The sequence below is a fragment of the Pristis pectinata genome, chromosome 10 (assembly GCF_009764475.1).
Source record: "Pristis pectinata isolate sPriPec2 chromosome 10, sPriPec2.1.pri, whole genome shotgun sequence".
In the NCBI taxonomy this organism is placed as follows: domain Eukaryota; kingdom Metazoa; phylum Chordata; class Chondrichthyes; order Rhinopristiformes; family Pristidae; genus Pristis; species Pristis pectinata.
The window spans coordinates 72,011,437-72,133,332 of NC_067414.1; the positions used below are offsets into that span (position 1 = coordinate 72,011,437).

Sequence of the window (121,896 nt, forward strand, 5' to 3'; positions counted from 1 at the left end):
GCTATCAGCCTTACCATGCATGGACCTTTATCTAACCACAATGATAATGTGATTGGCTTCAACATGTTGAAAGGATATACATAAAGCAGACTCCTGATATAGGTGAGCCTGCATTTCATACAATGAGATATAATTCCTCAGTTTATTGCTATATTCTGTTAATAGGTAAAATGTTAACAGACCAATGGGAGATCTCCAATGAGGAATTTAATGCAATTCACAACTAATTTGTATCTCTAAGATCAGGAGAAATACTTGCTTAAATGAAACAGTAATAGACTTCTAAAAAGATAAGGGACAATATTAAACTGAAGAAAAAAATACAAAGACTAGCAAAGATCCTGGTACCTCAAGAACAGCAATGAAAACAAAGGATGATATTGAGCTATAGAAAGTGTATGAAAAAAAATGTAAGGAATATCAAGAACAACACAAAAAAATCACAATTATGTTTGAAATGAAGAGATTGGTCAGTAGTAATATGGGCCCTCTTAAAAACTGACAATGGTGATATTATAAATTAAATAGAAAATTGAATACATGTTGAATATTTATCTCAAGACAGGAAGAGACAAAATTCTCCATCTTAAGGAAACTAATTTTAAATCTGGGCTGGGAGCTTTCCAGAAGTAGTGTTAGCAAAACTAAAGTAACGAGGAAAAGGCAGTAGAGAGTGACAATTCCCCAGAACTAATAATTTCCATCCCAGAGTTTTAACTGAACTGAAATTTAAAGATTCCCCCAATTCAGGAATGGTCACGTTAAACCAGAAAATTGTGTATGTCATTCTACTATTTAAGTAACGAGAGTGGGGAAACCAAATACCTATGGACCAGTTAGCCTAACATTGATTGTTAAGAAATTACTAGGATTTAAAATTAAAAATTGAGTAGCTGAATACTTTGAACAGTTGATCAGAGAGACCATAAAAGTTAAAATAAAGCTAACATACATAAATAATGAAGAAGGGAAAGACCGTGGATTCTACTTGTGCAAACCTTCCAAGGGCATCCATGAAAGTACCTAGGAAGAGAACATTAGCCAAAACTAAAGCTAGTGGAATTGAAGACAAATTGGAGCCTTGTGGGGGCAGCAGGTAACGCAGAGAAGAATCTATTGTCAGAAACTGTAATCAACATGATGTGACGTGATGCCCCTCAAAGATCTGCCTTAGGTTAATATCAATTGCCATATTTATTCATAACCAAGATGATGGGAGGGAAAGTCACATATTCAACTTAGCTCATAACACAAAGAATTTAATTTTTAAAAATTTTATTATGACATAGAAGGAAGTAATTTTGACCCATTAAGTATATGCTAGCTCACAGAGCAATCCCATTCCCCCACTAATTTTCATTGTAACCTATTCTCCCCACATTCCCATCAATTTTCCCCAGATTCTTCCACACGCCTATGCTAGGGGCAATTTACAGTGGCCATTAACCTGCCAATCTGCATGTCTTTGGGGAGTGGAAGGAAACCAGAGAGGCTGGGGGAAACACATACAGTCATATAGAGAACATACAAATTCTACACAGAGGTCAGCATTGAACTCGGGTCACCAGAGCTGTGAAGCAGCAGCTCTGCTAGCTGCACTACTGTGCTGAAAGTGGCATTTCAAGCAGTGTAGATGGATGGAATAAGTCTTAAAAATTAATTAATTAAATGGGCAAAATTATGGCGTATGGATTTCATTTGAAAAGAGGTGTGACATCATCAACTTTTAGGGATGAAGAATAATGGACAGGTTGCACCAGATAGGGGAGGGGGAGGGGTGGAGTTGGAGACCGTGGCAGGTGGATGACAGATGGAGGCAGACAAAGAGGAAAAATATGAGAGGCAGATGGATTGAGGTGGGGGAAGGGGAGGGTGAAGGTTGGAGACAGCTGCTGGAGGGAGATAAGCAGGAACATAAAGGGTTAAAGTGCTGGAATCTGATAGGGTAAGTAAAGGTGACAATGAGAACTATTAGTGGAGAGGGTATAGATCCAGAACCAGTTAGGAGGGGTGGGGGGGGGGGGGGGGGAAGACTGTGGGTGAACTGTGTGTGTAGTGGGTGGATGGAACCAGGAGGGGAAGGGAGATGAAGATGGGTGATGGGAGGCTGAGGGTGGGTGGGAAAGGTGACAAAAATGGGAGGATGAGAGGAGAGAGATGGGTGGGGGGAAGGAGGGAAACCCCACTGGAGGGGCGGGTTACTAAAATAATACGGTTTCAATATGTACAAAAACTGGATGATACAGTGTGGAAAATACTGGTGCGTTACAAAATATTCTTTCCATCACCCTATGCATTAACTACAGGATTCATAAGGCTACTTCTTTTACACAATCTTCCTATTAATAGGCTAGTCAATTAAAGTGCAAAATAATTAGCCATCTCTTTGGAAACCAAATAATGTAAAAAGCAGGCTACTAGTTGTATATAAAAAACAAAACATTTTGAGGAATTAAGCAGACTTGATGTTTTTTTTCTAAACACAGTATTACACAGTATCAATAACAACATGCTATTTATATAAAGTGCTACAAAATATCATTGTTAAAGGGTAGAGTACCAGAAGAAACAGATTGAATTCGGTAACTATTTTAAAGTCACATGTTCAGTTCTTGTTTTAATTTAATATTTGATTTGATTTTTGTTATATTAAAAATCTTACATGTGTTCTTATTTCCCATCAGTACTTCCAATGATAAATTCTTTTAACCACATTTATGATGGAAATTTCTTGTGTAAACTTGTCAAGCTATAATTACGTCATCCCACAGAGCACCTTTGCTGGCAGGAGACGGTAATTAAAGTGTGACATGTTTACATAGACAGATTATGTAAGAAAAATGGATATAGGAATTTATTTTACAAATAGAACTAGAGAGACTGAGATAGACAAACAGAAAGATGAACAGACAGACTTTGCTTTGACATTTTCTTCACAAAAGCAACACATTCTGTTATGGTCACAATTTTAATAATTAGATTCTGGCTTTTCATGCCAAGGGCATTTGGGCTTTGTTCATAACATGGTAAAATAGACTCAAAGCAAGGGAGGAAAATGGATTCTGCAGGAAGATCATAAATGTACTATTGAAGGACACAGAGTTAGCATGATCTTGGGTAGAAGGGACATTAAGATTTTTAGAAATGGAACAGGAGGCAAAGCCAAGTTCTGTATGCATTGATTCTATGGGGTTGTAAAGTAACAAATGTATGGAAAGAAACCATGGGTGACTGCAGTTCCCTACATGATTCCTGAACTGTTTATTATATTCTGAATGTATTTTGAGGGGATGTGTTATAATATTGACGAAGAAATAATATATTTTCTGATAGCTTTTCTACCTCTGCATACTTAAGCAGAATATCCAGTTGTGTGAGGGAAATAAAGGACTATGACTTGCATATAGAGTGTGACAGTGGTGATATACAAAACAAGAAAATTAAATCTTACCATCCAGTGCCTGGATGTAACCCTGGGACTAAGGGATAGTTTCCATGTCTAAATGCTAAAATGTTGTGGCTAATAAACATACATTACTTCCTGTGTGGCAATGTGAAATAGATTGAAGTCAATGGCATCAAATCTGCAATAAATAAGATCTTTCCTTCATCTACAAGCGGTGAGCAGAAGAATCTTCACTTACCAGGATGAGTGCAGCACCAACAATTTTCAAGAAGCTTGGCACCATTCAGGACAAAGCAGCCCATTCAATTGGCACTGTAATAACCACCCTAAACATGTATTCTGTCTATCAGAAGTGCACTTTTGCTGAATGTGTATCATCTGCAAAATCCAGACTATTCTGGTGACACCTCCCAAACCCACGACCTCTACCACCAGAAAGGACAAGGGCAGCAGCTGCATGGGAATGCCACCACCTGCAGGTTGCCCTCCAAGTCACACACTATCCTGATTTGTTGTTCATCATTGCTGGATGTAAATCCTGCAACTTCATCTGGGAGTACCTTCTCCAGAAGGGCAGTAACAGTTCAAGAAGGCAACCCATCACCACTTTCTCAAGGACAGTTTGGAATGGGCAATAAATGCTGAGCTTGCTGGTGATGCCCAGGTCCTGAGAATGAATATAAAAAAAGAAGCCATTCCAAGATTTCTTGCCCTGCTTTCCAGTTTATTTGGCAACCAGGCAATCATGCGTGAGACACTAAGCAGGCTCTGGAATTTCTGCTGATCCCTGGGTCAGAGTGAAGCAAACAGAAACCTTTGACTTGTTTTGAAGAGATGTCCAGCCATACAGTGCCTGGAGGTCAATAGCGTTGGGTTTTCACCCATGAGTCTTGTCACAATAAATCCTCTGTCCCATCTTGTGCTTGTCTGGGTTATTTCCAAGCTCTTTTCAGAATCTCTTTGGTTAAAAATAAGGCTTACTAGTATTTACATCGCAATATTTTCAGGCCTACAGATTGATCCCACTAGAAAGAAATCAGGAAGCAATCAGTTCCTGGGAATAATTTGCAGTTGGTTCTAAGCCTGCCAACTTTGAATGAACAGTAGTCCGTTATGATATCTCTATTCTATGCTGAACTTGGTTTGTGATTTTTCACTTTTGGAAAGGCAGCTCACCCTGCTTTGTTTCTAACTTCCTCAATCAGTGAGCACCTTTGCTGCATCACTACTGATATGGGAAGCACATCACTTCTATGGTCAAGACCCTGTCCAAAAAATTTGGGGCAGAATTGTTGTGGAACCAAAGACAGAGGTTGCACCCTGCTGTACTTCCAACAACAGAATGATGTTGCTTCTGTTTGCATCCCGTTGTTTTTTGCATTTCCCAAGTTTGAGAATGGTTACAGCGATGGGATACTGAAAACATCCCTGTAAAGTTTTCTGGAATGAAAATTTCTCAAAAGGCAAATTTCTTTGTGTCAGCCTGTGGCAATCTTTCCACCCACCTTCCACCCACATCTGCCTAACCCTTCCAGCCAAGGGCAAAAACGCACCTTGTAATTCCCACAGTTCCTCCACCTAGCTAACCAAGAACTTGATTTATTGCACATTATGATTTTTATATAAATCTTCACTATTGTGCTTTCTACCACTGGGCGTCTTCCAAACAACAATTCATAAATAGTTCAACGATTACAGGTGGAGGCTCCAGTGCTCATATTTCTATCATGGTCAGGTCTTGGTCCATCGAATTGGAAACTTACTTGACTCACTCAAAGTCCACCACAGTTATCATCATGCATTAAAAACTATGGTTGATCTCACATTTAAAAAATAGTTTTGTCATGGAATAGCAACCTTGCCCAGAGAGTAGATGAGTCATTCTCACCAGCAAGATAATAGTTTTGATTTCTAATCTCAGCTTCAACAATGGCAAATATTGTCAACTGAAAGTTAAGGCAAAGGATTCCCATTCCTAGTCTTTATCCATCAATCCCTACAGAAAACACACATGTGGGAACATTGGATAGGGAAAGACAGGATTGGGAGGGAAAGACAGGCTTGGGTGGCAACTCCGTGGACAGTCAAAGTCAGGCTTGATGTATAAGGGATTAGAGGGCATATATTGTGTGAAGCCTGGTTCAGTTTTGGCCACCAGTTGGGCTGTGGTTGAACAACTTCCTAACACTCATTGTCTTGTGACTGGGTAAAATACCAGTGGCCAACCATCAACTGAATTACAATATGCCAAGAGGGCTAAATACTTTAGGGAAAGGGAGCAGACAACAACTGAGAAATTAGAAAATAGGTGAAAGGACAAAAACTTGGATGGAAAGAGTAAAAGGTACAAGAAAATCAAAATATGAAGGAACAACTATTAAAGCTAATTCTACATAAGCAGCCGGGCGTTATTTGTGCTTTTATCTAAGGTGCCTTAACAGTGCATCATAATTTTTTATTTAGTAATGTGAAAAGAAGGAATTTTAAAAATTGGGTGTGTCCTGCTGCACCTGAATCTCATTTTGTGATTGACAATGAGGGATCTGCAGCTTTTAAAAGTGTCACTTTTCAAGATACAATTATCATGATGCTGACAACCTCTCACCCCACCCACAAAAGTCATTCTACTTGCTGAATACACATCAATGGTCTCCAGGCTTTTTCCAGCAATGTTGTTCACACAACCAGCTCAATATCACTTTGGCAGTCAGTGTCAATGGATTAGCCCTTGAATAGTAATGGTTCAGCTGTGTTTCAGCTACTCCAAATAGCTACCCTTAAACTCTTCCTCTGCTTTCAGTCTTGAAGCCAACAAGCTATATGTTTCCCTACTTGTTCCCTGACAGTGCATGTTGTGACTTTCATTAGTCAGTTATATGTGGCAACTTAGAAATCTAGTTAAATTACATCCACTGAAGTACCTTTGCCTGCTCCTTTGGTTAATTCTTTAGTTCACTTGTAGGATCTGGATATAAACTGTAGGGCTAGCATGTATTAGCCATCCCAATTGCCTTTGGGAAAATGACAGGGAGCTGCCAACTTGATCTACTGCACCAGCCTGTGTGGTAAAGGTGTTTTTGCAGTGCTATGGGTAAGCAGGATATTCCAGGATCTAGACCCAATGAAGGAATGACAAAGTATTTCCAAATGAGGATAATGTGCAATTTGATCGAGAAGCTTCAGGCAGTAGCCTAACTTAGTCCAAGACCCAGGATTAGAGAACAGATCCTCCACAGTAAGTGTGGGAAATTCCAGCAAGCTCCTGATCCATCGTCAGATTCCATCAGTAAGCTCTGTACAGAACTGCCGTCAAAACCCAGCAATGTCGTCGCTATTATTGGCAGAACCAATTGATGGTGGTGAATCCTATATCGATAGAAGGGGACTCCATGTTCATAAGGCCAATGAATGCCAAGAGTAGGCAGATAGATGTTCTATTATTGAAGATGGACTCTGCATGGCACTTACATGACATAAGCGTGACATCAAACTGCTTGATGTTGCCCTGGTTTTGCTGCATTTAGGCATCAATGATGTTTTATTTCTGACCTTATGAATTCTCTTTACTAACCTTCTTGTGGAGAGTTTTTATTCATCCTTGATCTCTCATTAGTGTTTATTTGTTCTTGTTTTTTTTATTAGAATATATATTTTTCCTGGATGCTGTTGAGTACTATTTTAAGCGTGTTCCATAGCTGTTTTCCCAAGCTCCATTCCACATCAGCTTTTTTTCCCATTCTTTGTTATGTTTAGGTCCTTCTCAATTATTATCTAACAGCAGAACTTTATACGACATATATTTTACACCCGTTCTGATAGAGAGTCTTTGACCTGAATGTTAATCTTTCTCCTTCCAAATTGTTTCCCATCTGCTGTGTGTTTCCAGCATTTTGTGTTTTTATTACCTTACAGCATTTTGATCACTTTTGTCAAGACATTCCTTTACTTTTATTTTTCTTATCTGCCCTGGCTTGTTCTCCATTACTATTTCTAATCAAGGAATCTTGTTTCTCTGGCATCTTATTTACTGTGTTTGTATTGAATTCTATATTAATTATAGGAAGTCTATTTGCTTACCCCTTTCTTGTCTCTCCTGTTTAATTAATTTCTGGTAAAGTGAAATTGTTATTCAGTTGTTTTTCTCATTTATCTAACTTCGTAAATTTTCTCCTGGTCCTTTCCATTATTAGATTATCTGTAGATTATCCCTGTTAGGTTGACTGATCCTTTATTATATTTTAACTCTACCCACATGGATTCTATTTCTGTCTTTCTGATAGCTGTGTCACTTTTTTATCTGCCAGTATCGCCAGTAAATGCAGTTACTTATTTTTTTCTTTTTTCCCCTCACTCTTGTCTAAATATATTATATCCTGCTATTTTAATTCACAGTACTAATTTTTCTGTAGCTGTGTAACAGAATTTCAGCCACTGTCACATTATTATTTGATGTTAAACACCAAATTTAAGGGATTTTACTTTGTGGATTTTGTCTTAATATAAAGTTTAAATGTTTGACAAAATAAAATATGTGTTTAACTGACTTTCCATGAAAAGCATTCTCCTTTACAAATTTCCATAAAGTCTACCTTCATTGAAGCTTTTGTTCGTCTCCCTAAAACCTCCTTGAGGCAGTTGCTGTCAATTTTTGTTTAGTAATGTTTTCTTAAAGCACCCTAGAACAAAGGTGTTATGTAAATGGAGGATTTAATATTGTATGAAAGGGAACACAGATTGGAATTCAACAAATAATTCACAAGAAGTTGGATTTATTTTTTTATAGCAAGTGTAGGGCAGTGCTACAAATTGTCACATGACAGCTAGGTTCTGAAGTGAGAATAAAGGGATGTGAAAATAAATGGGTTATGATAATTGAATATTTCAATCAACTTACCATTAATTTGAAATGCTCTTGTGGTTTGGAGTCTGGGTTGCACAATGTAATGAATATACTGCTTGAGGAAAACCAAGGGAACAAGTGATCATAGTTTTAAAAAGGCCATGTCAAGGACAAGAGAAAATCCTTGGTTGAGAACAAATTAAATATGTTTGAAAGTATACTGCTGAATGCATAGGATAAATACATATGAACTAAACAAACACTAAATATTCATGTACATAATTTTCAAAAATAATTTTAAGAGAAATTAATCGGAAATATAAACTATATAGTTTAGAGAAGGAAAGGTCAAGGAACCAATAGGATTAATTTAATCATAAGGACTCCTTAGCAGAAGGATCTTGGTATTCAGATGTACTGGAGATTAATGGTGGCTGCACAAACTATTTAAAAGTGAATTAAATTCTTCACTTTGTATTCAAAGGCATAGGATACATATGCAAACAAGAAATATTGAACTTCTGTAAAATCTTAACTATGATACAGTTTTGAGAATAGGAAGAATAATGGTAAAAGGAATGAAAAATGTTCCAAGTAATGAAAAGTTATAGCAATGAAGAGTTTTCTGAAGTTAGGTGTTGTTCAAATGGAGCTGAGAAGATTAAGGATTGGCCTGGTAGATTGCTTAATTTTATGATGGCTAAAATGTCATGAATATTGGTGAATTATTTCCATTGCTTCTGAGATAATGATAAGGCACAATTTAAAAGTAATCATAAAATAAGTAAAGGGAGCTCACAAAACTATCGTGGAATCCCCCACTTCAAATTATTGGTAAGACTGTCCTTAACTTTTTTTAAAAAATAGTTAATTACTTGAAAAATATTAAATAGTAAAAAATAGATAAGTGAATAGGATAATGGATTGGACCAGCTGGCTTACATGTTAAATAATAACCCTGGCAGTGATTTGATGGGTAAGTGGCCTGATTTTCAACTGCAATTTTTTTATATTCTGGAGGGTGGTCAGGAAAATAAACGTGAAAAGAGCATTGTTGAAGGTGCTAAACTTAACAGCAGCAGGTTTTTCTGGAACTGTAACAGCAAGTAAGCTTTCAGAACTGAGAACTTAAAAATGCTAAGTGTTGAAATTGGCAATGAACGTAATATAAGCTCAATGATTTCTTCCTACATGTACTCCCTAACAAATACAAGAGTGACATATCCTCACAAATGGTCTTCATATCAGAGAGCTAAACGATGAAATCTATGAAGAGTTATCGATTGTCATGAAGAACCTGATGAGCACAGGGAGGCCCTATTATCACCAACAGTACTGTCTGCATTTATACAGAACCCTTAACTTGGAAAGAAACAATCCCAAGGCATTTTACAGAAGAAACAGAATGCTGAGCTATAGAAGGAGATAGTGCAGGAGTAACAAAACATCTGCTCAAAGAGGGGCTAAAAGGTGAAGGTAGACAAGCCCATCAGGAAAATTCAAAGGGACTGAATGGCCAAAGGCACCACTGACAATGGTGTCTGAAAGAAAATAGAAGCAACATAGGAGGTCAAAGCCAGGGCATGACAAAGTTTGGGACACAGTAATGTAAATGGTTAGAGTAAGTTTCTGAGACAAGGAACTGTGAAGCCATGAAGGGATCTAATTGCAAAGACGAGAATGTTAAATTGGTTGCTTTGAGTGACTGGGAATTTTTGTAGGTCAGCAAAAGTAGGGGTGATGAATAATGCAGCAGATAGGTCATTGGCAGCAAAATACTAGCTGCAGCTCTTTAAAGATAAAGGCTAGGAAAATAGTCAACTATATTCCACTGAGGAATTGGAAAAGACAGGGATGATGATAGTTTCAGGACTGAGTTGGATGAGTTAAATTGTGGAAATAGGTGGTTCTTTGTAACTTAGAGCATTGTCAGTCAAAATCTGGAGTCAATTTGTTTGGGTTAGGGAATAGAATCAGAGACAGTATGAATGAGAGGGCCAAAACAGATAGCATTGGCTTCCCAATATGTAACTGCAGCACTTTGTGTCTCATTCACATTGAAGATGGAAAAATCTGCATGAAACAGGCTTGTTGAAAGAGATGATGGAGAGATTAGATTGGTGTTGTGATTACACAAGAGGAAATTGATGTACAGGTCTGCCAATGATGTTGCTGACAGAAAATATGTAGATGAAGATATTTCTGAGCAGGAGCTATCTCATTAACCTATATACTAAAGGTAATTTGTGAGAGGAACTGCAGAAAAATTAAGGACAATTACGATACATTCAAAGATAATGTCTTCTGATTTTCCTGCTGTGACAGTGATCGGAGACTGGAGAGAGTGAAGCATTGAATCTCATGAAAAATTGACATAAATTTGGAGAGGAAAAGGAAACTAGAGATAAGACTGTTATTTGTAAGGACAGAAGGGTGAGGATGAGATTCTTGAGGAGAGGGGAAGTTACAGGTCCTGAAGTGCCTGAAGAGAAGGGGTCATTTATAATGTCATGTGAAAATAAAGATTTATATTCCATAACCTCTGGATTTGTAAGGACAATGCTAAAGTGCTTTACAGCTAATGAGGTTCTTTTGAAATGTAGCTATTGTTTAAATATAGGGAACGTGGCAGCCAAATTGCACATAGTAAGCTCTTTGAAGCAGCAATGTGATAATAACAGAAAATTGGTTCTTAAATTGTGTTGACTGAGGAATAAGTGTTGCAGGATCTTTTATGTGTATCTGTGAGGGCAAATGGCACTTTGCATTAAAATGTCAGCTAAAAAGCAAGTCCCTGATCTAAAAGAACAACTCCTCTGATAATGCAGTTGTTCCCTCAGCACCATGTGGAAAGTTGAGTGGACAGCACTCCATAGGAATTAAAAAGGGAGAAGGAGGTCAAAGTCTAATGAAACAACTAATATCTGCTAAAATGACATGGTTGAAGTATGTAAGTGGGTAGAGTAGTAAATTGTTGCAATAGATCTTGGCTGCATTCCTAGCTTATGAATTATTCAGTACTGTATGCTGCCACCCTTGACTACACAGATTCGTACATCCGTAAAGCCAACTCCTTTAAATTCCCAGGATATCTATGTTCACTTTCAAATCCCTCCATGGTCTTTTCTCACCCAACTGATCTCCAGCCAGTAACTCTGCACCTTCTTTCAATCACTCTGCATATGATTAGCACTGAGAAATTCTGAATTTCCCAACCTCTCACCTCCATCAGTGATAGCCACACTTTCACTTCCACTGCCTTCTATATCAAACAACAATGACAATTGCCACCACCTTCAAAAACCCTTCTCTTTAAATAGGTCCTCAATGCTTCCACTTTCTTTTCTTCTCAGAACCCAGTTTCCTTCCTCTGTACTGTAAAGTAACGAGTGAGGTGAGGAATCCTATATTATTTACATTCATTTACAGTGTTAGAGGTGCAACTTTAATTGGGAGTTATATTGGTAGCAGCCAGTGATGCAAACAAAAAAACAGCTTTCTCACTATTTAGATATGCTTTGGAAACTGACAAGACAATCTCTTCCAATTAAAAGATATGTTGTTAAATAATGTAACACTCATCGATACTTTGAGTACGGAAACCAGCCATTATGCGTAGAACATCCTGAGTCTTGCACCATTGTAAATCACACAGGGAAACAATGTTAGTTAGACTATATTGAAACTCCCTGGATGACTGGCTATCCTGCCACTTAATGCATGGTTAAAGATATATTTGTTCAGTATTTGGGTGTCTGTATTTCCAGAGAGCCATCCCTCAAGACTGTGATAAAAGAAGGCTACTATGTTTGGATTCCCAGCAAAGATGCTTGAAAGTTCAGAGGTGTCCTGTTAGTTGAGATGTGCTCCCACTGTAAATATGTAATTCTACACCCATAAATATTGAAGTAAACTATGTAATTGTAACTGTTTAAACTATATTTAGTCACTTGTTGTTATCTTTGTACTTAAAGAATATAAGACCTCAGTGTACTTTGAGTTCAGTAAGATTCTTCCAAGAAAGCTTCTGAGACATTCTTGTCAAGTCAAGTTTATTGTCATATGCACAGTTACAGTGAGGCAGAGATACAATGAAAAACTTGTTTGCATCAACATCACAGGCATGTAGATTCAGACAACAGAACATAAATTATACATAAGTTATGCAAAACAATGAAGAAAAAAAGACTGTGCAAAACAAGACAGTGCAAAAAGAACCAATCAAAGACAAGTCCACAGCAGTGCAAGAGATGGTCCATGGTGTTCCGTTGCTGAGGTAGGGTTAGGGTTGTGCACGTCGGTTCAAGAACCTGATGATTGTAGGAAAGTAGCTGTTCCTGAACCTGGTCGTGTGGGACTTCAGGCTTCTGTACCTCCTGCCCAACGGTAGCGGTGAGAAGAGGGCATGACCTGGATGGTGGGGGTACTTGATGATAAATGCCTCCTTCTTGAAGCAGCACCCCATGTACATGCTCTCAGTGGTGGAGAGGGCTGTGCCTGTGATGGACCGGACTGTGTCCACTACTCTCTGTAGCCATACCAGGCCATGATACAACCAGTCAGGATACTTTCAACAGTGCACCTGTGGGTGTTTGTTAGAGTTTATGGTGACATGCCAAATCTCCTTAAGCTTCTAAAAAAGTAGAGGTGCTGGCACACCTTCTTTGTGGTTTTATCTATTTCCGGGCCCAGAATAGGTCATCCGATATGTTAACGCCCAAGAATTTGAAGCTGCTGACTCTCTCCACCTCTGACCCACCAATGAGGACTAGTATGTGGTCTCCTTTCTGAAGTCAACACTTAGTTCCTTGGTTTTGTTGGCACTGAGTATGAAATTCCATGAGTTTCTTCCACCAGATCTCCTTCTGAGGATCTGCTGGTGCTGAATAAAAACCTTTTTCATTTACAGCTCCAATCTCCCTGTGGCTCATTAAAAGTCAAAGCATACCATATGAGAGCACTGTTGGAAGGCCAGAACTTACTTCTCATCCCTGTTGCCCTTGAGAAGATGGTGGAAACTCTCATTCTTGAACCTTCCTACAGTGTCGTTGAATAGGGAGCACCAACATTTAGAACCAACGATATTGAAGGAATGGTAATATTGTTCCAAGTCAAGATGCGGTATGACTTGGAAGGGACCCAGTAAGTGATCCCATATGCTTGCTGCCCTTGTTGTTTTTGACATTCCCAGATTTGGCAGGTACTGTTGGAGTTCTATAATGACTTTCATTGCCCCATATTGCCACAAATTGCTTTGCAGCCAGTGAAACATTATTAAAGAATAGACACAATGCACAAAATGTGACAATCAATTTGTGCACAACAGTTTCCCATAAATAGCAATTGGATTATTACCAGATAATTTATCTTTATTGTGTTGATTTAGCCAGGATCCCAGGGATGATTTCTTCTTTGAAGTGCTTCACCTGATAGAACAGATGAGTCCTTAGTTTAATGTTACGTCCAGAAGAAATCATGTCTGAGGGTGCAGTGCATCCTCAAAAATACTCTGGGGTATTTGCCCGGATTTTCGAGCTCAAGTCTCTGGAGTGGTTCAAACTGAGTATTTTCTGACTCAGAAGCTTAATAAAGAACATTAGAAATAAGAACATGCCCCTCACACCTGCTGTCTCATTCAGTATAATCATGCCCTCAACTTCACTTTCCTCCCTCTTCTTAATAACCTTTTACTCCCCTCTAGACTAAATATATGATTTTCTGGGCCTTGAATATTTTCAATGATTCAGCTTCCACAGCTCACAGTGAGAATTCCTAAAGCACAAAACAGTCAGAGAAGAGACACAAGAAATTCTGCAGATGTTGGTATCTGGAGCAATACACAAAAAGTGCTGGAGGAATTCAGCAGGTCAGGCAGTATCTATGGAGGGAAATAAACAGTCGACGTTTTGGGCCGAGACCCATCATCAAGACTGGAAGAGGGTAGAAGCCAGAATAAGAAGGTGGGGGAAGAGGGAAGAGCACAGGCAGGGGATAGGCAAGTTCAGATGGTGGGCGAGTCCAGGTGAGGGGGGAAGGTAGTGGGTGGGGGAGGGGGTGGAAGATGTAATAAGCTGAGAGGTGATCGGTAGAAGAGGCAAAGGGCTGAAGAAGGAGGAATCTGGTAGGAGAGGGCAGTGAACCATGGAATAAAGAATGGAGGAGGGGAGGAGAGGAGACGGGCAGGTCATCAAGGCAGGGGAAGGGAGCCATAGGAATAAGGGAAGACAAAGTGGGGGTGGGGGTGGGGGTGGGGGGGGGAAGAAAAAGAAGGGGTGGGGTTACCGGAAGTTAGAGAAATTGATGCTGAGGCCATCAGGTTGGAGACTCCCAAGGCGGAATATGAGGCGTTGTTCTTCCAACCTGCCTCTGGCCTTAATGTGGCAGTAGAGGAGGCCATGGATAGACATGTCAGTATGGGAGTGGGATGTGGAATTGAAGTGGGTGGCCACCGGGAGGTCCTGTTCTCATCTCTATTATAAATAGGTGAACTCTTATTCCACAACTATGTTTTTTAGATCTAGATTTCCCCATAAGGAGAAAGATGCTCTCAGCGTCCACTTCCAAAATTGTATATTTTTCAGTAAGATCATCTCTCATTTTTCTAAATTTGAATGAGCACAGGTCCAACCTGCTCAACATTTCCTCAATAGATAACCTATACAACCTAGGAATCAACCCGGTGAATTTGATCTGAACTGCTTCCAGTGCAAACATATCCCTTCTTCAATAAGAAAAACTAAACTGTACACAGTTCTCCAGATGTGATCTTACCAATGCCCTGTACAGCTGCAGAATGATTTTCCAAGGTTGTACTCCTTTCAGTGAAGATCAACATTCTATTTGCCTTCTACCAGCTGTATCTGCATGCTACTTTCTGTGTTTCCAGTTTGAGCCCACCCAGATCTCTCTCTGTATTCTGTAGTCTGTCTTCCTATTAACTTATATTCTGCTTTTCTATTCTTCTTATCATGGTGAATAATTTCACATTTTCACCACATTTATACTCCACTTCCCATATTTTCTCCCATTTTATTTCACCTATTTATATCCTTTTGCAGACTCCTTGTATCTTCTTCATGATTTGCCTTCCCACCTCTCTGTATTTTGTCAGCAGATCCGGCTGTAATACACTTGGTCCTTCATCTAAGGCATAAATGTAGATTGTAAATAGTTGAGGCCATCACTGCACCCATAACTTGAAAATGATTCATTTATCCTGACTCTTTTGTCTATTAGTTAGCCTGTCTGTGGTGACATTTTATTCGCAATAACATGAGTTCTTGTCTTGTGAAGTAAGCTTTTGTGTGGCACCTTATCAAATACCTTTGGAAGTACAAATATATGAGGTCTACTGCTTTTCCTTTATTCTACCAGCTCAATTACATTCTCAAAGAACTCTAATAAATTTAGCAAACATTGGGTTTCCTTTCGTAAAAGCATGCTGAATCTGCTCAATTGTATTATGATTTTCTAATCATCTTCCTGTAACTTCCTTTATTCTGGATTTCCCCAATGATGATAAAAAGAACTGCAAATGCTGGAACTCTGAAATGAAAATGGAAAATGCTGGAAACACTAAGCAAGTCAAGCAGCATCTGTGAAAAGAGAAGCAGAGTTAATGTTTCAGGTCAATTCTGAGGATGGATATTCAACCTGAAACCTTAATTCTCTTTCTCTTTTCACAGATGCTGCGTGTGTTCAGAATTTTATTTTCATTTCATTTTCCCAATTAAAAATGTTAGGCCAACTGGCCCATTGTTTACTACTATTGATACACCATAGAAACATCCTATCCAGATGCATCATGGCTGGTATGGGAACTGCTCTGCCCATGACCGCAAGGAACTGCAGAGAGTTGTGAACGCAGCTCAGCACATCATGGAAACCAGCCTCCGCTCCATGGACTCTGTCTACACTTCTCACTGCCTCGGGAAAGCAGTGAACATAATCAAAGACCCCACCCACCCTGGACATTCTCTTTTCTCCCCCTCCCATCAGGCAGAAGATACAAGACCCTGAAAGCATGTATCACCAGGGTCAAGGACAGCTTCTATCCCGCTGTTATAAAACTGAAAGGTCCCTTAGTACAATAATATGGATGCTTGACCTCACAATCTACCTCATCATGGCATTTCACCTTATTGTCTGCCTGCACTGCACTTTCTTTGTAACTGTAACATTTTATTCTGCATTCTGCTATTGTTTTTCCTTGTACTACCTCAATGCAATGTTGTAATGAAATGATCTGTATAGATGACATGTAAAACAAAGTTTTTCACTGTACCTTGGTACATGTGACAATAATAAACCAATTTACTAATTTTGGGACTTTTGTGGTTTTCTAATCTGCTGGGGCCTTTTCAGAATTCCTAGAGTTTCAGAAGATCACAAGCATTGTATTCAACATCACTGCAGCCACTTCTTTTCGGACCCTTTGATGCAGGAGATTTATCAATCTTTCGTCCTGTTAGCTTGCTTGGTGATAGTAATTGTTTTAGGTTCCTCCCTCCCTGATTTCAGACATTCGAATATTTTTATTTTCTTTTCCCCAGCAGCACTTTTAATCTGCACATTCCAAGCATCTACTATATTAACAGCAACAGTTGAAACTTGATGTTTTATTGTTTGATGTGCTCATTCTGTGTAACGTTGGTAGTCCATCTTTCTCAACTTGCTGGGCTGCATCAGTGGTCGGTGTTTAATGTTAGAATCGCCTTCGGGTATAATTTATTGCGTTTTGATGCAGTTAGACACGAGACAAGCTATGAGGATTTGACTCATGAGCTGCAAGCGTATTTCCCTCATTGCTTCAGTGCATTGCCATTCAAACATAACCTACAGCACTGACATGAAGCATCCCGTCCACAACCACGCCCTTGCCATTCCTCTGCTCGTCGCGGTCGTCATGACAACTGAAACGTCATCTCACCCTGTATCTAATTGGAGGAAACCCCGTGGCCGAGCGTCAGACTCCTCGTCCAGCTAACCTGTAAGAATAGCGCAGTGGCCCCGCCCCTTCACTACTTTTAGATGATTGGATGACTTCACCATGATTTCTGCAGACCTCTACGGTTCATTGGTAGAACAACGTGCCTATCATAGTGCAAGGGAGCGAGGGGCGTGGCCCCCGCGTCCGTCAAGCCGGGTGGGCCCGCCCCCACCTCCGGTCTTCCTCCGGCCAAAGTTGATCCATTTGAGGAGATAGGAGGCTGAGCCAGGTTTGTTTTTTGGGAATGTGCCGCGATAATCACTGCTCCTTTTCTGAAGGGAGGCAATAATAAAGGGTAAGGGAGTGAGGGACCAATTTATAAAATAACGAAAGGGTGAGCAATGTTTTAAGTTTAAAAAATGTTTAAATTGTCTGCAGGGTTTAGTTTTAGTCTAATTTTGAAGATTTCTTGGATTTTTTAAAAAATCCGCCATGTTCCCTTTTTTTGTACTTTGCACAAAGTGGATCCGCGCAATTCTACCCCGAGATCGATTATGGAGGGAAAACAAGCGGATGTAGATGAGACATCCCACCCCCCCCCCCCCCCAACCAATGCACCCACTTTCTCTCTTTGCCCACCTATCAAACTCTTTCGGGCTCGTTGTTTTTCATAGAATCAGTTTCCTCTTTTTGTTTCTCCCTCCCCCCCCCCCCCCTCTCTCTCTCTCTCTCTCTCTCTCTCTCTCTCTCTCTCTCAGCAGCTTGCATACCTTTTGGCGAAAGGCAAAGTGAGCAGGAGGAGCCCAGCCCACGGTGTAACGAAGGCACAGCAACAGAACCCAGGGAGAGGCCGGCCAACGAGCTCAGAAGCATGGAGAACACAGAGCAGGTCAAGCAAGAGAAACCGGCTGAGCAGACCAACAGCAATCCCGACAATGCCAAGCAGGGCGACGCGCAAGAGAAGCAGACTGATCAGACCAACAGCAACCCCGAGAATGCTGAGCAGGTGCAGAGAGCCAAGCTGGCCGAGCAGGCCGAGAGGTACGATGATATGGCCGCTGCTATGAAAGCGGTGACCGAGCAGGGCTCCGGGCTCAGCATCGAGGAGAGGAACCTGCTGTCGGTCGCCTACAAGAACGTGGTGGGCGCCCGCCGCTCGGCGTGGAGGGTTATCTCCAGTATCGAGCAGAAAAACGAGAAGGACGAGAATAAACTACAGCTGATCAAAAGCTACCGGGAAAAAGTAGAGGGAGAGCTCCGTGAAATCTGCGGCGACGTCCTGGTAAGAGGTGCACAAAGGATGGGGCGAAGTCTCGATCGGAGGTTTCGCTAGCCTTGACACAATTGTAAATGAAATTCTCTTCAAAGAAGAGAACGTTTGCTTTTTGCGTTAAATTGCATTTATGTGCCATTTTCTGTCGGGCGTCTTTCAGCAATTTTTAAAGGAAATCTGATTAAGGCGACTTTGTCCGAGTTACGCTGTTGGGTGTCGTTTTTCTAGGTTAGTATGCCACTAGCTTACATACACGTGAAAAGAGGGGAAAAGATTTGACCCAGTCCTTCAGATTTTTTTTCTAGTACTGGTTGTGATACGCTTAATTAAAGCTACCTCCAGTCGATATGTAACACCATTCGTGGGGTGACGTTTTCAAAGATTAATTATGAATTAGAATGCTGCCTTTTAGCCGTAGCTGATCATTGGCAGAGTAAACCGTTCTTGAATAAATATAATCTTTATATATTCCTGTTAACTAACTAAAGGTATACCATTTAGCTGAAGGTTGCCTATGTGCCAAACAGTTTTCTGGACGTAGCGTTGGAAAAAGTCTTCTTGTTTCTGTATTAGAGATTCATTTGCTATATATACATATATTTAGTAATGAGCACCGTTTGAAATAGATGCGTTTTCTAAACTGGAGAATTTTACTTTAGTTTATTTGGGCGTTGACAGTATTGAGTAAAAATCACATATAGCCATCCTATCTGATCTTGCATCTTTCCTGAAATGGGAATTCTGTTCTTAAAATATTGTGGGCTGAAAGTAATTTTAAGATGTCTTTGATGTATAAGATAATAGTGGCTACCTTTTAAAACGTTGCTTAACGTGGTGGAAAATGCCTCCCATTGCAAATGTGGGTTTTTTAAAATAAATATTACTCTCCTTTCTTCCCCCTGCCCCCACTCCCAGTGCCACATTATTAAATTCCTGTCAGGCTGCTACAATTCAATAATGTGTCAAATCAGTTAATTCATGGCAATGAATGTTGACTTGTCACATTGTATCATGGTCTTAAGTTTAATTTGGGTGTGCATGCTGGGTGGGGTGGATTGGTGTGAATCATATACTATCACATTAGTTTCTTCATATCTCTATGTTGCAGCCAACATTGCTTTTGATGTTTGTAGTAATTATGAATGTTATAAATCTGGCTGACTTAATTTAGTTCTTAATTATGGATAATCATTTTTAAGAAGTTATTGTGGATCTTTTTGTTCTAAGCTAAAGATAATGAAATTGTGTATAAAGCGAGCAAAGTGTTTTGAGGAAGGTGCAAAATTGGTTAAAATGATACAACAGGCATTGCTTGGTACTTTTCTGGATTGAAATCTGTAGGTGTTTATCTCACAATGATTGTTCAGTAGCAGGCCTAGGCTGAAGTTTTCAGACACTTCTGTTCTGACTTGCATTTTTTCATTTTTAAACATGCTTGTAAGAAATCTATTGCTTTGTATGATGTGGACCTTTTTATTGTCTTGTTGAAGGTTTGCAATCGTAACTCTCACCTTAACATTGGCTATTGTCAAGCAATTCTAAATGCATTTTCTGTTCTTTTACATGTAAAAAAAACTCATTCTAAATAGATTTTCAAGCAATTTGTTTATTGGTATAAACTCTTGTAGGAGTTTCTGTGATCAGCCAGTTTAACCAAACGGGCACCAGCTTGGTACTGTGGAAATTGTGGCTTTGCAACTTCCTCCTGCTTTTTATTTTACACAGTAACTTTTCAGTGTCAGCCTTACCCCTGTTCAGTTTAAGTAGTGACAGCTTCCTTTAGTCAGATGTATAGTGCTTTAGTGCGGCAGATGGAATTAGTCGGTAATGTAATAAAATAATTTTTAATGTCTCTGAAAATCTGGCGTGCTACCAACTGGATAGAAATACAGTGCTAAATGGCTGTTGCCCAATTTTCTGAGTATTTACTACCAATTTCTGAATTGAATTGCTGAATCTGAGCTCTGCCCTGCAGTTAGACTTTTAAGTATCTTTTGCAGTTGACATCACTGTCTTCTCCCACACCTGGGCACATTTTTTAGTGTGAACAAATAAGACATCTTAAAATCTTATAAGCAATTGAAGAGTATTGCTAGTCAGAAGGTTGAATTGACTAAATGGATCATTGGTTTTTAACAATTAAACCAGAGGTGAATACTCAGGTGATTTGAGCCTGAGATGAACAGTATTGTGATGGGTGGATGACAAATCAAAAAGCAGTAGAGGGTCAAATGTGTCAGAATCTGATGCTACATCCTAGGATCCTGACAGATTTGAAGGTAGACATTGTGACAATAGAAATTATATTTCAGAGCCTTTATTGGATATAGATTTATGCCAAAAGTCTGGAGTGTGGTCAGTGTAGTGTCCATTTTCCCAAATGGATATGGAGCTCATTGTCTTCATTTTGGTTCATTTGTCTTAATATTTGCCATGGAAATGGTTTGAAGTTGCTGCCACCTCACAGCTCCAACTCTGTGTTGTCTGTGTGGAGTTCGCATCATTTCTGGGTGGCTAATTAATCTATCACCGCACCTCAAAGATGCAGTGGTATGTTAATTACTACTCTAAATTGTCCCTGTTATTGGTGGGTGATAAAAGAATAGAAGGGGAGTTGATGGGCAAGAGAGGATGAGTTGCAGGGATATAAAAGGGGATTGTTTTGCTGGGAGCTGACAAGGACTGTGTCATATTAAGTTGATTTGAAGAATTAAATCTAGATTCAGTAAACTACACCTGGAAATGGGCAAAATGGATTTAAAAATATTAGTTATGAGGTAAAAGGTATGTAGATAGGAAGAGAGGAGTCGAAGTCCATGTGCAGGAAGAGAAAAGACATGAGAGATGGATTTGAAGGGAAGCTAGCAGATTGGGGAGACAGGTAGAAATAGAACACTTTATCTGGGTAGCTGCCACTCTGATCAATTAGTGACCACTTGTGTTTACTGTAAACAAGTGATTTGGGCTTGAGTAAATTATGAATCAAAATTGATAGAAATTAGGAGATAAAAGTTAATTCTTTAGAAGGTGAGAAGCAATTGCAAGTGAATATCAATGAGATGGAGGAATGGAATAAACTGGCAGATGAAGATCAGTGTCTAAGTTTGGAAAGAGTTGCAGTTTTAAAGAAAAGCATTTGGGCTGCAAAATTTGGAGATAAGGATTAAAGGGCAGTGATGCAACTTGATAAAGCTACATTACTTGAATTCTAGATTTTATTGAGATGTAGAATACATGTAACAACCAAGAGTTAATGAATCTAAATAGAAAAGTAAGGCTTGAAATTACTGGAGCTTAATCTGGATTGCTGCCTCATGTCAGGGAAATATCAAGAAACAAAAATGGATGTTTTTCATTAGAGAGCTTGTTTTGAGGCAATGTCGTAGAAGTATTTATAACTGAAAAGTTTAAGATGAGGTAAATAAGTTGAGAAGGCACAACCATATTTAAAAGATATAGGAGTTTTGGGATGAGTACAGGGTGGACAATCACAAGATCACAAGACAAGGGAGCAGAAGCAGGCCATTCGGCCCATCGAGTCTGCTCCAAGTACAGTATGTCTTCAAACATACAGCAGAATGTTTATGTTGAAGTAGCTTATGAAATTTTTGTGCCTGATGTTGACATGCTCTGAAAGTTGATGTGCACCAATCAAAGTGGGAAGTTCTGTAGACCCTAGATATTCTTTCAAGTAACACAAGTTCTCTGCAAGTACTGCTGTGGTTTTTAATACATTGTTGATGTAAAGAAAGTCTTGATCTTTCAGTTACTGATCCACATTGTGCAGAAGGATTGTTACTTCTGGCAGCTGTTCAGCAAAACTGACTTTTTTTTTGCATGTGTTGAAGAGGCCACTGAGCAAACTGTTATCCTCTACTATCTTTCTTCATCTTCCTAGTGTATTAAAACTTAAAAGTTAATTTCTACTGCAGAATTGGAAGTTTGTTCAAGATAATATTGCTGGCCACAATCATTCTGGTTTTTTCCCCCAAAAGTGACTGAATTACTATTATGGAACTTGATGTGCTCAAAATTTGGCCAGGTACTTTTGTATGGTATCATTACATTAATTGTTAATAATATAAGAAACAGAACCAAGAGAAGGCGATATGGCCACTTTGCTCTGGCATTCTGGTTTATCATGTACTTCACCACCAGCTTGCCACACTTATTTTTCTCTTTTCTCAGCCATCCTGTTTCCATGGTGTCCAGGATTAATTGTTCCCAGTTTTCAGTATACTTAATAACTGAGCATCCTTAGTACTACTGATTAGAAAATTCTGAAGGTGTAAAAAGAACTCTGTATAAAGAAATTTCTCCTCATCTCAGTTGTAAGTTGCCAGTAACTTTAGCCAAGTGATCCTTTCATGCTGTCTCCTGTCCTTAACCCCAAATTGTAGAGGAAATAGCCTTTCTATCTACCTTGACAGCCCCTCAACTTTGCTTTTTAATCAATTGAAATTATTGGACATTTAGAATCAAAAGATTAAACTACTATGTTTCTTCATTTGGAAAAAATGCTCAAACAATAATTTGTACCAGAAGTATTTTTCAGTCTTTTTTAAGTTTCTTTACAAATTTACTTCTTGGTTCACTTAATACATGGTAATTGTTGAATACTTTTGCATTCTTTGATTATACTTGATTTTTGTACTGATTTATATAACAATGTTTAATACTCTTTCCAAGCATCTTACCAACACCAAACTTAACATTTAAGAATGATTTACAGTTTATAAAGGCGAAAATGTTTTTTTTTAAATTAGAGCTGAATGAGCTAAGTAGCATCATTTGACTGGCACTCATGTTAAACTCACTTTCAAGATGCTATTTTCATTTTTGACTTTTTAATTTGGTTTTTATTTTTCCATTTCCCAATGTTACAGTCTAAACTGAGAACCAATTTTGCTTCAGATTTGGTGTTGTACACTGATGTCTTTTGCATTGTATTTGCTCAAGAAAGTGCATGTCCCATTGGTCGTTCTACAAAAGGCATTGGAGACCAACAGGAGCAGTACTTGGAAGATGCAATGTGAAAATAGGTTGTCCATATAAAGTTAGCTCCAAAATCCATTTTGTTTCTGGGGGGAAAAAAATCCTCAGATTCCCAGTTCTGATGAAGGCTCTTTGACGAAACGTTTATTCTGTTTCAACAGGTCAGGCAGCATCTGTGTATGAAGTGTTTCTAGTACTTCATTTTATTTCAGGTTTCCAGCATATGCAGTTTTTATTTTCTTTAAATCTTTCCTCTACTTTCATTACTTCAGTCATGTTCATTTTGCAAGGACTGATTATTCAATAATTTGAGTTGAGCAACCATTAAAAAGTATTCACTAGTGCTTGGGGGGAGAAAGGTGGGGGTAAGTTTTGAGTTAAATTGTTTACTAATTCAGTGACCTGAAGAGAACTATGCTACTGGTGTGTAGTCTCATCTTGATCACTGCCCCCTCTTGGGAATGAATTCCCTTAAACATATCACTTATAAACAACTCTATTTGTGGCTTGCACCCAACTGTGGCATCTCTAGTGGTGTTTGTTGCCAACTATTTTATGGCACTCAAAACATTTTTCAGAATATCAGAAGTATTACATGTTTAAACTTAATCTCAGTTGTATGCTGGTAACAGTCCAAACTATCCAGCTTTGTAAATTTTAGCTTTATCCCTCTCCAGTCCAAACATTTTAAACCTGTGCTGTACCACGCTGATCTGACCTGATTTTCTGCAAGTAAAATTGTTACATGGGCCAGAGATTTCTCCTTGTTTGCTTGTTCAAATGTTTTGTTTTGTCAAATTTAGATGGAAAATAATGAACTCACAAATATATTTATATAAACCTGATGCCATTCCTACCTTGGCTTGTCCAGTTTTGTTGTAAAGACCTACATTTGGTATTATGACTGCATACACTTCAACATACTGCTGTGAACTCATTCTCTAGATTCCATGTCTGTTGCCAAACCTCCAGATAACAGCTTCTGCCTTTTGTGTTTTTTGTCAGGAACTTAGTTGGTTTCTGAGCTCTCCAAGGTATGTATATGTTTTGCATAGGCTTGCTTAATTTGAAACCTCCGTACTGTATAATAAATGGTGCTGTCTAGTACCATCCCCTTTTTTTTTGAGATTGTTATCATTTCCTGTTTTGTTTTTGCTTTTAAGTTGTACAGAGACATCTTGGTGCTGTTAGCTCATCACCAGTCTCTGGAGTATCCTGATGTGATGTTCTTTCAAGCTAGCTTTTCAAAAGTGAGCTTTTCACTCTGGTGACAATTGTAAACCCATAAGTTTGGTCCTGTGGTCCTTTTTTATCTGGGTATGGGTTTAGAGATTTAAATGTATAAAACTGGATTACTGATACCCAGAATAAATGGTGAATGAACACAAGTATTAAAGGGAGCTTCAGTTTGAAATAGACCTATCAAGTACAGTTTCTGTCTGACCGGAAATTTAGTGTTCTGGAATTCACTAAAAACAAATAGAAGGTGTAATTAATAAATACGAGGTGATAAAAGTTTTGGACTTAAGTGATGAAATATAGCTGGAAATGTGGTGAAATAAGTAAGATAATGGAATTTAGAATAAATATAAGGAAATGGGATGAGCAGTTTGCCCATTGGTGATAAACAGAATTATGTTCTTGCCGGGTTATTAGCACATGTTTTCTATGTTAGAGACGTCAGAAGTATATTTTGTAGTATATTTTGTGGAAAAACATTCTGAAGTATTTTAGAATCACGATCAAATAAAATGAGGTGGCAGCTATAACCTGGGACAAGAATTGAATCTTCTGAGGAGCATTTGAAATGTAGGCAGAGGGTCCTTGACTCTTCTTCCCTACTCTTGTTCTGAAAGCATGGTTGGTAGTGATGGGTTACTGGGAAGATATGATGGAGTGATGGTGGATTGGACAAAGCCTGAAAAGGGCAAGACCATGAAAAGATGTAAAAATGAGGATAAGAATTTTATTTTGAGGTACAGTAGAACTAGAACCAGAACCCAACAGAGATTGAATATACTCTTTTGTAGTGAACAGAGATAGCAGGCTGGACAGGAGCTTTGGAATAATCTGGTCCAAAGTGATAACAGCATGGGTTTGTGTTTTCGCATCTGGTGTTGTGTTCCAGGTGGAGAGAGAAGGAGGGAGATTGGAAACTTGGCTTGAGGTTTTAACAGAATGTCATGTTTGTAAACATTGTTGTCAACTTTTAACAGTAACTGGGATGGAATTTTTGGGACACTTCGAAGGCTGACAGATTGTATTGTTAACTGACAGAAATAGTAGCTTGTCCAAAACTAAATGCTACAATTCCATTTGTAACAATGAGAGCTGTTCCACTATGCTGTAGAATGGAGGGAGGTGTTGGAGCAGTGAGCATCAAAACTGCAGAGGTTAAGAAAGATGAAGTGGTGTAACATACCATGATCGTGGTCAAACTTATTCATCACAAGATTACAAGACAAGGGAGCAGAAGCAGGCCATTCGGCCCATTGAGTCTACTCCAAGGAAAAGGGAAAAAAGAAATGGGGGAGGAAAGAAAACCTATTCTAATCCCAATTTCTGGCCTTATCCCCATATCCCATGATATCCTGACTATTTAGATATCTATCTATCTCCTCCTTGAACGCCCCCACTGATCTGGCCTCCACTGCTGTAGGTGGCAAGGAGTTCCACAAATTCACCACCCTCTGGCTAAAGAAATTTCTCCTCATCTCTGTTTTGAAACTGTACCCTCTAATTCTAAGATTGTGCCTTCTGGTCCTGGACTCACCCACCAAGGGAAACAGCCTAGCCACGTCTACTCTGTCCTTTCCTATCAACATTTTAAATGTCGCTATGAGGTCCCCTCTCATTCTTCTGTACTCCAGTGAGTACAGTCCAAGAGCCGACAAACGCTCATCATACGTAAACCCTTTCATTCCTGGAATCATCCTCGTAAATCTCCTCTGAACCCTCTCCAACGTCGGCACATCCTTCCTAAGATGTGGGGCCCAAAACTGTGCACAATATTTCAAATGAGGTCTCACTAGTGCCCTGTAGAGCCTCATCAACACTTCCTTACTTTTATACACTATACCTCTCGAAATGAATGCCAACATAGCATTCGCTTTCTTTACCACCGATCCGACCTGGTGGTTAACCTTTAAGGTATCCTGCATTAGTACCCCCAAGTCCCTTTGTACTTACATACTTTGAATTTTCTCTCCTTCTAGATAATATTCTGCCCGCTTATTTCTGCTTCCAAAGTGTACAACTGCACATTTCTCAACATTGAATCTCATCTGCCATTTCCTTGCCCATTCTCCTAAACTGTCTAGGTCCCTCTGCAACCTTTCTATCTCCTCAATACTCCCTACTCCACCTATCTTGGTGTCATCCGCAAATTTAGCCACAAAACCATTTATTCCATTATCCAAATCGTTAATGTACAAGGTAAAAAGGAGCAGTCCCAACACTGACCCCTGCGGCACACCACTAGTAACCGGTAACCAACCAGAACGAGATCCTTTTATTTACACTCTTTGCTTCCTGCCAACCGGCCAATGCTCCACCCATTCTGTTATCCTACCCGTAATTCCATGACCTCTCATCTTATTAATCAGTCTCTTGTGAGGCACCTTATCGAAGGCCTTTTGAAAGTCTAAATACACAATATCTACCGCCTCTCCCTAATCCACCCTACCTGTGATTTCTTCAAAAAACTCCAATAGGTTGGTCAGGCAGGATCTTCCCTTCACAAAACCATGTTGGCTTGGACCTATCTTGCCTTGCGCCTCTAGGTATTCCGTAACCCTATCCTTGAGGATAGATTCCAATAATTTTCCCACCACTGACGTCAGACTAATGGGTCTGTAATTTCCTTTATGCTGCCTCCCACCTTTCTTATACAACGGAACTACATTTGCGACCCTCCAGTCCTCCGGAACCATGCCGGAATCTATCGATTCCTGGAAAATTATCATCAATGCCTCCGCTATCTCTAAAGCCACCTCCTTCAGAACCCGGGGATGCACCTCATCCGGTCCGGGAGACTTATCAGTCTTTAGCCCATTTAGTTTTCCTAGCACCTTCTCCCTAGTAATCTTAACTGAACTCAGTTCCATTTCGTGAGACTCCTGACTAACCGGCACATTGCTGATGTCCTCCACAGTGAAGACCGATGCAAAATATTCATTCAATTCCTCTGCCATCTCTCTATCGTCCATTATAATATCTCCTGCACCGTTATCAATTGGTCCTATATCAACCCGTGTCTCTCTTTTACTCCTTATGTATTTAAAAAAACTCCTAGTATCCTTTCAAATGTTATCCGCCAACTTCCTTTCATAATTCATCTTTTCTTTCCTCATGACCTTCTTAGTTTCTCTCTGCAGGTTTTTAAAAGCTTCCCAGTCTTCCGTTTTCCCACTAATTTTTGCTTCTTTGTACGCTGCCCCTTTTGCTTTTATTTTAGCCTTCACCTCTCTTGTTATCCACATTTGTGCCTTTTTTCCATTCAAAACCTTTTTTCTTGGAATATATCTATCCTGCGTTTTCCGTATTTCCTGTAGAAATTCCTTCCATTTCTCCTCCGCCGTCCCTCCAGCTAGCTTACTCTTCCAATCAATTTGGGCCAACTCTTCTCTCATACCATTGTAATTTCCTTTGTTCCACTGAAATATCGATACACCAGTTATCAGCTTCTCCTTCTCAAACTTGAAACTGAACTCAATCATATTGTGATCACTAGTTCCCAGTGGTTCCTTTACCTTTAATTCCCTAATCATCTCCGGTTCATTACACAGCACCCAATCCAAAACAGCCGATCCCCTGGTGGGCTCTTCAACAAGTTGCTCCAGAGAAACGTCCCTTAGACATTCCACAAACTCACTCTCCTGAGTTCTACCGCCTTGCTGGATTTCCCAGTCCACCTTCATGTTAAAATCCCCCATAATTATCTTCACATTGTCACTCTGGCATGCTTTTTCTATCTCAAACTGCAACTTATCGTCCACTTCCTGACTGCTATTAGGGGGCCTATATATAACTGCTACTATTGTCCTTTTACCCTTGCTACTTCTTAGCTCCACCCATAAGGATTCCACCTCTTCTGACCCAATGTCCTTCCTTTCTATTGATTTTATATCACTACTAACCATCATGGCCACACCTCCCCCTCTGCCTACCTGCCTATCCTTCCTATACACTATGTACCCCTGGACATTCAGTTCCCAATCACATCCATCATAAAGCCATGACTTGGTGATTGCCACAATGTCGTATTTATTAACCTGTAGTTGTGCCACTAGGTCATCCACTTTATTCCTAATGCTAAGTGCATTTAAATATAGTACGTTTAGTCCGGTATCTGCTATTGATTTTGTTGTACTTCTATTGTTCAGCAGATTATCCTGACTTTCCACCTGTCTATCCTTCTTACCATCTTCACTACATACTATCTTACTACATCCATCATTAATTCTGCTCAGAGTTTTGGTGATATAATTGCTGGTAGCATGCTTGAGGATTTGGGCTGAGGGTTGAGGTATAGAGGCTCAAGATTAGATGGTATTGTGAGAACAAATGAGAACATATTTTCTATTTTTGCTTTGAGTGACCCTAGTAATTTTTGCAAGGGTGGGGTGGCATACTTGAGCAGGGAGCTCCATTAACAAACCAGTTAGCATTAAAAACCAGCAAAGAAAATTAGGTGGTGAGCAATAATGTAAGGAGGGGAAAATTCCATTTGATCTCATGATGAACTCAGGCCTTTGGAAATGAGAAGTTTAGGTTAAGTTAGTGGACAAAGATCTGGCAAATGGAATATAATATAGGAGATCATTAATTTTGGCAGGAAGAATAGCAAGAGGAATTGAATACCAAAATAGGGAGGTTATACTTATATAGGCTTTGGTGAGATCTTACTTGGAGTACTGCGTACCATATCAGTCTCCTTAAGGAAGGATATGCATGCATTTGAAGCTGTTAAGTGAAGGTTCACTTGACTGACACCTGGCATGAATGGGTTGCATTACAAGAAGAGGTTGGACAGGCTTAACTTGTTTCTGCTGGAGTGTAGAAGAGTGAAACATAGATGATCCTAAGGTGTCTTGATGTTGTGGATATGGAGAGATGGTTTGTCATGTGAGAATCTAGAACCAGGGGACACTTCCTAAAAAAAAATAAAAAAGGTTGTCACTTATTTAAGAGGGATGAGGTGCAGATTTTTTTTTGAGGATTGAGTGTCTTTCAAACTCAAAGTGTTGGAAACAGCACTGAATATTTTTAAGGCAAAGTTGTGTAAATTCATGAGGAACAGTTTCTGGGAGTAATTTTTTTCCCCCTTCCCAACTTCACTCCAACATATGTCAATTGAAGGTTGATAGTATGTAAAGTTGTAGTATTGTAGCACTCCTGAAATTGGTTCTGACTTTGCATTGGATATTTAACTTGCTTGAGGTTTGACTTTCTTTCTTCCTTTCTTTCTTCCCTCTAGGGGTTGTTGGATAATTACTTAATTCCCCATACCAGCTGCTCAGAGAGCAAAGTCTTCTACCTGAAAATGAAGGGCGATTACTTTCGGTACCTCGCTGAAGTTGCTTCTGGAGATGACCGAAAACGTAAACTTAGCTTCTTGTTTCTATGGAAAATCGGCGACTTTTGTTTTTAAACACTTGAACAAATGATTAATGTGCAATTTTGTCATAAGGAAATCTATTCTGAAATATGTTTTCATTTATAATGCAAAAAATCTGTTGCCCAAAGCTGTCACCTGCTATGAAAATACTACACCAGATAACTCTACATCAATTTAACATGCATGTACATGAATTCTAATAAGCTGAAGGAGCCCCAGAAAATAATAGTTTCAGTAACAAATATTTTGTTCAGTATTTGCAATCAGAATGCTGATGTGATATTGCTCTGGTTTAAAAATGTCCTGTCTAGACATTCAATATGTTGAATGCAATTTTGAAATCTGTAACTGAATGCAATAGTTAGCAATTGTAACTTTGCTGAATTACTGATGGATAGTTTCCAAGGTGAACTAAGTTTCAATTTAAGAATCTCATTATTTTTGTAGAAACGATACAAAACTCTCAGTCAGCATATCAAGCAGCATTTGAAATCAGTAAGGAAGGTCTGCCATCAACACATCCAATCCGTTTGGGTCTTGCTCTTAATTTCTCTGTGTTTTACTATGAAATTCTCAACTGTCCAGAAAGTGCCTGCAAGCTGGCAAAAGATGTAAGTTGCACACTTTTTAATTTCAAGAATTAGCTGGAATAAATGTTAACTTCAGATTGTCATATCTATGTACACAATTATTGTGTTTAAAAACTTTTTTCTTTGGAATGGTTTTCCATCTCAATGCATTGCTATGTTGCTGAGGTACACAATTGTCAAGGTATCCATTATTAATGTGAAGAAGTCAACAGTGAATGTCAATTAAAATATTTTACTACAGGCAGTTCAGAGTTAAGTCAACTGATCAACAAATCTAACTTTAGAAGCAAGTTTAATGGATGGAGATTCAGATAGGAGCATTTGCTTTACTTTCCTGGTTCTTTGAAGAAGATTGGGTAATTTGCATACTTTGGAGAATGTTCTTGTTAAACATGTCAATGGTCAGCTTGTTTTATTTTGATTATGGAAGTCCTAGATAGGCTGAAGGCTTGACTAATACCCACCTATCCCTGATATTTATCAAAGGGGTTAGGCAGGAAGTTTGGAGCTTTACAATAGTTGAAAGAGTCATCTATAGCCTTGGAAATTGGGACTACTTGGTGTCCATATTCCAAAGGTACAAATACTTCAGATTTGTTTATTTCATCATTCTGTGAAATGGAATTGGTGTCAATTTAATTTTATAGGCAATGATGTTTGCAATGGATTTGGGTAACTATCATGTCTGACTCCATATCCTATGGGGAAGAGGCATTCTTAATGACCTGTCTCATGATGGCTTGTCAAACCCTTTGAACAGCCAAAACTTTAAGTAGGCTTTAGCCAGGATTAATTAATTTGCTAAAAATGTGAATATCAAGATGACGATGCTAATCCTGTGACTCCAGCAGCCCAGTTCAACGTGTTTTGGCATTCAGTATTACTTGCAGTGCCCATCTTGCAATTTGCTGGTGTCTAATAACAAAATTTGAAGAATCAGTTTTTATAATTTTGTACACCTCTATCAAATCTCCTTTCAACCTTTGCTCTAAGAACAACAACTCTGGCTGATTTCAGGTAACTTTGTGGTTGAAATCCTTCGTCCTTGGAACCATTCTAGTCAGTCTTCTGCACTCCCTCTAGCATCTTTGTCCTTCTGGAAAAAAAACCTGGATACATTACTCAAATGAACATGCCCTCTTTTTGATTTATGCACCTGTATACCAAGGTTCCTCAATTCCTGCACATGCTTTAGACTTGTGCTATTAATCTATATTTTTTTCATTCTCTCTGCCAAAATGTATCACTTCACACTACTCTATTAAATCGTTTGACCAATCTGTTTGCCTGTGTCATCCTATAATCAGTTATTATCCTTCTTTGTTGACTGCATCTTCCACATTTTGCATGTCGCAAATTTTGAAATTCTATTTTGCACACCCATATCAAAATATTGTCTGTCTTTAATCTATGCCCTTTTGTTTCCATTTGAGCAGAAAAGACACACCAATACTGCTGGATCTCTTTTTCCCCCTCTCCACCCCCCCCCCCCCCCATCCTAGGGAATAAGACCTCAACCAACTGGTATCTAAACCTTCTCAATCTTTACTAAATTCTGTTCCTTCTGCTCTAATGTTTTTGTAAACCTCCTTTGCATTTGCTCTGGAAATAAATCTGTTATCCTTCCTTAAATTTAAATTCCAAGAAAATTAATCCACATATCAAAAGTAACCACTTACATTGAATTTCATTTGCTCACTTTGTAATCAGGTTTCTTTAAATTTTGGTGCTTCAGGAATTAATAAATGATTATACTCTTTAATTTGGTGTTATCTATAGATTTAAGCAGAATGCTTCCTATTTCATAAGCAAGTAAGTTTTAATGCACATTTAAACCTAACTTTCTACATTTTGGATGGGTGTTAATTGATATGATTGGTTAAATTGATATCTTTTCAGCTGGTTGACTGAAGAGCCATATCTGTTTCCCTTGGATATATCCAAGGTTATTATGGGAAGCGAGGGAAGAGATTGCTACGCCTTTGGTTATCTTTGTGTTCTCACTTGCCACAGGAGTAGTGCCTGATGATTGGAGGGTGGCAAATGTTGTTCCTTTGTTTAAGAAAGGGAGTAGAGATAACCCTAGGAATTACAAACCAGTGAGTCTTACTTCAGTGGTGGTGGAGAAGATTCTCAGAGACAGGATTTATGAACATTTGGAGAAGCATAGGCTGATTAGGGACAGTCAGCATGGCTTTGTGAGGGGCAAGTCATGCCTCACAAGCCTGACTGAATTCTTTGAGGATGTGACAAAGCACATTGATGAAGGTAGAGCAGTGGATGTGGTGCACATGGATTTTAGAAAGGCGTTTGATAAGGTTCCTCATGGAAGGCTCATTCAGAAAGTCAGGAGGTATGAGATCCAAGGAAACGTGGCTATGTGGATTCAGAATTGGCTCACCCATAGAAGATGGAGGGTGGTGGTCGATGGAGTGTATTCTTCCTGGAGGTCAGTGACCTGTGGTGTTCTGCAGGGATTTGTTCTGGGACCCTTGCTGTTTGTGATTTTTTTATAAATGGAAGGGTGGATTAGTAAATTTGCTGATGATACAAAGGTTGGTGGTGTTGTGGATAGTGTAGAAGGTTGCTGTAGATTACAAAAGGATATTGATAGGATGGAGACCTGGGCTGAGAAGTGGCAGATGGAGTTCAACCCGGATAAGTGTGAAGTGATGCACTTCAGGAGATTGAATTTGAAGGCAGAATACAAGGCTAATGGCAGGACTCTTAGCAGTATGGAGGAATAGAGGGATCTGGGGATCCACACCCATAGATCCCTCAAGGTTTCCGTGCAGGTTGATAGGGTTGTTACGGTGTATGGTGTGTTGGCCTTCATTAGTCAGGGGATTGAGTTCAAAGGCAGCCAGGTAATGTTGCAGCTGTATAGAATTCTGGTTGGACCACACTTGGAATATTGTGTTCAGTTCTGGTCGCCTCATTATAGGAAGGATGTGGAAGCTTTTGAGAGGGTGCAGTGGAGACTTACCAGCATGCTGCCTGGATTGGAGAGCATGTCTCATGAGGATAGGTTGAGTGAGCTAGGGCTTTTCTCATTGGAGAGAAGGATGCGAGGTGACTTGATAGAGGTGTGCAAGATGATAAGAGGCATAGATCAAGTGGACAGTCAGAGACTTCTTCCGAGAATGAAAATGGCTAACACGAGGGGTCATAATTTTAACGTGATTAGAGGAAGCCATAAGAGCGATGTCAGAGGTAAGTTTTCTTGACACAGTGGTGAGTGCGTGGAACGCACTGCCAGCAGAGGTTGTGGGGGCAGATACATTAGGGACACTTAAGAGACTCTTAAATAGCCACATGAATGACAAAGAAATGGAGGGCTGTGTGGGAGCAAAGGATTAGATAGATATTAGAGCAGGATAAAATGTTGGCACAGCATTGTGGGCCGAAGGGCCTGTACTGTGCTGTGATGTTCTATGTAAAACCAAATCCTCCAGGATAATTTGAGATTGCTATGTTTTCTAAGTACTTAGCAAGCCTATCTCAAAATGGTCATTCCTTAATGGCATGGACATGATGGGTTTAAGAGAACCAGCAAGAGAGATTTGTGGTGAACTTGCAAAGGACATAAAGAACTCCTAGGGATAAGAATATACTGCTCATTTGAATGTCTAAGGTTTTTCTATTTGAACAACAGTGCTTGTTTAATGTTCTGGAGATGTGTTGTGGCTCCAGAGTCCCAATTTTTGGATATGGTGCCCTCTTTGTTTTAATTATTATTATTTGTAATTGTCATTGATTTTGTTGAATAACTTATTTATTAGATAATAAAGCCAGATATATATTGAAATGGTCAACCATGGATATGTCTGCAACATGACTAACCTTCAATAACATTTTTGGCTCTGGGCTGGATACCAAACTTGCTAAATTAAAGAATGAAGTTCCTATCATGAGTTTGAGATTTGCCATGTCCTGGTAATATAAGACTATTTGCAGTCCTTCCTGGCTTGTGGAGATTCACTAAATGTTACAACAGCACCTGCAGAAGAGATTTTCTAAATTCCCACCTCTCTGATATTGCCTTTCTAATTTCCAAATTCTGATTTGTTTACTAGGCATTTGAGCAGGCTATTAAAGAGCTGGATATTCTTCAAGATGATAACTACAAAGACAGCACCCTCATAATGCAGTTGCTTAGAGACAATCTTACAGTAAGTTACTTTTTCCCTGTATTTTTTTTTAGCCTAATTCAACATCACTGAGTCGTGGCTTCATGATGGATGTGATTGGGAACTGAATGTCAAGGGGTATACAGTATATAGGAAGGATAGGAGGGTAGGCAGAGGGGGAGGTGTGGCCATGATGGTTAGTAGCGATATAAAATCAATAGAAAGGAAGGACATTGGGTCAGAGGAGGTGGAATCCTTATGGGTGGAGCTGAGAAATAGCAAGGGTAAAAGAACAATAATAGCAGTCATATATAGGCCCCCGAACAGCAGTCAGGAAGTGGACCATAAGTTGCAGATTGAGATAGAAAAAGCATGTCAGAGTGACAATGTGAAGATAATTATGGGGGATTTTAACATGAAGGTGGACTGGGAAATCCAGCAAGGCGGTAGAACTCAGGAGAGTGAGTTTGTGGAATGTCTAAGGGATGTTTTTCTGGAGCAACTTATTGAGGAGCCCACCAGGGGATCGGCTGTTTTGGATTGGGTGCTGTGTAGTGAACCCGAGGTGATTAGGGAACTAAAGGTAAAGGAACCACTGGGAACAAGTGATCACAATATGATTGAGTTTAGTTTCAAGTTTGAGAAGGAGAAGCTGATAACTGGTGTATCGATATTTCAGTGGAATAAGGGAAATTACAAAGGTATGAGAGATGAGTTGGCCCAAATTGATTGGAGGAGTAAGTTAGCTGGAGGGACGGCAGAGGAAAAATGGAAGAAATTTCTACAGGAAATAAGGACAATGCAGGACAGATATATTCCAAGAAAAAAGAAGGTTTTGAATGGAAAAAAGGCACAGATGTGGATAACGAGGGAGGTGAAGGATAAAATAAAAGCAAAAGGGGCGGCGTACAAAGTAGCAAAAATTAGTGGGAAAACAGAAGATTGGAACGATTTTAAAAATCTGCAGAGAGAAACTAAGAAGGTCATTAGGAAAGCAAAGATGAGTTACGAAAGGAAGCTGGCGGACAACATTCGGAAGGATTCTAAGAGTTTTTTTAAATACATAAGGAATAAAAGAGAGACACGGGTTGACATAGGACCAATTGATAACGGTGCAGGAGGTATTATAATGGATGATAGTGAGATGGCAAGGGAATTGAATGAATATTTTGCATCGGTCTTCACCGTGGAGGACATAAGCAATGTGCCCATTAGTCAGGAGTCTCACGAATTGGAGCTGAGTTCAATTGAGATTAATAGGGAGAAGGTGCTTGGAAAACTAAAGGGGCTTAAGGCTGATAAGTCTCCCGGACCGGATGAGGTGCATCCCCGGGTTCTGAAGGAGGTGGCTGTGGAGATAGCAGAGGCGTTGGCGATTATTTTTCAGGAATCGATAGATTCTGGCATGGTTCCGGAGGACTGGAGGGTAGCGAATGTAGTTCCGTTGTATAAGAAAGGTGGGAGGCAGCACAAAGGCAATTACAGACCTATTAGTCTGACGTCAGTGGTGGGAAAATTATTGGAGTCTATCCTCAAGGAGGAGGTTACCGAATACCTAGAGGCGCAAGGCAAGATAGGACCTAGTCAACATGGTTTTGTGAAGGGGAGGTCCTGTCTGACCAACCTATTGGAGTTTTTTGAAGAAATCACAGGTAGGGTGGATAAGGGAGAGGCGGTAGATGTTGTGTATTTAGACTTTCAAAAGGCCTTCGATAAGGTGCCTCACAAGAGACTGATTAATAAGATGAGAGGTCATGGAATTATGGGCAGGGTAGCAAAATGGGTGGAGAATTGGCTGGTTGGCAGGAAGCAAAGGGTGGAAATAAAAGGATCTCGTTCTGGTTGGTTACCGGTTACTAGTGGTGTGCCGCAAGGGTCGGTGTTGGGGCCTCTCCTTTTTACCTTGTACATCAATGATTTGGATGATGGAATAAATGGTTGTGTGGCTAAGTTTGCGGATGACACCAAGATAAGTGGAGGAGTAGGGAGCATAGAGGAAATAGAAAGAATGCAGAGGGACCTAGACAGTTTAGGAGAATGGGCAAGAAAATGGCAGATGAGATTCAATGTTGAGAAATGTGCAGTTGTACACTTTGGAAGTAGAAATAAGCGGGTAGATTATTATCTAGAAGGAGAGAAGATTGATAGTGCGGTAGTACAAAGGGACTTGGGGGTACTCATACAAGATACCTTAAAAGTTAACCACCAGGTTGGATCGGTGGTTAAGAAAGCGAATGCTATGTTGGCATTCATCTCGAGAGGTATAGTGTATAAAAGTAAGGAAGTGTTGATGAGGCTCTACGGGGCGCTAGTGAGGCCTCATTTGGAATACTGTGCGCAGTTTTGGGCCCTGCATCTTAGGAAGGATGTGCTGACGTTGGAGAGGGTTCAGAGGAGATTTACGAGAATGATTCCAGGAATGAAAGGGCTTAAGTATGATGAGCGTTTGTCGGCTCTTGGACTGTACTCGCTGGAGTACAGAAGGATGAGAGGGGACCTCGTAGCGACATTTAAAATGTTGACAGGTAAGGATAGAGTAGATGTGGCTAGGCTGTTTCCCTTGGTGGGCGTGTCCAGGACCAGAGGGCACAATCTTAGAATTAGAGGGTACAGTTTCAAGACAGAGATGAGGAGAAGTTTCTTTACCCAGAGGGTGGTGAAATTGTGGAACTCCTTGACACGCACAGCAGTGGAGGCCAGATCAGTGGGGGTATTCAAGGAGGAGATAGACAGATATCTAAATAGTCAGGGTATCAAGGGATATGGGGATAAGGCTGGCAAATGGGATTAGAATAGTTTTTTTTTCTCTCTCTTTTTTTCCCACCCCATTTCTTTTTCCCTTTTCCTTGGAGCAGACTCGATGGGCCGAATGGCCTGCTTCTGCTCCCTTATCTTGTGATCTTGTGAACATCGAAAAGATTAAAGTTGCTCAAATCTAATCAGTTTTATCTTATGAATTTTTGGTGCCATAAACTAAATCATGAGTAGTTATCCTTGAAATATTCTGATGCATAAAGCGTACTTGACATTGAATGCATTTTATAAAACTTAAGCAACAATTGTTGCCTGTCACCCCAGAGGCTGGTGATTCCTTGAAGTTCACTACCCAAGGGGGCTGTAGAGGTTCAGTCTCTGACAAATTCAAGACACAAATTATTAGATTTTTAGATGTTAAGGAAACTAGGCACATGGGGTTGATGCAGGAAAGTGATGTTGAGGTAACAGGTCAGACATGATCTCATTGAACAAGTGAGCAGGCATAAGGGACTGAATGGCCTACTACTAATTTTTGCATTCTATAATTGGGGGGAGGGGGGGTGGTAGTGGTGGTTCCCCTGAAGGTGGAGGCAAAGTTTTGAAGACTGCATAGGGTGTGGGGAACTTGTTTGAATAGGATGCTAGTATTATCTGCTGCCTGGTTGAACCTGAGGAAGTGGGTAAGGAAGAAGTCAGAATTGATGGTTTGTATTGGAGTTGGGGACCATAGCTTCAGTTTTTCCGGTGTAGGGATGGAGGAAGTTAAGTCTTGTTTGTTGGACATGTGTTCTTGGGCATGTTTCAAAAAGTGGTGCAGAGGACAACTGAGAATTATTGGCACATACATAGCAATATGTGAACCAGGGAAAGGGCTAGTCCAAGAATAGTGGACTTCGATCCTGGGCACTCCAAGGGTAAAGGTAAAGAGAGACAAGAAACTATTGATGAAGCTAAGTCTTTGTTCAGATGGGAATAAGCATATTGTGGGAAATGGCCAATAGAAGGGTTGATATTGGATGATGGTGGCATAGTCAGTTCTATTTTTAAAAAAAAAGGTCAATGAGTGATCATGCATCAGTGCTACAATCACAAAGGATGGGTGTGATTTTTATTTAAGGCCTGTGGAAGGGAATGGAGGGACGCAAAAGGGTACATGTCTGATTGGTGGCAATGCATTCAAAAGCATTAATAGGTAGGTGGCAAAGACGGAAGGATAAAGTTGATGAGACCAGGGTATTGTCTGAGAAGGGAACACCCTTGATGATAGTATTTGGAGATTGTTAGAAGTAGTTAAGAATTAACTTGTATAATTAGGAACTAATTGTTGAAGGGAGAAAAGCAGCACTCTGAGATGAAATGATGAGGGTTGATGGAGAAATGGCAGAGAGGCATTAGTTTAGAGCTGAATCAGAAGATCTAGTGGTACAGCTGGTAGAGCTGCTGCCTCATAGTGCCAGAAACCTGAAATTAATCCTGAACTTGAGTGTTGTCTATAGAGTTTGCACATCCTCCTCGTGACTACATGGGTTTCCTCCCTTGTCCCAAAGATGTGTTTGTAGGTTAAATGGCCACTGTAAAGTGCTTCTAATGTGTAGGTGAGTGGAAGAATCTGAGGGAAGTTGATGAGAATGTAGGAAGAATAAAAACTGATCAATGTAGGATTACATTAATGATTAATGGTGAGGACTTGATGGGCTGAAGGGTCTGTTTCTGTGCTGTACCTCTGACTATGAATAAAGCCATTTATGTGCTTTTTCTTAAAAGGCAAAATTGAGCTGCAGATGAGGTAAACTGGAATTATTAATTCCTATGAATAAAATATAGGTTGTGTGAGATTCAAGTACCCATAGTCATGGTTCTTTAGATCAAGTTATGAAAGGTGTGACCATTAACAGGAACAGCTTATTAATATTTCTTATTTTGAAAATGAAGTAACATTTTATTACCAGGGCTAGAGTTGCCCATAAATAATTTTTGCCATGAGCGATTGGAAACAGTCTGTTTTTAATACTCAGTCATTAAACATTGAGGGAAGATGTTTTGTAGACTGTCATGTTTGGATGTTGTTGCATTTTAATGTTTCTAATGCTTTGTTTTGAATTTGTTTTTTTTTAGTATTTATGTATGAAAATGAGTGACATTTTTCCCCTCTTTCTAGTTATGGTCATCTGAGAGTGCACCCGATGAGAGTGAACCTGTTGCAGCCGAGCCTGGAGAAAATTAAGTGCACATGGGGCCGAATCCTCCAAACTTTTTACACATCTCCATTCCTTACTGCTCCACTCAAAAATTCCTATAGTAACAAAAACTTGTACTGTACTGATTACCTATGTATGGAAAGTCCCAAATCTAGTCTTTATACAGTATACATACCATTGCTTTAAAACAAGTCCATCCCTTGGTTTGTGTTGATGGTTGTCTGCCTTCCTGGTATGCAGTTACTGCTGTAGAAGAGTATATAGTTTTAACATGAGTAACCTCCAAATAAAGTAGAGGTCAGAATGTTTAATATTTTAAATTCTTGCAATGTTTGTATTGTGAGCATAATTAATAGAAATTTGCTGCACTAGAACATAATTGGGATTTACTCTAATACATTTTTGCTTGCTTCCCCTTCTCAAACCACCTTTCCATATTTGACAGGTTCTTGTTCTTCAGGACTTGTGTATTCTTTCACTCCCCTTGATATGCAATTATTATTAATTGAAAACTGGCATAGTTAAAGCAAAAGAGTCCTTGCACACCTTTATTCTGCAGAAAGACTGGCCTTGTATAAATTTAGTTATTTTGTGGAAATATAAGACTGAAATGCAATCAAGTTTTTAAAAAAAAAAGTACCTTGTGATTTTGGAATTTTGTGAATCTTCACCTTTTTAAAAAAAGAAATGAATTGTTCACCTGTCATGTCAATATGATATTTGCTTCTCTACTGTTACAGCACATTTCTGCTAAAGTTTGGACTATGCTTGTAAATGATTAAGTCTCATACATGACTTTCAATACACTGGAATGGGAAAACATAATGTTGGATTGTGCCCAATAATTTTTTAAAAGCGTATTTCTTTGCAGGTTTGTCCATATGTAAGGGGATTTTCAGTAAGATTTGGACCACTATAATTGTTAGTCATTTTATCATAATCCCCAAAGGCCTTGTGAAAATGTTAATGCCCAATGTAACACAAAATAAATGACATTTTATAGACCATGTGTATTGCTTGTATATTGCTTCTAACAGGAACCACAATTGAAGATATTTATAAAATATACATAGAATTCCTATTGATGTTTAAAAGTGTCAGTGATGAACCATTGTTAAAAGTTAATTTTGAAATTGGGAAACTTTAAGAAATGTTTGCTTTTATGTGCATTATATGTGCCCAATAATTGCCAAACATGAAGTTCATATAGCTTTGAAGTTTCTTTAATGATGATATTGGAGAGGAATCTTGCTCTTTACACACTTTTCGTAGATACAGTCAATACTTAGTGGAATATCCACCTTGGCTTCCTTCACCTTCGATGTATCCCATTTGGACTGTCTGATTTATCCACATTAAGTGCAGTTACCCCTTCCAGACCACCTCTTTATCAAGCCCATCTAGATTCTTAAATACATTTTTATTTCTTGATTAAAATATAAAGTACTGACTTGGAATCTCATCCATGCTATCTGCCTCTGCCAGTTAATCTTTTTGGTCTCTTCACAATAGACGATGAGAAATTTGGGACTGTTTTGAGTTCTGGATACCACAAATTAGGGGAGATCTGTCTGGATGGCACACAAAATGATCTTTTCACTGTATCTTTGGTACATGTGATAATAATATACAGATACCAGATGAGTTTGACAAGGTCCCTTATGGTATGATGATTCAGAAGATTAAGATGCATGGGATCCATAGTGACTTGGTGGTTTGGATTCAGAATTGGTTGCCCATAGAAGACAGAAGGTGGTGGTCGATGAGACTTATTCAGGCTGGAGGTCTATGACTAATGGGGTTCCTTGGGGATCTCTACATCACAAACAGCAGAAGTTCCGGTATATACATGACTTGGATGAAAATGTGGATGGTTGGGTTAGTAAGTTCACATACAATACAAAAATTGACAGTGTTGTGGATAGAGTGGAAGATTGACAAAGGATACAGTGGGATATGGATCAGTTGCAGATGTGGGTGGAGAAATGGCAGATGAATCAATCAGGTTTATTATCACTGACTTGTATGTCTTAAAACCTTAATAGCCTGTTTAAAATCTGAACAAAGGTGTTATTTTTGGACCAGTTTTGCAATTAGGTTGGTTTAACATAGTAACTGGCATGATTAATAGACTCAAGTGGAAAAGGATTCTTGTCTTACTCCTAACTCATTTCATGGTGAACTTTCTGTTCTAAAACTTGATGTTTTGTTTTGGCTAAAATAAATTTTTTTCCCAAACACAATTTTATTAGTAGAATAACAAAGAACATTGATTAAGTCATAAGCTATCAAGAAACTTATAGGAAACTAGAAGCCAATCAGACCATGATGTGTTAAAAGAAACTAGAGGCTAATCAGACCATGAAGTGTTTTTCAAAAAAAACTTAATATTTTTCTTATCCTGATAATTTACATGACTTCTGAAGGAAATTGGACTGCATTCCAGAGTTAATTATCGACTTCAGAAACGGAAATGGAGCTGAAGTCTAAATTGAACAAAGTGGCTAATACATGCTTTTACAGAAAAAAGAAGCCTTTCTAGCACAGGTGTTCATTGTACTATAGTTAACCACCTTCTCCAGAAATCCTTCCAGTCTGCTAACTGCAGATAACTAATAGCTGGATTCACAAGCTGCTAACTTGATTCTTAGAAATTGTTACTTTCTGAACAACCAGTTACCAGTAAAACTTGGTGCATCAAGATGATTTGTTGTTTGTTTATCTCCTTCCCTCACTTTCCCAGCTATCCCAGATATGAAACAAATTGTAAGTCAACTAATTATTTATATACTCCTGTTGTGCATTGGTCAAGATGAAGTATAGCATTAATGTCAGGACTAGAAAACAGTTATTTAGTACTTTTCATGACCTTGGTCCCAGAGCACTTTACATCCAGTGAAGTACTTCAGAAGTGCAGGCTCTAGAATTGACTAAATTGGGGGAAACAATACACACTTTGGCTACTGCAAGGTCCCACAAACAGCTATGAGAAAAATGAGTTTTAAAATGTTGGTTGAGATTGGCAGATTCCACAAAGAACATTTCTGCTCGCTGAAATACTGCCATGGCAACTTTTATGTTCATTTGAGACAGATGTGAAAGATATGTCTCCTCCATTTCATGTCTTTTCTGAAAAAGAATACTGCACTTTTTGACAATTCAGTGTTCCCTTGGTGTTGCACTGGACTAGCAGTCTACATTTATTTTGTGGATATTGCTGGCAAGGCCATTATTATTTGTGGAATTCTTGTTGCCCTTCAGGTGGTGGTGAACCACTCTTGAACACTTGCAATCTTTCTGCTGACAGTACTACTCCAGTTGGGTAAGGTGCTTTGGAATTTTACAACCAGTGTAAATGATAAACGTCCTAGGTGGAAATGATGTGTCTTGAAGGGGAACATGCAGGTATAGTATATGTTTGAATCTCGGGTGTGATTTGAGCCATGAAAAACTAATGGAAGGACAATGAAGGGAGCCAAATATCATTTACCTTCGCATTTTTCAAGTATCTTGGGCAATTTTTATTCAAACTTGTGTATTTTAAATGTGCAGCCATTGATTCTACTTAAAGAAAATTTGCATAAGGACCCTAATGTACTTAAATTCTGTCAAATTTCAGCTTGATTTCCAATTTTCCAAAAGATGTGAAGGAAAAAATATTTTCAAGTCAAGATCATTAGAAAAATTTCCATTAACTGAGCACATTCCTATCAGAAGACAATTTTAATTTGTTCATCTCAGTTTTGTGAGGGTAGGAAATTAGAAATTCTTACAGCAAAACCTAGGAGCTGCTGGCAATTCTTTGAGTCAAGGAGCAACTAGGTTGCTGGGTTACAGAATCAATGAATCATTATGTTGTAAGCCATCTTGCCCATTATCTTAACATTTGCTCTCACATTACAGCAATCCTCTGAGTCCTTTCTCCTTACCTGCAAATTATTTTCCCCCTCTAATTCCCTTTTGGAACCTTAATTATCAGCTTTACAGTGGTTCCATAGCACAATCATGGTATCTTTTGCCCATCAAATTAAATCTGAGCACTCAGGTCCTTAAACTAACTGTAAATGGGAGTAGCTCTCCCTTTATCTAAAGCTGTTGTAATTTTGTAAACCCACTGTGTGGTGGCCAGAATGGAATGCAATATTCCACTGGACCTAACCAGTATTTAACAAACATTCAACATAACCTCTCAGCTTTTGTACTCTGTATTCATGAAGCCAGTATCCCAGAAGCTATACCCAAAGGCTCTGTCTTGTTACCTTCAGATATTTGTGCACATACCCATGCAGGTCCCGCAGTTCTTGTGCATTCTTTAGAACAATGTCATCTAATCTTTACTGGCTTGTTTTTTTTATTCCTGTCAATGTGGATCACCACAGTATCAGCCGCCTCTCCAAGTCGATGGTACTGAATGTTAGTAAGGCAGTATAATGGTTTAATGCTAACAACTAAAGATTAATTTTGTACACTAAGTTTAATGTTTTATCATTAACATTTTTCACTTGAATGCTTGAAAGCCAATTTACTTGAGCTCAGAAACAAATGACACCCAAGCCTGGTGGTTTTACAGCAGATGTATAAGTGTTAGCGATTACTTTTGGAAGTAATACCCATATCTTACCCTTGCTCCACACTCCAAACTTGTGCACTGTCTCAGAAAATCATAAATCATCCCAAATGTGTTAAAGTGCTACTGCTGGGCCACAGTTGACACATTAGAAGAGTGGGAGTATGAACACTTCAGAACCTGTTGTGAAGGTGTGTTGTAGGCAGGAATATCACAGCAACAGGGATGATACAATAGAAGTGTCACTTAACCATCGTCCTTTGGCAGTCCCTTGGGATTGAAGATGACTTGCTTCCACTCTGGTTTTGTGGGTTCTAAGTTGGGCTAATGTGGAAACGGCTTTCCTTTATCTAAAACCATTGTAATTTTGTAAGCCCATTGCAATGGTAGCCAGAATTGGATGCATTATTCCACTTTGACCTAACCAGCATTTTAAAAGCAGTGTTTCTAAGGAGGACAAATGTGGAAACTGAAGTCTCTTCCACTAATCCTGAGATCATTCACTGCTTGTAAACATAATCTCCACAAACCTACCTCCACTCCCTCTTTTCTCCCCTAAAACTGCCCCCATGTCCCCTCACCATCCCCTCACAGTTCTTTTCATTTATTTCCTATTCCTTTAAAAGTGAATTCAAGTTCTTCAATGGCCATGGTGGAATTTTAACTTGTGTTCTCTTAATTCAGTTCAGTACCCTCACCTATCAGCTTGTAATGTACAAAATGTATTACCACACCCCATTTGTTTCTGTGTAATTTATTCAGAGCTTTTGTTTCCATAAAGAGGTACCACCAGTTAACTTTTTTTATCCCAAACTTGATCCTCATTTTAGCTGTAGTTTTGCTAAGTAAGTGTGGACCCTCTGGAGAATGAGTTGGGAAATAAATCACAAAAAAATGGCAGATACATTAAGAGACAGGTATTGGAAAAGCTCACGAAACTAAAGGCAGACAAATCACCAGGACCTGATGACCTATACCCAAGTGTTTTAAAGGATGTGGCTGCAGAGATAATAGATCCATTGATTGATGTTTTTCAAAACTCACTGAATTCTAGGAAGGTACCAGTGGATTGGATAACAGGAAGCGTGACTTCCTTGTTCAAGAATGAAGGAAGGCAAATAGTGGGAAACTATAGATTGGTTAGTTTAATATCTATTGTTGGCTAGGTGCTAGAGAAGAAATAGCCATTTAGGAAAAGAACCCATTTAGATACATGGAGACAGGGTGGTGAAGAAGGTGTTTGGCATGCTCTCCTTCATTAGTTGGCATTGAGTACAGGAGTTAGGATATCATGTTGCAACTGTACAAGTCATTGGTGAGACCACACTTGGAGTACTGTGCACAGTTCTGGTCGCCCAGCTACAGGAAGGATGTAATTAAGCTGGACAGGGTGCAGAAAAGATTCATGAGGATGTTACCAGGACTGGAGGGCTTGTATTACAAGGAGAGGCTGGATGGGCTGGGACATTTTTCCCTGGAGTGTAGGGGGCTGAGGGGTCACCTTACAGAAGTATATAAAATCATGAGGGATGTACTTAAGGTGGATGGTCCTAGTCTTTTTCCCAGGGTAGGGTAGTCTAGAACTAGAGGATATAGATTTAAGGTGAGAGGGGAAGGATTTAAAAGAGACCTGAGGAGAAACTTTTTCATGCAGAGGGCAGTGGCTATATGGAACCAGCTGCCAGAGAAGGTGCAATTCAATGTTTAAAAGACAGACAGGTAATTGGATAGGACAGGTTTAGAAGAATATGGGCAAATGGGACTAGCTCGGACAGACATTTTGATCGGCGTAGTTGGGTTGAAGGGCCTGTTTCTGTACTGTACAACTCTATGAAGCTTAATATAACCAAACCAAGTCAATATGGTTTCATGAAAGGTAAATCCTGTTAGGCAAATTTACTTGAGTTCTACAAGGAAGTATCAAGCAGAGTTGATAGAGGAGAACCTGTGAATGTGACGTATTTAGATTTCTAAAAGATATCTGTCAAGCTGCCATATAAAAGGCTAGTGTACAAGTTAAGAGCTCATGGTATTAGTAGAAGTGTGATAGCATGGATTGAAAACTAGTTATCACATAAAAATGGAGAACTGGAATAAACAGGTCTTTTTCAGACTGGAGGCACATAACTAATAGAGTACCCCAGGGATCAGTTCTTCGCCTCTAATTAGTTACAATTTATATTAATGACCTAGAGGAGGGGGCAGAATGTAAGGTATCCAAGTTTGCCAAAGATAAAACAAGATAGGTGGAAGGGCATATTGCAATGAGGATATTGTGACTCTACAACAGCTTTAAATAAAGGAAGAGCTGCTCCCATTGTGACTCTACCACAGGATGTAGATGGTCTGAGTGAATGGATGAAAGCTTGGCAAATGGAGTTTAATGTGGGGAAGTGTGAAGCAATACACTTTGGTAAGAGGAATCAAAAGGCAGATTATTATCTAAATGGAGATTGTATTTCACTCATTTGCAATCTAAGAGATCTAGGTGTTATTTTGTAACAAGTTAGATGTAGTAAGTGGTTAAGGCGGCAAATGGTATATTGATCCTTGCAAAAGGGTTGGAGATTAAAAATAGGGAAGTTTTATTATAATTGTACGGGTTGTTGCTGAGTCCACACTTGGAGTACTACACGCAGTTTTAGTCCCCTTACCCAAGAAAGGATAAAGTAGCATTGGAGGCAGTACAAAAGATAGTCACTATGCTAATTCATGGGATGAGATGCTTCTTCCATCAAGAGAGGCTAAAGAAGTGGGTCTATATTCTTTGGAATGTAGAAGAATAAAGTGTGTTCTTATGTCCCCAAGGGATCATGACAGGGTAGACGTTAAGAAGTTTTTAATAGTGGTAGAATCTTGAATAAGGGGACACAGTTTTAAGATAAGGGGCCAGTTACTTGAAACTGAGGTGTATAGAAATTTCTTCTTGCAGAATCTCATCCCAAGAGTTGTAGAGGCTGGATTACCAACTGACATTGTGGTGAAGTTGTAGAAACATCATTGCTTATTCTTGAATTTTACCATTCTGGAGTTCTATGAATGCATTCCATTCTTGAGGGACATTACACATTTCAGTATGAAACAAAGTCAAATAATTATTCAGGAGTTGATAATACTAAAGAACACAATTAAGGTAAATGCTTCTTCTTAGCTAGTCCCTTGCAGTTGAGGATGACTTGCTTTCACACCAGTCTGTGGCTGATAATGGCAATGTGAGATCTGCCTAGTCTGCCTCGCTTGGTGCGTGGATGGCGTATGTGGGTCATGGCTGATATGTATTTTTCTGCTTTTTGCACTTGGCCTCAACATGCTACTGCAGTGGAGACTCAAGATACTCAGTGCCTTCCTTTATGCAAAAAAAAACCACTCCACATAAACAAATGAACAATGTTACCTAATTTAATACCAAGTGATGACTATCTTGGAAATTATCAAACCTACACAATTGGAGATAAGTGGTTATGTATAGAAACCACAAAAAACATTCATGTAGAGCTGACAAAAACGATTTGATTCACCTCACCTATTCTGATTCCATAGTTTAGTATTAGTTATTGATCCATTCAGTAAAGAAATGCCATAGTACAGTAAGAAGTTGTGAAGCTCACAGTGCCTTTGCCGATTCTTTGGAGACCTGTCAATTAATCTCTTTGCCTTACCTTTTCATCTACAGCTCTGCAAATATTTCTGCTTCAGCTATTAATCCAATTTCATTTCAAAGATACTATTAATTGTGCACTGTCACTCTTTAGAACAGCGAGCTCCGCTGCTTGAAATAATTTCCCCACCTCATGCTTGCCTTTTTCCTTATATTATTGTAAGTTTGTCACAGCTGGCTCTAGACCTTCTTACCACTGGGAACAGACTTTCCATATTTGTTATAATTCTCCAGCACCACAGTATACTTCCAGCATGAGGAAAGGTTCTTTTTTCAACTCATTTTGGGGTATTTCCCCCCTTAAATCTGTCGTTTGTTCTAAAAAAAACCTAGTTGCAACTTCCATCCACCTCCTCGCCCCGGACGGGACCTCAGCCGATAAGACGCCTCCTCTCCTCCCAGTCGGGCCAGAGCACTTCCGGGCTGGACGGGGGTGTTTCCGGGGCGTCGTCCTGCTGTGGCGGCCCGGGACGAGGGACCGGCGCTCGCTGTGGGGAGTGATCGGTCTCTCCGGTTTCGGCGATGAGCACTTTGATGGCCTCGGTCGTCGTGCTGCTGGCGTGGCCGCTCCTCTGTCGGTCAGGAGAAGCAGCCGGGCCCCAGTCGGAGAAAGAGGGTAGCGACGGTCCGTCCGGTAAGAGGAGGAGGCCCTGACCAGCCGGATCTGGGACGGGCGCAGCTTCTCCGTCGCTTGGGAGCCCCCTGAATGGGAGGGGGTTCTCTGCGGGAACTGCCGGGTGGCTGAGGGGTAGATCCGAATGAGTTTACACATCATCCAACCCATTTCCGGTAGTGGACAGATCACGATCTGCTTCATCACAGTTGTGGGTGCCTCCCAAAAACAAAAAAACTTGGGTGTTCCAGTGAAAACTGTGTATATCGAGGGGAAGTGTGTGCTGTGTACAAACCTCCTAAACCTGCATGTATATAGATGGGAATGATGGATAATTTATCAGAGATTCGAGTTAGAGATGTGGATTTGTATATCTTGTATATGGACCATGCAAAAAAAAATGGCTCAAAGGGATGGGGGAAATCTGTTGATAAAGTCATAGAGCACTACAGCACAGAAACAGGCCCTTCGGCCCATCTAGTCCATGCCGACCTGATCTGCTTAGACCCATGTACCTGCACCTGGTAGTAAGTTTGATCATCTTACTTGAATGGCTTCAAACTATGAAAAACAAATTAACAGCCACTAGTATGGAATGGACCCTGAACTTAAAATGAATCAATCACCTCATCCGCTGCATGAAGTTGAAATGGAGTTTCTAAAAAGTAACATATCCCAAGGAATTACTTCATGGATACAAAATGATTATTGGAATCAAACACAAACTAATCCTCGCCTTCTGGTTTCTGGCATCAGCTGAAAGTAATCACTGCAGTTTACTGTGGACATGAGATTCTGCAGATGCAGGAATCTGGAGCAATACTCGCAAAATGCTGGAGGAACTCAGCAGGTCAGGCAGCATCTATGGATGGAAATAAATAGTTGACGTTTCCCATTTATCAGCCTCTGCCTGAATTATTTCTAGGTCTTTGTTGCATACAGACGTGAATTGGTTCATTTGCTAAAGAATTGCAAACGGAATTGAATATGATGCAAACACAGCAAACATCCCCCTTCTGATCCTAGGATAGAAGAAAGGTTATTGATGAAATATGCCTGAGGAATTCCTGACAGTGTCGTCCTGGGACTGGGATGGTTGACCCCCAACATCCACAGCCATCTTCCTTTTTGTGAGATATGACTCCAACCATTGAAGTGTTTATCCTTTGCCTATTGATCCATTTTACCAGGACCACTTCTTGCCACACTCAGTCAAAGGTTGCCTTGATATTGAAAGAAGTCACTTGTGACAATATGTGCAGGTTATTAGCGAGAAACTACTGCCACTGACACTTTCTGTCTCTTTACTAGTGATTGACAGTAGAATGATTGGGTGCTAAATAGCTGGAATGGATTTGTCCTGCTTGAATAGGATCTACCTGGGCAGTTTTCCATATTGTTGGGTATAGTTCTTGTCCTGGCACAGCTTGGCTACTGGCACAGCTAGTTCTGGAGCATAAGTGTTCAGTACTAGAGCTGGGATATGGTCTGGTACCAAAGCTTTTCCTGTACTAAATTCTCTAAGCAGTTTCTTGTTTTCACTCTACATTATTCACTTTAGCTGAAAACTGGCTTCTGTAATTGTGGAGATCTCAGGAGGAAGCCAAGATCCATTTTGTTTGACTGAACATAGTTGCCTTATGTCTTTAGCACTCACATTGTTGGCTCCTGCCATTGTTGAGGATGGGGATATCTTTGGAGCTTCTTCCTGTTTAATCGCCACCACCATTCACAAGTAGATGTTTCAGGATCTGATTTGTTGATTGTGAGATTGCTTAGCTCTGTCCATTGCATGTTTTTGCTATTTAGCATGCATGAATATTGTCCAGGGCTTGCACCTCTTCATTATTTGAGTATGACAGATGCTGCTTGAGATGCCCTTCTACATTCCCCATTGCATCAAGATTGATGTCCCGACAATGGTAGAGGGAAGGATTATGTCAGGCCATGATGTTATAGGTCTCAGTAGTGTAGATTTCTGCTCCTGTTGATGGTGCCCAGCGCTTCGCGGATGCCCAATTTTGACTGCCATAGTTGTTTCTATTATATCCTATTTGGCTTGTTATAGTGTCACGCAATGGAAAGTGTGAAAATGGGGCTTTAACTCCTGAAGAACTGTGCTTAAATTATCATGGACAGAAGCATCCACCAGAGTTAGTTGGTGAGGATGAAGTCATGTAGTTTTAGTCCTTTTCTTGGTTCACATCAGAATCTGGTTTATTATCACTGACGTATTTCGTGAAACTTGTTGCTTTGCGGCAGCAGTACAGTGCAAGACAAAAATTACTATAAGTTATAAAAACAATTAAATAGTGCAAAAGAGGAATAACAAGGTAATGTTCATGGACCGTTCAGAAATCTGATGGCGGAGGGGAAGAAGTTGTTCCTAAAGTGTTGAGAGTGGGTCTTCAGGTTCCTGTACCTCCTCGCTGATGGTATTAATGCGAAGAGGGCATGTCCTGGATGGTGAAGGTCCTAAATGATCGACGTTGCCTTCTTGAGGCACTGCTTCTTGAAGATGTCATTGATGGTGGGGAGGGTTGTGCCCGTGATGGAGCTGGCTGAGCCAACAACCGTCTGCAGCCTCTTTTGATCCTGTTTTTCTCCATACCAGGCTGTGATGCAACCAGTCAGAATGCTCTCCACTGTATATCTGTAGAAATTTGCAAGAGTCTTTGGTGACATACTAAATCTCCTCAAACTCCTAACGAAGTAGAGCCGCTGGTGTGCCTTCTTCGTGAATTCATCAACATGTTGGGCCCAAGATAGATCCTCCGAGATGTTGATGCACAGGAACTTGAAGCTGCTCTCCCTTTCCGTCGCTGACCTCTCAATGAGGACTGGGGTGTGTTCTCCCGACTTCCCCTACCTGAAGTCCACAATCAGTTCCTTGGTCTTGCTGGCATTGAGTGCGAGGTTGTTGTTGCGACACCACTCAACCAGCTGAACTATTTCACTCCTGTACACCTCCTCGTCGCCATCTGAGATTCTGCCAACAACAGTGGTGTCATCGGTGAATTAGTAGGTGGCATTTGAGCTGTGCCTAGCTAGTGTAGAGAGAGAAGAGCAGTGGGCTAAGCACACATCCTTGAGGTGTGCCTGTGTTGATTGTCAGCGAGGAGGAGATGTTACTACCGATCTGCATTGACTGTAGTCTCCTGAAAAGGAAGTAGAGGATCCAGTTGCAGAGGGAGGTACAGAGGCCCAGGTTTTGAAGCTTGTTGACTAGTACTGAGGGGATGATGATGTTGAACGCCAAGCAGTAATCAATAAACAGCAGTCTGATGTGTGTTTTGCTGTTGACTAGGTGCTCCAAAGCCAAATGGAAAGCCAGTGAGATTGTGTCCGCTGTAGACCTGTTGTGGCGGTAGGCAAATTGCAGTGGGTCCAGGTCCTTGCTCAGGCACGAGTTAATTCTAGCCATGACCAACCTCTCAAAGCACTTCATCACAGTAGATGTGAGTGCTACCAGGCGATAGTCATTGAGGCAGCTCACCCTGCTCTTCTTGGGCACTGGTATGATCGATGCCCTTTTGAAGCAGGCGGGAACTTTCGAATGCAGCACTGAAAGTTTGAAGATGTCCTTGAACACTCCAGCCAGTTGGTCAGCAGAGATTTTCAGTACCCTGCCAGGTACACTGTTGGGGCCTGATGCCTTGTGAGGGTTCATCCTCTTGAAGGATATTCTGATATCAGCCTCTGAGACAGAGATCACAACATCGCTGGATGCAGTGGGGATTTGCACTTGCTGTCTGGTGCAGAACCAGTCCAGTGGCTTTGTCTTTCAGGACACTGCTAGCTCAGCCTGTGGTGTTACCTAGTCACTCTGAAAGTCCCCAACTCAGAGTAGGTTCCGTGCCATTACTATTAGTAATTCTTCAAAATTTTGTTCAACACGAAAGAGCACTGGGCAGAAGAGCTCTGAAAAGGGTCTTTGACCTGAAATATTGACTTTCTTCTTTCTACAGATATTGCCTGACCTGCTGAGTGTTTCCAGCATTTTCTGATTTTTATTATCATAAAACAGCACTGATTTGTCAGCTGAAGGAGGACAGATGACAGTCATCAGGAGAATTGTCCTGATGCCATGTGGTAGCACGGTTGTCAGGAGTCAATGTTGAGGACTCCAAGGACTATTCTTTCCCACCTATATACACTTCCTACCTGTGCCAGCCCTTATAGTGTGTGTGGGACAAGACATATCTGAGGATTGTGATGCAGTAGTTTGACACATTGTAGGGCATGATTATACAACTCTGACAGGTTGTTGCTTGACTGATCTGTGGGACAGCTGTCACATTATAGACACCAGATGTTATGGAGGAGGACTTGCAAGGTTGACTGGGTGGGTAGCAACTTTGTGATTTTGCTTTATCAGAATTTGGTGTCCAGCCTGATGCAGGTTGTTTGTCTGGTACTATTCTGTTTGAACTACTGGCTTGCTAGGCTATTTCATAGGGCATTTTGGAGTCAAACACGTGGGCTATATATGGATTCTCTATAGATCAGACTGTATAAAGATGGCAGATTTCCTCCCTTGCAAAGATGTTTATGAACCAGATGGGCAATCTGGTAGGTTTTGTGGTCAATATTTCTGGGGCTAGTTGTTTATTCTTTAAATTCTGGATTATTAACTGAACTTAAATTCCGTAGATGCCGTAGTGAGATTTGAACAGAGGTCTGAGATATGTAAGACAGAAGCTATTGCTAATTTATGATGACTGGAGATGGGAAAGGCCAAAATGATTTCTCTAATTATTTGTAAACTTAAAAATAATCAAAAAAGGCAAATATTCAACTTATTTATTTTTGGAAGAAACACTGGAGCAAAGTTGATATGCGAGTCAGCTGTTATTGTACCAGGCATTTGAAGAGATCATTCAGTTTCCTTCTGCACGAGAATTGTTTTTTTCTACGCAAAAGATTTGAACTTGTATTTGCTACTATATCCATGCCATCTTTTTGGTCAAAACAGAAATTTCTTCAAGCTTGACACTAGCCATCTGCTTTTATTTAAAGGGTTAATTTATGTAGTTGTTGAGATGCATTGTGTTGCTGGTCATCTAACTGAAAATGTAGCACAGATCTGGTAGATTATTAAAAAGCACTCAGGAGAATTTACTAATTGTACAAGAAGGAAACATGAACTATACAGAGGGAAAAAGTATAATTAGAGCATGTTTCGAAAGAAGCAACAAAGTTTTGAAGCACAAAAAATTAATGAGGTGGAATATGATATGAATTTAAGAAATGAGGAAAGGACATGTTGCTAAAGGTCAAAATAATAGAAAAAATTGTGTTCTCTATCAAAATAGTTAAACAGTTTTGTACCGTTATCATTTAAAATCATTTCTTTAAGTATACTGCTTGCCCTCTGATCCATATAATGGCAGAGCAAGAAATTTAGGGAAGTAAATGATCATCAAAATTGCAGTAATCGAAACAATGACAGAATCAGGTTTATTATCACTGCCTTATCTGAGGTGAAATTTGTTGTTTTGCAGCAGCAGTACAGTGCAAAGACATAAAAAACTATAAATTACAAAATAAATAGTGCAAAAAAAAAGGAACAATGAGGTAATGTTCGTGGGTTCATGGACTGTTCAGAAATCTGATGGCAAAGGGGAAGAAGCTGCTCCTGAATCATTGAGTGTGGGTCTTCAGGCTCCTGTACCTCCTCCCTGATGGTAGTAATGAGAAGAGGGCATGTCGCTGTTGGTGAGGGTACTTAATGATGGACGCAGCCTTCTTGAGACACTGCCTCTTGAAAATATTCTCAATGGTGGGGAGGTTTTTGCCCTTGATGGAGACTACAACCCTCTGCAGCATCTTGCTATCCTCTGCATTGGAGGCTCATACCAGGCTGTGATGCAACCAGTCAGAATGCTCTCCACCATACATCTATAGCAAATTGCAAGAGTCTTTAGTGACATACCAAATCTCCTCCAATTCCTAATGAAGTAGAGCCACTGGCGTGCCTTCAAAGAATAAATGTCATCAATTATTTAGCTCATTTACGTGTTCTCAGTATCTTTATGACTTCAAAAATGCATATTAGTATATAAAAACATAACATGACCGGGAACAGTCCTCAAGCCTACACTACCTTGCAACTAGATCATGGCCTCTGCACCATGTTTCCACTCTCTCTCCATACACTCCCTTGTAGTTCAGTCTTGGCCTTGAATATATTCAATGATTCTGCTGTCACAGCTCTCTGGCACAGAGAATTCCAAAGATTCAAGATTCTGAGATAAGAAACTCCCCTCAGCTTTGTCTGAAATGGGTTGTTCATTATTCAGAAACTATGCCCCCCAGTTCTAAATTCCCCCGCTAGAGTAAATGTCCTATTTGTGACCACGCTGTCAGTACCCCTCAGAATCATATGTTTAAGCAAGATGACCTCTCATTCTTCTACACTCCAATGAGCGTAGACCAAATTTGCTCAACCTATCTATCTGTGAAGCCCTTCATTCCAGGATTCAACCTAGTGAGCCTTCTCAGTACTTCATCCAATGCAAGCACATCCGTCCTTAAATGTGGACCAAAAATTCTCCAATTATTGGTCTGCTAGTGCCCTGTAAAGTTGCATCAAAATGTCTCTACTTTTATACTTCATGTCCCTTGCAATAAAGGCCAATATTCCATTAGTCTTCCTAATTATTAGTTGTACCTTCATGCTAACCTTTTGTATGTCATGTGCCAGGATCCCCAGATCCCTTTGTATTGAAACATGTATTGTCTCATGCCATTTAAATAATAATTTGCTTCCTCATTCTTCCTTCCAAAGTGGTCAAACTCACATTTTCCCCACATTATTCTCTACCAGTCAACTTCTTGCTCATTCACTCACCTATCTATATTTCTTTCTTTCTTTCTCATAACTTGCCAACCCCACTTTATTTGTATTGTCAGGAAATTTTGGCCATGGTGCACTTGATCCCTTAGTCTAAGTCATCAGTATCGATAAATGCTTGAAGCCCCAAAACTAATCACTCTATCACCCCTTTAGTTACCGATTAACAATCTGAAAATGGCCAATTTATTCCAATTCTGGGTTTTGTTAGCCACACTTAATCCTTAATATATTGCCTTCATCCTCGTATGTTCGTATCATGTGCAAAAGTGCTTTATGTGGCACCTATCAAATACCTTCTCTAAATCCAAATATACTACTTATAGTGCTTGCCGTTCATCTACCCTGTTTGTTACATCCTCAAAGAATTCCAGCAAATTGGTCAAACCCAATTTCCCTTTCACACAAATGTGCTGACTCTGCTTGGTATTATTTTATAAATGCCCTGCAATTACCTTCTTCGTAATGAATTCCAGCATTTTTCCAATTAAAGATGTTGGGCTAACTGGCCTACAGTTTCCTGCCTTGTTTTCTCCTTCCTTTCTTAAACAGTGATGTTACATTTACAGTTTTCCAATCCTCTAGGAAAATTCCAGAATCCAGAGACTTTTGTTAGCTAACAGCAATGCATTCATGTTTTCTGCAGCCACTTCCTTTGAGACCTTAGGATGCAGACCTTATATCTAGGTCTGCCTTTAGCCCAATTAGCTTGTCTAGTACTTTTCTCCAGTGATTGAGATTTGCTTAAAGTTGCTTACTACCTATAGCCCTTGCTTATTTGTTATTAGTGAGATGTTTTAGTGTCTTCTATCATGAAGACCAATCCAAAAAGGTTATTTAGGATCTTAGACACTATTAATTCACCAGTGTCCTCTATAGGTGCACTGTTTACTTCAGCTATTCCCTTTCTTTTCATATATCTGCAGAAGTTTCTACTGTTTTTATTATTTGCCTTTGACTTCTGTAGTCTCCCTCTTTATAATTTCTTTTGGTCATCCTTTGCTGGTTCCTGAAAATTTCCCGACCTTCTGGCCTACCACTAATCTTTGCGATATCGGATGCCTTTTCTTGAAATTTGATGCCATCCTTATTAAATTCTTGGTATATCCTTTTAGAGCCTTTCTCCCTCTCTGGAATACACGCTTGTTGAGATTTATAAATCTTTTCTGTAAAAGTCTGGCCCTGCTGATCTACCGTGTACCCTTTCATCTATGTTTCCAGTCTACTTCAGACATCTCTGCTCTTGTACCAATGTAATTGCCTTTATTTAAATTTAGGACACTATTTTCAGATCCACCTTTCTCACTGCAAACTGAATTTGAAATTGTATCATGCCATGATCGCTCTTTTGTTTGACAATCTTTACTTTAAAATCATTAACTTATCTTGTTGCAATACACAATGCTCAGTCTAATAACCCAGTTTCCTGGTAGGTTCCTCAATTTATTGCTTTAAGAAACTATCTCCAATTCTGTGAACACATCCTCAAGGCTACTGTTGTCAACTTTATATGTCCAATCTGTATGATTATTACAGTATCTTACAAATCCTGATTATTTCTTGATTTATACTATCTACCATTAGCGGTCAATATGCTGCTTTCACTAGTGACTTCTTACTTTGCTCATCTCCACCAAAACTGATCTATATCTTTAAGATTTTGAATGAGTATCGTTCCTCCCCATTGCAAGGACCTCAATTTTTGATAACAGAGTTAGCCCATCTCCAGTTTCTTTCTGTCTCTCTTTCTGATATGTCAAATTCTCCTGAATATTCAGCTCTCAGCCTTGGTCAGCTTGCAGCCACTTCTTTGGTATGGCTGGCAGATCATACCATTTATTTCTTTTTATGCAGCCAATTCCTCCATCTTGGTAGGAATGTTGTGCTGAATACAGGTAAAGAGCCTTTATCTCATTATTTTTCCTTACTCTTGGCTTGATTTGTTGCTGCAGATCGGTATATTAGTAAAAACCTTTTACTTTAACTGCAAATTCTCAAGTGTCATTTCCTTCAACTAAGCAGCTTCCAGTAGAGAAAACTAAATGCATGATTCACTTGTTCTGCCCAAACTTCTATGTGGAATTTTCAGCATGGCCTCAGAAAATTTGCAAACAACATGATTTGCTGTGGCGTGTTTTTTTTCCATTCTTTCTTGCTCCTGCGAGATTTTGTTAATATCTTTCAGTTCACTTTAACTGATGTCCAGTGAAGAGTTTTAGCATTGCATCATAGGAAACTGTTGGCTTTATTTTGCAAACCGGCACTTTAAGTTTAATCAGTATACAGGCAATTCCCAGGTTACGACAGGGCTCCATTCCTGAGAACTGTTCGTAACGTAGAAATGAACAAAAACAGTGTGTGGGAGAGGATCACAGAAACAGCTGTGACAGGAAAGCAAGTAGGCATGGGAAGAGTGGCCACCAGTGGCCCCATTGACTCGATGAGCGAGCAAGGGTGCGAGTCTGCTTAGCATTCCCAGCTCTGCTCTGGGCTGGAGAGAAGGTACGCGGAAATGCTCCACTCTCACCCGGCAGCCTCGCAGCAGCCAGCAACTCCATCCCCATCCATCCTGCTGGTCTCCCAAATGCTCATTCGTGTGTATGGGATAGCCATAAGTTGGGTGCTTGTAATGTGTGGAGGACCTGTATCCTGGTTCTTGGTCCTTGTACAAAATGGGTAGGAAGATGCTGAAAGATGGCAAAATGGCAAAAAAAAGTGGTTGAATGCAAGATTATACTTAAGAATGATACCGACTGTATTTTGAAGTGTCAGCAATTAAATATTACACTTTTGTGTTAATGTATTGAGGCCAGGTCCTGATTTTGCCATTGTTAAACACAGGAATGCCAAAATTGCTGCCCAACATTCTTGCTCTTCCACTGAGTGGGTTGTTTTTAAAATTTCTCCAGTTTTATCTTCAGAAGTTAGTAATCTGCAGTGACAAATACTTTCACCTGGAAAGTGCTGTTTTGTTACATGAGCATGTGAGTTTTAATATTAGCCTCAATGACCCTAAAAAAAACCTAGTTGTATGTGTGAGGAATGTCATTCCTATGTAAATGTTTTGAAATTCTGTGCTTTGTGGATTATTTTTTACTTCTTAAAAAAAATAATATTTCCCCTTTTACATTCTTTATTTCACTTGCTGTGAAATATTTACAAAGTTGGTTTAAGAATAATGTCTGATTTGCTCTGTGTGAGCAATTCCCTAACTGGTTGCTGAGTCTGGTAATGATTCATTGTTGCAGGATCCCAAAAAAATGATGCTTAACTGTACTAGATATCACATAAGATGAAATCCTTGCCACACATAAAAACACTCAGTATTTGTGGGCAGATTCTTCAAGGCCATCGGTGAATATCTAGGCTTCAACACATTTTGGTAACTTGAATTAATGGTAGTGTTGAGAGTGAAGGTGGCAATCATCCTGTCACATCTGCTTTTGGTAATACTGGTTATTTGGACAGTAGTACTTACGTTTGGAATTAATTTCATTCTGTCAACTTTTAGACTTGCTTGGAGTAGGGATGTACACAGACTTTGTCCATCTGCAACCAGATTTTTTTAGAGCTGTTTTAACTATTGTATGGATACAGATTCTGCATAAATTTGATTTAGTTTGTACTTTGGCTCTAGACTGCCACTAATTATGGGACAAATTGATATGGTTTTTACAGTCTGTTTTCTATGTTTATAGCACTGTGTTGCAAAGCTCGCTGTGATGTTTTACTTCGAGGGAAGCCTGCAGATGATATTTCCATGTTCTTGCAGCTCTTGTCCAATGTGATAACAAGTAGCTAGAAAGAGCTTGTAAAGGAAACCTTGAGTTGTCGTAGTGTGTCTTACAGATTCATAGGGTTATAGAGATAACACCATCAACCACTCATTTATACTGATTTTACATTAATCCAACATTTTCATCAACTCCCCCCAGATTTTACTGCTCACCTACACACTAGGGGCAATTTACAGTGGACAATTAATCTACCAACCTATGCACCTCTAGGATATGGGGAGAAACTGGAGCATTCAGAGGAAACTCACACAGTCACAGGGAGAACATGCAGACTCCATACAGATAGCACCTGAGATCAGGATGGAACCTGGATTGCTGGCACCGTGAGGCAGCAGCCATAGCAGCTGGTGCCACTGTGCTGCCCACATTGTACACATTGAAACCATAACGCACCAGTGGTGGATAAGTTGGTTGTTGACGATTGAAGAAGATGGGTTTCAAGCTCCTTTATGTGTTGTTATGGTTGCGCCCATGCAGGTGGTGGTCAGTATTTCATCACATTTGTTTTGAGTCTTGCAAAATACACAATGAATTATGAGAGGATGAGGAAATGGTGAGCGTAGCACTAGGAGGTTAGCCACCTATTGTTGAGTAGTTCTGACCAGCTTCCGCCATTCTTTGTTTGATAGCCATATTGTAGATGTGGATGATGAAGTTTAGTTCGTAGCAATGGAATGTTGGGTAAATGTAGTGCTATGAAAAGCCAAGGTTAGTTGCTTTTTGATGTTGATGGCATTCATAACCTCTTACTGAAGTGGCAGGTAGTGTTCATATCACATACCTGCCCAATCCTTGGGACTTGCCAGTTCTTGGTGACTCCCGCACATTATCCTTTCAATGTCCAATTGTTTGCACATGACTGTATTAAATTTTAGCTTTCCTTATTCTGTCCATTTGATATTGTCTCCACCTCATTTTATATTTGAATTGCCTCCTGTGATTCCATAGTTAATTTTGCATCATCTGTAGATTTGACCAACTTGAACTGAATTTGTGTTTAAGTGATACAGGGAGAAAATAACACGTGTAATGCTAGTAGATTAGTGTACAATAACTGGTTTCTCACTTATTCAGTAGCTGTTTTATTGGCTTGTAGGTTAATTATGTGATATTTTAAAGTCCCGTAATGTTAGTTTCAAAGACCCACACTGTCATGCTTGGAAAACCATCTTCAGACAATTTGATCAATATTGTAGGAGTACATCTCATTAAGAATAAGAGTACATTAAGAATAGACTAAAAAGTAATTAAACATTTCAAGGTTATTGAAGGTCATTTACACAAGAATGTATCTCAGAATGTAATACTGGACTGTAAATATGTCTGCAAGCCCCTGTAAATAGAAGAGAAACTAGAAGAAGCTATCACTGTAAGATAACTCCTAAGCAAACACATGTGTTTTTCATCTAGATTCCACCATCTGCAGTCCTTTGTTTCTCTTGATGCCTATTAATGTGTTTTGCATTATCCTTTGAATTACACATTTCCATGCATGATCTCTGTTGACGCTCTGTTCCATTACACTGGATAGAGAGTCAACATAGAACAATGATCAAAAAGAAAATTTTTAAAAATTCTCTTTTTCTTTAAGCAGATGTTTTGAATGGATTATTAACCGATTATGACATCCTCTCATTGTCGGATATCCGCCAGCACACTCTAAGAAAGCGTGATGCAGAACCACAGACCCATTTGGAACAATCGGTACAGTTTTCAGCCCTGAATAGGTAAGATTGAACAGCTTATTTTGTAGCACAGGTGATTTTGTTCTCAAAATTAGAATCACAAAGAAATACTCCCAAAAAAGATGTAATGTTAAGAAATATAAGATTAAGATGTTAATGAGTAGACAGGATGTTTTTCTGTTTGAGGCAGAAAGGTGTTCAAATGGCTGTTCACAAGCCATGCTTGTAAAATCAGATAGAAACACATACATGAGGAAAATTTAATGTAGAAAGCCAGAACATTTTCTTTTCTCTGCCTTTTCTGCTAAATACAATATGAGGTTAGTTCAGTTATTCTAACTCTCATTATCTTTGATTTAACATGCTAGCACTTGAGTTGTTTTATCCTGAGCAAAATTCAAACTGCCACACTAATGGAGGTGCTTCAACAATACTGGTTCTATTATAAGGTTTTACACAATTATTTTTGCTGTGTAGAAAGTATAAAAGTTTATTAATTTTGCATTTTTTGGGCCAATGAAAATTATGAAACCAAGTTAGATTTTCAGCATGATATTCAGCTTTACATCCTTACTGGTTTTACTTCAAGTCTCATTCTTGATGAGTTGCATCAAATGGGAATGGTGTTGAGTGGAGATTGTGGCAGTTCTTTGTGGCAACTGGGAAAACTACAAGGGTATAGTTCTACCTGGACAATCTATGGTACTGCTTGATGCATTGATGTTATGGAAATGGGCTGTACTTATGTACTTTTAGCTTGACTGGGAAAAGAAAATGAGGAAAAATCAAGATTTAGAAAGTAAAAATGAACTTAACAATTTTGATAGTCAGAAATTGTATTTCAATTCCAGTATGAATAGCAGACCTGTGATTTAGATATTAAAGATGCATTATTTGGCCAATTAAGGGGATGTTCCCTTTTGAAATTGACTCGCATAGATTTTATATAATTCCAGGTGTTAGTATGGCCTGCTGTAGTTGTGGTGCAGTGGGGAATGCTTATATGTGTGTGTGTGTGTATGTATGTGTGTGTGTATATATAATTATATAAAAAATATATATATATACATATATACACACACACAGCCCAAATATATTTCAAGGCATTAGATAAAAATACATTCATATAAAAGATAGAACTGCTACAATATTGCTGTTTGTTTTTGAAAATACTTTGAACTTCCTGTTTCACAGAAATTTTAACTTGTACTTAACTTCAAATGTGGAGCATTTTTCTGAAACTTTCAAAGCAGTGGTAGTGGATGGAGAAGGAAATGAAGAAGTATATCCTGTGCAATGGAAAAATTTCTTTTCTGGCCACGTGATTGGTTAGTACATATAATGAAATTGAGTGATTGCAGAAAATGATATTGTATGTAAACCATAAGTCTTCTGTTATAATCTTATATCCTGTAGCAATTTTTCAAATGAAAGTATTAAAGTCAAATATTCATTTAATATGAAAATTATTTTCTCTGGTGGGACAATTGCATTTGAGAGAAATTGTTCAAAAATAAGATGCATTTTCACTTGAACTCTGGATCTGGATGAATTATTAAATCATGAGACTTGAAACTCTACTTTAAGTGGAAGTATGGTGCTTCAGTTGTCATGACTACCAGGGTACTTTACGTCAGTGAGCTTTTTATTACTTCCTAAAAGCTTGTATATTATCCTAATCTGCTGGTGACCAAATTAGTTATGCTTGTTATATATTGCTGATAAGGTAACTGTGGGTGCAAAACAAAAGTTAAAAATGATTTACACAGCAAATCATTTTTTATCATATTTATTTTTCTAGCCATTGCCTCTGTTTTAATTTTGTAAAAAAAAATTATTGGTCAGGTATAAGTTAATTAACAACTGTCCAGTATCCAGTTGTGGATGAACTCCAAGGTCCTTGAGTTATATATGGAAAAGACTAAAGCTATTGTTCATGGATCTCACCACAGACCTTTCCCTCCTTCACAGTTGTGCCAGGCTGAACTAGATGAGTTGCAGTTCCAGTGTCTTATTGCTGAATCTTTTAATCCTGTGAATTCTTTATTGCAAAATCTGCCTCTTTCCATCTCAGCAACATTGTCCATTTTTACTGCATCCTTGTCTCTTCCATGGTTAACTCCAGACATGATCTATTCTGGGACCATGGCTTTTTGTTACGCTTTTTGCCAATAGTACTTGTTAATAATATAGATGCAAGCAGAAAGTTGCAAAAGGATATGATGGATTAAATGAGTAGGCAGATGAAATTCAGTGGATAGAGAGAAAAATGTTTCAAATCTCTAAAGGAATGATAGCCTTATATGTAATATTGGCAGGAATACAAAGTCATGTTGATTTACATTACAGCTGCACAGACCCTGCTTGGACCCCAATCTTGTGTACTGCATTTAGTTCTAAGTACCTTGTCTCAGAAATGACGTATTGGGTTTGAAGGGTTTAGCATATAGATTAATTAGAATCATACTGGGGTTAAATTGTGAGGACATTAGTATTTTCAATATTTAACTCAAGAACCTTGGAATTCATCCACAGCTAGTTGTTAATTAACTTAAAGCTGACCAATAAATATTTCAAGTGATGCATTATCTGAGTTTATACTCCCACATTCTTAGAAGATTAGCTAGTGATATTGAGGTTTAAAATGAACAAAACAGGTGATAGGGTTGAAAGAGAGAAATTATTTCCTCTGCTGGAAAAGTCTCAAAGGGTTAGGGGTGTGCTGGTTCAGGAAGGTAATCTCAAAATTAGAGCTAAGCTGTTCAGGAGTGACATCTAATATTTCAAGCAAAGAGCTGTGGAAATCTGCATCACTTCTTCCTAGGTTGTCAAGGCTTGTTCATTTGAAAGTTTCAAGACCACAATTGATATTTTTATTTAAAAACATGTACAAAATGTTGTAGAAGCAAGGAAGCCAAATGGATTTAACATGCACATCAAGTGTGATCTAATTATGTGGCAGAAGCAATTTATGAGTAGGGGTAGTTGAATAGCCTAATCTTATACCTATGTTCTGAAGTTTCAGTACCTGTTCCAGTACTTTCCTAACCAGCTTGCCCCTTTCCATCTTTTCAGATGAAGCATTACATCATCTGAAGCTTTTCTACCTGCATCCTGTACTATATCAGATACCACATATGAATATCTCCACTCCTAAACTGCGTTGGTTTACAATCCCAACACCTCCAAATGAGATCAACTGCTCTGTTTTGTTGTCGTTATTTCTGAATGTTTATCTGATACTAAGATTTTAAAAAAATCCAACTGGCTATGTTGTGATGGACCAAGTGGTCTTTTGTGCCATGAACTTCTTTATCTAATACAAAACTGAACTCAGCCATCTTCTGCAAATGCCTAAAGAATATCCAGCCTCAACTTTGTCTCTATCAGCTGCCTCACAATTTATCCAGAATTCTGAAATGTCTGAGCTCAGTTTCCTCCTCCATATCTGATTTGTTGACACTTTGTAATTAGATAAAAGCTTTTATTTTACAATTTGCTTTTGCAGCCCTTCATTCTCCAGATGAAAGTAAGTGTTGAAAGGATGCATTTTCATTATTTCTGAAAGTTCAGCAAATCAAAAGGCCAGACTTTATAGACTAAAGTAAACATGGTTTTTTGAGTTTAAAAGTAGGAAGAAGTCTGCCAAATAGCTGTGATCACGTTTGACCTCAAGGTTCAGCATTTAAAGAAGAACTACAGTACTTATTTTTTCCATGTCTGCAACATTGCCTGCTACCCATCCTCCTCTTGCAGAAATGTAATTCCTTGCAGGCAGCACTTCTACCATTGGTAAACTGCTTATCAATACTGCTGTGCCCTGTGCTATATCCTAGGGTAAGTTTTTCATCAAGTCATTCTTGACCTTAACAAGGTTTCCCAGGTCCAAGGGACTTTCTCCTCTTCCTTCCTCCTTTCCTGACCACTGGAACCACTTCCTTAAACATCTCTGCTTTTCCATCCCTCTTCATGGACTTAAAACCATCTAAGAAGTTCCCCCTGGCTTTTGCTCGTTTTAGCCTCCTTCCTTTATTTCTCTTCCTCCTCTCACTGCACTATTATAGCACGGTCAACTGCCCTTCAGAGAGCTTTGAGATAACTATGTTATGGGTCCAGTTGAAACATAAATAACTGCTGGAGTTAAATTTTCAGATTTGCTGGTAAATTTATGAACCATTTCAGGTGGGAAGTATGGTTTTGATGTTTTGTAGTGTAGTAAGCACTCTCAAAACTTTCTGTAGGTGGATGTGAATGGAAGGGTTGGGTTAAAAAAGATGCACCATAAGTGAGTGAGAGGATAAGCACACATTGGGACTGCATTACTCTTGAAATTTGAATGGCCAGCGAGTTCTTGCCCGGGTGGTGGATTCTTGAGGTTATTAGACTGTTGTCTTCAGGCTTTTAATCAATAAAAATAATTGTCAGTCCTACAAAAACAAATACTGTGATGCTGAAAATATGAAATACAAACAGAAAATGGTGAAAATGCTAAATAGGTCAGGCAATGGACATTTCTGTTAATAGAGCATGAGACTCTACAAAGTCTGGGTTTTTGATTCATTGAACTTTTGAAGCTGAAGAAGTTGTAGCTTTTCAAAAATTGATTTCATGTGGCAAAATGAGGATAGCAGAAATAATTAGAACTAATTGAAATATTTTTGTCTAAATTTAATTAGATAAAGAATAAAATCTTAAATAGGTCACTCTGGAAAATATTAAATCAGCATTTATAGAAGGACTAAAATTGGGATATGAAACGGCATGGTAATTGCAAATTTTGTTTATTCATAGATTAGTGTTTATATTAGTAATAATGCTATTCGGCTTCTTGATTGTGATAGTATTTTCAGCTGGACAGCTACCCAGTGAGACAAAAGTGGATGAAATCAGGCATATTTTATGCAAAGTTCAAGCAGAATGAAATAATGGGGCATGGAAAAAGCCTTTAAATTTTCTAGCAGCCAAGTATTTCCATTTAAGTTCAGGAGTTTCTGAATGAGGCTTTATTGAAAATCTTAATTTTATGAAACTAACAAAACGAGTGTCTAGAAATGGGAGTGTTAGAGATACCAGTGCCAGTTTTCATAAGACACAGTTTAACCCTTGACCTATAACATTATAAGGGTCTTATCATTGACCCAAAACCTATCCAGACGAGTCATGTAAGTACAGGAGAAGGTCAGAGGCTGGGTATCCTGAGCAACTTACCTCTGGACTCTGAAATCTTTCCACAATTTACCAGGCACAAGTCAAGAGCGTAATGATATACTTTCCATTTGTCTGGATGAATGCAGCTCCACCAACTCTCAAGAAGCTTAACACCATCCAGAACAAAACATACACCACGCTAAACACTTACTCTCTGCTTTTGATGCACCCTATCTGCAACATGCACCATCTACAAAAAGCTACTTTAACAGCACCTCCCAAACCCCCAACCACTACCATCAGGAGGGATGAGTGACAGGTGCACAGGAACATTGCTGCCCGAAGGTTCACCTCCAGATTCATACACATCCTGACTTGGAATTGTATATTCCCGTTCCTTTGCTGCCCCTGAGTTTAAATCCTGGAACTCCCAACCTGACAACATGGGAGTACCTTCACCAACAGGACTGCAGCAGTTTAAGAGGGTGGCTCATCAGCCCCTTCTCAGGGCAATCTTGGAATGGGTGACAGATGCTAATATTGACAATGACACTGTCACATCCCCCAAATGAAAATTGGTGCCGTATAAGTGTTCACAACATTGTTGTGGTTACCATGTTTTCTCTGATCAGTGAACTTGCTGTTTTCATAGTTGCCAAAATAATCCAAATTTGTAATTAGTAAATGTTCATGACAACGTGATACATTCATATCATGCTAAATGAGAGCAAACATCAAACCACATCTTGTGTTGTGTTGGACTCAAATATGTTCCTACATATTTGGAGGAACCCTTCAATTAAAATTCTGATGTTTTAACTGAAAGTAAAATCATTGTAAAAGTTGAAATTATATTGAAGTAGAAACTGTACATTGAAAGATCAGAAGTCTAATTGTACAATTTTTAAATAAAAGGTGAACCAGGTTCAAAAGTCCGTGCTCTTATTGATGAGGAGGAATTTATTGCCAGAATTATTACCGATGAAGGAGAATATAACATAGAGGTATTCATGCCTTTAATTTACCCTTTTGTTTGGGGAAGGCTTGACAGAAGTTCTGCTACTGGGAGGTTTCTTGTGTACAGAGTTTCTCCTGATGACTATGGTTTCCATCCCTAACATCATCCTGTCTATGTAATGTGCTGAAGCTAATATACGCCTAAAACTGAATGCAACAGAGTTGGAAGATATGGAATTTTAATATGTGTGAACCATAAGCCTATGTACAGGAAGCAATTGTATCCATCCTAACTGTGCCAGTTACTTGCAGTAGGGATTGAAAACTGAACCATTCTCTCATCATTAGGCTTGCAATTTCTCCACTTCAAGTATTTAATCTGTTTTGTTATCTTAATGCAATGATTTCTCCTTCAGCCACCCTGGAATAGAACATTTCCCCTTCCTACAATGAACCATGATTCCTCTTACTTCTCACCTACTCATTGATTTAAAAGTTGACTATTTGTAATTAATTTTTCAACCAGAAGAAATTCTTTCCCCATTCACCCTAAAATCTTTCATTATTTTAATTTATTACATTTCTTCCAGGCTGCCTTTACAACAATGTAGATGGTCTTGATACATTGAGTCTTATAACTATAGTTTCCTACCCCTAGTATTGACATAGTCAATCTATGCAGTACTTTTTTTTAGTTGTTTAGCATCCTTTCTGTATTGTGACCACAATGGCAGACAATAAATTGTGTGACTATGCCCTAATTTCCAAAGTCAGTAATGCTTTTTGCCTTTTTCTTTTTATAGCTGCAAAATGTCACCCTCCCCCTGCTTCCTGCACCTCTCCTGGTCTCATCCTGCCTTCACCACACCTTACCCTGCTTCCCCCCCCTGCCCCAGTCTCCTCCTTTCAGTTTGTGTATCCTGCACCCTCTTACTGTTCTGATTTATAGATAGAGGTTCTTCTAACTTTACTGTCTTTTTATGATAAAATTATTAAAATCAGCCTGTATAAGGTTATATTGGTTAGATTCCTAATTACATATTTGTGTTTTTTAATTTTTGCTTCTAGCCCCTATGGAGATTTATTAACTCTGCCCCGGTTGAAAAATTGTTGGCATACAAATCTGAAAATGTCTTGGAAATTGGACGATTAAAATCATCTAATGTCTGTGGTTATATAAAGCTGAATGATTCTGAGCTTTTGCCAGAAGATGATTATGATGAAGAGGATGATTTTGACATAGATGCCTCCACTGGTAGGTGTATGTGAGAAACTGCTGTCTAAATGTATTAATTTACTGTCTCCTTCATGATCTTCTGATGTATGTTTGTGGCTTCAGGCCCATACTGTGGATTTTATTGGGTCAGTGTTGATTTAAGAATAATTCTGCTGGCATACAACCATCAGGATGTCTGTGAAGAACTTTTCTCAAGAGCACTGGATGTGTTTGTCCTAGTACTCTAATTTCCTCTGAAGCTATTTGGTAATTACAGAATTTTAAAATTCTGCATAACCTGGTGACTACTCGGTCATTAGTAATACGTTACCAATTTTGCATTCTTATTTGAAACTCATTTTACAAACTCAGGCTAGAGGCTAGTTTTGATTTTTTCCAGAACATAGCACATCCAAATGTAACACTGTGTTATTGAATTGACGTGCCTAGTGTTTAAGGATTTAAAATCTTCAGGGTATGTTTATTATTATGTTTTCTTGTAGATAGTTTATAACAGAACTTGCACTTTTTAAAAAATGAAACACTGTTGATTTTGAGACCATTTCATCAGTTTACATAATATCATGTTGTAAGTGGATTTAAGATATGGAGCTCTTAACTGAAAAATGAGATGATATTACCAAAACAGAACTAGTTCTTCTGAAACAGGTTAAATCCCTCATATTTGGATACTGTTCTTAAAATTGTGCAGTGACATTTTGTTTTAGATTTTATACTACTTTCCATTCCCTTCTTTTTTATGAAAGTATATAGAAACTGAACTTGTGCTATTCTTGTCAGAAGGATGGACAGGTGAAGGATGGATATGTATCTCCATCAATGCCTACTTTGGCTGCTAGGACATCTCTATGATGTTGCATATAAGTTGAATTGAATTAAAACATGTTAATTAAATGATTTGAATATATTTTCCACACAGTATCCATTGTATTCATAAGATGAGAGTGAGATATTGATTCAAATGCTTAAATGAATGCAGAGAGGTATTGGACTGAAGAAGGAAGACAATGAAGATTGGGTTTTCAGAGCTAAGAAAGTAGTGTGTAATAATTGAAAAAGTATTTGCTTTAGTCACCCTTTGCTTGCAATTTCAGAGATGGGTTGGATATTATGTGATTGACAACCTTAAGTTGTGAACAAAGCTATTTTTTTTGCTCATAATTCACAGATTGATGCAAGTGCACTTTGTTGAATAAAATTGTGAAGCAATTTAAGAAACAACTACCATACTTAAGAAAACAAAGTTCCACCCTGGAGTTTCTGCCCAGAGTTTGCTGATTCCCAACACCCTCTCTCATTTTACTGGTAGGGTAAAGGTGAAAGCAGAATGCAGATTGGCTCTTAGTATACTGATTACAATCTAAATAACACTAACAGTTATTACCAAAGGAGAAATACTTACAACTCTATGGTTTTAGTATTGCAAATAATGTTTTGTTTGTAGGTTGCACAAATATAGAAGGTTGAGGAGTAGTATTGTTTTACATGTAGCATTGTAACTCTTGTCAAAGACACATTTTGACATTTGGTATTTATTTCCCTTTATGACTTAGTTTTCTTCTACTTCCTTTTGCTTCGTTATTTTGTTCAACTGTGAATAGTAGTGTTGCCTGACTGTTTACTTTCTGTGTCTAAGTGGGCAATGTTTCTGCATTAAATTCTTAAAATGTAACTTACAAATTGTTTGCAAATCTTGTAAATTAGAAGTTACAACATACAAATAGATTTGGCTTATCACTTTTTCTACATGTGTATGTAGTAATCTTATTTAGTCCTGGTGCCTTACAGTGCCAGCTTGTCTCAGTTAACACTTTGGGCTTTGTGTCTTTCTCTTATCTTGGCCAGCACTTTATTTCCGCCACTAAAACCGAGTAACTCTGCATTTTTATCACTATATTGAGGTACTGCTGGCAAAAGATGGTGGTTTTTTGTTTATATAATTTGCTGCAAAAAATAAATTACTAGTCAGAAATTCTTTGCTGTTTTTCAACAATATGAAGTAAAAATAATTTCCCTGTTGATGCTGATGGCATCAACATTGATTTCTCTAACTTCTGGTAACCACTCCCCTCTGTTTTCCCTTTCTCTCCCCCCCCCCCCTTTGTTTTCCTTCATTCCTGTGGCCCCCTTACCCCTTCTCTTTCCCCTCCCCCACCCTCACGATCTGCCCATCACCTCCCTGTGGTTCCTCACCTCTCCTTTATTCCATGGTCTACTGTCTTTTATCGGATTTTTTCTTCTTCAGCCCTTTGCCTCTTCCACCTATCACATCTCAGTTTCTCCCATCATTCCCTTTCATCCTCCCTCCCCCACCTACCTACCTTCCCCCTCTCACCTGGACTCATCTACCATCTGCAAGCTTGTAGTCCTTCCCATCCCCCCTACCTCTTTATTTTGGCTTCTGCCCTCTTCTTTTCCTGATGAAGGGTCTCAACCGAAATGTCAACTCTTTATTTCCCTCCATAGATGCTGCCTGACCTGCTGACCTTCTCCCGCATTTTGTGTGTGTTGCTCCAGATTCCAGCATCTGCAGAATCTCTTGTATCTCTGGATTTCCTTTTTGCAATTGGCTTTCTTCAAGTCTCCCTGACTTGACTCCAAGCCACTTATATTAAATGGAGGAAACCTGATTTAAAAAGTAAATTATAGATGATACTAAAAAAGGTGGACAACGAAGCTTCAGTCTGAAGGAAGATATAGTGATTAAGTCAGTTAGGCAGAAAAATGGCAACTTTAAGTTTAGTCTGAGTAATGCATTTGGGGAGGTGAAACAAAGCAAGGGAATACACAGTGAATGGAAGGATATTGAAAGATGTGTAGAAACAGACCTTGAAGTGTATGTCTGCAGATCCTTAAGGCTGCAGGATAACTAATAAAATGGTTAAAATGCAAATAAGATATTTCTTTTATTAGCCAAAGCATAGAATATAAGAATAGCAAAATTATGCTAGAACTATTTACAACACTAGTTAGAATTGCTTTACCTATGAGGAAAGATTGGATAGGCATGGGTTGGTTTTTCTGGAACACGGCTGGCTGAGGGAGACTTGATTGAGATATATAAAGTTATAAGGAGCCTAAATAAAGTGATTATAGTGGGATCAGGATGCATGTTTTAAAATAATTGGTGGAAGCATTAGAGGAGAGATGAGGAAAAGTTATTTTTCACTTGGAGGGTGTTTGGAACTTGCTGCTTGAAAGGCTGGTAGAGGCAGTAGGCCTTGCCATATTTAAAAAGTACTTTATATGTACTTGAGGAACCATGACCTTCACTGCTTTGGAGATAGTGATGAAAACTGGTGCTGTTTTTGACCAACATGGACACAATAGGGTAAATGGGTATTTTGTAAAATTTCTTTTGATTCTGTGATTCCATTGCATTAGATAATGTGCATGTTCTTACATGGATTCCATTTGACATAAGTATGCTGGAAGCCTCTTTATTCTTCTAGAGATCTTTCTACCACAAAATACTGTGCATAAAACAGCACTTTGTCATTCCAGTGAATGATGCACTAATCAAGAATTTGTGCTTCATTTTATTATTTTTAATTATCCAAGGTGAAGAATCAATAAACTTTTTTTTACTAGAATGTTCCAAGTATTTACCATTCTTGTGTTGTATCCTGCACAGCTATCTAATTCTAAGCAGTATCTTGTTTTTTTTTCTTCAGAAAGATACAAATCATCTCTTTTCAAATGACTCAGAAACTTTTAATTCTTTGACAGAATATATCCAGCGACAAAAACGACAAAAGGTCCCTTTAGATCCCGAGAAGAATACCTGTAAATTGCTAGTAGTAGCAGATCATCGGTTTTTCAGGCACATGGGGCGAGGAGAAGAGAGCATCACTATCAATTATTTGGTAAGCAAACCCTAAGATGGATTTCAATGCATTTGTCAGTTGCAGCATTCCCATCTGTGTGTTTTACCTAATCCAATTTGTGGGTGAAATATAAAACAAGTGTTAGAAATACTCAGCAGGCCAAGATGTGATATACAGGTCCCCAGGTGACAAACAGGTTCAAAAGTTTTGTCCAAAAGTTAGAAAATACACGAAAATCACTGGATATGGTAACCATGCCTCCACAATATTGTAATGAATGGCATCAAAAGCACAAAAGACTGATAAGAAAGAACATTTAGTAAAAGTGGAGAGAGAGAAAAAAACTAGTGTGGCTATTTGTAGGAATGATAGTAAGTACATTCGTTGGACTGTCATATTTAATAATATTATGGGAGCTTGCTGATAGATACAAGTCTCCATTAGTTGGGCGCTCCTAACCCGGGGACAGCCTGTAAATTAGAAAATACATGTATGTTAACTTGCATTGTATATTTGAAACAAAAATAGCCTCTTAAGTCCTTTACATTGGTAATAATGCTTATTTTAACCATGCCTTGGTTCTCAAGCTTTCTCCAACATCATTTGTGTGTTTGCACAGCAATATGTTCATTGATAGTGAGCAGAAAAATTGGTCAATAAATAACCCATTTCCCTCATTCTCCAAAATAACAGATCTAGTATACAAGTTTTCACTTAAATGTTAAATCAATAAGTATATTTTGAAAAGTTTGTGTTTTTGATTTGTAAAATCCCTTTGGAACATCCTCTCATGCATTATAAAAGAACAATTGCAATACTGAACTAAGAATTTAATGCTTTTAAAATATACTCCATACAGCTCAGAGTTTTCCTTTAAATTGTATTCTGTTTGAAACAAAATATTTTGGTCTCAGGTCATTATGCTTAATTTTGTTTTTAAAATCAAGTATAGTCTAATTAACTTCTTCTTGCCCTCCATTTTGGTAAAGTGTTTTCTGTTATTGCATTGTTATTTTTCCAGGAGATGTTAAAAGCTGATACATAACTGGTTGGTTTTTGCTTCCTTAAAATTAAAATAACCAAGTTGCTTCTCATTTTAGTACCAATTTTGCCTGAATACGAATTCAGTTAAAAAAAAATATTTCCCTATTTGTACTTGCAAGTTATCTTGATAGACATAAAAATATAATACAGAAAGGGAAACCCCAATTGATCTAAATGCAGTTGTATAACTATGTATGTAAAAATAGAAAGTTGTACAATTTTAAATATGTACTGGGCAGAATTATGTTGATGATTAGTTGGCAGTTTCAAAGATGCAGTGTGTACATAAGCATATTGTAGACTTCCATGCCAGTTCATTGCAGCACAAGTGTACAGAATAAGTTAAAGGTCAGATATTGGCACATCTAATATCTCGCTCCACCCCCTAGACTTGCCATGGAGTCTAGGGGTATTCCTTACGTTACTGAGTAGAGGTAATGTAATTGTAAATTTACTCTCTGTAAATGGCATCTCCGCTTATGCCACCATGGCTGGTACATCTAGCAGGCATTGAATGGAGTTGCTGCTTGTCATTGAATGGTCCAGTGGCTGGCCCAAGTCTCCACCAATTGCAACCTACTCATCACTCATGGCCTACTCTGTCTAGAAGGATGGCTAGTCAGGTTGGGAGCTGCCATTTCTAAAAGGTAAGTGTGAGGCACAGGCTGGGTCTATTGTGATTTGGTCCATTCTGAACAAATTGCTTTTCTAATTGCTCAGTTCCTGATTTAATGTACTTGTGATACTTGTGGCCTTTTTTGACACAGATAGAATTGATTGACCGGGTGGATGACATTTATCGAAATACCTCTTGGAATGATGCTGGATTCAGAGGTTATGGTTTGCAGATAGAAGAGGTAATTAAATTAAACCAAAATATTTTTTCTCAATTCTTAACAGTGCTGAACAAAGCATTAGCTTGTCTTGTCTTGACTTGGATATGCTAATCTTAGTTGGTACTCTCAATTTTAAGCTTAATGCATTAAGCAGAAATAACCTTACTAGAAACTTCTTCTGAAACCTATTGGACTTACTTTTCAGAAAGCATTTGAAGTTTCAGTGCAAATGAACTGTATTCGACTATGCTTATGATATAAAAACTAATATTTATTATGTTCCTGTCTACATTTTGAAGATTGTGTGGTAAAGTTCATGTTGCTATCAACTGTCCAATTTACCTGTAAATTTTGTTAATTAGCAGCTTGTATTGAAAATCCAGAAGTTGCGAGCGATTCAACAAGAGTGAGAAGCAGCCAATATAATTATCCCTTTATAAAAATTGAGAGTCAACATTCAGCAGTAGAGATATTTTGTACAACTGGTTAACTAGTGACTGTACAAAGATCATCAAGCTGCCAGCTAACAAGAATCTAACGTCCTGCTATATAGCATTTAGTTTAACAAAATGTAAAGTGTATTTCAGAGATGGGGTAGCTAGATCACAAATAAAAGACATTTAGCTGACATGAGAAAAAGAATGTTAGAAATAGAAGCAGGCTAGGCCATTTGGCCAGTCATGCCAGCTCTGCTATCCAAAAGGATCATGGTTGATCTTTTATCTCTGCGCTGTTTTCCAGCACTAGCTCTCCTGATTCCCTTAATGTTTAAAACAAAATATTAATCTCAGACTTGAATAGACTTAGCAACTCATAGATTCACAACTGATAGACTCATATTCCTTTTGGGTAGAGACTTCCAAAGATTCACCACATTCTGGGGGAAAAATTTCTCCTCCTCTCAATTTTGAATGGCCAGTTCTTTATTTTGTGATTCGGGCACCAGAGCTGGGGGAGTGTCATCTCTGCCTGTACCCTGTCAAATCTTGTAAGAATTTTGCAATTGTTGAGATCACCTCTCACTCTTCTAACTTAAGGGAGTATTGGTTCGATCTGTTTTATCTGTCCTCGTAGAACAATCCGCTCATTCCAGGAATCAATCTGGTGAGCTTCCATTGCACTCCCTCTATCACCAATGTATACTTTCTCAGAGAGGGAAACCATACCTGAGCAAAATATTACAGGTGAGTTGATACCAAAGAACAATATAATTTCCAGCATGTGTCTCTTTTGCACTCAGATCCTCTTATAATAAAGGCAAGCACACCATTTGCATTCCTAATTACTTGCTTTACCTGCATGTTAACTTTCATGTACACCTAACTTGTAGAAGTGTGCAAAATGGAAAAGGAGGAGTTTGCCTTGTTATAAAGAATAGGATAAAGGCACCAGAGAGAAAAAGTGGAGTCAGTTTGGGAGGAGCTCAAAATTAAGGGGCAGAAAACACTGAGAAGTGTTGATGCAAGGCCCCCAAACCATACTGGTAATGTACAGCATAATAGAAATCAGAGATGTATGCAACAAGGGTAATCCAATAATCATAGGAGACATTAATGTACAAATAGTCTGGACAAACCAGATTTGCATTAATAATGTTGACATGGCTTTGTGAAAGGTACATGTTTGATAAATTTGCAAGAGTTCTTTGAGGATGTGACTAGCAGAGTTGACAGAAGGGAGCCTGTAGATGTAGTATTTTTAGATTTTCAGGAGGTATTTGACAAGCTGCCACATAAAAGGCTGGTGAACAAGATAAGAGCTCATGGTATTAGGGGAAGTGTGTTAGCATAGATTGGTTATTGCACAGAATACAGAGAATTGGTATCCAAGTTTGATGCAAAAGTATGTGGGAGGACATGTTGTGATGAAGATATTCAGATTCTGCAACAGGATATGGATAGGTTGATTGAGTGGGTGAAAACTTAGCAAATGGAATCTAATGTCTGAAAGTGCGAGGTTACGCACTTTGATATGAGGAATCTAAAGGCAGGCAGTTATCTATGAAAGATTGTAGATGAGCAAAGTACAGAGGGATCAAGATATTCTTGTGCATGAATTGCCAAAAATAGCAGGCAAGTGGTTAGGAAGGCAAACAGCATATTGCCTTTATTATAAGAGATTTGAAATTTAGAAATAAGGAAGTATTACTAAAATTGTACAGGGTACTGATAATGCCACCCCTGCAGTACTGTGTACAGTTTTGGTCCTCTTATTTAAGTAAAGATACACTGGCTTAGAAGGCAATCCAAAAGAAATTTGCTAGGTGAATACATGAGATGGGAATGTTGTCCTGTCATGAGAGGCTAAAAAATGATCTATGTTCTTTGGAGTTCAGAAGAATAAGGTATGATATTACTGAAACATGTAAGGTCCTGAAGGGGCATGACAGGGTAGATGTTGAAATGTTTCCTCTTGTGGGAGAATCTCGAGGGAATGTGTTGCATGATAAAGGCCCGGTCATTTAAAACTGAGGTGTCAGACCTTGACCTCACAGGGATGGTGAATCTCAATTCTCTACCCCAGAGGGTGGTGAAGGCTAGGTCATTGGGGGTATTTAAAGAGGGAATAGATAAACATTTGAAGGATCAGGGAATCGAGGGTTGTGGGAAACTGGCACAGAAGGGAAGATGAACCCTGGAGCAAATCAGCCATGATTGCATTAGATGGCAGTGCAGGCATGGGGGGGGGGGGGGGGGGGGGTGGTGGAGGTGTGCTGAGAGGACTCCGCCTCCTCCTCCTCCTATTTTCCTGTGTTCTTACGATACAAAGCTGATTGGCAATGTGGGTTGTGAGGATGAGGCAGAGTGGCTTTTGGTTTATTTTTGTTAGGTACTAGAACTGTTATGTAAATCTGCATTATCCAGAGCTTATTAGCATTGTTTCTGCTTTTCAACTTGATCACAGCTGCTCATACTCATTCAGAAGAACCTCCTTAGTCCCATGTTATCGGTTGTCATATTGATCACAATGGGATCTTTTTTCCAAGTTCCTCTGCAGCTGTGAGGAGATGTCCTTTGGGACTTACAGCTGCAGAAAACAATTTTCATACCCTGACTTTAGGTATACCTTATCCAAAGAGAAAAGCCATGGCTCACTCAACCTATCCTCATAAGACATGCTCTCCAATCCAGGCAGCATCCTGGTAAATCTCTGCACCCTCTCTAAAGTTTCCACATCCTTCCTATAATGAGGCAACCAGAACTGAACACAATATTCCAAATGTCATCTAACCAGAGTTCTATAGAGCTGAAACATTATCTTGCAACTCTTGAACTCAATATCCCGATTAATGCAGGCCAACACTCCATATGCCTTCTTAACAACCCTATCAACCTGCGTGGCAACCTTGAGGGATCTATGGATGTGGACCCCAAGATCCCTCTATTCCTCCACACTGCTAAGAGTCCTGCCATTAACCTTGTATTCTGCCTTAAAATTCAATCTTCTAAAGTGTATCACTTCACACTTTTCCTGGTTGAACTCCATCTGCCACTTCTCAGCCCAGGTCTGCATCCTATCAATGTCTTGTTGTAATCTACAGCAACCTTCTACACTATCCACAACACCAACCTTTGTATCATCAGCAAACTTACTAACCCACCTTTCCTCATCCAAGTCATTTATAAAAATTACAAAGAGCAGTGGTCCCAGAACAGATCCCTGCAGAACACCACTGGTCACCGACCTACAGGAAGAATACGCTCCATCTACCACCACCCTCTCTTCTATGGGTGAGCTAATTCTGAATCCACACAGCCAAGTTTCTCTGGATCCCATGCCTCCTGACTTTCTGAATGAGCCTTCCACGAGGAACCTTATCAAACACCTTACTAAAATCCATGTACACCACATCCACTGCTCTACCTTCATCAATGTGCTTCGTTACATCCTCAAAGAATTCATTCAGGCTCATGAGGCACGACCTGCCCCTCACAAAGCCATGCTGACTGTCCCTAATCAGTCTATGCTTCTCCAAATGCCCATAAATCCTGTCTCTAAGAATCTTGTCCAGTAATTTGCCCACCACTGAAGTAAGACTTGCTGGCCTGTAATTCCCAGGGTTATCCCTACTCCCTTTCTTAAACAAAGGAACACTCCTGACTACTCCTGTGGCTAGTGAGGACGCAAAGGTTATCGCCAAAGACGCAGCAATCTCTTCCCTCATTTCCCGTAATAACCTTGGATATATCCTGTCTGGCCCCGGTGACTTATCTATCTTAATGTTTTTCAAACGTTCCAGCACATCCTCTTTCCTCACGTCAACATGCCCTAGCGTTACGGTCTTGCTAGCTTCATCTCTCTAACCTTCTCCAGTCTTCTTGCTGTGGCTTGTTAACATTTTTCTTCCTACACACATGCTATGCCCACATCTGCCTAGGCCCCACATTTTGAAATTCCCGCTCTGAATCCCTCTGTCTTGCCACTTCTCCCTCTAATTCCTTTTAATATTTGTCTTAAAACGAACCTGCGATCAAGCTTTTGGTCAGCCATATTAGATCCTGTTCTTTGCATTGAGTATCTTTTTACATTAATGGTGCTACTTAAGTGCAGCTTGTTTATTTTTAATTGCAGATCATTGTTAAAAAAGAACCAACCAAGGTAGCTTCAGGCGAGAAACACTACAATATGCAAGGGACCTATCCAGTTGACAAAGATGCTTGGGATGTTAAACCTCTATTAGAGGTAAGGAAGAATTAATAAGACAATAGTTAATTACATAATGCTTTTAAGGTATTATTTTTGTTAGACACCAGAGCTGTCATATAAATCTGACTTATTGGAACAAATTCCTTATTGGAACAAATTACATCTTTATCTTTAGGACAACCAATACATATTTTTGGAATCTATTGTGCACTGAACTTCTCTAGTACTGGTTTTAAAATTAGTATAAAGTCAACTATAGTGAAGACACCAATTTCAGATCTAAACTGTGCTGAGACCTTGCAGTGCTACCTCTGAGTGAGAAGGTGGTAAATAATTCTAGCCTAGATAAGTTCTTGTTTCTTTTGGCAAAGGTAATTTTCAAACAGAGAATTGTGGAATCCTTACAACCTGGAAAGAGAGCATTTGACCCATTGAGACCATGATGGCATTCTAGACAGTTGGCTTTTTGTCTTGACTACTGTGCAAACCCACAATGCAGGAATAAAAGCATGCAGAATGAAACTCGTTTTGAGGAATATACATAGAACATAGAACAGTACAGCACAATACAGGCCCTTCGGCCCACAGTGTTGTGGGGACCTTAAAACCTCACCTAAGAGTATCTAACCCCTTCTTCCCACATATCCCTCTATTTTAAATTCCTCCATATGCTTATCTAGTAATCTCTTGAATTTGACCAATGTACCTGCCTCCACCACCGCCCCCGGCAGCGCATTCCATGCCCCAAACACTCTCTGGGTAAAAAACCTTCCTCTGATATCTCCCTTGAACTCCCACCCATTTCTGTAAAGCCATATGTTGGACAATCTGACTGTATGAAAGTATAGATTATCCAGTAGATTATAGATTCCTGTGTCTTGAGTTTTATTTAGAAACTAACTTCCCAGTTTATGACTGTGTAATTTTCTATCTGTTAGTTTTCTGTTTGTATTTTTTAAAGCAATTCAGCGCTGATATAGCTGATAGAGCATCCAAAGTTTGTCTTGCACATTTGTTCACCTACCAAGATTTTGAACATGGAACACTTGGGCTAGCTTATGTTGGATCTCCAAAACCACGTGCTTTAGGTGGTATTTGCCCTACACGTAAGTCCAAATGTAAATGAAATTTTAATTTTCAATATTTGTTTAATTGAAGAAATGTGAATAAAATGCATTGTGTTACTATTTTAAGTTGGATTATTTTATAGGAACAAATTGTTGAATTCAAGTTAGTATAACAAAGATGAGATACTGGAGCCAATTTTACACATGCGTGCTGCTGGTGAATCTCATTGCTGGTGGCACATGTTGGAACTCCAAAACCAAGGGCATTAGGTTGTATTCACTCCACGTGTAAGTCCAAATCTAAATGGAATTTATTTTAAAAAATTCAATTTAACATTGAGGAACTGTTAATAAAATGCTATTATTTTTTTAAGTCAGTTGTATTGTAGGAAAAAAAGTTGAAGGCAAGTTGGGATGATGGGACTAATGTTATATGTACGTGGGACTGGTGAGCTTCATGGGTTGGTGGACCATATTAAAATATCATAGAGATGACACTTAACAAATTCCTGATATGATTATTTTTATAGAATGGGTATTAGTGGGAAGTATGTCTACAATTTCCTGATGTATGGTTTTGCAATGCTTTTTCTAGCAATAATTAAAAGTAGGTGATGTGAAAAAATGAAGACTGTTGCAATCCTGCTCTCAGACTAGAACAATGAGAATCTTTTATCTTTGTCTTTTGGGAAAACCGCCTCAATAGCTGTATCATCTAGGAATGTTTTTTCACCAGCCTATGATCACCCAATCTTGCAGAAGGCAGTTTACCTAAATACAGGATTAACAAGCACTAAGAATTATGGAAAAACAATCCTCACTAAGGTAAATTATGCATTACTTCTTTTTATTTATATTTCAAAATTGTTTGACTTAAATGAACTCTGCTTTTGGTATATGCTTTTTGTTGAAGGAATTTATTTCTTGGGGATACTTATTCCATGTTATACCAACCTGCGATACTTGTACGCTCAAATATTCTATGATATTGTAATTTTTTTTCTAACTTTATCAGCAGCTGAAATTTCAATAACAATATAAATTTACATATACCAATGCCAATACCATTGTTTTCAATCTCAGTGCAGTTTATTAAGGCTGAGAGGTATTTAGGCATATCAGGCCATGAGTGGGTGAATATCGACCTCGTATGTCAGTGCTGCATTATGCTTTGGATTTGGTTGCTTTTTCAACTAGCCCTCCCAGCCACATTTGTTACCTCTACTGAACTGACATTTCAAGTTCAGGGTGACTCTAATGTTGTTAGCAGCAAGTCTGAATGCAGGAGAAAAATATGAGATGGAAAAATAAATACCAACTAAACATAAACCATTATTTTATTTATTTTCCTTCTAAGGAAACAGATCAACTGGACTAATTATTTTCAACTAAAAATATTATTTCAACATGAAAAAATTTCCTGTGGATATTTTCTGATGTGGCTGTTATATATTGCAATTAGATTTAAATGATTCATGCCTCACAGTGGTATCATTGGGTTCTTCTGTAAAATGTGTTAGGCTAGATTTGCTAAACAAAATGAAATATAACCATATCATTTATTGATCTCCTTACGTGGTTTCACTTCCCTTGGAATATTCCTCTCTGTATTTTTAAGTTTGTCCTTTTCCCTTTATCTGTAATTTGAAAACAAGGTGGCATAGTGGCATGGCAGTTATGTGGATGCCACATGACTCCAGGGACCCAGGTTTGATCCTGACCTTGGATGCCTGCTGTGTGGAGCTTGCATGTTCTCCCTGTGACTGCATGGGTTTCCCTTGAGTCCTCTGGTTTCCTCCCACATCCCAAAGATGTACTGGTAGTTTAAACGGCAACTGTAAATTGTTCCTAATGTAGGTGGGTGATAGGAGAATTAGGGCAGAATTGATGTGTATAAGAATAAGTTACAGGGATATAAATGGGGGAATGAGACTGATGGGACTGCTCTGAGAGCGAGCATAGACTTAATGGGCTACAAGGCCTATTTTGTGAGGAAAATATGGGAATATGAAAACTTATGGATGAAGTTATTTGCTGGAGAAAACAGTAGAGAGAACTCAGTTAATTTTTAGCATTTCAAGAATATTTTCATCTTTTTGTGCTTGTGTCTAAATACAAAGATAGTCAACATTGTTTTAAAGTAAAACAAATTCTTAACTATAGTGTTTCTCTTATGCTGGAGGAGGTCATTTGGCCTATTGGGTTTGTGCCAGCTCTTTATTAGAATAATGTGTATATATAGAAAATTGAAATGTACAAAATATTTTAAGCCATTAATCATTTGGTCCTCTGGACTGACTTTTTGAAATAGATAATGAATGTTGCAATGAGTGAAAATATGTACATACCATATGCCTTTGCTGATGCTGCTCATTTTAAAAATGTGCTGTGTAACCAAAGAGTTGTCTTGATTTTATTTATAAAACAGGAAGCAGATCTTGTTACTGCTCATGAATTAGGGCATAACTTTGGAGCAGAGCATGACCCAGATAGCCATGAATGTGCTCCCACTGATGATGATGGTGGAAAGTATGTCATGTATCCTATCGCAGTGAGTGGTGACCAGGATAATAACAAGGTACAGCATAATACATTGTATAGTGCTTTTGGCATTGTCTGCCCCTACTTACGAATAAAAGGCAGTAGACCAGCCTGTTTGGTTATCAACTTTATACTCAATGTACTCAAGCATTGACCCCCTAATTAAGTAAAAGGAAAACTAAAGTGGAACAATGGATTGTCGTATCTGAGTTCTGAATGATAGGATTAAAATTTCTACTTGCTGATTGCTGTAAAGGTTCCTTGAGAAGCCTTTATTAGCCTTATTTCATCTCTTGTGGATGTGATTCTGTTGTTCAAAGTTAGCTGTATTTCAACAGATATTAGTATTGATTAGGGGGCCACTGTGTTAGCTCCTGTGGGAATTGTAAAAACTCAATATATGGGTAACATTTTTTATATTGCAGTTCACTCATTTGCTGAGAAGTTAAATCGGAAAGAAATTTACCTCATGCGTGAGTCCAATTCATGTCACCAAGAAGGCTTTATCAAATACCTAAAATGTTCAAACTGAACTTCTGATGTGGGGGCAGGGGTGGGGAGTTTCTATTTTTGATTGCTTTCTGACAATTTCTGTTTAAAGTGTGGAACTGTCAATATTTAATGAAGGACCAATATTTGATGAAGGACAGATACTGGCTTAACTATAATATCCATTGGGGTCTAATAGCCTACTGGTGGCTCACTGGCTCCACTTTACAAAGCTGGCTGTATTTCAGAAGATGGTGGTGTGTAATTGGGAGATCACAAAGCTAAATAACTAATGCCCATTAATCAGGAAACAACCTACTCAAGTAGTGGAAATGACAATCCAAACCCCTGGCTCTCTTCATTTTCTTTCTAGTCTAAATAAAAGCTTTCTGTGGTCTAAAGTTTAAATTTTGCCAGCCCATAAAGTTTGGGGGCAAAAGCAGTTGTATGAAATTGTGGCAGATAGCAATGTATGTTATTTCAGGTTCATCACTAATTTAAATTGACATGCAGGAAGATTGCATTCAGGTTAATGCCAGGTCTCCTGTCTGCTTTGTGCCTTGACTGATCTGTAGAATCTGTTGTGACAGTCCGTGTGTTAATATTGTATTTGGGTTTCTTAAGTAATACTGTGTTATACCACAATTGCAGGAATCCTAAAGCAATTTTTGGATCAAGATAAAGTACGTCAAAGTTTTTCCATTGTGCTTTAACATTGGTTTTACAGGTCTTTGATTCTCAAATGTGCATTGTGGGATTTGAGTTGATTTTGATCTAGGTTTCATGTTTATAAATGCAGCAAAAATTTAAAGCAAATACAATTTTTATTGCTGCAATTCAGTTTAATGCTCCATATAGAAGCAAGTGCATTGCTTGGCTAACATAAAAATAGCAAATTCTGGAAACACTCAGCAGAAAGAGAGTTAATGTTTCAGGTCAAAGACCCTTTGTCTGTAATGCTTGGCTGAATATTTAACTTGGATAGCTACATTTTACTTCGATTTTATCAAAATAAGTGAGTTGCTTTTTGAATATTATGTAACTCGTAACGTATGATTCTTTAGCTATTCTCCAACTGCAGCAAACGATCAATTTATCAGACTCTAATTAATAAAGCATCCAAGTGCTTTCAAAAAAGGAACAATAAAGTATGTGGCAATTCACGTGTAGACGAAGGAGAGGAGTGTGATCCTGGGCTTTTATATCTACATGAAGACAAATGTTGTACTGATCAATGTAAACTCAAGAAAGACAAAAAATGCAGGTAAAATAAAAATGAAAGGACTTTAACATTTTACTCTGAATATTGTGCTTTCATCCGGAATGTGAACTCTACCTTGTTTTGACCTCTCTTAACCCAGGGGAACTTTTGCTAAGATATCATAAATTAATTCTGACTCATTATACATTGATATTTAAATTAGCCTGTTTTCTAGTTGGTTCTGCAATTTGTTGTTCCAAGAAGCTGTCCTGAATACACTTCATGAACTTGTTCTCAAGGCTACCATTGCCAGTTTTGTTTGGCCAGTCTTTGGAGGTTAATATCATCCAGGATTATTAAAGCATCTTTCTTGCAGGCCCCCATTTTATTATATTCTGTTCTAAACTGTATCTACTATTAGAGTTTGAGTCGTACAGCACGGAAACAGGCTCTTCGGCCCAACTCATTTATGCCGACTGTGTTGCCCTTCAATCTAGTTCCATCTGCCCTCATTTAGTCCGTAGCCCTCTAAACCTCTCTTATCCATGTACTTATCTACATGGCTTTTAAATGTTGCTAATGTGTCCACCTCAACCACTATTTCTGGCAGCTCATTCTAAATATGCACCACCCTTTGCGTGAAGAAGATGGCCCTGATGTCCCTTTTAAATCTCTAGCCTCTGATCTTAAACCTCTGCCCTCCTGTCTTTAACACCCCCTCCCTGGGAAAGATACTATGTGCTTTCACCCTGTCTATGCCCCTCATGATCTTATCCTCCTCTATCAGGTCGCCCCTCAATCTTCTACATTCCAGGGAATAAAGTCCTAGTCTACGCAACCTCTCCTTGTAACTCAGGCCCCCAAGTCCAGGCAATGTCCTGGTAAATCTTTTCTGCTCTCTTTCCAGTTTAATAACATCTTTCCTATAACAGGGTGACCAAAATTGTACACAATACTCTAAGTGCGGCTTCACCAACGTCTTATATAACTGCAACATAACTTCCCAACTCCTATACTCAATGCCCTGACTCATGAAGGCCGGTGTGCCACATGCCTTCTTCACCACCCTATCTACCTGTGACACTGCTTTCAGCGAACTATGTACTTGCATTCCTTTGTTCCTGTGTTCTATAACACTCCCCAGGGCCCTACCGTTCACTGTATAAGTCCTACTCTAGTTTGATCTCCCAAAACGCAATACCTCACATTTATCTGGATTGAAAGCCATTTGTCAATCCTCAGCGCACGTACCTAGCTGATCAAGATCAACTTGTAATTACCTTCTACACTGTCTACAACACCACCTTTTGCTATCATCTGCAAATTTACTAACCATGCCTTGTACATTCACATCCAAATTGTTTATATGAGTCATAGAGTAATACAGCATGGAAACATGCCCTTTGGCCCAACTCGTCCATGCCAACCAAGATGCCCATCTAAGTTGGTCCTGTTGGCCCGTGTTTGGCTCGTATCCCTTTAAACCTCTCCTATCCACGTACCTGTCCAAATGTCTTTTAAATGTTGTTATTGTACCTGCCTCAACCACCCCCTGCATGAAGAATTTGCGTCTCACATCCCTTTTAAATCTTTCCCCTTTCACCTATGCCCTCTAGTTTTTGATTCCCTTTCCCTGGGAAAAAGACTGTGTGTGTATTCATCCAATCTATGGCGCTAATGATTTTATGCATCTCGATAAGACCACCACTCAGTCTCCTACACTGCAAGGAATAAAGTCTTAGCCTTCCCAATCTCTCTCTATAACTCAGGCCCTCGAGTCCTGGCAACATCCTTGTAAATCTGTGCTCTCTTTCCAGCTTAATGACATCTTTCCTATAACAGGATAACCAAAACTGAACACAATACTCTGGTTGTGGACTTGCCAACGTTTGAACAGCTGCAACCTAACATCTCGACTCTTAAAATTCAACACCCTGACTGATGAAGGCCAGCATGCAAAACAGCTTCTTCACCACCCTGTCTACCTGTGACGCCACTTTCAGAGAACCATGTACCTGCACTCCTAGGTCCCTTTGTTCTACAACATTCCTTAGGGCCCTGCCGTCCTACCCTGGTTTGACTTCACAAAATGTAACACTTCACACTTATCTGAATTGAATGCCATTTTTCGGCCCACTTATCCAGCTGATCAAGGTTCCCCTGTAATTTTAGACAACCTTCTTCACTGTCTACGATACTACTTACTTATTAACCATGCCTTGTACATCCTCATCCAAATAATTCATGTAAATGATGAACAAAAATGGGCTCAGCACTAATCCCTAAGGCACACCGTTAGACACAGACCTCCAATCTGAGAAAGACCTTCCACTATCACCCACTGCTTCCTACCTCCAAGCCAATTATGTATCCAATTGGCTAGCTCGCCCTGGGTCCCATGTGATCTAACCTTGCAGACTAGCCTTCCACGTGGGATCTTGTCAAGGGTGTTGCTGAAGTCCGTATAGACTTTATAGACTGAATATAGAAGGCCTTTGTGTTTTGGAACAGAGTCAGATATATTCTGATCAATCTATTATTTTAAACTGAAAAATGCTCTAACAGTGTAAATACACAAACATGTATAAAAACTGCATTATGAATTCACAATGTTTTATATTGAAATAAATTCTAACAAAAATATACTTGGGGAAATTTGTATCTTGCAATCTTGCAATTCTTTGACTTCTATGTAGTTAAGTTGGAGATGGAACTTGTTTTTAATAACAACATTTATTTCTAAAGTGACAAGAATAGCCCATGCTGCAAGGACTGCCAATTTGAAAAAGCTGGGAAGAAATGTCAAGAAGCAATCAATGCAACATGCAAAGGAGAATCTACTTGTACAGGTGAGTGGTAGCCAAAATTGTGTGCATTAAATTTAAACCAGTTGTAACTTCTGAAAGATTTTGTAGAAATTCAGAAGCCTCCTCAACCTATTAGCAGCGTTTAACAGAGCTGTAGGGAAACAAGAAAATGAAGCAAAGGTGCGGTATGAATCATCATTCTAAGATGAGGAATCTGACGTAGTAGCTTCTGTTTCATTGCCGAAGTGGAGTTGATGCTTGCAGTGACTATTACCTTCTGTGCCTCCAGTAGATCAACATTGCAAAATGCCTGTAAGAAATTGTTTACAAGTTCAGACCATAGTTGACTGCATATTACATATCCAGTGATAGTAACAATGTACGCTTTCATAGCTATAGACATCCTTTCATCAATGACCATCAGACTATAATTAAGAACTGTTGAAAGGAATGTGGCTCATGGGCAGATCTTATTCTTGAACACTTCAGCATGACTAATTTCACGTACTGGTACCGAGAATGATTTGCTGGAAGCTAGTTCTGGAGTTAGATTTCTGTATACCTACGCCATGTAGGTTGTCACTTCAGCCTACTTTAGGAACACACTTGCCATTGGAGCTAATCATCTGCTAGAGCACAATGCACTCACCTCCCTCTAAAGACGTACGTGTCTGGTAAGCCTCACATATCCTTTTCCAAGGATGTTGTTCAATGGGATTCTCATTGGTGCTGTGATAGGGAAAAAAAAATCCAGCAGCTTGCACAAAAGATCATGAAAACCTAATTGCCAGAAGAAAAATATAATGCTTAATAAATGTTAAAATAATACTGCAATATTGTTGCAACCTTCCCATGACCTGCAACAGATTTCTTGCAGTTTGTAAGCCTGGAAATGGCCTACATGATAGGAAATGAAGGCAGAATGCACATGCCCCTACATGAATATCAGTCCAGCATATGTTTTTGAGGTGGGCACCCTCTGACGGAGACAAACTGAGCGTATTTCTACATGGAAGGGACCACCATCTCTTCTGATGCAATGTGCTGGACTAGCACTTTAAGATAGTGAATTAATGTCAGGAGAATCTTGGTTGTATGTGAAATAATTTTAGATAATTAATTGAAAACAGAATGATATTACATATATTGATAATGACTGAATTTATACTGTAGCTGAGAGAACAATTCAGTCATGTTTCCTTAAAACTGGACATCTTTTCTCTAATATAAGATTTCTTGTTGTTAGGGACTGACCAGTTCTGCCCTGCTCCTGGAAATGCAGCAGATCAGACAATTTGCGTGGATATGGGAAAGTGCAAAAATGGGGAATGCATTCCTTTCTGTGAGGCAGAGCATAACCTCAAGTCATGTGCTTGCAATGGTGAGTGAAAAGATTTCTTGGGTCCTATTTGGCCTTGTTTAAACAAGGACTGGTCATTTAACCAAAGTTCGTTCTTAGATCAAATACTGACATTATATATCAGTTGCCTGCAGTTGGTTGACTTGATCTGCTTCTGTTCTCCGTTTGGTAACTCAATGAACTTTAAAAAAAATCAAAATTAGAATTAAAATCGAGATGAAGTAACAAGTGCAGACATTTGCATATTTGGGCTGAATCAGCTGAAAAGTGGCCAGAAAGACATTTGTGAAAGAGTAGTGCTACATATAGGAAACATCTGAATCAGAATCAAATTTATTATCACTGACATATGACGTGAAATTTGTTGTTTTGTGGCAGCAGTACAGTGCAAAGACTCAAAGTCTATAAATTACAAAAATAAATGAATAGTGCAATAAAAAAGGAATAATGAGATAGTGTTCATGGATCATTCAGAAATCTGATGGCGGAGGGGAAGGAGCTGTTCCTGAATTGTTGAGTGTGGGTCTTCAGGCCACCTCCCTACCATACCACCTCCCTGATGGTAGTAACGAGAAGAGGACATGTCCCAGGTGGTGAGGGTTCTTAATGATGGATGCTGCCGCCTTGAGGCGCCGCTTCTTGAAGATGCCCTCAATTGTGGGGAACGTTGTGTCCGTGATGGAGCTGGCTGAGTCTACAACCCTCTGCACCTTCCTTCTTGAGATCCTGTGCATTGGAGCCTCCATACCAGGTGGTGATGCAACCAGTCAGAATGCTCTCCACCGTACATCATTAGATATTTGTAAGAGTCTTTGGTGACATACCAAATCTCCTCAAACTCCTAACAAAGTAGAGCTGCTAGTGTGCCTTTTTCGAGATTGCATCAATATGTTGGGCCAAGGATAGATCCTCTGAGATGTTGATGCCCAGAAACTTGAAGCTGCTCACCCTTTCCACCACTGACCTCTCAATGAGGACTGGTGTGTGTTCTCCTGACTTCCCCTTCCTGAAGTCCACAATCTTGCTGACATCGGTCTTGCTGACATTGAGTGCAAGGTTGTTGTGACACCGCTCAACCAGCTGATCTTTCTCACTCCTGTACGCATCCTTGTCACCATCTGAGATTTTACCAACAACAGTGGTGTCATTGGCGAATTTATAGATGGTGTTTGAGCTGTGCTTAGCCACACAGTCGTAAGTGTAGCGAGGGTAGAGCAGTGGGCTAAATACACATCCTTGAGGTGTACCTGTGTTGATAGTCAGTGAGGAGAAGATGTTATTGCTGATCCGCACTGATTGTGTTCTTCCTATAAGGAAGTCGAGGATCCAGTTGCAGAGGGAGGTACAGAGGCCCAGGTTTTGATGCTTGGTTATTAGTAATGAGAGAATGATGGTGTTGAACACTGAGCTGTAATTGATAAACAGCAGCCTGATGTATGTTTTGCGGTTGTCCAGGTGCTTCAGAGCATAGTGGACAGCCAGTGAGATTGCGTCTTCTGTAAACCTGTTGTGGCAGTAGGCGAATTGCACTGGGTCCAGGTCCTTGCTCAGGCAGAAGTTAATTCTAGCCAAAACTAACTTGAAGCACTTCATCACAGTAGATGTGAGTGCTACCGGGCGATAGTCATTGAGGCAGCTCACCCTGCTCTTGTTGAAGATGTCCTTGAATACTTTGAACCATCTGAACCAATGAGCCATCTGCAGATGGCTAGCACATTTTTGTGAGGAGGATATCACATAGATAAGGGAAATGACACGTGTTTAATTTGTTCATGTACCTTGATTGGGCGAGCACAATCACAGGAAGCGTCTCCAGTTGTAGTAGCTTGGGCTCTGGACTTTAGAGCAGGATCAATGTCTGGAGTTACTGTGGCTTATCCACAGTGCTAAGAACTTTGTGGATAGCACATAGAGAGAGATTGTTACACTGCTGCTTTTCTGTATGCAGGTGGCGAGAGAGTGGGTGGCAGCCCAGCAGATTATGAGGGGCAGGCGATTAGGAGTGGTGTAGGATTCTTTTGGTCCATCTCCCTCACAAATAAACTAATATATTTTGCTTTTTTGGATACAGGTGCTGATTTATGGGGAGGGGGGGGGGTGGCGGGCTTGTAGTCAGAGCTAGTAACAGACATCACGAGTGACTCATCTGCACAGAGGGGAGGAAGGTGCATGGATAGGAAAGGTTTAGAGGGATATGGGTCAAATGCAGGCAAATGGGACTAACTTAGATGGGCATTTTGGTTGGCATGGACGAGTTGGGCCGAAGAGCCTGTTTCCATGCTGTATGACACTGGGATGGAAAACAATAGTGATAAAGGATTCAAAAGTGAAGGGGAAAGACCTCTCCATGGTCACAGGATGGTATGTTACCTCCATGGTGCCAGGATCAAGGATGTTACTGGCTGCAGAGCATCCTGAAGGGGGAGGGCAAACAGGTTATAGGTTGTGTTCTGTATTGGTGCCAATGATTATAGGGACAATGAGGGATGGAGTCCTGTTGGCAAAATTTAAGTAGCCCGGGAGAAAGGATAAAAAGCAAGAGCTCAAAAGACAGCAATCACTGAAGAAACACCAGGGCCACGTGCTTGTGGATATAGAAACGGAAAGATAGAATGTGTAGCTGGAGGGAAGGCTTTAGATTCCTAAAGGATTGGGACCGTTATTAGGGAAGGTGAAATATGTAGTGCCGCTCGTTGACTATCTATAAGCCAGAAGGGTTGCAACTCAGGATGATCTGGTTGAAGGAACTGATGGCATTGTGGCCAAGTTTGCAGATCATACCACCATAGGTGGAGGAATAGGTAGTGTTGCAGAGGCAGAGAGTCTGCAGAAGGACTTGAAAGAGCAGGTAAAGAAGTGGCAGATGGGATACAATGTAGGGAAGTGTGGGGTTATGCACTTTGGTAGGAAGAATTGTTACGGATCAGGTTGCTATTTGGTGAATGTCCCTTTAAGACATAGTACAGTAGAGTAGTTTGCAGACCACTTTGGTCTAGGGGTATGAACTTTGCTACGTACCACAAACAATAGAAACACACCGAGTCATGTATAAGTGTTAAAAAAAACTATTTTATTAATAACTACTTATGATAATAAGAAAAGTAAAAATGTTAGATATCAAATATAATCCCCAAAACTAAACTCAAAGTGTGTGTGTGTGTGGCAAATTCCCAAACTCCAAGTCCAGGAATAAGTCTCAAAGTTCAATTCAGCAAGTCATAAGGTAAAACAAGAGCAAAGGCTTTTGCAAAACCACCATTGACTGAAGAGAAAATGTAGAGAGAGAATATAGAGAGAAATTACAAAATCCAGATGTTCCACGATGGAACCCATACGACACCTCAATCACTGACGATCTCCATTTGCTTTGTTCCAAAATATCTGCCACCCCGAAGGCATTCGATACGTGGCTGTCCACACAAATACCTGTTTCCCTCTACAGGTTAACGACAAAGTGGATTCCACTTGCTTGCTCCAAAAACCCATACATGGATTGCAGTGACAGACACAGTTATTGTTCTTTATCCATTGTTACGAGACCGTCAGTCAGTCAGTCTCTCTCTCTCCCTCCCTCCCCTCCCCCCTCCCCCACCCCTCCTTACTGAGCAACAACGTCAACACATTGTAATCTTGCTGTCGTGATGATACCACACACACACCACTACTCCACTGTGTTATGTCTTGAAGGGACATTCACCAAATAGCAACCTGATCCTTAACAGAATAAAGGTGTAGACTACTGTCTAAATGAGGAGAAAATGCAGAAATCAGAGGTGCAAGGGGACTTGGGAGTCCTAATTCAGGATTCCCTAAAGGTTAACTTTGCAGGTTCAGTCATTAGTAAAGAAGGCAACTGCAATGTTAGCATTCATTTCAAGAGGATTAGAACATGAAAGCAAAGATATACTGCTGAGGCTTTATAAGGCGTTGATCAGACCACATTTGGAATATTGAGAGCAATTTTTGGGCCCCATATCTAAGGAAGGATGTGCTGGCCCTGGAGAAGGTCTGGAGGAGGTTCACAAGAATGATCCCATGAATGGAAGGCTTAATGTATGAGGAGCATTTGATGTCTCTGGGTATGTACTCAATGGAGTTCAGAAGGATGAGGGGAGATCTCACTAAAAACCTACTGGATACTGAAAAGCCTAGATAGAGTGGACATGGAGAGGATGTTCCCATTAGTAGGAGAGTCTAGGATCCGAGGGGACAGCCTCAGAATAAAGGGATGTCCCTTTTAAAACTGAGATGAGGGGGAATCTCTTCAGCCAGTGGGTGGTGGATCTGTGGAATTCATTGCTACAGAGGGCTGTGGAGGCCAAGTCATCAGGTGTATTTAAGGTAGAGATTGATAGGTTCTTCATTGGTAAGAGGGTTAAGGGATAACGGATAACGGGAGAAGGTGGGAGAATGGGATTGAAAAAAAATCAGCCATGATTGAATGGCGGAGCAGACTCGGGCTGAATAGCCTAATTCTGCTCCTATATCTTATGGCCTAACTCAACAGGAATGGAGCCAATACCCTCTTCAAGGGATGGGCGTTGCTAGTAGTATTGTGGATGTTTAAACCAGTTTGGTGACAGGTGGAAATCTGAGGATGGAATCAGAAGGAAGACAAGCCAAGATAGAAATAGAATATTAGGGCTTCAGGTGAGAGAGATATTGAGGAAGTTAATAAGAAGGGAAATGGCAATAGTGCAGGGAAATGAAGGGGGTAACAATAACCAGAGTTTATCAGGAAACCGAAGAGTGTATGAGCTTTAGAGTACGCCACCAAACAGAGTCAGAGTAAGGAAAAATAATAAGATAAAATTAAAGACTCTTTATTTGAATGGGTGCAACATCTATAACAGGATAGGTGAGTTGATGGCACCCATTGGAATAAAATTAAAGTAATTGGAGGTAAACCAGTTTCAGTGAGATGAGAGTAGTCTGGCTAAGGTAATTGGAACTAACATTTACAGGGAAAATCGTAACAGAACAATGGGCTGCCTTTAAGGAAGTGATGGTTTAGATATGGTTGAAGCACATTCCCATGAAGACAAAGGAGGAACAAATAAACCAAAGCTCCACGGATGACGAAAGAGATAAAAGGGAAGACGAGCAGCTTTTTTTCTTACTTTTTGACAAGCGTCAGGTTATAAATTCCAGCAAGATTGAGCCTGATTACAAAAGAATTAGAGGGGAAGTGCAAACTAGAATAAAAGACAGCATTTGAGAAGATTAGCTGCCAACATAAATAGGAATCCAAAAATGTTTGATCAGCATATAAATAGTATATGGAGGAATGAGGCCAATTAAGGACTAAAATAGGAACTTGCAGATGGATGCTGAGGGCAGTGTTTAAGGCACTAAATTAGTACTTTGCATCTCCCTTCAGGGAAGAGGGTGGTAGGAAAGGAGGAGATAGTTGAGATACTCGACACACTAAAGATTAATAGCATGAATGTTTTAACAAAAGTTGGCTGAACTTAAAGTTGTGGACTAGAGGGAATAGAGAATTTTGAGGGAAATTGAGAGGAAATTGTGGGGACACTGACCATAATCTTTCAATGCCCTTTAGATACTAGGGGTTGGAAGACTGGATAGTGGTAAATGTTACTCACTTGTTTAAATAAAGGAATGAGGGTAAGGCACCCTCTGCAGGCCAGTCATTTAAACCTCTAGTCATGGGAAAGCTTTTATAAACATTGATCCAGGACAGGATTGATAGTCACCTGGAGGCAAATCAGCACAGACCTTTCAGGAGCAATTTGATAGAATTTTTTGATGAGGGTAACATTTGCATTCTGAGTTGCAACCATTCCATGATTCCATAATTATATAAGTAACGGAAATGGATGAACGTATGCCATATGCAGAACTGCAGAAATGTGGAATAACCCCAGAATAGCTTTGAAGCATGTAGTATAAGTTGGTTGAGAAGATAATTGGGTATATTCGAGAAGGAGAAAGCTATGGGGGATATAGTGCAGTAAAAATATTGTTCCATTTTGGAAAAAATTCCAATGAAAGCAGCCAGTTGATATTTCCAGTTTCTATAAATTCCCATGTTCCAAAAGAAAAATGTTAAAGGAGTAGAATGCTGGTGGATTTGGGGTAATGTAGGCATTTTTCATGCTGTCAGAGTTGAATTAGCAGGGAACATATTTGCTATTGATGGCCATTGTTTTTTGTATTAAGGGCAGAGTATACAGGACACAAATGGAAGGGCAAATCTTCCTGATTGTGAATGAACCACCAGTGTTCAGGCATTGCAGACACAAAAGTCATGGACTTGCACAGGTTTGCTTTAAGTCTAGGATTTACTGATGATATCATGTCTAGAATAGGCTTAATCACTGGAGTCCAGCAGTGAAACCCTATCCTGCTGTGATTCATGAGCTTCGCTTCGGGGAATTGCCTCTCTGATCCTTTGCCAGTTCAGACCTAGCATAGGACTGGAGACCCCATTGATTGTGTTGGGGGGGGGGGGGGGCGGGGGGGGTAAGATTTCCAGGGCTGCAGATTTAAAAACAAAGAACAAGGCAAGACATTTTTAAATGGAGACACAAGAGACTGCAGACGCTGGAATCTGGAGCAACAAACAATCTGCTCAGGAACTCAGCAGGTTGAGCAGCACTTGAGGGAGGAAAGGAATTGTTGACATTCTGGGCCAAAAAGCTGCATCAGGACTGAGGGGAGAGGTGAGCGGCCAGTACGAAGAGGAGTGGCAAGAAAGGATTCTGAGGTGATTGGTGAACTGAGGAGGGGTGTAAAGTGACGGGCAGGTGGTGCCAGGTAGGGGAGAGGAGTGTGGGTGGATTTGGGAGACAGTGGCAGGTGAATGATAGATGGAGGCAGACAGAGAGAAAAAACACAAAAAGAGATGGAGCAAGATGGGGGAGGGGAATGGGAAGATAGGAGATAGCTGCTGGACGGAGATAAACTGGAACACAAAGCACTACTAGTGCTGGATTCGGAAAAGTAAAAGAGGTGAGGGTGGGAACCAGTAGGGGAGAGGTGAACAGCAGTTGGAACGAGATTGGGGGAGGTGGGGGAGACCTCTGTGTGTGAAGTGGGTGGACGGAACGAGGAGAGGGAGGGGGACGAAGATGGGTCAAGGGAGGCTGGGGGGGTTGGATGTGTGAAAGGGGACAAAAATGGGATTTGCATCAGCTTTAATAGTTGTCTGTGTCTCTGATTTATTAAAATCATTTGCAGCTCAGACTGTCGGAACCTGCCACGGGTGTTCCAGAAGCTGGGTCTCAGCACTCTGCCACCTGAGGTCTACTGACCACGAGGACCTTTCCAATTGACTACAGTGTGCTGAGGCTCAGTGAGATTTTCCCTCTACACTTGGGTGTTTGGGACCACACGCAGTTGGTAAGGTCCTAGGTAGTTCCAGCTCAAGAAAAATGGAACAAATTACCCTGGAAGCATGTTGTATAAATGGGTTCAAAAGATACCAGGATATATTTATGGATGATTTTGTTGTCACTGCTTTCTAAAGAGGAGTGGTAAAGGGACAATCTGAAGAATGATTTGAGGATGGAGCTGAATTCTTGATTTACATTTAGAATCTTTTCTGTATAACCTAGTTTCATCTTAATACTGCATCTACTACATGGGATAATATTTTTTTATCCAGCTACTAATAGTATTTTACTAAGTATGCATTGTATCTGTAGATGTTAAAATGGTCCTTTGTTTTTATCCTGTTTAGAAACTGACAATTCCTGCAAAGTTTGTTGTAGAGAAAATGGAATTTGTAAACCATATATAGACCAAAACAAGCAGTTTTTATATCTGCGCAAAGGAAAACCCTGCACTGTTGGATTCTGTGACGGACATGTAAGTAATAACTTTTACAGCTAGGTTATTCCAGTTCTATTAAAAAAAAGTTATCTTTCACTTTTTTTCTGTCTTTTTTATTCTTAGCTGGTTTTGCTATCATATCTTGTATCAGTCTTTAGTAAAACATCGAAGGTTTATTTCCATGTCTTAATATCTAAGAATATTATCAAGAACACCCTTGGAAGGAGATTCAGGAGATACTCAGGTATATTTGTGGTGGATAACATAGTCATTGGTTCCAAAGAGGAAGTATATGGGAACAGTCTGAAGGATAACGAAAAGGAAGTTGGATTCTTGAATTAAATTTAATACATTTGCTGTAGAAACCAGTTGAATTTCATACCACATCTTCCAGATGGGATTACTTTTTCATCTAGCTGTTGTCCCTTGGTAAATAAACTGAAAAACAAGTTTGGTATTTGTTTTTGGGTACTGAGTAATCTTTATGGGTTGAAGTGATTCAACAGCAGTCTTTCAGTGTAGAGCATTATCACAGTAAGCCTTGATTGGCTTAAAATAAGAAACAAGCTTATTAATGAAATAATAAACCTGTGACCAACTAGGATATGGTGGTTCGTAATAATATTGACAAGAAGTCTGTTTTATAACTGGATAATAAAAACAATACAATTTTTAAGTAGTAGTTTGTTTTCTGTCAACAATATTCATTGTATTTCTCCTTAAGAAATATAAATTTGAGTATTTCAGAGACAAACTATGTTGTGCATGGATCACTGAGATTTTAAGACCATCTTTCCTCAGACATTTTCCAGCTGCCTGCTACATACCAGAAGCAGACATGTTTTAAAAACAAAATATTTTGTATATATTTCCTCCAGATAGAGAATTTACAGTGTTTACAGGGCACCTTTGATTTTAAACAGCCAATTCCTCTAATTCAAAAAGGAGCTGTTAATTAAATATCTGAACTGTCATTGTATTTTCTCATCCATGTTAGCATAACGTTCTATTTGTGTATTAGAAAGGCATGGTTCAAGACCATGGCTCTGTTGTTAAACACTTCACACTAAGTCGTATCTTTAAAGAATCAGACCCTAAACCAGAACTTAAAGACTACGTTACTTGCTCAGTATAATAGTATCTATTATTTATCCCTACACCTCCTGAGGACTTTGCAAATCAACCACGTAGCATGGAAACAGAATGACAGTGGGTAGCATTTTGAATCCCTGAAGGACTTTGATGAACCATTTGACTATGACACATTATTTTTCTTCCCTGTCCACAAGTCACCAGATGTTTAATTCCATTTTTGCAACTTTCTATCTTGGATTTTGAACTTTAAGTAATCCTAGGTTGTTAAGTCAGTGTAATGAATAACAGGCTACTGCAATCATAGTGGAGTGTTGTTTTGACATCGTAGGTAATCTATTTTAAACTGTTACTTTATTTGCATTTCATTTGCTTTGCAGAAAATTGCCTGAACTTCATTTCATTTGACTTTCTTTCTTGCAGTCTTTGAATAGTGACATGATCTGGTGCTGTGATTGGAGCTTGTGTGCTTGTGCTTTATTTTTATGGAGCTCACGAAAAGAACAATGACTTCATTAACAAACAATCAGTAGCCTTGTCTACTACTTTTAGTATACAGCAGAACAAGAAAGTTTGTAAAACAGTACTGATTGTGAGTTTGGGAGGAAATTTGTGCTTTCAGAATGAAGTCAGTGAGTATTTGTGAATACACAGAAAATGCCTTTTTTAATTTGTGTGAGCACTAAATATTAACATAACCTTTTCCCATTGGCCAAGCTGGTTAAGAGGCAGAGTCATACAGCAGAAAGGCCCAGATTTTAATTATAAACCATGAGCCGGATTTGGTGATAAGGCCACAACTGCTGGACTGTGTGTCCCTGAGTGAAGGAAACAGAAGTGCACAAGGATTCCTGTATTTGATATGTCAGTGATTCCTTTCAGTACATGTATGATCACAGGAGGACAGCCTAAGATCTATTGATTACTCTGGTTGAACAACCACTGGACTCTTGTCTATATATAAAGGATGACTACTTCAGAAAGTAACCATGAAACTATAAGTTATTAAATTGCCATTTAGTACACATGACAGTTATAAACAGCCTTTTGGTACACTATTTTGTGTTTTCAATAAATAAGAATGTTTCATTAAAATTCAGAGATATTTTAATTCTATTAATACTCTACTAAGAATATATTGTTGGCGATGTGCAAGAGCATTGGCCATCAGTTGTACTTGTTTCCACCCATTTGGTTCTGTTAACCTCAGTGGAGCTGAATATGCAGGAGGTGAGCACATCCAGAAATAATCTCACATGAGTTTAGTATTGCCGTGCAAGGAAGAATTTCTCTTCCACTGTCTTTTGGATGAGAGTTTAAATTTATACCCTTTTTCCTCAACCAGTTTAATGCTGCACTACTCAAAGAAGAGTTTAGAGTTTTCCCAGTAACCTGACCCACGTTTAGCCTGGTGACATCGTCGCTAACACAGGCAGTTATGTAGGTCAGTTACATTAGGAGTTGGGATGAACCTGATTCCGAAACTAATACCATCAAAGGCCGTGGCACCATTTGTGGAAGTAGAAACAAAGTTATGTTTCAGGTCAATGACCTTTTTGTCAGAACTGGCAATAATCGAGCTATGTGACTGGTTTTAAGTATAGAGTCAAGGTAAAGGGAAGAAATAGAAAGAGTGATCACCTGTATTGTTGGAAGGTAGGAATAGTTATGCAAAAGAGACATTTTATCGCACAAAGCAAAAGGGAGTGGTATTGCACACAGTAAAGAAAGTAATGAACAGTTCTAGAAGAGATGTAAATGAAATGCTGCCAATAAATGGTACTCAGTGGGGGTGGGAGGGGAGCTGTTAAAGGGAGAAAGAGAGAATGCAGACTAGTTATATTGTCACTTTCTAATTAATGTGCACTTGAAACAGCTTTGTATCATCCTAATGATGGAAATGTATCGATACAGTTAGATCTGTTGATAGATGTCACTATTAATGGTTTAATTGTTTTTCGTTCAATGTTTGTTTATACAGGGCAAATGTGAAAAGCAAGTACAGGATGTGATAGAACGATTCTGGGATTTCATTGAGAAATTGGATATCAATACTTTTGGTAAGCTCACACACAAAGTTTGTATTCTCCCACGTTCTTTTGTCCTTACTCCTCTTCAAAGAACTAAACAGAAGTTGATTGTTTTTGCAGCTATGAATTGATCTTAAGTATGTACATTTTTAAACAAATTAACAGTAGATTAAGTAACATAAATGCAGTTGTGTTTTGTTAAAGCTAAATAATATTATGAGTTTACCCTGATTTGTTACTTGTCACCTAATTCACCCAAGAACAGTTAACATAAGTTATTGGCATATTAATTAGTGATATTTATTTCAATATCTGTGTCAGGCAACTTTTTCATATTCCTGCGCCTGTTAGCTAAGCCTACAGAACCACTAAGTATCTGTTAATTTCAGGAATACAGTATACATGATCACTCCATCAGAATGGAATATTTGCAAATCTCTCTGCTCAGTTTCTTAATCCTTAGTGTTTACAATTTTTTTTCCTGGTGCTCTATATTATACAAAATCAGAACATTGTTTCTTGATCTTGTTGTGATTTCTAAAACTGTAAATGGGTGATGGGTTAAATCAATTGAGTATTTTAGGGTAACTTTTTTTTAAATATTAAGAAAAATAAAAAAATTATCTTATTGTCATTATAATGAACCTATTAGTTGTAATACCTCCCATAGGCTATTGAGTACCTATACTCAAATCTTCCTTTGGGTAACTGCAACATGTGTAGATCATCAGTGAAGTTCCTTCTGTCGTAAGAAGTTAGAACACTTGCAACTACTCAGAAAATGAAGCTGGGCATGCCAGAATGCGGCAAGAACTCGACAGCGTTTGGGCATGGGCTGATAAGTTTCAAGTGACATTCATGCCACACATGCGCCAGACAATGGCTGTGTCCAACTGGGGAGAGGTTGAAACCTACCCTTGGTATTCTGATGGACCAGCCTTATAAATACTGTGGCTTCCAGAGCAAGCAGAGGCTGGGTATCCTGCTGAAAGAGACTCAACTCTTGACTGCCCTCAGCCTTTGTCAAGTCAGTTCAATGAAGGAATATTCCCCACTTATTGGGATGGCTGCAACTTCAAATAATGATTGGGAAGCTTGATACCATCCAGGACAAGGAAGCCTGGTTGATTGGTAATGTCTCCACCACCCATACACAAGGGCATTTATTAAATATACATCAGTTACTTGCCAAGGCTACTTCAACAGATCTTTCTAAACATGATCTCTTCCACCAAGAAGGAGCTGGCACCTGCTGGTTTGCTTCTAAGCTGAAGACTACCCTGACTTGAAAATATGTAAATATTTCTTTGTTGTCCCCAGCTCTGGATCTTGGAACTCCCACCCAACAGCATTGTACAAGTTCTTCCACAGAAAGGCAGTTCATCGTGTCAATGGTGAGCAGTAAATGCTTGCCTTGCCAACAATGCCCCCGCCCTATAAATAAATAGAGATAAACATTCCGAGAGTTACTGACTGGAATGACTTCTGGTTCATTTACAGGTCAGTGCTGGACTAATTGATCTCAATCAGGATATCAGCTGGGGTAAAGTGCTTGAGTTGTCTGAATTGGACATAATGATATTTAAGTTATTCTTGGACCTATCATTACTTAGTTGATTACTTTTAAGCAAACGTGGTTTGCAACATCCATTTTCCATTTTCCTTTTTCCAAGTTTCGCTCTGCCAGTTTCAACTTAATTTTGTCTTTTATTGTAAAATGAAATATCTTTTAGCAGTTGCACGGAAAAGCACACAATCCACCTCACTGAATTTAACCCAGGACATCCAAGTTCTGTCTGTGGAGAGGAAAAAAATTGTCCATAATAGACATGTGTTAGTAAATGAATTGGCAGCAGATGAAATCTGGTAAAATTATCTTCAACATTGTAGTAATGAGTATTTATCTGTAAATGCTGATGCTACTTTTTTTTAAACAGGGAAATTCCTAGCTGACAATATTGTTGGATCTGTTGTTGTTTTCTCTCTGGTTTTTTGGATTCCCCTCAGTATTCTCGTCCATTGTGTGGTAAGAAAGATATTTGTTTCTGAGCACAATAAGGATGGCAGATTTTTTTTTGTTTTCATTGTTAACTTGGGAGCTTAAGCTACAAATAAAGCTTAAAAAGAATGTAAACAGATGTAGTAGTTTTCCTTGAGCCTACTTCAGCTGCTCTGCTATTTAACAAAATAGTGCCTGATCCTGTACTATAATTCCTCTCTCCTACCATATCCCATATCTTTTGATTGTCATAGTGTCCATTTGGATGTCAATCATGATCATTATAAATGTAGTACTAAAATGTTTTTCAACTTGGGGATGTGAGTAGAACAGTATGTTCTTGGAAAAAAAAGGGCATGTATTATTATTTAATGCCTGGGGATATCCTAAACTACTTTTGAAGTAGCAGACAAATTATACAGAAAGCTTCCAGAAACCAAAATGTGATCATGACCAGAATCTCTTTTAACTGTTGATGGTTGAGGGATCAATATTGCTCAGCTAGCAGAGATAATTCCCTGCTCTTCTTCGAAGTAAATTGATGGTCCTTGATTTAATATCTCTTCTGAAAGACATTTGCCTCTGACAGTATTCTCTTAGTACTATAATGGAGTGCCAACCTAGAATTTGGTGCGCAAGTTCTGGAGTGGGGTTTTGAACTACCTTTTGACTCAAAGACTATACGCTGCAGCTGCGTCATGGCTGACAGTAGTAGCAAAACCAAGTTCTACCAAGATTATGCCTAAATGTTTGTGTTGTTTTGTGTGGAAGGGAATTTTTCTTAATTTGTTGGACAGTTTGGTTTATAGCAAGAGAACACAGGGATAAGCTAACAAATACTTTAACTTTTTTCTTTCAGGATAAGAAATTAGACCAGCAGTATGAGGAGAGCACAAAAACATTCTTCCCTCCCAGTGTATGTATTGCAGAAATCTGCTTATGATCATTTCTGGCAGTCAAATTCTGATCAATGAGATCAATTTCTGGCTGATAGATCTTTCTATGCAAAATATACCAGTTGTTTTCATCTATTAATAGATTCTTGGCACATTTTATTCAGTGCAGAATAAGCAAACTTGCATTTAAGTAACATGGGATCTTGTAAATGGGATCTTGTATTTCATAGGCAGTTAATCATTTCTGCTTCAAACAGATTTGTGTTGAATGGCCAAATAACCTGCTTCCGGTGGCATTGAGTAGGGCTTCGGGAGAGCTGCATACTGCAAAGTGGTCTATTGTGTCCGCCTGAAAAGCAGACAAAATGTTCCATTTCTATCAATATGGAACTAGACAAGAATGGCAGCTTCTTCAGTACTGAAGTGCCACTTAGATTGAGTACTCGTTCTGCAGTTGGGCTTGAACCCACACATTTCTGGTGCGGTGAGAGTACTGGCAGTCCCCGGGTTTTGTAAGGGTTCTGTTCCTGAGAACTGTCTGTAAGATAATTTCTCTAAGTCAGAAATGTCAGTTTTCTATAGTAACCCGCACTGTATTGCTCTACACACACTTGCTATAATTTCATTTCTAATACATAATTGAACTAATGGAATATAACTGTATCCAGTCATTAATGAATCCCATGAAACATTATTATTACTAACTTGAAAAGTGATTTAAAGATGAATGGGAGAATTTGTGTAAAGTCAGATTTCTGTAAGTCAGGTCTTCTGTAACTTGGGAAGCCTCTGTGCTACCACTGAACCAAGACTGACAGATTCCTGACACAATCAGAATAGCTTTAAATGGGATATAGTTGAAAATCATTTGTATATATTAGTGAATTAGGAATTGGATTTGTTTTGATGCTGTCCTCTCCTAAATATTTGCATGCTTTTTTTTTTCTGAAAATATTAAGTCACCTCATTGCAACTGCATGAAGTAATATCAGTTGATTTACAATGTACGATTGATGTATATTTTAATAGCCTGTTAATAATTCCAGTGGTCTCTGAAAACAGATACAGTTCAGATATTTGATATAGAATAGATATAATGTAGTCATACTTCACAAAACTAAACAGAGGTGATTAATAACTGCCAGTGCAGCTACCATGTAACGTTGAGTTGATGCAGCCAGTAGTTTGTTTTTATATGACACCTGACATGGTAAAATGTCCAAGGCAAATTGTTAAAATTTGACACCAATGAGAAAGGTGTCATTGGCTGTTTTCACTCCATTATCTTTACACACTGGCATCTAATTTGTTTCAGTCTTTTCTCTGGATTGACTTTATCAATTAGCCTGTGTGTGACTTTCCTACTTCTACCTGTAGGCATCTTTACACAGCTGTATAGATATTAATTAAGCTTTTTTTAAAATTAAACACTTCTATGTTAAACTTTAATGGAAGCCAAATTCAGATCGCTAATTGTTTCATTAATATATAGTTCATGAATAGTATGAAAGGTTGTATATTGTTATGTTTGGATTTAAATTTTGAGGCAGCAATAATGGTGAAATTTTCAACCGCGTCAGCTAATTCACTTAATATATATTATTTTGTATCCAAATAATCTGAAATATGTGGTTGCAGGCTTACACACGTTTACTTGAGAATTTCTTTCCCAAGATACCAGGCAGTTTAAAAGTACAAATGAGGGAGCCAGATTTGAAAAATGAAATGCACACAAACTTGGCCTCCCAGAAACATATGTCGCATTCATTAGCGTATCTACCCTGTCTAAAGGGTGTGTCACCCACAAAATTTTCAAGGTTGGATGTCAGGGTTTTGATGATGTATAATGTAGTTGGGTATGATATGGCAAGGAGTTGCAGGCATTTTACTGTATTTGCCCCATGGAAGTTTGACACAACCGTGATACAGTAAACTGATAACCACCAGGCTGTAAAGTTAAGCATTATAGCTCATGTTCCCTTCTATTTTAAGGATGGTAGACTGTAAGGCTGCTGTAAGTCCATGTAGTGTAGTTATAGTTCCAGGCTAACGTTGACATCTTCTCCAGAAGAGGCAGAAAACCAAAGCAACTTCTTGAATAGTTTTGTCAAGGTAACATTGTCTAATGTAACTATTTTTAACAATTTACTGCAGAACGCCGAGATGTTTAGCAGCCTAGAATCTGCATCAGTTCGCATAGTGAAGCCTCCCCTTCAGTCCACAAGCCGTTTTCAACAACCTCCACCACCATCAACACCAATGGCATCAGTGACTGTTCCAACAATCGTGGTGCCAACAAAATCTGACCACCATCGGATGGACACTATACAGGAAGACCCCAGTGTTGATTCTTTAATTGGAGAGGGTGGGTTAGGCGAAGATCCTTTTCCAAATAGTAGCCAGACAGCAAAATCCTTTGAAGATTTAACAGCGCACTCAGCCAACAGGAGTGACAAGGCATCTCTGTTTAAATTGCAGCGTCAAACCAGAATTGACAGTAAGGAAACTGAATGCTAATGTTGCTTGAATGTTTAGTCAATTTTTATAAAACACTGAATTATTTATCATGTGGTTTCTCTTCATAAGACTTTTGTTACAAATCAGGCTATGTGCAAATTGATGTGGGCTTCTTCCCAGTGTATGCAGCATTTTTTTAAAGCTGGTAATGTGTTTCTGACCTGGAACTCTTGTAATTGCTCTTAAGTACACAAAATGATTCAATGTACAGGCCACTTTATTTAAAAACAAAAGAAATTTGGCTGGATCATAACTAACTGATAAAAAAAATCTTCCAAAAATAAGTTCTTTATGAATCTAACTATTCACTTTTTAACTGAGGCATATTTTCTATTGGGGTAAAGCACAGCTTTGGTCAGTTACATTTTTGCTGTTTGAAAGCACTGATATGTAAATTACTGCCTTATGTTTATGACTATTGATTCTACATCAGTATTTGCAAGCAGTGTGAGCAGCTTACTGCTGCAATTTTGGTAATTAAAGACTTTAAATTTTTTGTAAATATAAAAATTTGGAACTATAGTGACCGCAATGTACTTTATTAAAATGTTTGGATTTTTAATTGGTTTGTTTTAATGAATAGCTTCAAATATTTTGAAGAAATTGTAAATTTATCTTGTGGCGGACAGTCACATGGGTTTTCCTGAAAAATGCCAGCAGTTCTGCATGAAACGTCAGTTACTATCAGGAAGCTTGGGACTCTTGTGCAGGTAAGGACATACAGAAATCCTGAACTTCCTTAATTATGACACAACCATTTGGCGAATCAGGTCCATGTTGATTCCCAGTAGAGCAATCCCATTTGCCCTCTTATTTTCCCTGTAGCTGTGCAACTTGTTCTCTCACATGCTCATCAAGTCCCCTTTGATTCTTTTACCATTTACAATAGTCAGTTAACCTACCAGTACGCCTTTGGATATCTGGCAAATGCTCTGGTATCCTCCCGCATCCCAGAGTCGAGGGGAGAATATGTACACTCTGCACAGACAGTACCAGAGGTCAGGATTGATTCAGCATCACTGGAGTTGAGGCAGCAGCTGTGCCACCCTGAACTTCCTAAGACTGATTGCTGATAGTTTCTGGACAATGTTCTGAAGTTGTTCTAATGGAGACTGGGTGGAGCACAGCTTCCCCAGTAGATGCAAAGGGGAATCTGCTTTTTGAGCCTGTCTCGGGTTGGATGTGACACAGGCTCAGCAACTTCATTCATTACAATGTTCTTCTGCACTGAAAGGAGAATAAGTTTCAGGTACTTTGCATTTGTTACATTTTCTGGATTTGTTCCAATTTGAAATCTTGATCTTAAATAGTTTAAATGTCAGAGACCCTGGACTTTATCATTCAAGTATGTTTTAACTGCTGGCAAGTGTTTCTGTCAAATCCCATGATGTTGTGCTATTTACAACCAGAAGGTTGCCTGCTGTATGTCATTATGGAAGTTGCCACTGGAAAATCTGCTGCAGATAAGTGTATACCTACCAAGTAAGTAAGCAGCAAGCCACCCCCAGGAAATTCTGGGCCACTGATTAAAAGCAGCAACCTATGTGCCAATTATTCTTTCCATTTTTTTCAGTGTAACATGTATTCAAATTACTTGTGCGGTATTGTGCTGAATTGCAGGCCTCTAATCTTATTAAACCCTCAGGTTGTGCAATGACTGAACCTATTTTTTTTTGTAAGTGACCACAAACTGAGGTTGATAAATGTTCAATGATCATGAAGTATTGGATCAGTAACATTGACAGTGTAGCCAAAGGTCCAAATGGGTCCATTCTGGACATTTGGTGGATTTTCTTGCTGGTATTTGACTTTATATGTTTGGTGAATATCGTGGAATGATATCCCTGGCAGTAATCCTCAAAGCACAACGGATGTTGAGAGAGAAATTTCAGTTGGTATGGTTCTTTTACAGGGTGCTATTAGTGGCGATGTAGTTTTCCTTGTGTTGGTCTTCAGCCTTTGCTTGAGATTCAATTTCAACCACCTTTTATTCTTTTGGTTGCATCTCAGCAATCAATCCACCCCTCTAAAATGAGTGTTGAAATGGCATCACTGAGAGGTGGTTTGGTATCAAAAGCGTAAAAATTTATTTGAATAGAAATATGAAGTACAAAGCCAAGGAAAAACTTGCAGCAGCGATTTTGTTTTGCTGTAAGTTCAAAGCAGTGCATGCAGATAACATGGGCACAGCAGACTATTCTGATCTCGTTAAACTAGCATCAGTTTATTTTGATGATTTTACAGATCTCAACATATTACTAACATTTCTTCCCCCCCTCTTTCAATAGTAACAGAAGTATTTTAGATGAACACTTCAAGAATAAAAGAAAGTTTTTAAAATGATCAGGAAAGCAACCTACTGGAGACCTGGTTCATTTGTCCTTTTAACTGGGTTTGGTTGGAATAAAGCCAAGGGCAGAAATCCTCAAAATACAACTGATGTTAATGGATACTTTTCAATGAGGACAGCTGAAGTAAGTTCTCTGTACTGGGCACTATTAGTAAAGTCATTGGCCAACACAGTGGTCTAAGATAAAGAAACTGATGCTGGTTCTTGGGTCTTTCTAGTAGAAAAAATGCAATGTTCTCAAGGTCCTCCAGAAGCTGTTTTTATTTCTTTGCTGTTTGGGTGGCCTGACAACTGTGTAGTTGGTGGAGCATTTGTTGTACGTCTGAAGACACAGGCCACCCACCCCAGTTACAGATTACATCACCTTCCTTGTGGGGTGGGGGGAAGGAATGTTCATGTGATATAGATTTAAAAAAATCTGTGAAGTCTATCATATGAAAATGCTGGATTTAGAGGGTAGAATTCATTTGGCTGGGATCTCAAAAATGCATCAATTGTCTAAATGACATTTCTCTCTCAATGTGTATTATTTTCCCAATGCATATTATGTTCTGTAATTCAAGTTCAACAGAATATTAATCCTAAGAATGACCTTGTGTGGCTGCATACTAATGGTAAGGCAATGTATAAATAAAATCAGGTCTATGTCCTATTGGCTAACCACTAGCCCTGTACAAATCATTGGATTAATGCAAAAGAATATGTGGACCTTGCATTGTTGAATTTATAGCAATAGGCTGGCTTGGCAGTTTAGGTGATCTATATCCCTCCAGTATGGGAAGATCATTGGCAGACTTGCTGTTCTCTTTTCCAACAGGGGCCACAAATGTGTTTCAAGAAACCTGCTCCCTTTCTCTGATAAATGTAGTCCATCCAAAAGGTAGGAGGAATAGTCCTGTAATATAATTTTTTAAAAAAGAATCTTAAGTTAACAAATCAGCACCCATGTAAATTGAATACACAAGATTTATTTACAGACAAGACGGTCATGACAATCACAACAGCTGTAGACAAAGCAAGTGAAATTTGGGTCATATAACATTAGCAGTACTGTGCAGCAAATTGCACAAGCAGAGATCTACAAGCACCTCTCTCCCCTTTTATCACATCCTTTTCTTAACACGGCAGTTGTCTTCTTCTGGGTTAGCTACTGTGATTAAAAACCTGTGTTCTGTGATTAGGCAACTCAACTTAAAATCCTGGAAGCCATCAGGACCATTATATCTGGCTTGTTTGTACTGTTTCAGCAACAGTGGTGGTACACACACCTATGAGAAACTGTCAAAAGCTGCAATACTACCAGAGTTTCATACAAAATGTAATATATAGTGGAATTTAAACTATTTTGAGTATATATTGTTGCTGTCAGCTGATTGTACAGCAACTTCCTGCAGTAAAAGCAGGGTAGGTTCAAAAGAAAACTTTTGCAAGTGTAGTTAATAAAATTTGTATCCATAAAATCAACCTCTGTCATTACAGCAGTGTGGTCACCAAGCATGATTGACCAGTGATTAAGCAAGCATCTCCTCTGTCACTGGCTATGAGGGTTGTCACCATATGCACCTTTTCTTTAAAAAAAACAAAGAATCTTGCACATGGGAACTGTAGGAAAAAATACTTCATTTTTACTTACTTCCCCTCATTTCCAAATCCTACTTCCCAAAAACCATATTTATAGAATTTAGTGCTGGCCTATTTAATGGACACTGTATCAATCACAAATCCCCCTCTGCCTCTTTATGAAGGTCTTGATTCTTTGTCTGTTATCTGTAATCACTCAGAAAATGGATTTAAAGGATACATAGAAAGTCATCATCCTATTTGGAGTTTTTCCCTGAGAGACTGCAATATTCTATGATACCTTTTAAAATCTGGATAAGAAATGGAAATTACCAGAGCCAAGGTTAAGCATGAAGGATAACATTCCCCACATACTAAAACTGTTACTTAGTGTTACCAAATAGTGTTACATTTCCTGTTCCTTGAACCTGAAGTATAAATTCAAATTGCAGACCACTTGGCTTCTCTTTCCTTACCTGATTCTCAATTTGCATCAAAGTCCAGAGATCAAGCACATCAGTTCCACATTCTGTTGCTACCTTGACACAGGCCTGAGTGTACTCCTTGGTTACTGAATTACATCTGTCCAATTTATTACCTGGTAAAGACAGTAAACAACCACTCCAGAAAAACATGCAAAATAGGTGATGGTCATAGAATTAAAATTATGTACAAGCTACTATCGTGGTGCCCTCAACAACATTTGTTGCAAACAGATTTGAATGTTAACTGTTCATGAATATTTCCAAGTCTTCTAGCCAATTGAAGTTACTATCTTGTAAATTAAGAGCTGTGATGCAGTAGGTGTCAGAGGTAGCAATGGTAGGGCTTCAGTACATACAGATATGATGAGAGAAGCAGGCAGCAAAGGCGTCTAATGGCACACTCTCACACTGCTCTAGCTGTGTAATAGTTATGCACCTGTGTAGGGCTCAGCAAATAATTAGGGAAATTAAGAATGGAATAATCTTATAAATACACAAAGATCTAATGTTTGAAACAATGTCGTTTATACACCCCTAGACATTTAAGTTTTTCTGAAAATGTTTTTTCATAAATGTTGGAAACTTCTTGTACAGTCAAAGAGGGAAAACTCAACATCTCTACTACACATTAAGTAACCATGCCTATTTTCTGTCTCAGTCTCCCAAGTTGATAGAACAAATGTGTATACTCCTTCTCTGGAAATGGGACTTGAACCCACAACTTTGAGTCGAGCTATCACCGCAACAGCACAGACTTCCTAATTTATCCACTGATGTGTATGATGTGAGCATCCTTCTCTATGTTCCCAATTGATGTGTTCCCCTTAAAAGATTATAGGGAGTTTCAAGATTATGCAGAACTTTAATGTAGTGCAGAACTTTAATGTAGTACATAACTTCCACTGGCAGGAGGGTTGGTAATCAGATTTAAGACATCTTGCAAAAAAGATTAGATTCTTTTAATACACTGCAAATTGTTATAAGCTAGAATGCAGATCCTGAAAGGGTGAATGTAGTAACTTTTAAAAGGAGAACGTGTCACGAAGAGAAACAGAACCATCTGGATAATACTTGCAAAGGATCTGGTACAGCCACAGTGTGTGAATAGCTACCTTTCCTGCAATATGCCACATTTCTGGCAGGACACTAGTCTTCATTGGTCACAGCACTGAGTACAAGAGTTGGGACATCATGTTATAGCTGTACAAAATGTTTGTTGGTGAGACTGCACTTGGAATACTCTTTGCAGTTCTGGTTGCCTGGGTATAAGGACGTGTCATTAAGCTGGAAAGGGTGCAGAAAAGATTCACAAGGATGTTACCAGGACTGCAGGACTCAAGCTTCGAGGAGAGACTGGATAGGCAGCAACTGTTTTCCCTGGAATATAGGCTGAGGAATGACCTTTGAGGTATATGAAATCATGAGGGGCATAGGTAAGGTAGATGGTCACAGTCTTTCACCCAGGGTAGGGGAGTCTAAAACTAGAGGACACAGATTTAAGGTGAAAGGGGAAAGATTTAAAAGGGATCTGAGAGGAAACTTCTTTCACAGAGGGTAAGGGTTTATGGAATAAGCTGCCAGAGGAACTGGTAGAGGTGGGTACAGTTACAATGTTTAAAAGACATTTAGGTACATCGATGGGAAAGGTTTAGAGGGATATGGGCCTAACGCAGTGAAGTGGGTCTAGCTCAGGTAGACTTGGTTGGCATGGATGAGTTGGGCTGAAGGGCCTGTTTCCATGCTGTATGTCTCTAATATGATCAATTATAATGGATAAAGTTCTTGGACTCAGCAGAGAAGAGTTGGGGACTGGGGGTAGAGGTAAATGAGGGAAGAAGCTACCACATTATTTAAAAAGTGACATTAATAAAGACTTTCTCAATGTGAACCTTGGACGGAACTGATATTGGAATAGGATTGAGAGTGGGAGAGAAGAATAGTTGCAGAAAAGAATAATGTCACACAAAGGCCAGATGGCAAAGAGATGACAGATAACCTTCCCTGAAGTATATCAGTGAATCAAATAGTTTTGTTTTACAACATTCTGGTAATTTCGTGGTTACTGCTTGTACTAAATTCCAGAACTATTTAATTACTTGATTTATTTAATCTCCCAGCTGCCATAGTGAGAGTCCCTCATGTCTCTGGATCAACTGTCCACAACTCTGGCTGCCAGTCCAATAACTTAAACACAATGCTACTGTACTTCTTACTGAGTGGGGAAAAATCTTACACAATGTTCAAAACAGAAAGCAAAATTATAATTGTACGGTGGGAGTCTGCTGCAGGAGAGCGATTCCTCATCTGCCTTCCTCTCTGTTCAGTAACAAAAAGATTCAAATCAAGTCATTAGGCTCTAACTAATTCACAACTTATTAACTCGATTTGTTTTAATGTGTATGAATGTGTTGGTGTTACCCTTGGCAATGCATGCCTTTTCCCAGGCTGACTCATCCAGCGGAGGCGGGGCTATCATGACCACCTTCTCTTCACAAATACCTATAGATTTCAGGTACTGAATTATATGCTTCAGATTTTCAGCATATTCAGCCAAAGGAATGTGCTGCACCGGGTTGACATCTGGTCACAAATCAAAAAGAACAAGTAACACAAATTGGTGTGATAGTTAATAGATAGAATACAAATTATATAATATAGCACTCCCATGACTGCTTCCAAACCACTTAAAACCATTGCAGCAAACAATCTGCTGGAGGAACCATGGGGAGAGAGGAATTGTTGATGTTTTGGGTCAAAAACCTGCATCAGGACTTTGAGTGGAGAGGCAAGATAGCCAGTGTAAAGAGAGGCGGAGGTGTGACACAGACGTTCGAGGTGATCGGTGGACTGAGGAGGGGTGAAAGATGAGCAGGTTAGGCCAGGTAGGGGAGGGGAGTGGGGGTGGATTTGGGAGACGGTGGCAGGTGAATAATAGATGGAGGCAGACAAAGAGAAAAATTATGATAGGCAGGGAGGTGGGAGACAGCTGCTGGAGGGAGATAAGCAGGAACATAAAAGGGCTATCAGGGTCTCTGAAGTAAAGGAGGCGAATTGCAGATGGAACCAGATAGGGGAGCGTGCAGGGGAGCCTGTGTGTGTGTGTGTGTGTGTGTAGGTGTAGTGAGTGGATGGAACCAGGAGGATGACAAGGATGGTTGATAGGGGGTTTGGAAAGGGGGAAAAATGGCAGGACTGGAGGGATCGTTGACATTTTGGGTCAAAACTCTGTATGAACATAAGAGTTTTCCAATTTTAGGTAACCTTCCCCTCCAGTTGGGGCGTTCCCCTTCCCTTACACCAGGAAAGGAAGGGGGGAAATCCCAAATGAGGGGAGGGTTACCTAAAATTGGAAAACTATGTTCATAAAGGGCTTTTACCCAAAATGTCGGTGATACCTCTCCCCCCACCCCACCCCCACAGATGCTGCTAGTCTCTGTGTCACCAATTAAAACCATTATTCTGTTTTGGATTAAGGAATAAATTCCTTTTTGCTTTAATGAAACTTCATGGGAACACAGACATATTCCTAAAATGGCAGTGGTTTCTGGTGCTGGACCTCTGCACATTGTAAACAACCTTTCACAAAATATCTTAAAATCTGATTACATAAGACATATGGTACAGAAGCAGGCCATTTGTTCCAACCAGACTATCTCTGTATTTATGCTGTTCTGGAACCTGCTCCCATCTTTCCTCATCTAAATCTGTGAGTAATCAATCATCTGTTCCCTTTTCCATTATGCTTGTTCACCCTCCTTTTAAAGGCATCATCACTATTTGCTTAAACATCTCTGTGCTAGCAAGTTCCACATTCTCATGAGACAAGTTTTTTTTTCTTTTGGATCGCTTGCTGACTATCTTGCAGCAATGACTTCAAGTTACACTTCCCCACAAGTGAAAACTCTTTCTACATCCCACTCAATTAAGATCTTCCATAATTTTAAACATTTATATTTGGTCTTACATCAGATTTGTCTTGAGACTTAATTTACCTTTGAGTCTGTTCTCTCAAAATTTAGGTTATCTTCATTTTCTCACTTTTTACAGTGATATTAAGAATATGGATTAGGTTTGTTCTAAAAAATGATCACTTTTTTTCTCCTTCCTCTCAATTGCTTTTGGCAATCTATGCCTAGTCTAATGAAAATATTTCTTTGTAACTAGTCAAAGAGGCATAAGAAAACATTCATATCCTTTGGCAACAATTATTTCTTAATAGATGAGTATTGACAAGCTCATTATAATCTTTTCAAAGCAGTGAACAGCCTTTAATCACTTAAGGCATCGTTAATCAGTTTAAGGATACAGGATGAGGATTACAATATAGACACACTCTTATGACAAACATCCCCCACCTTCTTTGTAGCTGTTTCCTATGACCAGCTTCTTTAGGAAGATCCTAAATCTGATTGCTGCTCTGTGGTGGAAAAGTTTGTTCCATAGCCATGAGCTTTTATGGTTGGATTTCAGTATCTTTGGCTGATTTTTCTCCCCCTATATCTACATTTCCTTTTTTATTCACTCTTACTGGAAGTCCAGTTCAGTCCTGTTGTCACTTTTTCCCCACACAGATGTACACACAGGGCGTTGCAGGAGTCACCGCATCACCTTCTGGATCGACACTGTAGATAATTTTCTCCTCCCTACGCCATAGTCTTGTGGTCGAATGAACAGTGAGCGTGCTCATCACCCTCCAAAAAGAGTTGGCAGCGCAGCCTGAGAATGGGGCTCAGAACCTTACTAAGGCTTGTTCTGGTCCAGATTTGTACTTGGGATGGTTTCAAAAGAGGCAGACTTGTTAAAAGCTTGTCAGAGCAGAGGTTCTCCATGCAGTGCCTACCTTTCAAAGCAGAGTCATTTGCTCCAAAAAAGACTACAACAGCAGCAATGGTGTCTTGGTCAGTAGGTTGAGTAATAATCTTTGGCAGAACAGTTAGAGCCCATTTCGTATTATATCCTGACAAACCACGATTCAACACATCACACTTCCTACAACAAAAGTGATTACAACTTGTGATAAAAGTAAGAACAGAAGTGTAGTTTGTATTGTTATTGAACCACAATTTCTATGGATGTACAGTGGAGAGCATTCTGACGGGTTGCATCACAGTCTGGTATGGAGGCTCGAATGCGCAGGATCGCAAGCTGCTGCAGAGGGTTGTAGACTCAGCCAGCTCCATCATATAGGCACAACCTTCCCCACCATCGAGGATATCTTCAAGGGGCGGTGCCTCAAGAAGGTGGCACCTACCACTAAGGACCCTCATCATCTGGGACACGCCCTCTTCTCGTTACTACCATCAGGGACGAGGTATAGGAGTCTGAAGATGCACACTCAATGATTTACAAACCCCTTCTTCCCCTCCATGATCAGATTTCTGAACAGTCCATGGACACCATCTCGTTATTCCTTTTTTTTTTGCACTATTTATTTATTTTTGTAATATCATAATTTTATATCTTTGCACTGTACTGCTGCCTCAAAACAACAGATTTCACATCATCTAAGTCAATGATAATAAACCTGTTTCTGATGCATTTTCATTCAGAATATGGTCTTTCTGCTTATACATCCTTAGAAAGTGTACAATTTGCTGGCAAGTTCTGCCAGGTTTCAGTGTTAAACTGCAGTTTTTTTAACAGCAATTTCACTGCCATCACAACTACTTTGGCAACCCATTGTAAATATTGTAATAAGTGCAGATATTTTAACTTACCTAGCAAGCCTGTTTGCAATTGCAGCACCCCACCCTCCATTCTCAAAGGATCCCTAGGTGTAATGAAATTAGTCACATAATTAGATCATCAGAAACAATTCCAACTTTTGCTCCCAAATTTCTGCATCGCATCATTGCCTTCATCTCAAAGAATGTGCATGACAAATTTTTAATCTCTTCCTTCAACCCACTTTGTGAAACGGGAAACCACATTTTATTAAGGAGCTTTGTTTTTCTGCTGAAACAGCCCATTAAGGATGGGCTGAGGTTCTAATTTATAACATGGTAAAATTCTGATAATCTGCTATGCTTATGGTTCAGAAATCCCAATGGCTCATCATGCCTTTTCCCCCCTTCACCCCCCCCCCCCCCCCACCCAATCTTGCTCTCTTTCCACTCACCAGGGCCCCATCTTCCACACTTCCTTTAGACATGCCTAGTTCACTGCAAAATTCATTGGGTTACTGTATGACATCTTAAAAATTAGTGAATTAACTCATTTGATGTATTAATTGAATTAATTTTCAATAGTCTGGAAAAAGTCCTGAGGGTGCCGGCTTATTGGAGTTTCACTTATAGTGACAAGAATCAAACTATATTCCAACTGAAAACAAAATGGGAAAACACTGAAACACAGACATAGAAAAAAGGAACACAAGTCGGCCATCTGGCCCGCTCCGCCATTCAATATGATCATGGCTGATCATCCACATTTGGTGCCCTGTTTCTGTTTTTTCCCCCTAATTCCCTTGATCTCTTTGGCCATTAGAACTACATCTAGCATTAAAGATGAATATAGAACTATATCCATATTCATCTTTAATGATTTGGTTTCAACTGCTTTCTGTGGTAGAGAATTCCATGGGTTCACCACCCACTGAGTCAAGCAATTTCTCCACATCCCAGTTCTAAACTGCACATAGACTGTGATCCCTGGTTCTTGACCAGCCTATCCTTGGGAACATTCTTCCTCCATCTAGCCTGTCCAGTCCTGTAAGCATTTTAGAAGTTTCAATGAGCAAGCCCAATCACCCTAATCTTTGTGTCAGTCCTGTCATCCCAGGCATCAGTCTGGTGAACCTAACACTGCACTCCCTCCAAAGCATGAACATCCTTCCTCAGATAAGAACATCACAGGAATGGGCTCTTTGGCCCACAATGTTGTGCCGAACTAATTAAACTAATGCCTTCTACCTGCACATGATCTATATCCCTCCATTCTCTGCATATTCATGTGCCTTTCTAGGAGCCTCTTAAATGCTTCTGTCATATCTGCCTCCACCACCAATCCTGGCAGCATATTCCAGGCACCCACCACTCTCTGTGTTTTAAAAAAAAAACTTGCCCCACACATCTCCTTTGAACTTTCATTTTCACACCTTAAACATTTTGACCCTGGGGAAAAAAAAACTGGCTGTCTCTCTAGCCTCTCATAATTATATAAACTTCTAACAGGTCTCCCCTCGGCCTCTGCTACTCCTGAGAAAACAACCTCAGTTTGTCCAAGCTCTCCTCATAGCACATGCCCTCTAACCCAGGTAGTGTCCTGGTAAACCTCTTCTGCACCCTCTCCAAAGCCTCCACTTCCCTCCTATAATGGGGTGACCAGAATTGAATGCAATACTTCAGATGTGGCCTAACCAGAATTTTATAAAGCTGCAACATGACTTCCTGACTCTTGAACTAAATGCCTCAACTGATAAAGGCAAGCATGTAATATGCATTCTTTACCACCCTATCATCTTGTGCGGCTACTTTCAGGAAGTTATGGACTTGGACCCCAAGATCCCTCTGTACATCAACACTGTAAGAGTCCTGCCATTAAATGTGTACTTTTCCTTTACATTTGATTTCCCAAAGTGCAACACCTCACACTGGTTAAATTAAACTCCATCTGCCATTTCTCCAACCATATCTGCAACTGATCTATATCCCACTGTACCCTTTGGCAATCTTCTACACTATCCACAATGCCACCAATCTTTATGTCATCTGCAAACTTACTAACCCATCCGTCCACGTTTTCATCCAAGTCATTTACATATATCACAAACAGCAGAGAGACCAGTATGGACCCCTACGGAACACCACTAATCATGGACCTCCAGAATAACTCCCATCGACCACTACCCTCTGTCTTCTATGGGCAAGCCAATTTTGAATCCAAACAGCCAAGTCACTGTGGATCCCATGCATCTCAATTTTCTGGATGAACCTTCCATGAGGGACCTTGTTGAATGCCTTACTAAAATTCATGTAGACAACATCCACTCCTTCATCTTCATCACCTCCTCAAAAAAGTTGATCAAGTTAGTAAGACAAGACCTGCCCTGCACAAAGCCATGCTGACTGTCCCTAGTTAGGAGACAAAACTGCACACAATGCTCCAGTCTCACCAAGGCGCCATACACTTGCAGCAAGATATTCCTGATGCTGTGCTCAAATCCTCTCAATATGAGGGCAAACATACTATTTGCCTTTCTTAACTGCCTGCTGTATCTGCATGCTTACCTCCAGTGACTGGTGCACAAGGATACACGGGTCTCATTGCCAGACAAAAGTGTTTGTCCAATTAGACTGCCATTTCTTTGTTCCCCATTATAACTCACTGTTTCTGACCATTATTTGTCTTCACTAATCAAATTTTTATGTTCCCCGGAAACTTAATCTCATACTCTATTTTCCCCATCTTAATGAATGTCTCTTTCTACTTTACTGAATTCTAAACTGTTCCTGGTTCTCAGGTTTGCTGGTTGTTTTTGGGCCAATTTATTTGTTTCTACCTTGGATCAAATACTATCCCCAATTTCCTTTATCAGTTATGGTTCAACCACTCTGTTTTATTTTTGTGCCTGTCCGGATCAATGGTCTTCACCAAACAAGTGTGGCCAAATGTGGCCAACAGATTGAGAACCATTTTCCTGGACCAAGTTGAATACAAGGAACCTTGTGGATTCTTGTGGCCCAATCACTGTTCAGTGTGCCGAATCCCGTTCAGTCAATGCACTTGTCAGCATGAGCTGAAACCTCAGGCCAACTTACTTGGATGCTGTCATGTGAGTAAGTGGTCCATGCAACATAAAATGAGCGACCTAATCAAACAGTACCCCTATGTAAAATGACTATTCATACTAACACATCAGAGCCCTTGAAAACTTGCATATGTACCATTCCTGAGGGAAGCCCAACAAGCATCGGCCTAAGACGTCGAAGCGCACTCTAAAGTTTGTTAATAATGAATAGAGAGGTTTCAAATGTGTTTCGTTGTGATCCTTGGTTTATGCACCTACTTATCCAATGATCATATGCTCAACTAAGTTCAGCTACTCACTAGAAATAGTAGAAGTGTTAACGCGATCTAATCTTTGCATGTATCACTCTTCGATTTTTCTCCAAGATGGACAACGAGCAAATAGTATAAGCTTGTGGCCATCATGACTGGGTAATCTTTTTTCACAGTACAGAGAAAGGACACTGTCACAGAAGGAAATCTTAAAGACAAGTCAAAGGAAGTACTGGGAAGATTTATCCAAGAAAGAACAAAGGTGAAGCAGAAAATAACGGAAGATAGGTTTTCAGTAACCTTTTGTTTCCACCCTTGTGTATTGGAAACACCATGAGACATTGCAGTTTTAGAATTTTCTACCGCTGTCTACTTCAAGATTTGGGAATCATGCTTTTGAATCAGGAATTGCTATCCAATGATTTAAAAAGTGATAGAGGGAAGTCGGAGTGGAGAAAATGAGGAAAGCTATGTACACTGATTGTTGTAATGTAGGAATTGTGGCACCCAAAGATGTGATATAAATACAAGTCTAACCTCCACCCCACCTAATGGCTGACAACAAAATACAAGCTCATGATTTTCCTGTCACTGAAACCATCCAATCAGCTGCTTCTGCTTTCTCCATCTCTTCCTACCCTGCCAAGCCAAACCCTCCTTCATATTCTTCCAGGTCTTGTGGGGAGTCGCTGGATTCCATCTCCAGAGTAAGAGTGACTGAGCACTAGGATAAGTAGGAACTGCTCATAGAGAGTCAGCTTGCATTTGTGAAGGAAAATTCAAGCTGGAATTTCTTAAAGAGGTACTCATTTAGTCAATAAGAGTACGCCCAGCTCTTGTATACATATGGACTTCCAAACGTTACACATCAGCCAAAGAAATGTAAACTAACCCTGAGAAATCATCAATACAACATGTCATTTGCTATGTGTACAGATCACTCTGAACAGGATATGGATGGACCAGTGCCTTAAATAACAATTTCCCCAAAGGACAAATACCAAGTTCATTGCAACATAGGTCATTACACCCTCAGCAATACCCTGTTTCATATGTCTTTCAGATTGAATTATTTGCCCTGACCAGCATTTGCATAAGGACACTAGAATCCACCACATTGAGGCTATTCTTGAGAACTTCCTATCAAAATACATTTGCCTTGACAATCCTTTGCTTTAAGATCCAATAGTGCACTTCTTTAAATCAACCTCTCACTCATTCCACTTATCACCTTACTTAACTCAATGTTGCTAATGTCTATTACGTGCCTGGGAACATGTTTCCAGGTTAATATACAATGTGTTGTTATTTATTGTTTTTACAAAGGCTTATTAGAACATGGATTCCCCACCAGAGGCAACATTTATTGCAGAATCCACTCTGGGTTTTAAAAGGATAGTGCGCAAATATTTGAAGGGTGAATAAAGACAGAGAACTGGAACTAAGTGGGTCACTCTTGCAGACAGCTGCTATGCATAAGACAAAATGGCCACTTCCTGTTCTGCAAAACAAACTTCTGAACATGGGTGGATATTCCAAGGACACATGGTTGACACTTCTACTATTCTGGCTTGCGGCAATACAGAATCCATCTTTTGGAGAAGATGCAAAACTGAGGTGGACATAAACAATCCCATGGTCGTAGTTGAAGGGAATCCTATCCTGGCCAACAGTTGTCTATCCATCAACATTTCCAAATCACATTACCTGGACATGTTGGCGATGTTGCTTCTGGGAGCTTGCCATACACTGATTGTTGTAATGTAGGAATTGTGGCACCCAAAGATGTGATATAAATACAAGTCTAACCTCCACCCCACCTAATGGCTGACAACAAAATACAAGCTCATGATTTTCCTGTCACTGAAACCATCCAATCAGCTGCTTCTGCTTTCTCCATCTCTTCCTACCCTGCCAAGCCAAACCCTCCTTCATATTCTTCGAGGTCTAACTTTCATCCTTCTCTAGTTTTTCTGTTAACTTTCTTGCTTCTTCAAATTCTTTATATCCAGAAGAACTAACTACTGTTCCCTTGGCTGCACTACCATTAGGTTACTGACTACATAGCTTTCCTCAGTCTCACTGGTTCCTCATTCCCCCTTCCTTTCAAAACTGTTCCTTTTAATGTACTTTCTCACAAAACCAACCTTCAACCCCATTGACCTTGAAAATTACCATTCCTTTAATTTCTCCAAAATCCACATCCACCTTCCCTGTAGTCTCACGTTTGAATCTCTCCATTTTTACATCCAACCCAGCCACAGCAATAAAATGGTCTTAACCAAAGCTGCAAATTACATCTTATCTGCAAAAATAGTGGATTATTTCTACTTCACCCCTTTATCACCATGGTCAACTATGCCATTCTCCTCTGTTGTCCAGTTTAGTGGTATTGCCTCTCAAATGTTTCCACTTTTATATATCTGAACATAGAGAACATATTTACAGTGGCTATTCTTACAGACCCTGCACTTTCACTGCAGAATCCCCCAGAACTGATTCATATCAAAAATCCTATCATGGTCTTGCCATGGTCCTGAGCAGAGACTGTAACTCCAAATTCTTTCTATCAGAAAGCTGGTTATTTCCATGTCCGTAACATGACTGGTCTCTCCCCTAACTTTGCTCACCTGTTGTTAACCCTCATCCGTGCCTCTACCTGCTCCAGATTTGATCACTTCAATGCTGCTTTACTTGTCTTTGAATCTCCAGGCTACATAAAGTTCAGTTTACTCCATGTTCTCTAAATTGCTGCTTGTATCTTGTGCTCTGGGCATTTTAGGCAGAAACAGGTATTTGTAGTTGACAGTTTCAATAAATAAGCTTCTTGAATAAATGAAACACAGTGAAGAAGTGTTGATTATGTTAATTAAAACGACTCTTTACTGAATTTATCCACTGATTGATAATGATCAGTTACTCACCTTTCATATCTATTACCATTCTGGCTTTGAAACCCAGTTCGATCATCCTACTCCCTGAACCTCTGTGGCTCTCCTTCATCTGAGATTTTTCATCCCTAGCTGCCCATCAAACCCACTCCCCAAGCCAATCTACTATCTCCCAAATGCCCCTCCCAATAACAGGTGGAATTCCTGCTGCCTGAAGCTGCAGATTCTCTGGCAGCTGAAGAGTTGGTGCAAACCAGATACAACAAACCACCTGCTGGAGGAGCTCAGCGGGTCGAGCAGCACCTCCATGGGGCAAGATGCTGTTGACCAGCTGAGTTTACCCAGCAGGTTGTGTGTTGCTCCAAATTCCAGCATCCGCAGTTCTCCTGAGCCGCCACAAACCAGGTGGACACGGCTCCGTATCTTCACAAACCCATGTCTCTCCAGCCTCGGGCTCCACTCTCGGCCTGGCGGCTGCTGCACTCACTCTCCCAAAGTGCGTGGGCCGAGCCGCCACCTGCTGCCCGGGCCTTGACTCCGACCTCCACACCCAGGCCAAGGTTTAACCCGCCACTGACCCAGACACCGTAGGCCTGGCGGCCGCCGCCGCGACCTCTCCAATTCAACGCCAGCGGCTCCCGGCTCCCTCCGCTCCGCCCCCGGACCCCTTGCCCAGGCTCCAGGCCCCAGGCCCAGCCACCGCTCCCGCCCTCCAGACACGCTCTGAAGCTCCAGGAAATCCTCCCGGCCGGGGTACATTACTTCTTGGTCCCGACGCCGACCCTGGCCCCGGCGCCGTGGCCTCGCCTACCTGAGTGATGGAGTCTCCAAACAAGACGACCCGTGGCCAGACCAGCCCGCCGGCTGCCATGGACCCGCTGCCGCCGGGTAACAGCAGCGCCGTCAGCAGGGCGGGCGCCGAACTGCAGCCGGGGGGGAGCTAGCCCCAGGCTGACGGACCGAACGTCCTGGGTTCACACCAGGGGTTAGGGTCATGGATGGGGGCACCTTTATTTTAGAGCGAGATAAAGAAACATCCTTAACCCAGTGGATTGTTAATCTTTGGACCCCGAGAACTGCAGATTTACTTAATATATTTCAAAGCTGAGATCGACTGACTTTGCACACTGAGGGAATCGGGGGGTAGGAAAGTGGACAAAGTACAGGATCAGCTGCAGACCTATTGACTGGAGGATTTAGACAAG

At 39.4% G+C, this 121,896-nt stretch overlaps 3 protein-coding genes across 9 annotated transcripts; 2 read left to right on the forward strand and 1 right to left on the reverse strand.

Annotated features, from left to right (window-relative positions):
• Positions 1-17,306: 17,306 nt before the first annotated feature.
• Positions 17,307-40,742, forward strand: ywhaqa (tyrosine 3-monooxygenase/tryptophan 5-monooxygenase activation protein, theta polypeptide a). Of its 3 annotated transcripts, none has more exons than XM_052025017.1 (6): positions 17,307-17,464; positions 17,937-18,457; positions 29,922-30,045; positions 30,510-30,673; positions 34,729-34,824; positions 39,698-40,742. In XM_052025017.1, the coding sequence occupies exons 2-6, from the start codon at positions 18,047-18,049 to the stop codon at positions 39,761-39,763; spliced, it is 861 nt and encodes a 286-aa protein (XP_051880977.1). In that variant the 5' UTR covers positions 17,307-17,464; positions 17,937-18,046; the 3' UTR covers positions 39,764-40,742. The 3 variants fall into 3 exon arrangements, with proteins under 3 accessions (XP_051880977.1, XP_051880978.1, XP_051880976.1); XM_052025018.1 differs by having other exon boundaries at positions 17,425-17,530; XM_052025016.1 differs by lacking the exon at positions 17,307-17,464 and having other exon boundaries at positions 17,934-18,457.
• A 7,558-nt stretch (positions 40,743-48,300) lies between these two features.
• On the forward strand, positions 48,301-105,150 carry LOC127574939 (disintegrin and metalloproteinase domain-containing protein 17-like). Of its 4 annotated transcripts, none has more exons than XM_052024464.1 (19): positions 48,301-48,596; positions 60,823-60,955; positions 62,108-62,241; positions 66,977-67,065; positions 68,087-68,273; positions 71,985-72,121; positions 73,894-73,983; positions 78,535-78,645; positions 79,571-79,727; positions 80,383-80,501; positions 82,105-82,254; positions 83,771-83,970; positions 86,653-86,756; positions 87,961-88,095; positions 95,780-95,907; positions 98,945-99,023; positions 100,931-101,019; positions 101,852-101,908; positions 104,043-105,150. In XM_052024464.1, the coding sequence occupies exons 1-19, from the start codon at positions 48,485-48,487 to the stop codon at positions 104,403-104,405; spliced, it is 2,574 nt and encodes an 857-aa protein (XP_051880424.1). In that variant the 5' UTR covers positions 48,301-48,484; the 3' UTR covers positions 104,406-105,150. The 4 variants fall into 4 exon arrangements, with proteins under 4 accessions (XP_051880424.1, XP_051880425.1, XP_051880426.1 ...); XM_052024465.1 differs by having other exon boundaries at positions 79,571-79,715; positions 104,043-105,149; XM_052024466.1 differs by having other exon boundaries at positions 48,302-48,596; positions 80,413-80,501; positions 104,043-105,147.
• A 1,359-nt stretch (positions 105,151-106,509) lies between these two features.
• On the reverse strand, positions 106,510-121,652 carry iah1 (isoamyl acetate hydrolyzing esterase 1 (putative)). 2 transcript variants are annotated; one of them, XM_052024469.1, is made up of 6 exons: positions 121,503-121,652; positions 114,518-114,570; positions 113,641-113,789; positions 111,219-111,380; positions 108,792-108,913; positions 106,518-107,650 (listed from the first exon to the last, which is right to left on the reverse strand). In XM_052024469.1, the coding sequence occupies exons 1-6, from the start codon at positions 121,560-121,562 to the stop codon at positions 107,480-107,482; spliced, it is 717 nt and encodes a 238-aa protein (XP_051880429.1). In that variant the 5' UTR covers positions 121,563-121,652; the 3' UTR covers positions 106,518-107,479. The 2 variants fall into 2 exon arrangements, with proteins under 2 accessions (XP_051880430.1, XP_051880429.1); XM_052024470.1 differs by lacking the exon at positions 113,641-113,789 and having other exon boundaries at positions 106,510-107,650; positions 121,503-121,591.
• Positions 121,653-121,896: the final 244 nt, after the last annotated feature.

Coding starts and splice junctions, on each gene's coding strand:
- ywhaqa (XM_052025017.1), top strand. CDS start 18,047: ATGGAGAACACAGAGCAGGTCAAGCAAGAGAAACCGGCTGAGCAGACC. Junction 30,046..30,509: donor TTCTGGAGATGACCGAAAAC/GTAAACTTAGCT, acceptor TTATTTTTGTAG/AAACGATACAAAACTCTCAG. Junction 34,825..39,697: donor TGCTTAGAGACAATCTTACA/GTAAGTTACTTT, acceptor CCCTCTTTCTAG/TTATGGTCATCTGAGAGTGC.
- LOC127574939 (XM_052024464.1), top strand. CDS start 48,485: ATGAGCACTTTGATGGCCTCGGTCGTCGTGCTGCTGGCGTGGCCGCTC. Junction 67,066..68,086: donor AAGGAGAATATAACATAGAG/GTATTCATGCCT, acceptor TTTTGCTTCTAG/CCCCTATGGAGATTTATTAA. Junction 78,646..79,570: donor ATGTTAAACCTCTATTAGAG/GTAAGGAAGAAT, acceptor TATTTTTTAAAG/CAATTCAGCGCTGATATAGC.
- iah1 (XM_052024469.1), bottom strand. CDS start 121,562: ATGGCAGCCGGCGGGCTGGTCTGGCCACGGGTCGTCTTGTTTGGAGAC. Junction 113,790..114,517: donor ATTGCAAACAGGCTTGCTAG/GTAAGTTAAAAT, acceptor CTTTTGTTGTAG/GAAGTGTGATGTGTTGAATC. Junction 111,381..113,640: donor AAATGACTCTGCTTTGAAAG/GTAGGCACTGCA, acceptor ATTTGTGACCAG/ATGTCAACCCGGTGCAGCAC.